Source organism: Diplotaxodon limnothrissa, linkage group LG7 (assembly GCF_057381915.1).
Source record: "Diplotaxodon limnothrissa isolate DT_005_m linkage group LG7, D_limnothrissa_male_GT1.1, whole genome shotgun sequence".
NCBI lineage: Eukaryota > Metazoa > Chordata > Actinopteri > Cichliformes > Cichlidae > Diplotaxodon > Diplotaxodon limnothrissa.
This window is the reverse complement of record NC_140602.1, coordinates 49,517,218-49,661,396: the sequence shown is the minus strand read 5'-3', so window position 1 is coordinate 49,661,396 and position 144,179 is coordinate 49,517,218. Positions and strand designations below refer to the sequence as shown.

At 41.0% G+C, this 144,179-nt stretch overlaps 6 protein-coding genes across 11 annotated transcripts; 2 read left to right on the top strand and 4 right to left on the bottom strand.

The window, feature by feature from the left end:
* The first annotated feature begins 51,477 nt into the window (after window positions 1-51,477).
* Window positions 51,478-66,953, top strand: prag1 (PEAK1 related, kinase-activating pseudokinase 1). The gene is made up of 5 exons (XM_085358333.1): window positions 51,478-51,766; window positions 51,854-53,574; window positions 60,104-60,249; window positions 61,362-62,125; window positions 64,459-66,953. The coding sequence occupies exons 1-5, from the start codon at window positions 51,503-51,505 to the stop codon at window positions 65,602-65,604; spliced, it is 4,041 nt and encodes a 1,346-aa protein (XP_085214459.1). The 5' UTR covers window positions 51,478-51,502; the 3' UTR covers window positions 65,605-66,953.
* Window positions 66,954-70,856: 3,903 nt separating this feature from the next.
* Window positions 70,857-75,220, bottom strand: edf1 (endothelial differentiation-related factor 1). The gene is made up of 5 exons (XM_085358331.1): window positions 74,996-75,220; window positions 73,901-73,952; window positions 73,598-73,758; window positions 71,530-71,623; window positions 70,857-71,431 (listed from the first exon to the last, which is right to left on the bottom strand). Exons 1-5 carry the CDS (start codon window positions 75,071-75,073, stop codon window positions 71,370-71,372), a joined length of 447 nt encoding a protein of 148 aa, XP_085214457.1. The 5' UTR covers window positions 75,074-75,220; the 3' UTR covers window positions 70,857-71,369.
* A 4,030-nt stretch (window positions 75,221-79,250) lies between these two features.
* Window positions 79,251-82,056, bottom strand: LOC146629090 (uncharacterized). The gene is made up of 4 exons (XM_085358330.1): window positions 81,991-82,056; window positions 79,912-80,050; window positions 79,710-79,814; window positions 79,251-79,415 (listed from the first exon to the last, which is right to left on the bottom strand). The coding sequence occupies exons 2-4, from the start codon at window positions 80,047-80,049 to the stop codon at window positions 79,251-79,253; spliced, it is 408 nt and encodes a 135-aa protein (XP_085214456.1). The 5' UTR covers window position 80,050; window positions 81,991-82,056.
* A 3,546-nt stretch (window positions 82,057-85,602) lies between these two features.
* On the bottom strand, window positions 85,603-111,772 carry prrc2b (proline-rich coiled-coil 2B). 5 transcript variants are annotated; one of them, XM_085359824.1, is made up of 31 exons: window positions 111,610-111,772; window positions 106,092-106,269; window positions 105,803-105,980; window positions 105,387-105,489; window positions 104,990-105,053; window positions 104,683-104,826; window positions 103,810-104,123; window positions 103,546-103,670; window positions 103,279-103,442; window positions 102,205-102,292; window positions 101,944-102,112; window positions 100,966-101,305; window positions 100,678-100,868; window positions 99,796-99,979; window positions 99,418-99,625; window positions 97,130-99,169; window positions 96,782-96,948; window positions 95,549-95,664; window positions 93,215-93,356; window positions 92,580-92,656; window positions 92,159-92,431; window positions 91,919-92,020; window positions 91,343-91,535; window positions 91,156-91,253; window positions 90,925-91,052; window positions 90,541-90,781; window positions 90,200-90,367; window positions 89,969-90,048; window positions 89,748-89,829; window positions 88,078-88,287; window positions 85,603-86,266 (listed from the first exon to the last, which is right to left on the bottom strand). In XM_085359824.1, exons 2-31 carry the CDS (start codon window positions 106,204-106,206, stop codon window positions 86,099-86,101), a joined length of 6,672 nt encoding a protein of 2,223 aa, XP_085215950.1. In that variant the 5' UTR covers window positions 106,207-106,269; window positions 111,610-111,772; the 3' UTR covers window positions 85,603-86,098. The 5 variants fall into 5 exon arrangements, with proteins under 5 accessions (XP_085215950.1, XP_085215951.1, XP_085215952.1 ...); XM_085359825.1 differs by having other exon boundaries at window positions 96,782-96,945; XM_085359826.1 differs by having other exon boundaries at window positions 99,418-99,622.
* Window positions 111,773-123,282: 11,510 nt separating this feature from the next.
* LOC146629088 (inactive phospholipid phosphatase 7-like) lies at window positions 123,283-131,332 on the bottom strand. The gene is made up of 3 exons (XM_085359823.1): window positions 131,136-131,332; window positions 130,217-130,956; window positions 123,283-124,238 (listed from the first exon to the last, which is right to left on the bottom strand). The coding sequence occupies exons 2-3, from the start codon at window positions 130,689-130,691 to the stop codon at window positions 123,850-123,852; spliced, it is 864 nt and encodes a 287-aa protein (XP_085215949.1). The 5' UTR covers window positions 130,692-130,956; window positions 131,136-131,332; the 3' UTR covers window positions 123,283-123,849.
* On the top strand, window positions 127,866-143,510 carry fam78ab (family with sequence similarity 78 member Ab). 2 transcript variants are annotated; one of them, XM_085359820.1, is made up of 3 exons: window positions 127,866-128,142; window positions 133,342-133,645; window positions 139,116-143,510. In XM_085359820.1, the coding sequence occupies exons 1-3, from the start codon at window positions 127,866-127,868 to the stop codon at window positions 139,639-139,641; spliced, it is 1,107 nt and encodes a 368-aa protein (XP_085215946.1). In that variant the 3' UTR covers window positions 139,642-143,510. The 2 variants fall into 2 exon arrangements, with proteins under 2 accessions (XP_085215946.1, XP_085215948.1); XM_085359822.1 differs by lacking the exon at window positions 127,866-128,142 and adding an exon at window positions 132,025-132,545.
* Window positions 143,511-144,179: the final 669 nt, after the last annotated feature.

Genomic DNA, 144,179 nt, shown 5'->3' with positions numbered 1-144,179 from the left:
CATTCTTGAACTCTCTGAATCATTCATTCACTTGGCTTTTAATTATGTCTTCAGACTCTAATCTTCCTAAAGTCTGGGCTTATATTTCTGAAAACAATTATTCTTCAAAGACATGCCCTATTGTCAGAGATTGATGGTGTTCTGTCTTGGATTTAAGTCAGGATCACTATAGTCACAAGGAATGTGTTGTTTCTTATGTGTAGTACCATATATTTGGCAGCATATCTCTGTTCTTGAAGAGCAGCAATAACATCTCCATGCAGTATAGTTTGTTGTCAGTTGGTTGTCAGCTGATGTGGTCTGGAAATAAGATCATGTGATCTGCTAGGAATGCTGGCTAAGCTTGACTTCTTAACCTGCACCAAACAGACTAAAGCTACTTTCAGCTCATCCCTTTCCAAACGGGGTTGCCACAGCAGGTAGCTCCACATGTTTGATGAGGTAGAATTTTATGCATGAATTGAGCCAGCAACCTTTCACTTCCTAAACAAACATGTTTAGCACCGCACCAATGGAGGTACAAACTAGAGTAGATGGGCAAAAGCACTGCAAGAGCTGCTTGGCCTTGGAACCAAGAGCTGGTGCACAGTTTTTGTGCTGATGTTAATGCCAGAGGAGTTTTCAAGCTCAGCAGTTATTGAGTCAGCATCGGCCCCTTTTTACGCACAGTGTGCATCAGAACTCTGCAACCTGCTCTGCATCCTATCATAGTACCATGCTTGAATTCGGTGGTCTCTTTAGAATGAGCAATGCTTTCACAAATGTGTATAAAGGTAAACTGCATGGCTAGGTGCTTGATTTTATACGCCTGTAGCAATAGGATTGAAAAGACCTGAATTCAAAGATTAACACGTTTGGTGTTAGAAGGTGGATGTTGTTTCTTTTTGTTTAATATTTGTTTGGGTTTTTTTTTTTTTAGTCATTCATTTTTTCTGATAATACAATTTTGATTGAAGTCTTTTTCTCTTTATGTCCATGTTTCATATTAAGCCCATGAATTTTGCTTGTCCTGTGATCCCTTCGAACAAGGTCTACTTTGGTCTTTTGTTAACTTCAAAGTTAAATAAGCTGTAGACTTGGGAAGAAGTTCTTGTAACTACTTAACTGTATTTAAAGTACAAAAAACATCTCGGCTTCACTTAACAACCAGTAAAATGGTGCGACCATGCTTAAAAATTTGATAACGTCATAAATCAGTCATGGGTGTAGAACAGGTGCTGTTTGTTTTTGCAAGTTCACATAAGCATAAAACTGCTCTGAACACCAGCGCAAGGTAAACAATGTCAACGAGATTTGTTTACAGGAACTTCTATCTCAGGCCTGATGACTCAGGCGCTGTGAAGCGATGTCTTGACACATTAATCCCCAGCAACACAGCTTAAAACGGAAACTAACCCCAAAATGCCTCAGAATAACCAGTGGCATTTTGTGGTTAGCTAAATATGTCAAGTGACAGCAACATAAAACCAGTCGTGCAAGGTTACAGCTGTTTGAAGTTATGCACGTTTACCTGGCTGTGTTTGTTTCCAATGAATCTACTTCTCAAGAACACACAAACACAGTTCCTGCTGGGGTCGTCTTCCCTGAAGAAGAAGAATGAACAAAATGTAACACAACTCCAATGAGAAACACAAAGCAGCAGCCACAGCGCCGCATGAGGATGCTTTATTTATTTCAGCCGTGTCACAAACTGTGGAGCTCGCGTTCACTCCCATGAGTCTCATGATCAAGGTTCCTCGGCAGACACAAAGAAGCTGATTACACAAAGACTGGCTTGTCTTCCTCCTTAACACCCTGTTTGTATAAAAACAGAAGGACTAAAAAGGTCAGGAGGTGTTCAGGATCTGTTCCAGCAAGTAATACCAAACCGTTCCTTCTCCTCCTTCTCCTCATCAGCTGAATAGAAACACTTTTTTTGCAATTATATCCAATAATTGATCTAAATGACTTAGTTTACTATAAGCAAACACTGCTCAAGAGCCATGAGACACTAACAGTGATTTAATCCTTTTGCTTGAACTCGTAAAACATATGTTTTGGACTTCTTTTAAAAATTAAATGGCTTCATATTAGAAATGTACTTTATCACTGAATGAGACATGATACAATATGTTTACAGACAGGATTTAAAACTAGCTTTTGTACTTTACAGCTTGTAACAGATCTAAGGAAACATGATAAATGTGTTTTTCTAAAATATGGTAGCGTTTTTAAATGTAGACTGCTTTTTACTTCTAGCTTTGGTTCAGTGGAATCCCCACGAGCTACAGCAATGCAACATCCATTTTGCCCTGTATCGACTAAATTTCTCTTTTGGTCTTTTGTCGGAACAATCCAGAGGTGCACTGATTTACATATTCTTTGTTTTTATGTTAGGTATAGTTTGGGTCTTATGGAAACTTATAGATTGCACTTTGTACAGTTCATGGCAAATGTTAACATTTTTTAACCCGCAGGTCTTATTCTGTTATTCCTCTAAAAATAGTTCAATACCTAATTTGTATTTTACACCTGCTTGTACAGCAGCTAAACCTTGGTCTGTTTTTGTTTCCCTTCCTGTTAAGCTGCATGTCAAGTTATAATGTAAAGTGTGAGAGTGATTCGTGACAAACCCACAGACAATCACCATTTAACTCATCACTTTCATCAGCACTGGTTTCAGGTGTTTTGGGAAAACCCAGTGTACTTTGTCTCTCAAACACCAAACAGCAAATAGACAAGTTAGTAAGCCGCAGCTTATGAACGCAACATAAAGTGAAGCCATAATATGTGCAGTCTAAGCATCTCACTTCAATTTATGTCCTTTAGGATAAACTGGGACACAGTCAGAGTTCTTCCAAAATGAAGAAATGGTTTAAAGAAAGCAGGAATTTCTCCCACAAAACTACCCGTTTGTACATGTAGACACAACGGCCATTTCAACAAGTCCTGGAAACATTTCTCTAAGATTTTGGTCCATAAATGATAGCATCAGGCGGTTGCAGCAGATTTGTCGACTGCACATCAGTGAAGTGAATCCTGCATTTCACATCCCAAAGGTGCTTGATTTGATTGAGATCTCTTGACTGTGGAGGCCATCTGAGAACAGCGAACTCATTGCCATGTTCAAGAAACCAGTTTGAGAGTTTTGTTTTTAACTGAAAAGTGCTTAAAATTATCCAGATAACCATGACCAACAGGAGTGTGTGGTCTCCAGCACACTGAATGTACATATAGGATCAGTGAGTCAGCTTGTTGCTTTCTGCCTTAGGGAACTAGATGTATGTGGGACATTGGCTGCCTCTGGGTCTGGTTGGAAAAACCTCTCACCCTCAAGACCTTTCCACAGTGCTCTCCACTGCCAAATACACACACATACACACACACACACACACACACACACACACACACACACACACACACACACACGATTGCACTGAATTCTATCTAAAGCATCCCCAAGCACGTGGGTGTGCTTGTGTGTGTGTCCATCTGTGTCAGCCTGACCACACAACGATGCAGTGAGTCGTGTGGCTGGCGTCATTCTGTGGTAAATTAGTAGTCATGTTATAAACAGATGATTTTAGTCTCTGATTACGAGCGCACCAAATGATGGCTTAGCCTAAACACCCCGAGACTCTGCCTAAAAGTTCCCTCTTTGATTACACAGAAGAATTTTTGACAATAATTATTGTACTAAAGATAGTTGGAGAAAATTATTACTAAAGGGGAAAACTTACACCACTGGATCACCTCAGAATACAATGGAAAGACTCGTCATGAGGCTGGAGGAGGGTGTTACATCTGCGATTGATGGACAGACATTGAAATAAAAGCCATGTCAGTCAACTGGATTTAGTCCATTAACACAATATAATATCTGAATCATAACATGCTTGAGATGTGATAGTTTCATAATAATTTCATTGCAGAAACCCTTTTATCTTCTGTTTGACTGTCAAAAACACACTTGATCTGGACCAGTTGTTAAACACGCAATAATACAGTACATATAATATATTCTAGTATACACACAATATCTGTGAAATGGGGCATTTGCTTGCCGAGTTACAATTTTCAGCACAATTTATGGACTGTTGGTTGTAGATGTATTAGTACTTTTACTTTTTATTGAAGGATCTGACTGCTTAAACAGTGTAGCTAAGTCTTTCTCAATTTTCCTTCTCTTTCTCCCTCCTGATGTAGCCGTTCCATCTGCATACAGCCAGGAAGTGAAGAGAAGATAATGCTCCTATCTTCCATACCATGCAGCACTTAGAATAACAGACCGTCCACTTTAGCTTTTGTTTCTTTTCTAGCTTGTCCACCAGTACAATTCACTGCTGCATACACCACAGGGAAAAGAGTGGAGAGTGAACTACAACCTCCTCTCTATCATAAACGTGCACATGCACAATTTTCTCTCTGCAGCCAGATTAAACCATATCATTTCAGGAAAACCAACCGAGCTGGGTGTTGTCTCTTCTAGTTAAAAAAAAACATGCCACACAGCTGGTTAGAGAGGTGGGTGGAGAAATAGGTTAACAGAAACTATGACTATTTGTGTTAGTCAGATAGAATTAAGTAGGACAAGGCTTCTCCTAAATCTGCATGTATGTGTATGTGTGTGTCTGTGTGTTTGGTTATCCACACCCACTCATGCAGGTTTGGCAAAAAAACCAACAAAAAAACATAAAATTTTGATAATAAATAAAAGAGTGAAAGCAAAAGCAGACATGAAAGAGGCTGCGACATTAGGCAGGCCAGGACTCTCATGCTGACCTCTAACACTGACCTTTAACTTGTTCAGCAGATGATCCACAACACTGCACTAGAGGAATGTAAGCCATGTTGTTCTCATGACAGACAGATCCTTAAAGTAATCCCAGTTAACCTTAAGGATAACTATTTAAGGATAAAATTGTCCTAAATCGTCTAGAAAGTCTCAATTTTCATGCCAGCTAATGTACTGTCCACAAAGGATGCAGTTAATTGTAAAAACACATCTTTTTGTCAAAGCTTCATTCTTGTTTGCTGACAGAATAAAGGAAAACAGGATTAGCAGACTGCACACTGAAGTTTCCTTAAATACTTTTTTAACCACAAGTTTAATTTTCAGTCCCTTTAAGGTATTTTTAAACATCAATAAGAGCCAGTTACTGGATACAGTTGTCATAATTAACTTTAGTCACTGCTGGTTAGCAGGTAGTGTTAATGACATGTAATGAAATTAACTATTTTATAAGTTGAATATTATCTCAATCTGAATCTGTGGTTTGTTTTAAACAACCACTGAAAATGTATTTCTATAGGTTAGCTTTCCTTAACCTTTTGTTCATTATCTGTCGCCTCATAATTTTACAGTTACTCACAAAACAAGAAGTCAGAACACTAACAACTGCAATTAATGGCATTTAACAGTGAGATGCACTGTCTTGGTTGCCTGGAGGCCATCTCTCTGGCAGGATGATATGTTTATACCAGTCTCAGTGTCTCTTTTCCATTGCCCTGTCTGCCAAGCTCAACAGTTGATCAGCTCTCAGTGCAACACAAACACAACATGACTTAGCTACTAAGGTCTGTGCGGCCAAATGGGAATGTAAATGATATTTGGGGAAAGTCAAACAATCTTAAAGTCCGAGTTATCTCCACACTTTTTTTAGAGCTTGAACTTTTTTAGAGTAGTCAAATATAACTACATTAATTCTTGTGTTTGTCAAGGCACTGTCCTATCTGAAGCAAATCTAGTGGCCAAATTTATCATTAATAACAAAGATTTCCTGGAACTCTAGTAACAGCAATTCATTGTCACAACCATCACGCTTTGAGGGATGCATGCCATAATCCAGTAATCAGTGTTCCCTTTCACTTCAGCAACCAGCTTTTATCAGACCAAAGATGACCTCAAACAGCTTTAACTACGCTGTTTTTGTGTCAGTGTGTGCGAGGATGCGCTGTGGGAAAATCACCAATCTTTTACACCTAGTGAAAAGATATGGCCCTCGGTGTTAAAATCACAGCCAAGTCCCAACAGAAGCACTCAAAAGCTGGCAGTCAAGGGCACTCATTCATTTCCGCACTTCCTCAGCTCAGTCTTGATTGACACAAACATGTTTATGATAAGCCCTTGATTGCAATCCTGCCTTAAAAAAAGAAAAAAAACATGCTCCAATATTTCTCAACATAATTAAAACATAGCTGTGTAATCAGCTTCATTTCAAGTTACATCTTTTAAGAGTAACTTAATTTCCTTTTTTCCATACACTCTAATTCCCCGTGCTGCTTCAGACAGACACTTAGATTAATCAAGCCTGACTTGAGCGGTCGTCGTGCTGAGGGGGAAAGCTCCTCTTGACTCTGCTCGTGTTTGAGGATAATTGGTACTGATTACCACCTCTTACTGTGTGTGCTCACTGCTCACCGAAGAGGAATGGCTTAAACACAAATATGTGCATATTACACAAAGCGTGTTTGCGAGCCAAGAGGTGTGCATGCAGGAGTTTCACCCATTATCTCCCACAGTACATACCTGCAAGCAGAGGAAGTTTGTTTATTTGAGCCATTTTTGCCTCTTAAAGACATTCCAGAGGGGTTTTCCCACGCTGTGGGTAGTGCTGGTAGCTGTTAAGGCTGGAGTTTGATGGGCTTAGGGCCTTAGACCTTTTGGACTGTGTGTTGTCAAACTGCTGAAAATATCTTTTCTATCTGCTGTGAGACATAACGCACATTCCTCTGAGATATGTCCAGACATGTTATTAAAGACCATGCCGGGACGGACACACGTACTCACACACTCTCTCACAGATTAAGTTGTTTAGAAAGGAAATGGGTTTTGTGTGAGTGAGTGTGTGAGAGAAAGGATATTTGGATGAGAGGATTTAATGGTGCACTGTTACCACTGTATTTTTATTGTTGTGTCTAAACTCAACATGCTGCCGCTCGATACAAAGGCTAAAAGAGTGGCGGCAGATTTACAAAGAGGGCAGCAACATGCGTTAAAAAAGGGGGCTGGATAATCTGGCTATCATTAGAGACGCCATTTAAACCAAAATCACAAGCGTGGAGCTCTGCCCTGAACTGTGTGGCTGCAAAATAGATGTTATCAATGTGGCTCCTGTTGCCAGACGAGTAGTGACGGAAGACAACGGTTTGCTCTGTGTGTTGATGCGTAACACACACACATGCACAGGCACCGTTCGGCCCTCTGCAGCATCACCAATGCTCCCACTGTCAGCTTATATCAGAAGTGTTTTTTCTGAGGGGTGGGGGGGCTGAAACCAGACACCCCAGACATTGGAGTGCCAAAGAAGCAGAGCAGGAGAAGAAGGACCCATCCCCTCCCTTTCTTTCTCAGCACCAGCTGCCAGAGAGGGGCAGCTCTGTGCCCTGGGAAACTGATTTATACCCTGCAGGTGTCTGGCATATTCACGTGCATGCATGCATGCAAGTCCATGCACGTGTAATGTCAGCGCAAACTTCTTCAGTGTATTTAGCATCGAGTTTAGACTGTGGAGTGAAAAACACTGAGATGAATGCATCACACTTTGAGCCCAGCCAATTCATTCTGCACTGTAAAAGAGCCTCTTTCTGTGCCGTAACGGCATTTTGATTTAGCATGTGCCCGGTGACTCTTTACAGAGCACGTGATAAATTTTGTTAGAGGCCACACAGCAGTAGACATCTATGGCCGTATATCAAAATAAAGGACTTTATTATATTTTCTCATAAAAAGATATAAATATACAGTCCACAGCCACAGAGTTTATGATTGTAGTAACAGTAACAATTGACTCTGAAGTCTATAAATGACAACTGCAGACACTTAATTTTAGAGTGCAGAGGCATCTGCTTATCCAAGCACAGTACCAGCATAATTTCAAGGTAAAACCTGAAATTGTTTAAAAAAAATAAAAACAAAATAGGCTTCTTAACACAGTATGTTAAGACGTGTGGCCACAAAGACTCCTCTGTAGGGCTGAGGCAACCAAGAAAACAGAGCCTTGATAATCATCTAGGTCTGGGATGTCTGAGCCACACACAACCCATTTTGATCTTAAGTGGACTGGACTGTTGAAACTGCCCTTTCTGTAAGTGAAAGCATATTAATTTAATTAACTGCACATCTAGCCCCAGAGATGTCTAAATATAAGAAAAATGTGCCCAAAATGTGCCATTCTAATAAGAGATGCAGAATAGATGCATGTACAGACTATTACATCCCAAGAGTATACCCAGCCATCAAGTGTTTGATGAAAAAATCAAACCCCTTGAAATACTCGATTTGAAAAAAGCACAATCTCCTGTGCATCAGTTGCTCATTTCAGTTCCAAAAATGTTGCAATCATCAGTAAAACTTTCACACATCAGCGAGTCATACTATTGCTCTAGGTGACGTGTCCCTTTTATATTTTTATGACCCACTTTCCAACATTCAGTAATGGACTAATGTGTTCACAGACGGAAAATATTGGCGCGCGAGCCTGCCCTCGGCTCTGGCCTGTTATTGATGTGAAAATGCCAGGAAGTGTTTTAAAGTGCCACAAAAGCATTTCAGTCAGACAGCTCACATTTGAAATAATCGATTTGTTACAGCAACGCCACGTGGGTTTGGGTTTAGCGCTCGGAACCTCTATACATACTGAAATTTGCAGTGATGAGTAAAGATTCCCCTGGAGCCTACAGGTGGATGTTGGAGAGGATTGCAGGGATGTCTGGGAAGTTAGCGTGCATGAATAGTTTACACTGCATACATTCCTTTATTGTCCAAAACTGCAGCAATAGGATGCAGCCAGAACAAACTAAAACAGAGAATGTTTTGCCAGCATGTCTGTGAGGTTCACAGGATGCACAGATTGCATGCTGTGGGTCTGCTGATATGCATGTGTGGATAGATGCACACAAACTTTTCTCTGGAAGGCAGATTAAGATCAAATTCAGATAACACCGTAAGCGATGAGGCAGTTTTTGCACTTCTGTAAATATACAAGAAAGATTTTATTAATTTTATTATTTTCTTGGGTTTTGGGGCTTTTTTTTTCTTTTTGTAGTTCCCTTCTGGTCTCTATCAATCTCTGTTCCTGCGTAACCCCCCATCTCACGCCACACCACCACCGAGCCCTACTCTTGTTTCATGTTCCCAGACTGATAGGCTCGATAAAGGGAATACTATTAGAAGAGATAGTGGGAAAAAGGATGGGATGATAAGAAAGAACGGCGGTGGAGTGTGTAGCGGGGTATTGAGGGTGGTCAGGTCACTTGCAGTGTGCTGAATCAGCTCTTACCAGAAAGATCTATTCCAGAGTTTCCCCAGGGAGCAGTTATGTTCTCATGGCTGCACTCTTTATATAACGGCAATATTCATAGGACTGTACAGCACTTAGTGACAGGGATCACATTACTAGAATGGTACAGAGGCTCCACATAACTGCACACATGTCCAACAATGAATCTAAACTTTAAAAACAAAGCTAATTTGATTAGAAATGTAAACAGGTGTTGTTTTTAGCTGTGTCACCATGTGGCGTTTTTTTCTATCTGTCCAAAGAGGATATACATGAAGTCAAATAGACTTAAATAAAAGTCTTTCCACATCTGTCAAAACAGTACTGTTCGTCTTCGATTCGCTCTTCCTCACACTACTTCCCACATTCAGCCGACTCAGTGCATCTAAACAATAGAGAGAAGCATAGAGTAGGTCAAGGCTGTCAACCGTGTCACTTAAAAAGCAGCTGAGCGGACCAGACCGGCCAGAAACTTAGACGTACGCTTCTAATTGGCTGTCAGGAAGGAAGTGGATGAATACCAGGAAGTGAGGTTCATTGAAAAGACCCAATATGGCCTTGCTTGCTAGCTGTGCGAACCATGAAAATTTCATGAGTTTGCTCAAGTCTGGGTGCTGTTGCTTAGCAACACTGATTAAGGGTAATCACAGAGGGACTTTTATCTATTTATCTATTTTATCTGTTTGTGACAGTAAAGTGTGTCCTGCCCTTCGGAGAGGTCACCCCAGATAATCCGAGTGTATCTGAGCATCGCCGAACCAATTAACTATTCGGCTCTAGCATTTCTAGTCTGAGTCAGTGAGTCAGTTTATTGGAGAAAATCTTTCACGTTGGAGTGCTGGAAGGAGTCCAGAGGTGCTCAAGGTAACAGCCTTCAAGGTGGTAGTAAGCAAATTTAAAATAGGTTCCCACGTGGCTCCTCAGCATATTCATCATTCGGTTGTATATACAGTTTCAGTTTTGGTTTTGTTTTTTCACAGTTGATTTTTAACTTCATAACTGTATCTTTTAAAAAGGCTTTTAGGGTAATTATGCATAACCTCTGCTTGGCCACTGTATGTGTTAGTGTTTATATAATCCATTCATTACTATTGTATTTTTTACTTTGGAAAAATTAAAAAAGGGACAACAACCTTAAAATTCTTTAATCTTACTGCAGCTCCATAAACAACTCTTTATTGTGACCGAAAAATCCAAAATGTAACTAGCTGGAGGGGTTATGCTTGCTAGCTAGTGGCTCACTTATACTAGTAGAGTAAAAATAGGAAGGCAACTTTCTTGTGGCTAGAAAATGTGGTGATCGCAGTGAATTTTTATTTATTTATTTTGCAGTCACAAAAAGTAGAAAAGTCGATTGCAGAGCGCCTATGTCATTCTAGAGTCAAATCATCATCCGGCAGCAACTATGTCACTCTTTATAAAGGAATTTGTGAACTGTTTCAAATCTCGGAGGTTCTGAATGAAAGTGATCCCAATTAATCATTTTAGTACCACATCCATCCATCCATCCATCCATTTTCCTCCGCTTATCCGGGGCCGGGTCGCAGGGGCAGCAGCCCAAGCAGAGAAGCCCAGACCTCCCTCTCCCCAGCCACCTCCTCCAGCTTATCCGGGGGAACACCAAGGCGTTCCCAGGCCAGCCGAGAGATATAATCTCTCCAGCATGTCCTGGGTCTGCCCCGTGGCCTCCTCCCGGTGGGACATGCCCGGAAAACCTCACCCAGGAGGCATCCTTGTCAGATGCGCGAACCACCTCAACTGGCTCCTTTCGATGTGGAGGAGCAGCGGCTCTACTCTGAGCCCCTCCCAAATGGCCGAACTCCTCACCCTGTCTCTAAGGGAGAGGCCAGCCACCCTTCGGAGGAAACCCATTTCCGCCGCTTGTATTCACAATCTCGTTCTTTCGGTCACTACCCACAGCTCGTGACCATAGGTGAGGGTAGGGGCGTAGATCGACCGGTAAATTGAGAGCTTCGCTTTTACGCTCAGCTCTTTCTTCACCACAACAGACCGGTACAGCGTCCGCATCGCTGCAGCCGTTGCACCAATCCGTCTGTCAATCTCCCGCTCCCTTCTCCCATCACTCGTAAACAAGACCGCGAGACTCCTACCACAAACATATTGCATGTAATTGCCAACTCAACTCCATTCGATTACAGACTGACAGCAGATAGCAGCCTGACTCCATCTTATTGCCATTTTATTGCAGTCATGATGCACCAAAGTCACTTTGAATATGGGGACTGACTGCAGGGTCTTCATCCTCAAAGGAACCAAAGGCAATGAGATTGCAAGTTCATTGCCCACATCGGCAATAATTTTAGTCATGTGGCAGTCTCCAACTGCTGTTTTCCCTAATAGGACTCTGGTATAATCTTTGTTAACTATTTCTCCATTCATAGAGGTATTATAGAAATAGAGAGATCAGGTTTTGTGCAGATTTGCAGCTCCCAAAAAATATCAATAGACCAATCCACTGTTAAAGTTGGTGCACAGAGCATATGAAGTCAGTGCAGAAAAGTGCACTGACTGCTTCTGCCCCTGTTGGTGATGTTTTCATTATCCATTTATCAAAAACACAATTATTTAGACTGTCTGTCTGTTTCTCCACAGCACATTCCACACGATCAGCACTCTACTTTCTTTTATTCCCCACTCGGTTTTTATCTGCAGACTTTCCTCTCGATCTCCTATTCTGTCTGCTCTTTCTCTCCATCTCCTTGAACATTCCTCTCTCACTTCTCTGCCTCTGTCTGTGGTTGAATGGAAACAACAGGTAAGCCTCTCTCCTTCAAAATTTGCTGGCTTTGCAAGGTCAAAGACAGGAGGGAGCGGGCTGTGTTGTTATTTCAGATGCAATAAATAATTTAGTCTAGACATGAAATCTGATCATTTTGTATTTCTGTATCAATTTCTCTTGGGTCGATGCAGAAGTGAAGCAACAAAAAAACATGCAGGGAATAAAAAACAATCAACAAATCTAAAAAGAAAAAAAAAATAGCCAAATCATTTTTACTTGATGAGATTGGTAACATGAGTATGTTATTCCATATTCTGATGTTGAATCTCAGTAGTGTCAAAGCACTCTGTAACACCAAGCACATCTTCATCTTCTTTCAGCTCTATGCCATCTAAAAGATGTTTTCTTATCTAGCAGCACCTTAAAGCAACACAAACATGCGGCAGTAGGACTTCCTGTTTCTTTGTTGACAACACAGACAGCACGCACAGACATATGTAAGCACTTTGTGCCACAGGACAGAAAGAGGCAGCTAGCAAAACCACAGAGGTTATTAATCAAACCACTGATATGAAGAGACAGATGGCAGGATGTGTGTGTGTCTAAGACAGCTGTGGCTGTCATACTGGTTTGACGTAAACTTTTACCAGGTGTTGCCTCCTGGGCTTTGCTGAGGACGGCTCAGTGGGCGCTGCATTTTTCTGCGCATGTTTGTGTAGATGTGCGCTTGTCTCAGGGGAAACCATTCCTTTCATGAGTGCGTGTATGGGGTTTTTTCACTCGGGTTTCAGTGGTAGTTTACTGCACAAGTATACGTGTCAAGTCATGCCTTCATCCAGGAGAGTGTTAGCTGTAAATCTCATGCTGTGCCTTAAAGTCACTGGTATGAAAGACAAAAGTGATTTTCCTCACGTGTGCATTCTTCTCCTGTCAAAGCCCAGCCAACACCTAGATGAAATAAAGTAAAAATATCTTTTAGTTATTGCACAGTGGTTCACAAAGTTACAATTAGAAGAGAGGTAGATAAGCTCACTGCTATATATTCAACATTCAAAGAATACCAACCAAGCAAAGGGCTGAAAGCCACCTCATTACACTATCAAGTGCAATCCACGTTATTCTTTTACCATTTAGCATGCAATTTACCACAATTTGAAATCATTCATACATATTGAAACCAATCATATGGCCACTATGAATGCTGGTGGGTGCAGCATGGAACACTGGGAAGAACTACAACCATGAGCATGCTTGTAGTTCTTCTTATCTTGCTTGGCCTTCTTCTTCTTCTTACGTGCACAACATAACTTCAAGACAGTATATCCACTCAGCCAAAATAAATAAAAGTTCACCATTTTTATATATTGATCCAGTGCCAATTACACCTACTAATGTGAACTTAGATGTGCGTCTGTTAAAACTGATGGGTAGAATGAAGCACTATTAAGTGGTACCATTAAGATCCCAATATATTTTTATACCAACCACTTGGGTGGCCTCAGAATCTCATCTCTGCTTTTCACGGATGATGTGGTTCTGTTGGCTTCATCAAGTGATGGCCTCCAGTTTACTTTGGAACAGTTTGCAGCTGAGTGGGAAGCGGTGGGAATGAGAATCAGCACCTCCAAATCTGAGGCCATGGTCCTCAGCCGGAAAAGGATGGCGTGCCGACTCCGGGTCAGGGATGAGTTCTTGCCCCAAGCGGAGGAGTTTAAGTATCTCGGGGTCTTGCTCATGACTGACGGGAGATCGACAGACAGATTGGTGCTGCAGCTGCAGGATGCTGTACCGGTCTGTTGTGGTGAAGAGAGAGATGAGTGTGAAAGCGAAGCTCTCAATTTACCGGTCGATCTACGTCCCTACACTCACCTATGGTCACGAACTGTAGGTAGTGACCTTAGAGATACGGTGAGAAGTTCGGCCATCCAGGAGGGGCTCAGAGTAGAGCCGCTGCTCCTCCACATCGAAAGGAGCCAGTTGAGCTTGTTCGGGCATCTGACAAGGATGCCTCCTGAGCGCCGGGCATGTCCCACCGGGAGGAGGCCACGCTGGAGAGGTTATATCTCTCGGCTGGCCTGGGAACGCCTTAGTGTTCCCCCGGATAAGCTGGAGGAGGTGGCTGGGGAGAGGGAGGTCTGGGCTTCTCTGCTTGGGCTACTGTTCCCGTGACCCGGCCCCAGATAAGCGGAAGAAGATGGGTGGATGGATATATTTTTATATAACCACTAAAACAAAAAAATTAACCAAAGTAATCAGGGATAAATTGACGAAATCATTAACATTGTAGTGACAGAATAAGGAGATATACCGTAGATCATAGGTGTCAAACTCTGGCCCGTGGGCCAAATTTGGCCCGCAGCCTAATTACATTTGGCCCGCGAAGCCATACCAAATTACTATTAGAGCTGGCCTACTGGTATTATACAGCTAATATATATATTGTTTAGTATTAAGCTTTGCTTGTTCCATATTCAGTTTTCCAGCAAAACTTATTTGAGTCCATAAGAAAAGATTCATTCTTATATCTGGAGGAAGATTTTTTTTTCAATAAATATTAAAGTTAGCCCGCGACTTTGTTCCAGTTTTGAATTTTGGCCCACTGTGTATTTGAGTTTGACACCCCTGCCGTAGATGGTCACCAAACATGCTGTATTGCAAAAATGACTTTTTGTTCATTTGACTTTAGCTGATCTGATTTCAATTACACCATCAGGCCGGAGTCTTTCTGTCTGGAGTTTGTGTGTTCTTCCCTTTTTGCGTGGTTCTCTCCTGGCACTCTGGCGCCTTCCCATAGTCCTAAGACATGCAGTTAGTGAGGTTCAGTTAACTGATGATTCCAAATTGCCCATAGCTGTGAATGTCAGTGCAAATGGTTGTCTGTCTCCATGTGTTAGCCCTGCAACAGACTGGTGACCTGTTCAGGGTGTACAAGGCCTCTCACCCAAAGACAGCTGGGATAGGCTCCAGCTCCCATTTGACCCTGAACTGGATAAGCGGAAGAGGATGGATGGACTTTTGCTGACATTGCATTAGCTCAAAATGCATCATTTTTTTCATCTGACCTCTTAATCATTGTCTGTGCATCTTTCTGCTGACTCTGAGTCTTGCAGCAATCTCCTTTTAATCGGTAGATTTACAGATTCTTTTCTGACTGCATTCATTTGAGTGCATAAATTGACAATCAACATACTAAGTGACTTTTGTTGATTTTAGGGTGTTTTCCTTCTGAGATTAATGTACCTGGGAATATTTTTCACAGTAATTTGCTGTAAATGTGATTACTCATATACAGTATAAGTCATGAGTAACACTGAAGAAAAAAGTCAGTATTCGTGTGAATCAGCTCATACACAATAGACTTTTATGGCTTTATGTCTTGCCGGTGAGTCTGCTGTGTCAGTCATTTGCCTTCTTATCACTTCCACATTCCTGTAAAGCATTGATCACTGGCACCACATCACTGGAAAACTCTTAAACAGTGAGGGAAGTGTGTGACTTCAGATCGTGATGTGGCTCGACCTGAGAGAGAAGTAGCTGTCACCTGCCAGAGTCACATGGACAGGAAGTTGGTCACTTACTGATTTTGTTTCACTTCCCACTGCCAACTCAAAAGCAGGAAGTCAGACCGATAAGCAAGAGTGACCACAGACAAGGACCAACTGTAAAATACAATACCACAAAATTAGTGCATGGTCACAGGCCTATATGCATCAGTTGACTGACCTGAGAGTGAGTTGATGATTGCGAAACATGATTCATGACCAAAGAAGTGCTTGCTTTGTTTCCCTTTTTGTGCGCTACTCTAAATGAGCTTATTGTTTCACTATCTGCAGAAAAAGACTTGGCAGTTTCCCCCTGCTATGACCAAAATTCATCATATTTCCCACAAAAAGTTTTTTCTCATCAAAAAAAAGAAAAAGGCCTGATGGAAACAAAGGACTGCGCTCCGAGCTCGCAAATGGAATCAGCAAGTGCAGCGTCGCAGTTTGGAAATAATAATGCACACAGGCACACATTCAGATAATTCAAAGATTAATCAGCACCAGGAAAAGTGCTACACTGTGTGTCTGTGTGAATTAGAAAAAGAATTAATCACATGCGGCAGGCTGGCTGCTGTCCAAGCAATGAGAAACTGCATGTTTCGGTTCTGTGAGTTCATCAGTGAAGGGACCTGCAGACTCGCAGTTAAGGATGTCCTGCTGGTAGTGATGCTTCCTTAAGGAAAAGAGATGGAAAGGCTGTCACACAGTGGTATTTTTGTCATCCGGAGATGAGGATTTGTGTGTGTGTGGGTGTGTGTGTGTGTGTGTGTGTGTGTGTGTGTGTGTGTGTGTGTGTGTGAGATGTTCTAGATGCCACGCTGAATGAGGTTAAAAGTAACTGATGATTAGCATAACCCTTTTTTTCTACACAGTAATTATACACTCACTACAGCAGCAAACAGAACCTGAAGTAGCAGATCTGTCATGCTCAAGTTTGCGTGTAGAGTTAAACAAATGCACATTTCAACATTTACTGTGTTAGGACTTAGACACACGAGGATAGTTAGGGGTATAGTAGCAGTAGGTTTTTAAACTGTCTATTTCTTTTTACAGTCTATTTTTACATCCACAGCATTACCCTCAATGTCCTAAGAGCATGTGATTATATATCCTGGGTTACATGTTGTTGTTTTTTTGTGTGCTGTTTAACATAAAAAAAAGTCATTTTTCATAACTAGCACATCCACTGTGTAGTCTTACAATTAGAGATAGAATTAGAGATAGAATAGTGTGTAAATCATGATTATGCATAGAGCTAACCTCAGCTGATTTTTTATTTGCATGTTGTTTACACAGAGTATACAATGATGATGTTGACTCTTTCATTGCAATATCGTTCAGCACATTAGGCCTCAATCACACAGGCCTTGAGATTGATCATTGACCCACTGGTAAAATCCACTCACGAGGGAGAAATGCTTTGGTGAATAGTTGCTGGAGGTTCCTGGGTCTCACCAGATGGTTCTCCTAAAAACCTTATTGTGAGTTGTTAGGTTGCTAGCAGATGCTAGCCAGAGTACCCATGCGGACATAAGGAGAACATGCAAACACAGAAAGGCCTCAGACTGGATATGAATCCAGGACCTTCTTGCTGTGAGTCAGCGGTGCCAGCCACTGCACCACTGTGCCATCCATTACCCCAAATTTTGATGGTAAAATCCACATTAATGTTTGAATAATTTGTTTGTGAAGACATTTGTGTGCAAAAAGTTGTCTGGTCCTGAATAAAGGGCATCTTCGTTGTTAAAATATTCCTGACCAGCATACAGCATTGTTTACATGTCTAATCTCTAATCCGATGCACATCCTTTACCCCCATTCAAACACACAGACACACACACAGACACATTTCCCTCAATACCACAAACAGAGCATAGCCAATTAAGTAAGATGACCAGCAAAGCTTGGGGTTACTGGAAGCACACAAAAGGCTTTTGTATAGCTGCCTCAAAGTGACACACACTGGTTGAATGTATGGGAAAAGATTAACCATGCGTGCTTTACAATGTGGCCAGCAAGCATCAACAAGTGTGATTCACACGCATTGCACTTTTCTATATCTTCACAATACATCACATTAAAATCTATTTGGAGAACTGTTTGGAGAACTGCAGCTTGTAAAAAGACGTTCATCATACATCCTGAAGGTTTTCCTGTGTATTCGAGCAATGCTTTAGGCAAATCTAACATTTCTATCATTTAAAACAAAGGGAAAAATGGAAACTTTGAAAACTGTGGCCAGAAATGGAGGAAAATACACTGTAGTGGGGAGAAAGCCGATGGTGAAAGAGAAAAAGAGAGAAAAAATGCAGGAGATTGAGTGGCGTGGGGGGGGGACTGGTGGGACAAAGACTGACCCTTCAGCAAAAAAGAAGAGAATAATAATCACTGTTCAGGCAGAAAAAGAATCACTACGAGACAAAGAAAAGGAAAACAGTAAGAAAAGAGAGTCGGGACAGAGAAGTGGGCACATCTTGGCTCATTTAGACAGACAATAGTTGAATGATACAGTGTCTACTCTGATAATAACTTGCCATATTTTGCACTGTTGTAAAGGAAACACAGAAAAGACAAGCGTGAAGTGCATAGCTTTATAAATTCATATCTTGTGGGAGTTCTTGTATATAAAGTATAGCACAGGAATTATCTTCTGAGTATAGCAGCAGCAAAAATTGTAGCAAATGTACATTTACTGCATTATAGGACATTTCACCTTTTCCTTTTTCCTTTCCCTTTTTATGTTTGATTTCTAAGTTATGTTGGCCCTGAGATGTTAGTGTGCCTCAGCAAAAACAAAGCACCACTGAATAAAGAGCACACCTTCACTAATCTGACAACGCAGATGGCACTTAGATAAAATGCTGCAAATACAGAGTCAAGCTGAAAACAGATGCAGTGTGCGGAGCCCTAAGAGCCACTCGATGAACACCTGCCAGCTCACAAAATCCATACATAGAAGACAGCACGCATGCAAACAGAGACACTGACAAGCATACAAATGAAGACACTTGTTTTGATTCCATTACACCCACTGCTCCAAAATGATCTATACAAGTCCTTATAGAACTGAATAATTCATCTTCACACACACACACACACACACACAGGCACACACACACACACACACACACACACACACACACACACACACAAAGGCACAAACACACACAACTAGTACATTCACCGGTGTTGCCCTCCAAAAGCATTCAGGGTCAAACCTGTGAGATTTAAAAGTCTGAACTGCATGACTATATAAGAGCTGTGAGATGGTTCAGAAGGTTGTTCGTCTTTCAAGCAATAAAGATTTTTCTGGATATTAGCAAAGCTAATACAACTATCTGTTAAAAAGGGAAACAAAAATCTTGGCATGGCAAACCAGAATTTCTGCTCACCCTTTCTGACCTTTGTGATGTGCTAAGCTAACCATATTTTGCCTCTTGTGGTCATCTTCTCTCTCATGTGACTCTGCAAAGTGAATAAAAACATCTGGCAAATGCTGAAGCGTGCGTTTGTTCAAGCGATCACATGATCATGTTATGTGGATCACATGTAAAGCTCAAAAACCGGAGATGTCCTGATTCTTGTTTTTCATGCGAGATGGATCGGGGTGGGGGGGGGGGGGGGGGGGGGGGGGGGGGTGATGCATCTGTTTCCTCCCTGTTCAGAGCAGGATCAAGGAACAAAGGTTACAACCCTTAAGGACTCGCTGGATTGATGTGTCTCTCCTCTTTGATGGTGACAGCATCAATAAGGAATGTGGGTCTCATCGTTCCCACTGAAGGAAATGGTCCACGACAAAGTAGTCATTACACTTTCCATTTAGACACAGAGAAAGGGAGAGTGTGCTGCCCCACCGTCTGACAGATAGCTTGCTACACAGAGCTATCTGCAAAGAAAAGGGTAGTTTATGGCATGTGTCTTACAAGGTGTTTTTGCATGTGTAGGATAACTCCACTTGCCAGAATTCAATACCTGATGAGCTAGTAAACAGTGACGACGATGTTTGATAGGTGCTCTCCATGTAATATAGCCTCCGGCAACTGAGCAAACACTGATCTGTGGGTGATTAGATGAATGCCGGATTTCAGCATTTGAAATAAGCAATGCAATCACTGGACCTGTCTTTAATAGCTTGCATTGCATCATGCTGAATGGCCTTTAATTGCACAAAGGAGTCTAGTCTTTATACCAGTGAGGACTGGGTGATCAGAATGTAAATTAATACTACCAGAAAGGACTGCACAACAGGTTCATCCCATTAAGTATTTCATCCTGAAAATCTGTCCATAAAAGAAAAAAATAGCAGTCAGCACACAGTCACTGCTAAATCAACAGCTCTGAACTCCTTCTTGTCACATTACAACTTTATCTCTTCAGCATATTTTTCCAGTATGTGAGGTACTTCCAAGTAAAATTTGTGAATTTGATGGAAAACAACAAGAGTCAGAGTGTGAATTGTGTGATATGACTTCTATGAACTACTTTGTTAAGTTTCGAAACTACATCCTTTGAGTTTGGGGGTTACAAAGCTAACATTTCCCATCTGCAACAAAGCTTCTCTTCCATTTCCACGGTTGCCATAGTAATGTGTCCCACAACAGTGACTACACAAAAATGCCACATTTTTGAAGGGATACACTGTGACGCCCAATGTGAATTTCTACTATAACTGATCGCTTAAAATTCTTTTTAGTACAAAGTCCCATTAATATACCTAAGCACCTTGTCTCTAACTTTAATTCGGGGAAACCAGCAGGGATAATTCAGCATGCAAACTAAAGTAGCAGGGGCTCAAACTTCTGACTACCGCCACCCTGTTTCTTAATTTAATTTAGTGTAGTAACCATGAAAATAGATAAAGATATAATTTTCTAATTAAAAACTGCATTAAGCTGACAAGAAACCAGCAACCAATCACAATCCACATGCCAAAGACAGAAAAGCCGCCAACATCACTAAGCCTCGATTATCCTCTGTTATGGACACGGACAGCTGGAGACACCATGGCCGAGTAGTCATTCCTGTTATACTTCTTTGTTGTGCAGTACTTGAACCGGTCACAAAAAGAAACACTCACAAAAACTGAGCGGGAGTGTTTTCCCTCATAAGCCCCGAGGTTTGCTGGAAGAGGATCCAGAGCAAAGTAGTGCGTTTTTCTCTGCTGTTTCGCATATCAGAAAATGATCAGTAAACTAAATTTTTGGCAACAGTTTTGAGTGATATTGTAGACAATAAAGCTCAGATAAGAATGCTGCATACGACAGCATGATTGCTTGGGTGCTTTACTGAGCTGCCAGGATTCTTTGTCTGTTTCTGTGGATTGCTTTTCCCATGCTGCGTCACAAATACTAAAAAGCAGCTTTAAGTTATGTTTTTGCCAAACTCACGAATGCTAGCGTTAGCTTACCCTTCCATCTGAGTGTTTAGTCTGAGGTGCACTGTGCATATGTCGAGCCTTTCGCTGCCAAGGATTCTGAACTTGGTGTTAATCAAGTTTATTACTTTGTAATGCATCAAAATGTTTATGATACAAAGTCCACACTGCTCTGAGACTGAATATTTAAGCAATTAAAACACTCTTGGCCTCGTGTGCATTAGAGGAAACTTTGCCTTACTGCAAGGTTCTTTTTAAACAGCCCATTAAGTTGCTGCTCTAAAGTGTGAGGGTGAGGTTGTCAAGTATAAAAGAGGACTGCAGACCAAACAGAACAACCCCAGAAGGGCTGGATGAAATAATAATAAACACTGACACAGATGCAGCATGCAAGAATGCAGGGTAACTGCTCAGTGCTGGCATCAAGATCGCACTTTTCAGCAGAACCTCAGAATTAGGTGCTGAAATTCAAAGCATTTTTTAAATATAATTAATTATAAATAAACAAGGATCACATCTGTTCAGCCATTTACAGGGTCATTCACATGCTGCTACTAAATAAAGTAAAGCCTTGTTTAGAAATAAATAATGAAAACATCAGCGTGTTTCCTTATCCACGACGTGTAAAATCAACTAAGGAGATATTTTTTACCCCTCTCTTCCCAGCGGCAGAGTCAGTCTCTGAGTCTTCATATCATCTATTACTGCTGCAGGCCAGCATAATTGCACAGAGCCCATTTTCTGATTCAGCGTTTCCCCGGTGTTAGAACAGCAATCAGAACTGTCCCACAGCGATCCAGTTTATTGCTGCGCTCACTTCGTCTTATTTCAGATGATGTGAAGTGAAACACGGAACGATGGGCGGTTATGCTCCAAGGCCGCATCAGGGACAAGTTTTTCTCCATCTTGCCTAATCATGCTATCTGCAGCCCACCGGGGTCATCTTCCTCCTCCTCATCCGCTGCTGAGGTTTGCACAATAGGAAGATTTAGAAGTCTCTTGTCTCATCACTCAGGATCGTCTCTTATTTGAAACAATAAAGATCCCATTAATCACCCTCAACCTGATTTTTTGCATTTATTAAAATGGAACTGGACATGTATTCCATCATATTTGCATCTTATATCTTATATCATGGTTTCTTTACTTTTTAAAAAATAATAATCATGTCTCAAACATTAGCACACATGCGGCCATTTGCCCATTTATTTATTTTAATTCCAAAGCCAAAGCAGATTGATTGGAAGGTTTTGCATAAAGGCCCATTTGTAATGGCTCTGTGGGCGAGCTGATGAACCGCTGTAGCATTTCGATTAACTTCTAACACACCACAGTCGCAACGCTTGATTAAAACTACTTTCTCAATTTGGGAAATGGACTTTGATCTTGTAAGAGGGAGAATACATGCATTCAAACATATAAATGTAAGTTTACTCTCTGTTTTTAATTTATCTAACGTTTGAAGATGGAAATGCTAATCATCCAGTGATGAATGAGCATAACTCCAAACCAGTAACCACCAGCGGTGGGCTCGTTGTGCAGAATATCAGCCCAATTATGACCCAGTCCTGTGTAATATAAAAGAAAACCAACAGTGCATCTGGAATGTCTCACAAAATCCCCACAGAAAGATTGCTGTGTTTCTTCAACATGACACTGCCAAACCCAAAGTTGCCATTTGTCCATATATTAAATTCCTGAATCATCCCACAAATGAGTGTGAGGAAATGAGCTGAAGACTGAGGAGAGAAAGAGATGACTTGACTGCAGTCACTGGTTAGACTCAAGGCCCAAATCCTCCACTGAGCCCCCTCTGAAAAGAGTAATAGAGCAGGAAAAACCTGCACCTGTGGCTGTTACATCAACAAATGACAAGTAATCAGTGATCCCTGTTGTGATGGGGCTTACCAGACACACAAAAACCAGACAGGAATTTCTGGTCTCTCTAAGACAGGTGCTTAGCAAGACAGCAAAGCCCTTCTTTCTTATCCTTTTCGTGGCCTATTTAACTGAGGTCAAGAGCCTGAATGTGAGAGAAAATGCAACACAGAGAGTGAGATGGAGATTTTATCCAGGCCACCCACCATCCTCAGGACCGATGCCTTGTTTTTCGTTCTTCCGAGTAACTAAAAGTGGGACAATGTGCCAAATTCCCCTCCGCAGTTTGTCAGCTGCTTGTTTTGTGAACCCTTCAGAGCTCTGTTTAGGATAAATAAGCAACGATTTTCTATTTACTAGATTAACGCAGATAAAACCTGGGCTTTGTCAGCTTCCTGGGAACCTGTTTTGGAATTCCCAGACAGACAGGAAATCCATATAATTAATAAAGCTATTGAAAACAGATTAGAGACTTGTTTTGTTACTCTGTGCCCTCTCTCTCCTTATTTATAAGGCATTATAAAACCTCTGTTTTGTCACTGTTTTGTTTTTCATGAGCAAGCGTCTCCCATTCTCAGTGATAGTGACTCTGGACGATCGTCGGTTCTGCTGAGTGTGGCACTCTGAAGCGAGCTCTGCTTTTAATATTCTCGCGCTTGTTGTGGCTTTCCTAACCCTGCTCTTAATCTGGAAGTTGTTTGATATGTGATGCCAAAGTGCTCCAGGGTTTCTTGTGGTGAGTATGGATGTAGAGTGGTATGTTCTTTATGAATCAAGGATCGGCTAGATGGTGTGGGAGCTGGGACAGCATTTCCTGTGTGGGTTGATGGGAACTTTGTGGTCAAGCTGTTTTGTTTTTTTCCCTCTCTTTATATGAGCAGCAGGCATTGGTGCAGTGATGGATCGGACATGACAGCTGCCCAAACTGTAGACCACTTTTTGCATTTTTCATGTGTCTGTTGCATTACTTGTGGGCGGGCACTACTTTATGACTCTCCTTCAGAAGAAAGTTTGTGTGACTTTAAAGACCTCATTAAGCTTGGTTGGATGGTTACTGTAACTCATTAATTCCTACTTTGGCATGGGTCAGTGCATGTGTATGGAATCAGAAAACTAGTGTGAAAGCTATGAACCCGATTAAGGAAGTGAGTAAAGTTTACACTGTCAAGTATAACTGTATGACAGGCAAGGCAGGACCCGAACGCAGGACTCAGACACAAAAGGATAAACTGAAAGAAACAGTGTTATTTTTGTGACTACTTAAACATAAGAGCACTAACAAACCAAAACTCAGAAACAAGAAACTTGAAGCAAAAAACTTGAAACAAACAGGAATTTACCACTAGAACTTAACGAGGGAGACGAGGGAAACATGAAAACACAGGAAACGGGGACAACACGCAGAGGGAGACTGAGGACTTACTCACACAGGATAACAAGAGGATGAGCAGCAAGAGGAACAAATCAGGCATAACGAGACTAGCGAAGCAAAACTGAACACAATGCACGTGAGACACAGACTACCAAAATAAAACAGGAAACACAACACAGAGACACAAAGCGATGGAAAACACAGACAAGACCGAGAATGCCGGGATACGAAAGGGAACCGACTAAATGAACAAGTAACTAAGAGCTAGAAATACAAATGAATAAACTAGGAAGCACAAGGAAAAGCTAGATACACGCAACTAGAAAGAAACTACATAATAAACCTAGAAAAAAACCCAAATCACAAAGGCCAAACAACAGATCAACCTTCAAAAGAAAAAAAAATAGTTAATGAACAGGAATTGTAGCATTCCTTGTACAATGGTAATGTTTACATGCAAACGAATGGTGTGTAGGGTTAGTATCTCAGTTTCTGTCCTCACAAATGCGGCAGAAACAAAGTGCAGCAGCTACAAGTATACATTTGTTCCAACTGATAGTTCCATAACAAAATTCAGAGTTAGTATAGTATAGAGTTCATATAATTCACCCTATAAGCACTACGAACATTACCAAATGTTATAGCATGCAGTTATTTTCACATCACTATGTTCTGTAGCATCATATTTAACACGCATGAGAATAATATCCCTCCTAGCTCTCAGCAGGAATGCAAAAGCCCTCCTAACAAACATATACTTACACCATGGAGGGTTCACTCACTCATCTTTACAAGGGGAGAAAATTGATGCTGTTTTGGTAGCTGCAGTCATTAGAGAATGTAAGACTGTAATGATTTATATCCTCCAATCTGCTGTCAGAGCTTCATCTCACGCTCTTCCTCCATCAGCACACGTAATTATTAATCATCACATTTTAATTTAGCATCATAAACACCGACCTCCACTCAGTGTCTGATAATAGCTATAAAGGGGAGCAGGTGCTCTCATCGTCTAAATGCAGTAATGCGATCTCTTGGAGAGACAGGTTTTAAGCGAGCAGTTTCCCACTGTCATCTCTTCAAATCCCACGGGGCAAAAGTTACGCTCAGCTGAATTATTAAAATGGACATAAGTCTGAATGATTTATCATCAGGGGATTTTTTTTGTATTTGTCACCTTAGATCACCTATCTTGCGTTTTGTTTTCCTAGGTATTGTTTGCAGAATTCGTCTTCCTGATGTTTCGCATTTCTAACGTGCTACGTAAAACCACAGTGTAAAAGACCTGCTCTGTTTCTCGAGGCTGAGATAGAACGTGGCATACGTGACAGGGAAGTGTCTTGTCAGTTAGTCCCCAAGTGTGCAAAGTCATCCGTGTGGTCAACCATCAGCCATATAGCCCTGAGTGCCAGATGTGGCCTGATACATTATAGATGACAACAGTGTCAGAAAACATGATTGTCTGCTGCACATTGTCCCTTCTTTGCCCAACTCTAAAATCATTTAGCACCTTATTTTGTTTGGTTTTTAAAGTATTACCAAGTATTTATTGATGTTTTGTAGTTTCAGTATAGATTTTGGCAACTCTTAGGAAAACACATTTTTAATTTAATAAGAGCTTCAACAGATCTTTGCTTTGGCATGGCTCTCAGTTAGTGGTTTCTATTTTTAAATCCTATTTTCCCCAACTAACAGAGTGAGAGAGAAATGAGAGAGACCAGAAGTTATGTCAGAACTTCTGGTCTCTCTCATTTCTTGTAGAGAACATTTGTAGAGGCTTATTTAAGGGTAAGTTACAAATAGATCACTCCATATTAAATCAAACGATTTCTAGAATATTTTCTGCTGGATCATCTCCAATTTGTGTAAAAACTTTATGGCACAAAGTCTGAACATATATAAGGAGTGCTGTGATATTTTAGCTTCATATATCAAATGCACACCCATATTTGTTAATAAGACTGCACATTTCAGCGTGCAACAAAAATGGCATGAACGCATGTCAATGGAAGGTTATTCCAAAAAATGTATCTGGAAAACCTTTTGGTATATGAAGGTAAAATTTCACAGCAATCATTATATATGTTCAAATTTTGTGCCATAGCATTTTTATGCAAATTGGAGATGGTCAAGCAGAAGGTCAGTGTGGATTTGAGACAGAATGATCCAAATACGATATGGAGGCGGTGTGATCTGAAGCAACACTCTTTTTCTTCTTTTCTGTGTCTGAAAACAAGTGCTGAAGGGAGTAAGGCATACATAAAACAGATCAGAACATTCTCAAAATAAATAAATAAACACAAAATAAACGCAAGTTGTCTATATATATGTTGCAGCTTTGTCTGAGTGTGTCTTAAACTCCTAAGACTATTCGTTCTTCCTCCTTTTTCTTTTCTTTCAGCTTGTAATTGGTGGGCAGGTGTTTGGGTGCAGCAAAGGCTAATGCATCATTCTCCCATCTCCTCTGAGACCTGTGCACAAAGTCATGTTTAATGCCATTAAAAAGTAATTGTGATTAATGCATACACACACTCACTGGCAACATGTTCATTTAATTAAAGCAGGACTGTATATCTTCTCTCAGAGCGCCTCATATGGCTTTCAAAGTATGGTCTTATTATATTATACGTTTTAAATCACAATATAACCAAGTAATTACTCCGTCCCTTTTATTCCGAGATCACACTGGCTCACCGGCATAATGCTAACGTCCACACTTTGCTTCGCATAGCTTCCATTTTTCTTCCTGCTTAGAAGACAGGGGATTTAATCAAGACGGTTGTGTCATATAAAGAGACCCTATTAGTCATTACTACAAGCAGTTTGTTATAGCCGATAGTTACGTTTGATTAAAGGGTGACTGGGGGTGTATGTGTTCAGAGAGCTGGGCTGTATTCAGCCCCCAACAGAACCTAAGAAAACATTTACTTAAAAGTGCAGAAGACAAGTTGCAGCTTCAGCCAGAACCATCCAAAACGTGGAAAAAAAAGTACGTACTTGCACTTTCACAGCCATCCTTCATTATCAGTAGATCTGCACATTCTTATAGGCATTTGTTAACTGTTTTATGTCAACATGATGATAAAGGAGTAGTTCTGATTTTTTTTTTTTTATTGTAATTTTATTATTGTCACAAAACAGTTCTGAAGTAAAAGGTGGTGACGGTGATAAAATGTGGAGAGAAAAGTGTTGGAGAAGGAGTATAGAAGAGAGAATATTCCTCTTCCTCTCTTCATCCCCTCAATCTCGTCTTCTTTTCAGCTTTCCTTTTTGCCTTTTGTTCCTTGCCTTTTCCTTGTTGTAAAGTTGAGCAAAAACCTGACACCCTGCCCACCCCAAAACAAAAAAACAAAGAGCAAACATGCACTGATTAATTAGTCTGTCTGTGACACAAGAACAAGCTGTTAATCCACCGAGTCGTCTCCCCAGTAAATTGCAAAGTCTGTATGTGTCTGTGTCCATCTGTTCTTTCTCTTTCTCTGTGACCATTCATCCAATCGGCTTCAAACTTGGCAGGTGTACTGCTGCGGTGCCAAATTTGAGGCTGTTTGGATGAAGGCTAATGACCAATGGCGGCACAGAATTAGAAGTGGGGCAGTTAGCGGGGCGATCAAGAAGGTCAAGATCAATGAACAGAACAGAACTGCCTGAGAAAGTACGATTTTACAATCAGGACAGCAACTGCAGTGTTTTACTGATGAGCTGAAGGTTGGACCTGAATTCTCCTGTTTTCTTGTGTGAGGAGGCTCATTTCTTCCTCCTTTTTTTTTTTTTTTTTTTGCTGCAGTAGTTCCTGTGCTCTCTGCCAGCTTTTTAATGCACCCATGATAGAGCCACCATGTCTGCATGAGGAGGACCTGGAAAAGTTAATCATAAAATGAATAACAAACGATGACAAATATCTTGTATTTGCTACAGTAATTTGACCTCTCTCTACTTCTGTATAACGTGTTTTGTGCCTTTTGGGCCAAAGTACACCTGTCCACCCATCACAGGTAAAATGCTTCATGGACAAAGGACCTACATGGTTGCTGCAGGACATTTAAGCAAACCCTTGGGAAATATAAACATCTGCCAGAAGTATGATTACTACCTGGGTGTTGTCAGTCAGTATGGTGATTGGGGTAAATTGTTGTGTGGCTAAAAGCTTCCCATGACCGCCACAGCTTACCACACTGCTTAAACACTGATTTGATATCTGACTCACTGTGTTTATGAAGGGTAGAGGACGGACAATATTTAAAGGAAATTGGTGTTTTTTGCAGAGTGCAGTATATACATTCCAGAGATCTAGTTAATTTCAAATAAAAGCGTTATATTCAGTGTTGACAGTTTCTCTTAAGGTGGTATGATTACCATTGCATTCATGATTCAGTGTATCACAGCTGCTGACATGCACAATGCAAGAAGTTGCGATGCAGAATGCAGATGAGGCATCCTACTGAGGGAGAAGGAATGTTTATAGATGCCTCTCTCTGTGTGAAACTTGGACATGTAAAACAGGTTTATCTTCAGGGGCTTACCAGGAGGAAACACACTGCACATTTCTTTCATCTGACATCATATTCTGCGTTACACTGCGGAAATGTTTGTTTTGTTTTGTCACTGCTCAAATATATTTATTGTGACACGCTTCTGTACTCTAATAACCCTCACACGACTAGCTCTGAATTCAGCTGGTGTGTTTCTCTTTTGCTTTTAATAGTTATTAACAAGCTGGCTGGATATTTGATCACCCTTTTTTGGCAGAATTGGCCAATTTCCCAGCACTGATCTGGCTTTTGAGCTTAAACCACAAATTTTCAATAGCTTTGAGGCCAGGGCTTTGAAAAGGCCATTTTAGAGGCTTAATTATAGCCTGCTATCCGGTTGTTCAGTGATGATGTGACGAATCCTACTTCCGGGCCTAAAGTAGTCTGCGTTTAATATGGCATTTGTGTTGTTAACATGTTTAATGTTATGTATTTTCTTCTATTTGATCTCAAAAAGCTCCTAAAACAGTCAGTGATCACTGCTGACCTCCCTCGGCTTTTATTACCGCTAATCATTTATTTAAGCTCAGTTTTTAAAACCTTAGGATGTAACAACAGCCCAGCCCATGCAGCAGTATATGAATGACTAACCTCGTATTGTGGATGGATTATCTCAGTTGTCCTCCTGGCTGAAGTTTGGTCCTTTTACAGCATCCTGCCATGCGATTACATTTGTTCCTGACCACGAGAACACTCACGTTAACTTTTATTGAGTGTAAAAAAAGTTAGCTTGTTTATATTATGCTAGCATAGCTGTGTCGCTAGCGGTCACGTAGCACATCATTATATACCAGCTAGCCAAACTTCAGTAACCCTACAAACGTCACTGCTGTTTAGTTTTCTGTCTTCATTTATGTTGGAAGTGATAACAGAGCTGTACGTTTTAATTTGTCTCCAAAACCCCGCAGTCAGGACATGCTATATTGTATTTGGATAGAAAACTAAACTATCGTATACACCAACCTGTAAATGCTCTTTTTGCACAATATTATTACTGGATTTTTGCACTAACTTCTTTACTTCCTAGTCTTCCTTAGATAGTTAGTTTTTTGTTAATTTATGTTGTAATTTATGTTAGGTCAGTTTGTCTTGTCTCTGCTAGCCAGCTAACTAGGCCTCTTAGTTGGCTAGTTTAGTGTTAACTTATGTTGTAAATTTATGTTGCATGTAGCACCTTGGTCCTGGAGGAACGTTGTTTCATTTCACTGTGAACTAAATGTATACGGTTGAAGTGACAATAAAGCCAACTTGAACTTGAACTTGAACAATGTACCACATCACATGCAGCAAAAACAGCCCCAGAGCATGATGTTACCACCACCATGCTTTACAGCATATACGGTGTCCAGTCATACCACTCGTAGCTCGATCTTTGTCTCGTCTGACAATAAAACTTTTCTCCAGAAAGCATTTGGCTCGGACATTTGGGCAGATGAAGATTTCAGTAAAGCTTGAGGGTGTTGATTTTGAAGGTGGTGTCTTCTTTCTGGGTGAGCACCCTCTCACCCCATGGCAATGTAAAGCTTATGGACAATGATGCTGCTGTTCCAACATACTCAGCAAGAGCACACGTTTTACTCACATCTTTAGCAGAAACGACTCTTGAGAATCTGCAAATTGTTTCCTGTGAAACTGCACCTAGTTTCCCGGTTTCAACACTAATGTCAAGCAACATGTAAACAAATAATCATTGAGCCTCATGCAGTCTCTGTTAGGGTACCTAGGTTTATTTATTAGGTGCTCTGTGTATTTTATATTTCCTAATCCATTATGCTTGTACTCGTGGGTTTATTCTGGATTTCTAGTCTTGGTGTCGCCCCTGTGCATCCTCCCCTGTTAGGTCAGTCCTGTCTTCATGCGCATCTGTCTGTTCCCCTAGTCAGTCTGCATCTCGGTGTACTTCCTGTTTTACTTTGATAGTCTCCCGTCAGTGTTCGTCATGTTCTGTTTTGCCCTCCCCCGTCTCGTCTGTCTTTCCCAGGTGTTTCCTCTTTGCCCTGTTCCCCTTTTGTATTTAGTTTCTGCGTCTTCCTCTGCTCATCATCACACTCTCCCTCATACCTCACTGTGTGTTCTGTCTGCCTGCCTGCCTGTTTGTTTAGTTTATTTGTGTTCCCAGTTTAGTTAGCGACAGTCTTCCAGGTGTTCAGCAATAAAGCTGTTTTTTGAGTTTACCTTTTGCCTGCATTTTGGGTCCTCCATTCCTGCCTGCCGCACACAGCCCGTGACAGACTCCACTAAACCCAAAGCTTATTGTCTCTGGTTATGATTCTATGCAAAAAATGTCAGAATCAGTGGATTTAAAGGCTCTCTGCAAATTCATCTGACTTTTGCTAACCTTTCAAGGTTTTGTGATCAAGTTGGATTTGAGAGACTGACAGAATTTGAAATGATGTACATTGTTTTAAAAACATTTCCTCAGAAGCAGAGTATAGAGAGGTCTACTGGGCTCAAGCTACAGTTTTCCATGGACCAACCCAAAGTATTTTTAATTGCTAAGAAATGACTACATCATACAGGGTGTTGAATGTTCGCATAGATGCTTATGACTAAGTGCTCATCACAAATAGTTGCTGAAACATGGTTTCCTTTTGTTTTGCACAGTTGACCACATCTACGCAAATGTGCAAGCAAGTTTACTGGAGGTGCAGAAAAAACTGGCTTCAGGGTGAAAAACCTCATCTAAACTTAGAATAACCTCTGCCACACTCACTTCATACTAGCGTAGATACAAAGTTGCAATAAACCACAGCCTCCAAATAAAATGAAAAGTAAAGCCATCCAAATATGCTGGTTTCGTTTTTGTTACCAAGACGGACAAAAACTATTTCTGAGAACACTATCGGCTATTTTTACATGCTGGAAATGTCACCTTCGTGTTTGTCGTTTCTCTGACCCGCTTCACCCGTCTGTCTTCTCTGTATCCCACTCAGTCTGTGCTTAAAACCACAAATTTAACAAGAAAAAATGAAGACTCAAGTGAATCACACCCAGAGTCTGACTCTTTAAGAAATGTGTTTTCCTCATCTGCTCCTGTAATTTCATACCAGTCTGCATCTACTCTGACTAAATTGCCCTCTTGTATTCTTGCGCTTTGTGAAAAGCATGCTTTGCTATTTTCACATTCCCATATTTGTTTTCATGCTCTCAAATTCATGTTATAAGGGGTCAAATGAAATCTTGATATTTCTCAGTACTGTAGCAAACAAACTGTTTGCATACACATGGAAAAATTAGCTTGTTAGAGCTAACTGCAATGGCTGTTGAGAAATAGACAGAATTGTGTCTTCTAATACAATTCTCCTTTTATGCAAATAAACCAGTTAATACATAGATCTGTTTTCCTTTGAAACCTTCTAGCATAAAATAAATGGTCTGCTCTATAACATTCTTTGGTCAATACTTTTTTTTAAATCTGTAAATGTTTTTGTATTTGGAAATATTTATTGCAGGTAAACCATGTTCAGAGCAACAGTATCTGTGGGTGAAAGAAAGCACATCTCACTTGAAAGAATCGGTCTGGCAAACGCAGCAGCGATGTCGGGCCCACTGGCAAAACAACTCCAGGTTCTCGATGAAAATGTTTGAAGCACGCATAACTTTTTCTGTCTCACAACTTGATCCAGTTAAATATGTGCAAACGCACATTGGTGCCAGATTTGTTTTAACATGATTGTTGTGTTAATCTTTGTAATCTTTGTGCTCAAAGATGAATTGTAACTTTTTGAAATGAGGCTTTAAGGTATGAAAACTTGAATTTGTGGAATATATTGATAGATGTATGAAGATGATGTTCAACCTGTTACTCATAGATAGATCTCTAACACTTGGATGAATTGAAAAAACCTTTGTTTAACCAGCTTCTTACTCCTTGAGGATGTTATTTCCATTAATGCCATTACTTGTCATGACTAATGAAATATTCTTGAAAAAAAGAGTCTGAAATGTAGAAGCAGTGTTTTGTTTACCCTCTTAATAGGATGGTAAATGGCAGCCTGGTGCCGCACATGATCAACTGGTCACCTGCAAGTGTGAGTATCCCTGTAGAAGCTGTTTTGGCAGGTTGCTGAGTTTTCAGGTGTGTGTTAACACAATGCAAAGTAGGAAAGACATCAGCATTGATCTTAGATCAATAATTATATATGATACCAAAATAATGATAAATAATAATGGATTGCATTTATATAGTGCTTTTCGGGACCCTCAAAGCACTTTACAATACCACTATTCATTCACTCTCACATTCATACACTGGTAAAGGCAAGCTACAGTTGTAGCCACAGCTGCCCTGGGGCAGACTGACAGAAGCGAGGCTGCCATATCGCGCTATCAGCCCCTCTGGCCATCACCAGTAGGTGAAGTGTCTTGCCCAAGGACGCAAGTGTCTTGCCCAGACCGAGACTTTCCGAGCAGGGGCTCGAACCGGCAACCTTCCGATTACAAGACGAACACCCAACTCTTGAGCCACGATCTCCCCATGTAACAACGTCTTTTTAATCCAAATTTAAAGAAACTTTTAACAACCTTTTCAGCCAGTCACAATATCTTTTGACTAAAAATATATGCAATGTGTTTATTCATAATTTGTTTTCAATGGTTATGCTTAGATTGTCACAGCATTGGTTAAGGTGTCTCAATTATGAAATGAAAAATCTCGGTGACTTTAAGCAAAACACATTTACTTTTTTAACATACAAGTGTTTTCCAGGCACTAGTTTCATATTGGGGAACAGAACAGGATATTTTTAGGCAAGTCCAGCTTTGAGGAAAAACAGCCATTCAAGCACAACAGCTTAGTAAAGTGTAACAGAATGGGAATTGATATAAATACATTTAAAAAACACATAAAAGAACCGGTCAGCACTGACTGAATGCACTGCATGTATCGGACACACGAAGGCTGGTTACAACTGTTTTTATGCGCAGCTTTGGCGTTTGACATGATATAAAGACATGTTGACCTCTAGGAGAGAGATGAGCCACAGAGGAGGGGGGAGGTGAAGTCTGGAGCAAGCATGCGTCTGGGAACCAAGTGTGATTCACACGCTACTCATCCCCATACAACTCTGTTCTATAAAGAGCCTGAGGCACTTCACTAAGAGGGGGGCTTTGTTTGGAGTCCTCTGAGTATTTGTGAGTGAGAGTTTAAAAAAAAAGAAAAGACCTCCCATGAAACAAATGTACGCTTCATTTGTTTCCACCTGACTGATCAAGGGTTCATCATTTATTCATTTTTTTTGTTTTACTGACTCAACACCCTGGAGGAAGAGGTCAGAGATATTATCTGTTTCACCAGGAATTGAGCACAAGACAATGCTACATTCTTAATAATGAACAAAGCGCTCATTTTGTTTTGTTTTTTAACCTGAGTGTGCTCCCTGTGTACAGGTTGTAGGAGGCATGACACAAGGGAGCCACACGCAATATGAGACTATTACCGATCAGTACAAATCACACCACCAGACATGATATTGCATTAGATGGCTGACAATGAGAGTCTGACATCCACATGCTCACATGCACCTCCTTCAGATAATAGCTCGGGAAAGTTAAGGGCTGCAGTGCATGGGTGAAGGGGAAAAGCGTTGACCTCTGATGTTTCACCATAAGTGGAGAAGTGTAACAATTTGAAGAGGGGTGTTATATAATGCACCTGCTCTTGCCTTCTGTTGGGCACCTAAAAATGACAGACAGCTCCATGTAAATTGCCTCACTGACACTTCTAAATTTATTTCAGGCCTGTTTTTCAACAACCAGCATTAAATTAATCTGGAAATACTTAAATTTAAAAAAAAATTACAAGAGGAGCATGCTAGTATTCTGAGTGACCACGCCCATTGAAAGGTTGACCTTCATTCACAGAACCATGGTTACCTTGGTAACCCTCTGCTCTCATCATTGGGCAGTTACTGGAAGGTGAGTTTACATGTTCCTTCTTTGATATGACTTATTTGATTCCCAAGCTGAGAAAAAAAATGTTTACTTCATCTTCACCCATCATCACTAGTGTCAAGTAACAGATTACTACTATGATATATACTATTCGTATTAAAACAGCTAATCAAACAGGTGCATTATATAAGCTCTTCAATTTCGTCTGAATGCATGCTCAATCATCCAGGTAAGTAAATCTCCCAAAGTTGATTCTGTTCGTCTGGACAGTGGGAGACATCCAGATGAACAGAATCAACTTTTGGAGAAGCTCTTCAATTATTTGTATAATTATTTGTATTTGTATTCGTATGGCAGAAAATTAATCAAAATTGCTTTTATGTGCAGAATTACGTAGCCACCTGACAGAAATGCAATTTGCACCAAAGCCCAAAACAACAACAAAAAAATGCTCTAAAACCATTGTGTCAAGGCTGAAAGGACAAAAATGCAATATGCTAAGGTCTCATTCATCAAAAATACTTTATTTAAGCTGGAAAAAAGGCAAATGCATCAAACAGACAAAAGAAATCATGGAAGGTAACAGTCTTTAGAGCAGGGCGATATGACCAAAAATATTTATCACGATATACATTTGAAAATTTGCGATAATGATATAACTGACAATATAATTGACACTAGACAAAACAATTTACAACTCCACAACTTTATTAGTGCAAAAAAAAAACATGGATGTATTTTCACTTAAACAAGCAGCTGTTTTTTATGTGCATTAAAGTTATATAAAAATTTAACAGTGCAAATGCAAATTCCTTGCTGACAGTTTAACCAAAAAGGCATTTCCAGTGGAAATTGGCCGACATATTCTCAGCATAACCATGTATAATATCCACAAAACTTAAAAAGAGGTTATACACACACAATACGGTAATATTATGTTGAAGCACAGTACGTATCACTCCGCGAGGTGCCTGCAGTAATGCTCCGACAATCCATCAAGCGGTGCGGCTTCGTAGCTTAGCAAAGTCATACTAAAACATTTGACAGATTTTTGAGCGCCGTTTACCACATAAAATCATTTCGAGGTCAGTAAACACAACCAGGCAAGGCACACGGGATTATAAGGGGCACTGTCGATTGTCAGAAAAATCAAAGGATTGATTTTAAGTGTAATAACGACGGCCCGCTAGCATGCTCTACCAAAAATAGTGCTTTGTTGTGTATCTGACGGACGAAAGCTAAACCAGTTCCACACCACTGAAGCTGGAGCATTTTTACAAACCACTTCTGTTTCATCCGTTTCATTCAACGATCCACTTTCGCTCTTCTCATTCTCTGTCGCCGCTGTCATACTTTTTCCGCCATGTGCGTATGAAAACAAAGGCACTGCGCATGCGCGTTTTACCCATATTCTATCGCGATATTTCATTTTCTTATTGTTGCCCATTATTATACCGGTATTACCGTGATCCCTAACAGTCTTTGTCACACTGTAACATATTGGAGTATTTATACACATCAAACTGACTTCAGTGACCAATTTTTAGAGGCTTTGGACCCCCTCCTTTTGTGGGGATAACATCAGTTACAAGCTGTGAAACCCGCAATGTTCAGGCACTGTGGTTGAAAGACTGGAGCATTTTCAGTTGCAAAGTGCAAGTGTTACTCCTCATTAACATAACAGTCACTAAAACGAATGCTTGTTCTTAAATAACAGGCTACTGCATGGATTTAGTGCAACGTTTAAAGGAGAGCTAAAAAGATAGGCCACCCCTGCCTACTTGTTTACCCACTGCCTTATCTTTGTGAATGATAAGAAGTGATCTCATGGTAAGACTGACAAAGAGAGAGTGCAAATCCAGTCACTCAGACAGACAGACTGTCAGAGTTTCACTTAGACGGTGATCAATCTTCTGGAAAACCAGAGGCAGACAGAAGGAGGAGCCTTTAGATGAAATCATCTAAATTATTGGACGATTTAGCAATATTTGTGGTAATTTCAAATTTAAAAACAGCTATGAAAGTCTCAGCTGGAAAATATGTGAAAGCATCCCTGTTTTAAAAAAAAAAAACATTGTATTTGCACTTTGAAACAGGCCGATCACAGTTGTTTACTGCATGGAATTAGGGCAGTTCCCACTGAGACTAATCATTTTCTTTAGTAATTATATGTTCACTCTCTTGAATAGTAGTAATGTGGAATAAATAAACCTGCAGATTGGATTTAACTCATAGTGGCTTAATGAAGTGTATCTATTTTGCTATTGCCCATTTTAATGGTATGTCACATCACCTCTAGTAGCCTACATGACTCGCTCTCAGCAGCCCTAGAGGGATATCCAATTACCTTGTGATCTGTGGTTTCTCTCTCTCTTTTGTTTTCTCTTGTGCTTTTTTTTTTCAGTCTCTTACCTCAGTTGGTTTCTGACTGCTGGTTATTACTCGCTGGTCCTGTCAGTACACTCTTGTACAGTCATTTCAGACAAGGTTCTGTTGTGAAACCGTACAAGTAAACCAAACTAGTTGTATAAAGCATCTCACTGGCTCTTTTTTACTAATTGCGGGGCTGTATGACTTCACATTTGTTGAGGGAGACAGAAAAGACGTGGAACAAGTCTAACCATGAAATCTGAGTCAGTTTTGAAACAGATGTTTTAGAAACTTGTAGCATGAAAAAGAAACAGATACAGTCAGTGAAGCAGAACAAGCAAAGTCCATTAGTCAGCACATCTTAAAAATGACATATAATAGAGAACTTCTAAAAAAGTATTTTACACACTCAGTTCTTAGTTGGGTCGACTTTAACAGGAATTCCTGCATCATTGCAGCGTGGTATGGACATCAGCCAGTGCTGAGCTGTTACTGAAGCCCACATCGTTTTTATAACAACAGATATATATGGTATATGGTATATTTCCCCATTCATTACATTTGATAGTTATTTTTAACTTTAAAGACCATAATCCATTATTTTTATGTGCAATATTGCATCAGGATATATACACTTTCTTGAATTTTTTTCACCGTGTGTGTCTCTGATCTGTGCTTAAAGTCCAAGTAATAGATTCAGTCTCTGATTTTGACACAAAGCTCAGAGTGGGTGCATAAATGTTAATACGATTAAATAAAAAAAAATCAAAGTGTTCCTACATGATCAAAGCCCCCCTGTGAACCCATGAACTCACACATGCTGCTACGGTAGTTGATCCTGCTCTGACCTGAGCATCTGTAGACCACTAATGCCTCTGGCAGATGGTTTGTGTGTGTGTGTGTGTGTGTGTGTGTGTGTGTGTGTGTGTGTGTGTGTGTGTGTGTGTGTGTGTGTGTGCATATCTGTGAAGATATTAACATTCATGTTTGTGTTTATTTGTGTTAGTTATTCAAGCAGAACAGCGCCCCAGGACAAACAGGTCAATAGTGTGTCTGTGAGTCAAATCAAAAACTAAACTGCTGATATGCCTGACTGCAGAAATCTATCAGCTTTCAGTGAGACTGTAAATAGACACTTTCTCTGAATAACCATATAAGATTTTAAGTGCTTCTTGTTAGTATTCCATGTAGATTTATCATGCAAATTATGCAATATTATAGGATGATTTCTGATTAGCAAGCAAGTGCAAAATTGATTTTAATCAAACTAGGACGCCTCAAATATAGACCCAGAGCAAAGCAGCAGGACTTGCAATACTTTGATTTAAATTACCATATTACCATACGGTTTTATTAAAATGTCATGCTATGAAAAACACTGACTCAAATTTTGGTCAGTCTATGCCTTTAAATACCACAAATCCCACAAATATCTACCAATCACAGCTGATGCAAAACCAAAAATTAGCAGGAAACCATATCAGTATTTATAGTAACCGTTTTCTTCTAAATTTTGCAGTGCGCCTATATATTTTTAGTTTATCCATCAAGTTTGTATGGCTCTTGACACATTCATGTTAACTAGCTCACAAGTTGAAGAAAATCACAGTCATGCTTATAAGAAAATACACCCTGTTTTAATTCTAAGGTTTTTCACAGCAGGACATTAAATCAATCTGGTGCTTACCAGGTTATGTGCCATGTATTGTGGTACATCTGTGGTTGCAGGTATGCAGATTTCTTAAACAAAATGTAACCTATATTGAGGTGAAGGAAATAATTATACATTATAAACTCCACGGAAGAAAGAAACTACACTGAGATCACATACAGAAGAAGAAATACATAAAACAGTATGACTCAGCAAAAGAGCTAAGACAAACTGAGGCTTTAAGCATACACGCGAGGTAAATCAAGGGAAGTGGACAAAGGAGGGTGATAAGACACAACTAAAATGAATTGAACACAAGGAAGACAAGGAAGTAAAATTGCAGGGTACAAGAGACAAATTACCATTACCAATCAGGAAGGGGATAACTGAAAACAGTGAATATGGAGAACTCAACACAGGAAGGGGAACAAAATCTCATAGGAAACAAACAGTAACCAAAAATCGAACTAATGGGAAGTGAGAACACGGAATACAAGAAAACACATTAAAAAACAAATCAGCATCCAAAACCATGAAACCCTAATGAACAAAAGTAAATCAATCCCTGAAGAACAATTAAACTCAACTACAAATTGCCGGACGCCCTTCCTGATGCAACCAGTAGGGCTTTGCAAAATGGGGATCTTTCACTTGTCAGGCAAGTGTGTAAACCACTACATTACAGGCCAGCTAGCTTCCTCTGTGACAGTTATCTGATAATGTTTAACCTTTTGCAACAAGCGCGTGCTCCCCTGCTTCTTTTTTTTCTTTCTTTTAACTTTGAGCTATGCTTTGTGTAGAAAATCATGAGTTTTAATCTGTCTCATCGGCAGTCTTTTGAATCTAAGGTCACAGATTGTCCTGGATTACATAAGTGCCATTGTAAAGGCTTGGCCACACTATAGGCTACAGTATATCCTCTGACTAAATTGCATTGAGATTATGTAAGAAATTCCCCCCATCTCTATCAACAAATGATGTGTTCTGAAATGTCTCAGTGTTTAATTTGTTTCATAATCAGATAGTCAGCCTGTAAGGACAGGTATAGGAATGCTTCAGAGGACACAGCGAGAAATATGACTGCGTAGCTGATAGAAGAGTTTACAGAGTGGGTTTGTGCGTATTGTTTTCATCTGTGTGTAACGTATGTGTGTGTTTGTGTGTGGGGTGTGGCTCTGCCTTGCATTACCTTTGCATTCCAAACTACACCAACTCAACTGCACGAATGCTATGGCAACTCACAAGGCACTATAAATCAGACACCCACCTCTCCTTTGAACACGCTATTAATTCCTGCTGCCTGGGTCTCAGAGGCATACGGTTACACAAGGGGGATACCTTTGAATGCTCAGGTTTTAAGAGGGACAACCCGTAGAGAATAAAGCGAGTCCTGAGGTCCCCCTCTCGCTCTGTGTAGTGTTTCCGACAAGCAGTAAACAGACTGACTGCAAACAGAGGTTTCTCCATTCTTTCATCATTTCTTTCAAGCACCTGTTGAAAATGTTCCAATTTCACTTTTTTCTTTATGTAATTTTATTTTCAGCTGAGGGAAGTATTGAGTTTCAAATGAAAAGTTGAATGTCTCCAGTGATGGCTTAAAGAGTAATCTTCGCATGCAAGGCCAAATGCAAACAAAGACCTTTTGGCGTTGTGACAGGATATCTTTTTATGGGGCCTCCTGTGGTAATGGGAAGTGACACTCATGAACAGACAGAAACCTGAGCAGCACAGTACCTGGTTTGTGAATTAGCCCAAACAAACTGAGTGAGAGTGTAAAAGCTCTGAACCTCTCCTTCTGGCTAGGGTATTTGTGTAATGTGAAGAGGCTTCACAATTAGCAAAAAACAGTGCCTGCTCATGTGTACTGAATGGCATGGGAAATGACCAAAACAGCATTTCATTAAGTTCTTGTAACCACATCATTTGATATGTGCTGCTTTTGTTTTAACTATTCCCCACCCGCTTTGGGGCTGAATGTCAGCAGAGCGCTGGAGAGGCAGCCCTGAATGCATCTTCAGGGAACTTGTGATGTGGGTCACGATTGATCAAGCAAATGTGTTGTCACACCACAGCAAGCATCAATAATCACAGCAGTACGTGCCATTTTACAAACAGGACCATCAATAATCGAAAAAACGGGGCATTGGAGAGCACTTCTTGTACCAATAAAAACGGGATACAAACACATTAACTTTTAGGACATGTACAAGTTGAATGTACGGCTGAATGATTAAATTGCAGGTCATACAATTCTACAATGAAAAGGACAATGAGAACATAATACCAACGCTTTACTATCTATGGGTCTGAAAATCTTCCCAACTTAAATGTCTGCATGTGCCTTACATATAACCAACCCCACACTGGTATACACTCAAAAACGGTTTATTACTGAAAACATACTGATACAGCCTATGTGTCTATACAAACAGTGCTCCTTATTCTACACAGAGTCACTCACTGCACTACAGTACATGCTTAAAGGGATGCTGTAAATAGTAAATGGCCTGTATTTTGTATAGCGCTTTACTAGTCCCTAAGGACCCCAAAGCGCTTTACACATTCAGTCATCCACACATTCACACACTGGTGATGGCAAGCTACATTGTAGCCACAGCCACCCTGGGGCGCACTGACAGAGGCGAGGCTGCTGGACACTGGCGCCACCGGGCCCTCTGACCACCACCAGTAGGCAACGGGTGAAGTGTCTTGCCCAAGGACACAACGACCGAGACTGTCAGAGCCGGGGCTCAAACCGGCAACCTTCCGTTTACAAGGCGAACTCCCAACTCTTGAGCCACAATCTGTAAGTCAACATTTTAACAACCGGCCTGAAGATGGACTTTAAAAGAAGCACTGATGTGTTTTTTGGTATTTTTTGTTTTTGTTTTTCCTAAAAAAAATTTAAAGAGCAGGAAATGTGGTTTTGATATTTAAAAAAAATTCTGAATTAAGTAAGACAATTATGATGAGGAAATACACAGTGCTGTGCAAGTCTTGAGTTACCCTCTTCATTTTTTACATGTGGTTAAAAGTGCTCAAAGTGCTCTGAAGCAATAGTTCTCGAGGCTTTCTGAATGACTTTCAAAGTTTTTCTTTGGACATTAGCTGCCTTTCCACTCTCATTTCCAGTCCCAGCCTTGTACCAGATCATTTCCAGAGTGATTTTTTGTTTGTTTGATTCGTAAACCATTAAACACCGACCGCTGAAGCACCCAAGTATAAAAAGGACACCTAACACCTAACTAATTTCTTCCCATTTCTTTAGCTGAAGTTATGAAAAATTACAGCAATAACACAGTTTGACAGTCCAAGTATTTTGGACCAACAAGGTAATTGCCTAATGGGCTATTAGCAGACAATTTGGCATATCTCAGTATACTGGGCAGTGTGTCCTTAAAAACATGACCTGACATGACCAGGCCTGAAAAGACAGCAGACGAACAATACCTGAACATCATATCTATAAGAAATGGGAAAATAATGCGCAGACCTAAAATAAGACCTGAGAGATCTATTCAAGCCTTCAACTGATCCATCTACTGTTCATTTATCAGCATGAAGACCTCAACATTATTGAAGCAGTGTGGGATCATGTGAAGCAGCCGACATCCAAAGAAGAGCTTTGAATGCTCTTCAAGAAGCCTGGAGATTGTTCCTGAAGACTACTTACAGAAATGGGAGGAAAGCTTGGCTCAGAATAAAGGTGTTCAGACTAAATATTGACTTTCAAGCTCCTTAGTTTCCAAAAAACGACTGCACCTTTTTCCCATTACCGTACATACATGTGCGTCTATGTATTAAAAGAAGAAAACCTAATAGCAAGACATATATTTTATTGAATATTCAATTTGGACTGGCTTTCTAGCTGAATAATAGGAACAGTTTTCACATTATTTCTTTCATTTTACAGCCCAGTAATTCACTCTGCAGCGCATTAATGTAAAACTGCGAGCTTCTTAGCTGTATAGTCTACTTTATTATCACTCTACTTATCAGGACTGACAGTGCTGTTTCTGTCTGACCTCAGTAATGTCTTTAATTACCAGAGGACTATTTCTTCTATTTCCTTCTATTTCTTGCTACTTTGCATTAAAACCCAGTTATCTTCTCTGTGAATTTAATTTTAAAGGATTGCCCCTTTAGTAATTCACAGGGAAGCGAGAGCGGGTAGAGTGGTGTTATTTCCAGCAGCAGATTGGACACATAGATGTGGGTGTTTAAAGCCTAAATCCGTCTTGCCCTGCGTATAAAAATGCACTAACATTAGCGTTACAGAGGCATTTTAATTAATTTATTCTGTACCTGTGTGGAAGTGATGATGGTGTAGAAGTAAAGGGACATCAGCAACAACAACAACAACAATCTTTATTTATAGAGCACATTAAAAGCCAGGGGCATGCCAAAGTGCTTTACATGAAACAATAAAACAATAAAATGATTTACACTAAAACATCAGAATCATATAGGTGTGGGATTATGTTCACAGGTAAAAACCACTAATAGGAACAGTCAATAGCACACAGCTGTAGCAAAGAAGAACTGTACCATCATACACAGTGATAGAGGACATAGGCAACGCAACAATAAAATAATAAAATAATTAAGACTATAACGTCAGAGTCATATAAGTGTGAGATTATGTTCACAGGTAAAAACCACTAATAAGAATAAACTATAGCACACAGCTAAAGCAGAGTAAAGCTGTAAAGCTGAACCATCAAACACAGTGATGGAAAACATTGACAGCACAGGACAACGCAAAACAACCAGACACATTAGAACATTAGGACAACTCACTAGAAGCAAGGCGAGAATTTAACTGGTAGAAAAAGCAATTTCAAACAGATATGTTTTAAGCCGTGATTTAAAAGATTGAATAGAATCAGACGCCCGGATGCCAATCGGGAGACTGTTCCACAGCTCAGGTGCAGCTAGAGCGAACGCTCGATCACCTCTAGACTTCAAGTGAGATCTGGGCTGAACCAACAATGACTGTGAGGAAGATCTTAAGGCCCTCGTAGGAAGATATTTAAGAGGGAAAACAACCTACATCATGCAGAGGTGTCAAGGCCATGCTCATATTTCACTATCCTCGTGTTGTATCTGTGGCTGGGACCTGAGCAATGTGTGACTGGCTCTTTTCCAACAGCATCCTCATGTCGCAGCGTATAGGGACGTTAGCTCCATCTGAGTCTCCTGAGCTGCATACACAAACTCAGTGCAGCCTGCAGCATGCCAACAAACTGCTAATTCAACAGTGTTGATAGTATGGCAGAGGTCCTTCATACCAGCCAAATTACCATTCACTGGCTTTGGCTTTCTTCCTAATTTATAGCATCATTGTAAAAGTTAAGCAGCTAAAAATGCTTTATAGAGCACACTGTACTCAATCCCAACAACAAGCTCATAGCACATTTCGGTTATCAGTCATAAGGAATTTATTGTACATTTCATTAGTATACTAGACAGTATAGTATAGTAGACATAGTGTATTTAGTGGAAATAACAGAAGACTCTATACAGTCATGCAAAGAAAATGCTTTATACAGACGAAGGTCACTCATATCCTGTTTCTATAGGAATTAAGAAGGTAAGTCACAGCCAGGTGCTGCTAATAAATACACTTAACTGATTATCAGCTGGTGTAGGCGCCTCTGTAAGAGCAGAGGTTTTGGCAGTTTGCTAGTCTGAAGGTTTCAGGAGCGTGTAAACACAATGCTACAATATCCCTAGAAGTGGATGTCCCAGCAAATTTACCTCAAGGTAAGAGAATGCAATTATCAGAGAAACAAGAAAAAAAACATCTCAGGTATTAGTTATCATGTTAAATATTAAAGTTCACAACAGCGCAATTAGAAAAAAGACTGAACAAGTTTGACAAGTTTGGAAGAATTGCCAGGAGCAAGTTTCTCCAAAAAGAGCGTTGCAGCACATCATAGGTTTACAAAGCTGCATCGGAACAAACCTGGCTGAAACTGGGTCACACAGCAGGACAATGATCCCAGCGCATCGGCAGCTTTACAGCAGAAAAGAATCAAGGTGTTGCAATGGCCCAGTCAAAGTCCTGACTCCAAACTGGTTGAAATGCTGTAGCCAGGCCTTGAATAAAAGCCCTTAAACTTCAATAAACTGATGCAATTTTGGAAATAGCGAGCCAAAATTCCTCCGCAGCGATGTGAGAGACTGATAAAGTCACACAGAAAACAATTGCTTCAAGCTGCCTCAAGCTCCTGAGTCATGATGTGTACTGTTTTTCACTGGGCGCCCTGCTACTCAAGGAGCCACACCCCTTAGTGATGCTTATCATTAAAACTTAGTGAGTTATAAGTAAATGAACCCCTAACAAAGGGGATAATATGCTGTAGAAACCAACACTTTTTTGTAGCAGGCTGCAAACATGTTAATTCCTGTTGTAAAGTTGGGCATTTTAACACAGTAGTCTCAGGGAGAATGACTTCCTTTTGGGACCTGCCTCATGTGGTGATTAAAGGAACTCCAATTATCCTCATCCTTTTTTTGGTACATCTGCTTGACTTTTAAGAGGTTTCTGCTTGGATATAACATGAATTAGGAAGAATTGAGTGAAATCACATTTCCCCACACACTTGTTATTCAGACATTCGGTGTGGAAAACTTCTTGTAGTAATGCAGTGTTTCCGAGCGGTCCTATCCGTCTGCTGTGTTCCTCTCATTTGGATGTTCCCACAGTATCTCAGTTTTATATGACAGCCTTTCCTCCTGTGACTTTGCAAAATGACACTGCATGAAGCTAATGAAGATTCTCAGCACAGATACACTTCAGTACAGGAACAACACGTACCACCTCCTGTACGAATTTCATATAACAAAAGAAAAAACCTATACATTTTCCGTGCAATGCATTGTTGCCTGGGCTATGTCGAATAGCTGAATGTGCCTAGAAGCTTCTCACACATCATCCAGCGCTCTTATGCAACGCACCAATCTGAATTACCCCATTAGCAGAATTATTACATGTGCTGTGCTGCCAAAAATAGATGAAATGCAACAAACTCTTAATCCTCTTGAGAGGATTGCAACTCTTTCCAAATTCAACAGGTGGTCTTGTAAAAGATATCCCTTTTCCTGGATCCAGTCTCCGCTCTGCCACTTATGCTGATTGTCTTAGCTCTGCTATAAATCTTTGGTGAGTTTCAGGATACTGCGAGGGTCTGTGTCCAATCAATTCATATTCATGGATGTGTTCTTCACAGGCAATAGATCAGATCAATGGGATACTTGGATTTGAGGCTTGACAGATTGAGTACTGTTTTTTCTTAGATTTTTCAAGGAGCCATCAGAGTCTGTCTCCTTTGCTGTATTTATGTCCTACTACAGAAAACCAACATTAAATCTTCAAAAAACTAATTCTGGTGTTGTTTTAAACAGTACTTTCTTTTTAAATTAGTCAGGAGACAAGTGTTATTGCTCGTTTCAATGTCATTTCTTGATAAGATGTTAGAAGACACACTCAGTTAAAAGGTTAATCTCTATGGCTGAGTTCATCCACACTGACTGTGTTTGTCAGTCCCTGAGCTATGCTGCCAGTAATGGAAATCAGCAGGGGTCCAGCCAGGCTCAGTAGCAGCAGCAGTGTTTTTCTATTACTCTGTCACCGTGATGAACAGAAGCAGGCACAGTCCTGGGGGTAGCAGAGGAAAAGAGAGGGGGGGCAACAGAACTCCAGAGAAGCTTGTGTTGATCCACACTCTCTTTGCTTCAAAGGATCTCTTGATCCAGTCTCGGGGCTTTCTGAATAAACTTGCACAAGCCAGTGGCCCTTGGAGCCATGAAGTAGTGACCATCATTTGTAGCCTGAAGCTTAAAGTTTAAGATTAGGAAAAGTTGGGCTGTGTATTTTTAATAAATAAAACGTATATATGTGTGTGTGTGTGTGTGTGTGTATTCTGTAAGCCAGCAGGAGTGTGGCCACTGGGCCGACTGCATAGCAGGCAGGCAGGCAGCAGGCAGGCTGGTTGGTTAGGAGCTCCTCCCACCTCCTTGTGCTCTCCCCCACGTTGCTGCAGAGGGCTGCGCTCCAGCACTCCACCTCTGCACAGTGCAACAGCAGCAGCACCAGCATGCCTGGCTGGAGCCGAAAACAGCCCGCAGCAGCGCACAGTCTCCTGCGTCTTTAACCTGTGGGTGGTGGAATACTTGAAGACAGACGGATATCGACATCTGTGGGAATCACGAGAACATTTGCACGTGTATTCATTATTTTAGGTCTTTTTTTTTTTAACGCTTTTGTGTTACCAGGCAGGACGAAGTCCGAGCAGGTAAGCAGTCGGCGGATAACCTTGGCTACTTCAGCATGGTTTCATTGTAGGTGCCATTTATTTCCTCCCTCCCTTTATTTCCTTTGCATAGGCGACACCTGCTTCATCTGCTGAACAAAGTTGTTTCACTTGAATTTTCTATAGGCGTGCGCGTTGTATTATTCATTCAGGTAATAGATTTTTTTTCTAAATAACGCAGTATTCTAAGGACATCGTTTTTCTTTTACATTTAATCTTCAACAACCCATCGCCGACCAAATTTGGCATGGCGACAGCAACGTTTACCCAAATCTTCACGCACCTCATCTAAAAACAGAATCTCAGACCGAAACACGTGGGGTGTTTACCGCAAGTCGAGCGGATGTTAAAGCTGATGCTCGCAAAATAGACCAATAATCTATCTAAGATGGGGGTTTAGAAGAAAGTTCACAAGTTATTTTAGGGTGGCGGGGTTGGAAATACCCCCCTCGTGACTGTGGAGAAACCTGGTTGCGCCCCCAGAATGAATGAACGGGGCCGTGTGAGTGAGCAGGCGTGACAAATGTTGCCCGAAAAGGGATTTGTATTCAAAGTGAGGGACTACACACTGAGGTGACCTGCTTATCAGACTGTGACGTGAACTAGAGGTTGTCCAATTATTTTGATTATGTACGAGTGGATGTGTTTTGTTTTTGTTTTGTGTGTGTTTTTCCCCTGTTTTGTGGGCCTGTCATCCAATTAAGTGTGCGTTTGCTCGCACGGCACAGAGCAGCTCCTTAAAAAGCAGTCAGTAGGACAAGTCGGTGGATTACAGTAACCCTAGACTCGAGTAATAACCATCAGATGACCTACACTTCATAGCGACTGTCTCTGCGCTTGTTTGCTTACGCGTACATGTGCGCGCGTGTGTGTCTGTCGGGGTATGAGGTGGGGTAGGGGGGGGTTGGGGGGGTGTCATGTGTGTATGTAGGTGGTTGACTCCTTGGTTATGCGCTGCTGCGTAAAGATTCAGGATTCAGACAAAGTGCATTCTCACACCCTGCTCATCAAAGGGAAAAGAACCAATTTTAGGTTCAGCGGTTGGTTATAAGGTTTAGAATCTTTGAGATTACCTTTGGATCTGTTTGAAATATCAGTGTGTGTGTGTGTGTGTGTGTGTGTGTGTGTGTGTGTGTACAAAGGTCGAAAGAAATGAGGGCGGAGGCTTGTTAAGGTTTGCACAGTCTATATGAGGTGGTGGCTCAAAACTGTAAATTCCACATCCATCCTCAAGTCATTTTTCTAGCCCCCAGCTTCTCACACGCTCATGAGATATTCTCCATAGTCTGTCTTAGAGCAGGGTGATATGGCCAAAAATATTTATCACGATATATATTTGAAAATTTGCGATAACGATATAACCGACGATATAATTGATGCGAGACAAAATACAACTCCACAACATTACTAGCGCAAAAAGACAACCTTCCATTTATTTTCACTTAAACAAGAAGCTGGTTTTTATGTACATTAAAGCTTTATAAAAATTTAACAGTGCAAATGCAAATTCCTTGCTGAAAGTTTAACCAAAAGGCATTTCCAGTAGAAATGGGCTGACATATCCTGAGCATAACCATGTATAATATCCACTGAAGTTAAAAAGAGGTGCTTTGCAACATTAAACTGCAGTGTGCAGTACGCATTTTTCGGACCATAAGGTGCACGGGATTATAAGGCACATTAAGCGAAACAAAGCAGTCAGATAAATCAAACTTTATTAAACTCATTCTTCTTGCTTCCTCCACTTCTGTACCATTGATTCATTAATGTTGAATTCTCTGCAGCTGCTCTATTCCCATGTTGTTGCAGTATATTAATGATTAACCTCGTATTGTGGATGGATTATCTCAGTTGTTCTCCTGACTGAAGTTTGGTCCGTTTACAGCATCCTGCCATGCGATTGCATTTGTCTCTAACCATGAAGAACCTTCACGTTAACTTTTATAAGTGGAAAAGTGTTAGTGTTCGTCCTCCAGCTTCACTGTTTATGTCATGCTAACATAGCTGTGTCGCTAGCGATCACGTAGCACATCATTATATACCAGCTAGCCCAACTTCAGTAACCCTACAAACGTCACTGCTGTTTAGTTTCCTGTCTTCATTTATGTTGGAAGTGATAGCAGAGCTGTACGTTTGATTTTTTTCAGAAATCTCTCAGTCAGAACATGCAATATCATGCTTAGGTAACTAGTGAAACTAGCGAGCTAACTTCCGCTAGCTTCCTGCTAACTTCTAACTCCGTTAAATGTAATAACTTTTGTTTTCATGGATGCCTGGAAGTTAAACTTTATAGTTACACCTGGTAAAGCAGCAATGCTGATCGTTTTATTAAAGATGAAAGAATTTAGACAGTTTTTAACTCTAAGTGATGCTGCAGTGTTGTTTGACCTGAAGCATACGGAGTTTAGGACCCAGATTACTCCCAGATTTAAGAGCATCTTAGTCCGACAAATATGACAATAACAACGGCCGCTTGCATGTTCTGCAAAAAAATGTGCTTTATTGTGTATCTGACGGACAAACACCAAACCAGTTCCACATCACGGAAGTTGCACCATTTTTACAAACCAATTCTGGTTCATCTGTTTCACTCAACAATCGGCCATGTGCGTATCAAAACAAAGGCACTGCGCATGCGCGTTTTACTCCCATTCTATCGCGATATTGCCTAACATTATACCGGTATTACCGTGAACGGTATAATATGGCCCAGCCCTAGTCTGTCTTATATCGAAGGTACTGCTTCACTTTTCAACTTCTTGTTGCTGCGTGTGAGAGCTTTTACTTTTTTACTTTTAGCAAGGGGAAGTGAGAGAAATTGAACGGTGAACTTGAGAAGGTGTGGGGAATGTAGACCACAGGGTCTATCTCTGTTAAAACAAGTAGCTCTGACCATGCCAACAAGAGCCAAAATAACCAAAACCGTGTGCAGCTTCATTTGTGTCCCAGTGTTGCTGTGCAAATGCAGACACGAGTGCCAGAAGTGGTCTCAGGTGAAAATCCTGCGTGGACGATTGCGACTCTCTTAGCAGAGACTAAAGTTGACTGGCAGCAGGTCTGTGCACTCGAGAACCAGTGGCCCAATAATCCCTTGCGCCTCTGATCAGTCATCTATCCGCATGACTCATGCACGAGGCTGTAAGATGTTGGCCAAGCTGCAGTTTCCTCTGTTGTCGCAGGAACGGTAAAACAAACAGTGAGCTAGCGGATGCCTTCCTGCATGAACTGAGTCAGACAGAACAAAGAAAAATGTAAACATGCATCTTATCTTTGCCAGCGGGACCACTCGTCATACCCTGTGGCATTACTGGGTCATAAAGCAAGAATTAACTGGAGTCTTAATAGGCCTAACCTCTATTAAGTATTTTTCAATCCATGGCTACGTTAATGCTTGATGTCGCTCTAATGTTTCTCTGTGATGAGTCGCAAGTTAGCTGAGAACTTTCCTCAGTCATAAGAGGAATTGTGGATCCTCCTGCCTCTTACGGCTGTTTTCCAGCCGGTGCATCTTAAATAGCGAGCTAATGTGGCCGTATGTCACTGCATCACCTTGTTGAAAGGCAATTAAAGCTGTGTCAGGAGCATAAATAGAGACACACACCCCCACCCCGCTCCCGGCTGCGAGGAAACAAATGATCTCTCTGAAAAGGTGTTGATCTTCTCTCTGTCGGCCCAGTTAAATGGGGCTCAGCGAGGGAGAGGAAGGAGGTGCGTGGTTCAGTTGTGTTTGTGAGAGGTGTAGGACGCACATGTTGTTTGTGTGTTCATGTGTAGAAGAGAGAAGGGGGGTGGGGGGTCATCGTGGGTGTGAGATTCACCCTGGTGAGACTTGCGCCTTTAGACATTCCTGACATTCCGACCTCCGGGATGCTTGAGGCTCCTCCGTCTTCTGGTAGCACGCTGGGGGCTGCGGAGGGCTCCGGACGGCTTTTAAGTTGCCAGGCTCACATCGGCAAAACCCTTTGGTTGAACAGAAACCACATACCCTCTAATTTAAGAGGGCATGGGAACATGCAGTGCACGCAGGCATCAGGTCTTCTCAAGTTACATCCATGAATGACACTTGAGTCTTAACAAGTCTTCTATGGAGTCAGAGACACTTGTCAGCCTGGGCCTCCTTGTCTTTGAGTTTTTAAATAGATGCTTGAACTTTTCACTGTTTTTTTTTTAATATCTGTTAGGATTTATGGCAGAAGATCATGCATATGTTAGGTTAAAGGCAAAATTAATAAAAACAGTCTGATACCTTTTCTCCGGGCACTGCAAAAGAGATATGAGCTGTCAGACAAGAACTTAAGGGCTGGGTGAGATTTATACATCAATTTTTTTTTGTTTTGTTTTTTGGGGGTTTTTTTGGTGACAAAGACATGTGGAATTATTATTATGACTTAATGTAATCACTTTTAGGCCATATGTCTAACTCAAAAACCTGTGCTTCATTCTTCTCTCTGCCTTTTACATGCTGCCCTACGACCGACACCCCGTGTCGCAAAATCAGCCATGACAGGTCATCCTGCATCTACCAGATACTTCCAGAGCCACCTCTGACCAAACCGGATTTAGCGAACCCAAGATGTCAGCGTGCAACGACTTTGCAGAACACGTGTGGAAACCCGGCTCTTGTAAGAACTGCTTCCACCCGTTCAGCGCACACAAGACCGTTGGCTTCCGGGATGGCGGCGCACCAGCTGCGTGTTTGAAGAGCAGCCCGGGAGGTGATGAGGAAGCTTTAGTGACTGCGCCTTCACCCTACAGCAAGCCGACGATAGCTGTGAAACCTACTATGATGAGCCTCGACACCAGCGATGCTGCAGATGTCAACATGAACATTGAGCAGGTGAGCCTCTCAAATGTTTCCATTTTTTATTTATTTTTTTGTCAGCTGGATGTGTGTTTGGTAATGTGTGTTCATGTTTGTTTGTAGGAGGAAAACACAAAGAGCCCAACTGAGAGGCTGCGCCTCAAGCAGCTCTTAGACCTGTCGTCTCTTTACATTGATAACAGCGGCTGCAATAAGGCCCACAGAGACGCAGTTCTTCAGAGTCCCGACGCCAAGAAAGACTGCAACAACTGCTTCTCTTTGACTCCCTTGTCCCCCACTATCCTGCCCACTGACTCTAAGATCATCAGCAATATCTATGTTACCCAGGAGGAGGGTCGAGGTTCTCAGAGTTTAAAGAAAAATGCCAATGAAGACTCCTGCAGGCAGCAGAATAGTACATCCGCTCTCCGAACCAAAAGCACTTTTAATGGAAATGTTGTGACTACCAGGTCGAATTATCAAGAATGTCAACAGGCAGCTGTGGAGATACCCTTTTCACTGGATATTGTCCCTACTAGCCCTGCCACAGTCCACAGCAATGGTATGAGCAGTGGGAGTGCGACGGGTGTTACCACAAAGACATCCAGCACTTCTACCACTTCCTGTGTGGATGTTGCTAGCCCTAAATCTCTTTGTCACATCCTGTCCAAACAGAGCAACCTATCAGACTCCTCTTATTCTTATCGTAGCAGCACAGATTCACTTCCTGGAGGCTCAGGCTCAGGAGCAAGAAAAGACAGCTCGAGGAGCCCCCAAAGCCCACCATCTATGGGTAGCCCACAGTCAACTCCCACCTTTTTCAGTGGACAGAAAAGCTCAGAGCCAATTTATGCTGAGAGCACTAAGAAAAAGCGCAAGCAGCAAGAAAACGGACTGCAATCTCAACCGGAGTCCCCAAACCAGACTGAGGAGTCCCTAAGCTCTGAGCATGACCTCTCAGGAGACAGTCAGCGGGCCACCATCACTGTAATGGCTGCTCACATGGAGGAGAACAACAGAACTTTCTACTTGAGCAGCCCGGATTCGGCTGTTAGCACCCAGTGCCACTTCAGCCCCACGGCTCGTAAAGACCAGAGCAGTCCTGCTTTCCGTTGGCCCAGCCCCAGCCACAGCATAGGCTCTCTTGCTACAGAAGTAGGCTGTGCCCCTACTCTGCACCCCAAGCCCCAGTCCAGCCCACCAATTCCTCCAAAGAGGAACACCCGCTCCCCAAAACTGGGCACCTCTAGCCTCTCATCGTCCATGTCTTCTCCAGTCCCGCTTCCTGAACTTCCCAGACTACTGACCTCCAGCCTCTCTCCGTCTGTTTCATCTCCCGTCCCTCTCACTGAACTCCCCATGCTTTTCTTCGTCTCTACTAAAGAGGTCACTGCTGAGAACCAGAGCCCAGCGCCCGAGCGATGGCACAAGCCCCACCACCACAGCTCTGGCTGGAACTGCCGCATTGAGGAAGAGGAGGAGGAGGAAGAAAGAGACCGGAAAGAGACTGAAAAGAAAAAGTTAGCCGCCAGTGCTGAGGCAACCTCTCGGGTGACAGGCGTAGTCAATGGTGCTGCTGTCTGGAAGGAGGCCAGGGACTCGAAGGCCCACAGCGGCCCCCCTCCGCTGACAGAGCCAGGCACGGCCCCCCCAGCTGCCACTAACAATGGTGCCTATCAGGGGGAAACTAAGGGCAACGGCGCAGAGGCGGAGGGCAAGCATAACGGGAGCATGCCGGCAAAGCAACCGTTGCATGGTGGCTCATCAGAGCCGCTGGCACCAGGGAAGGGAGCTACCAGCCATGACCCCAATCCACCGCCTCCCCCACCCAAGAAACTGCACAGGTAAGAATAGCAAAGCACTGTTTTTGTTTTACAGTCACACATTTGGTTGACCCTTGAACAGGACAGAGCAGCAATGCAGCAGATCTCAGAAAGATCTATGACTTTTTTTTTATTACTAAATCTGCTTTTTCAGTTAATCGTGTTGTCAAAAGCAATGGCAGAATAGTAGCAAGATGGCTGAGCCTATCTGAGGCAACGACACTGCTCCATCACTCATGTTGACCAACAAACACAAAATATCTCAGAAGGTGTTCACTAACTTTGTTCAGAGTAGCTGGAAAACATCACAGGCACGAAATCCTTTTAGCTGATCATCTAATATCCAAACATGTAACACAAACAAATGCACAACGTGGCTTAAGGACAGGGGAACTGAAATATTGTTTATTCAAAGGCAGCAGTGAAAAAGTGTGATAGATACTGCATTATATGGAGGTAAGCTGTTGACATACTGTAATACAGTTTAACTGTAACGCAGGTTTATCACATGTGGATTGCCTGTTGTAGCAAATACTTGTTCTATTGTTTTGTCTCAGTGACTTGCATTAGGATTTTTGGGACTGTGGTTTGATTATATTATTTAATTTAGCACTTATAACATCCACTTAGGCCTAATGTAATGCTCTCCACAAAGGCAGTTCTGATGCATTTATGTCATGCAAGTCACTATTCGGTGTCTGTGACCATACATATGTGCAGATACAGTATCTAACTGCAGTCATTAGTGTGAAACTCGCAGTGCCTTCTCCTTTCATAGCATCATTATTCAGCCTCCATTCTAATGCCTTGTGATCATTCAGACTCTTGCAGAATATTCCTTAATGCACGCCTTGTTCTATTCATGCTAGAAGCGTGACCTTTTTCAATTGTAATTAATGCACAAAGTACGTCTGTTAAGTAGCCCGCTGCTATGTCAAGTTACTGTAAATTTGTTTTGGCTGCACCACTGTAGACGATGAATGCAAAAAGCATTTGTAGTACTGTGGAAAACTCTTGAGTAGCCCTTCCTTTCTTTATATTTTAATAGAAAATTGGGAGAAATCTTTAAACATGCATGAAAATACAGTGTGCACAGCAAAAACAAGCCTTATATAAAAGATTTCTAACAAGCGTGAAAGCCAATATTTATTCATTAACACAGCCTGAACTCTCTTAGGCACGAAAGTAGTCTTCAGGAATAGTTCTCTGGGCTTCCTGGAAGACTGTCGAAGCTCTTCTTTGGATGTTGGTGGCATTTTACTGTATTGTGGTTGGGATCTTTGTCAGTCAGATGCTAGTGGGTCCAAATCTGATGGCATTTTTCTGTGTTCATAATTCCATCAGTTTTGACAAGATCTACAACACCCCTGGCTGAAATGCATGCTCGAACCATGACAGAGCCTCCACCATGTTTTTACAGATGACTGTAGCCAGTCACTGTTCTGCATCTCTCCTTATGTCCTTGGTACATATTGACAGTGGTTTGAATCAGAATTTTCACATTTGGATTAGTCGCTCCAAGACCTGATTTTCAGTCAAATTCTTATGTAAAGTGACATACCTCCACCTTTTTCCCCAATTTCCTTCTGCATGAATGGCTTCTTGACAGCCACCTGTCCACTAAAATTATTTCTGATGAGGCTTTAGTGAACAGTACTTTGGATCAACTAAAGGCTCAAATACATCTCTCAGCTCCTTTTCAGGACCGTAATAGATTTTTCTCACTCTTTAAAGACATGAGTTTCAGGTGCTGTTCAGATATTTTAAGGACACACTGCACCACATGCTGAGAAGTGCCAAATTCAAGCTGATAGCTCTCTGGGAATCACTTTGTTGGTGCGAAAAATACTATTGTATGTCTGTCAAAATGTGTTATTTTTGTGAGTTTCATAGATTCAATCAGCTAAAGGAATGGAAACAAATTATGTCTGTAACAAAGATCCAATTTAAAATGGGCCCCCTGGTCAGTTTTCTCTTATATGTAAAAACAACACTGGTTCACATCCTTTGTGTTAAGAGCTTTTTTCATCCTTCAGTGATTCATAAGTCCGTGTTAAGAGGTTCAATAAACAAAACCCAAAAAAAAGCATTACTCAGAAAATGGGCAGATGCAAGGACTAGACTAAATATGATTTTTTTTTTAAAGCAGCCACTATCCAAAGAAAAACTTTGAAAAACTTCAGAAAGCCCAGAGAACTATTGCTCAAGACCACTTAAAAAACATTCCAAGAAAATCTGACTTCTTTGAAGAAAAATATAAAGAAATGAGACCAGAGGTGAAATTTTCACAGTACTGTGTGTTTGTTTGTTTGTTTGTGTGTACGATATTTCTGCTGAAGTCCACATGCTGGTCATTTGTATGGCTTGATAATCACGTTTTATTACATCATGTGCTATATATGCAAAATGATGAATGCTCCTCTTTGCACACTCCTGGTTTTACCAGTCATATGTAAGCTATAAAAAAATGCACAGTTGCCTTAAACTGAAGTTGCGTGAGTCTAAGAATACATTGTGCTGTCTGAGTCAGTTTTCCAAACAAGAAAAAGAGAAGAGGCTCTGTGTTGAAGTTATTAGAGCATCAAATGAACCCCCTCCCCCCTTAAAATAAACTTTGCTTTGTCTATAACAGTGCAATGAGGTGCAAGCCACACACACACAATGTGACTTCCCCTACGTAAGCACGCGTTTTCTCATCTTGAGCTAGATTCGGCCAAAGCTCAGAAGACGACACAGACCGCTGATCACATTTCAGTGGGGCTTTATGTTTGTGGTAATTCTAGGAAGGAACCGTTTTTGCTGTTATGACATTGCCAACATTCTGCGCTGATAAAAAAAAACCTTGTTGGGACACATGTGGGAACACGCCTTTACCCAGTCAGTGACAGCTCTCGCTTTGTGGCATTCCAAGTTTATCAGTGGGTTTAATTTGTTTAAGCAGTAAGCGACCCTGGTCACTACTGGAGACACAGTACTGGAGAGTAGTTCCACATTCCCGACTCAAAGACATGAGTACACGTCCCCTTTGAAGGAGCATTTTAAAGTTCTGAATCATTTAAAATCCACAGATGGTTTAAAAGAATCTGGCTCTCAGAGCCTTTGATCACGGCATAAAACACCAGATTTTGCTCTTTAATTCCATGTAACAGGTCATCCAATGGATTATATGTCGGGTCGGGCCTAGGAGGTGTTCGCTTTTGTGCATGTGCCTACGTCATGGATGAGTGTGCATGATTAAGTAGCCTACTCCTTAACAAGGAAGGCGTGTCAACTGGTGTGTAAATGTTGCCAAAGAGGGAGGGGCTTTAGTGAACAGATTGCTGCCCCCCGGGGCAACTCCCAAACTGTTCCAGCCTGGCGATCAGTTGCCACAGATAGAAGTAGATTTTATAGATCAGCATTGCTGCCCCTCCCTGCACAAAGCCTTCCTGATCCCCTTTCTGCTGCACAACAGATAGCATCTTGTTGCAGTCTGGCAGACTTGAAGGCTTTTCTAAAGTGAACTCGTAGGTGAATGAAATTAGAAATGTGGGCGCTTTAACTCCCCGCATCTAATGGATGCTGTTGCTTTTCTTGTGAGACACTTTAAATACACACATTACTCGTGTGGCACCAGGGTTGTGTTACCTACACACGCCGTGGCTCTAGGGAGCCGCTAGCATGATCCAGGGGCATTTTGTACCAACCGGCCCAGCAAGGACCTCAGCATGAGGTAGGCACCTGACGACAAATTATTCTCCTGCATCACCAGTGAGACACAAAATCGGACTGCTATGTCATTAGGCTGGTGAAGAGTTTGTGTTTCAGGTTGCTTTTCTCTCTCTTTCTTTCCCCCCACATCTCCATCAGATGCCAAAATTTAGATGTAGCATTGCATGTGGTCAAATTTGTTTCCTTCCTCTTTTACAAACTGCCATTTGCTCTTCTTCTAATCTCATGTAATGTTTTTCCACTTTCTTGATCTAATTCTCTGTTTTAACAAGTCTCGCTGGTACAGTAGAAAGAAGTGGTAAGATGAAAAGCTTGATAGTTCTAATAGATTTTACATTCTTAGACAGGAGGAGCGACAGAGTTGCATTTCAAAGATTGTTTTGGGGTTTTTTTTTAAACACGTGAGCTGAGCGGCGGTGAATAAGAAAAGGGGGGAAAAGGCTGACAAATGATGACAAGGTAGGCCTGGAGCAGTCTGCAAGAGATAGCAAGGATTTGTGTCAAACATTAATGGATCTTTGGTTTATAAAACTGTACAGCCTTGGTAACTGTCCTACAGTCTTTGGAGGCAAACAATGTGTCTCTTTATTCTCTGTTGGAACATGTAGAGGTTGCACAACAGGCGGGAGAAAATATAACCCTGTGTAACAGAAATGCAATATACAGCTTTTTACCTCCTGTGAGTCTTTATATTAAAGGAGGACATGAGATATTTATATTGTCCATAATATCACAGAGATAGAGTTCAATCCGTTCCTCTCTGGCAGAGACTCATAAAAACTAACACTGCAAGCTTTGCGGGGATTGTGTTCATTGCATGGTGTGTCTGCTACCACCTCTGCTTCCTGCAGCATACATAAAGGAGGGACGGTGTATTATGAATTAATCGGGTGTATTCTTAATACTCTTTAACCAGCTAAGCCCGTGACTAAAAGATTACATCTCTACATGAAATGGCCCTGAAAATCCAAGTATATTTGTACATGGGTGAGCATGTGACCTTTTGCACGTAAACATACAAAGCGTGTGCATGCTTTCGCTCCCACTGCATCATTTTATGTGATTACCACAAAGAACGTCCTAAGTAAGAGTCGGGAAGTGAAATCAGTTCAATTAGGCTAACCTACAACAACAACAACACTGCTGCAGTTTGGTTTATGTCTCATTTTACACTGTTACACTGCTATCTCTAGCTAGTTGGCTGCAACGCCAGTCCGATTCACTGGGGCAATAAGAGAATCTCAAGTAAGCTTTGTTTTTTGCTGGAAAGCTGATCAGATCTACTCAGAGGAAATGAGAAACCAAGGTTATTAATAGATGTTTAGTCTAAAATCAGACATTCTAGTCACGGTGATCTTGGAAAAAATGTTGTCTTTTGGTGCATAATGTGCATTTTATACAACACTGTATAAAGTGTGTGTGTGTGGGGGGCTTTTAAATTAAATTAAATTCAAACTGCAGATACCAAGTGTTCACAGCAATAAAAATCTTCACTTGAAACATTTATGTGCATTTAATGGAACAAACAATAATGAGGACAAATATTGTACCACCCTAAACGCTTGTATCTCCTTCCTTGCGTGCCTCTCCTAAAGAAGCTTGCTTATCCATGCTCATCCTCCAGTATAAATCAGTGCCATTATTTTTTTTCACATAGGAAAATCTCATGTTTTGGATACAAATCGGAGAGATCTAGACCGAGACATGCACGGGCGCAGACATGCACATTCGCTCATAATCCCTGCGCTTTTACCATTTCTCCTGCGCCTCAGCGTTTCCACTGCCTTTCATCATGGCCTCTTTTGTCTGTAAAATGATAGCGAATCCTTTAGCTAACTACCAACAGAGAATACCTAACCCTTTGTCTCCCCCCTGTGCTTCTCTCCTCTGCTCCTCTGTTTTTTCTCCTAATTTATGGTGGAACTGAAGTCAGGGGCCGGCAGATAAATGGATAGAGGAGTCATTTTGTGACGGAGGAGAGGACGGAGAGGGGCAGATGAAGGGGAGGGATGGGACCCTGCTTCCCTGAGCCATTAGCAGCTGTAATGAGAAGAGCGAATAGCTGTCAGTCACCCTAATTGGTCAAATTTATTAGAAAGTGTTCATGAACAGTTTTCACTAGCATTATAAGACGCAGTCACAATGGTTAGATGGTCAGGTAATCAGGCAAATGGACAGGAGGAACTTTGGTTGTACTTTGTGCTTAAATTTGTAGCCTTTAGTTGAAGCTATATTTGGGAACCATAGTGCAGTTTTTAAAAAGATTATAAAAAACCAGAGAGGTCCTCGCATTTATTCTTCTTTTACAGATTTTAGTCATTAATGTAACTCTGAGTCCCTAGCCACAAGCATAAATTAGGAAAATGCAACTAAATGTAGGGAAATCCAGTTTGCACCTATGCTCTTATTGCCACTTGTGGACACAGAGGGGCTAACGCTCAGCAGCAGTTGCTCAGTCTCACTTTTAGATTCCGATGTGATTGGCAGTACATTTTTCATCAAGGCTTGTTTATTGCAATTATGAGGCAACGTTGAATCAGGAAGCGTTGCACTCCTAACAAAGAAGTGAAACTTGACATGACTTATTCATCGTTTCATCTGAAATGATGTCGTCCTTCCCGCAGGTTTATTAATTGCATGGTGCAGGCGTAAAACAAGCAAGAGGAAGAGGGATGGTTCCACATTTACAAACGGGCATGCAAGAAAAATGCCCATTTCTGCTGCAGATCAGCAGATTGACTGCCTCGAGACACTGCACCGGGCCCTGTTGTAGAAAAGTAAATGGTAAAAAATCAAGTTGTGTAACATTATCTCTGCTTTTTTGTTTTCTCCATGACAGAGTGGGTAGGATGAGTGGCAGCAACATGGAGATGGACCGCTGTGGCCAACATGGGTCAGTAGAGAGCCCTACCTCGTCTCTACGGGGCCTGAGCAACTCCAGCCTCCCAATGGCCTCCACTGACAACCTGGCTGCAACTGACACTGGTAAGCAGCTCATACTGAATCAGTTAATAAAAATAATAATAGCAGTAATAAACATTCGTGTAATCCAACTGAAACGAGCATGACATATCTACATGGCAATGTCAGTGAATTTTCTGACATGTACACTTGGGTATCCGTGGAAGTTGTTTTGCTCTTTTATGACTGCGAACCATAAAGGTGCACTTTGTTCAGAGTTAACCTGAGCAGCAACATCGAAACAAGGAAAGGAAGCTCTGCAGGGATTTACAGTTAGTGGCTGTCAGCTTGTCCCTGGTTCCTTTTTTCGCATGCAGTGCACATGCAGTTTGTTGTAACGGGTTCATTAGTTCACGTTTTTCACGGTCTTCTAGCCTGAGACATGGCTCAGAATGAGAGGCATCTGTCCTCGCGTTGGAAACTGTCGTCATCCTTCACGTATCAGCTTTAAACCTCGGTGGCACTCAGACACTTGTAATTGCTGCAACTTCCTGAGCAATGTTGTTTGAAGAGATAATTATGGACTCTGATAACGAGGGGAAAAAGGGCTCGGCTACATCCTAGAGCCACCCCCCACCCACCTTTACTGTCCACCCCCCCTTGCGAAAGCAGTTCTTGAAGACTGCACCGCACAATTATCTAAATATCTTCAGTCTTCTCTGGTGTAATGTCAGGTTCCAAGTTTAAGTCTTTAATTGATAAATGGTTCATAACTGGGTGGAAGATGTTTTGACTGTCACCATGGACCCTGGATTGTGGAAAATTTCCAGTTCTTCTGTAGAAACAAGGTATGTCTTTATATTATAGCCGAGCAGTGCGCAGTGACATGAGGGGCGTAGTAGATAAATCAGATTTGCAGCTGTCACCTGGGAATATTCTATCAGGGAATCCTGTTAAGGAAAATTAACTTAGAAGGACGCACAGACACAAAGGATACACTGTGTGAATCCACAAAGGCAGGAAAACGAAAGTCTGCCAAGAGACATTTCTCTCTGTTTGTGTCTGTATTAGTTTGTGTGCATGTGGAAGCCTGTAATTCCCAAGTTGACACAGTTTGTGTTTCATTGGTTATGTCTGTGAGTTTGGTTTTAATTTAATTGGTAGACCTGCTAACGTCTTTTTTTCTTCTTCCATAGGTTCTCAGGATGCTACACGAATGTCTTGTTCTTCTCCGTTTCCTAGAAGCCCAGTGGCTTCAGCTCCAGGTTCTCCTAACCCTCCCTCCATTACCAGCCCGAGTAAGCAGCCGCCTCCACTCCCAGAGAAAAAAATGGCCAGCCGCACCGTGTCCGCTCCCGACGGAAACGGAAAGCCTTTCGTTCGAGCGTACCCGCGCCTCCCGTTTACCGGCTCAGAGAGCAATGTGTGCCGGACCGCTGATGCCAGCTCCCGTTCCAGTTTGCCATCCAGCCCCGTTGATCCACGGCCCATTTTCTCCTCCAGTGAGTCTCTAGAACGTTGTCACGCCCCCCTGGGACGAGCCTTGAGGTCCAGGACGCTGGACGAGCCAGTCAAGACTCATGGTCGGCTGGGCGTGCACTGCCGAAGCAGCATCACTTGCTTATCTTCTCCTCAGCTCAGCGTGCCGTTCTCAGCTGCAGAACCAGGTTCAGCGCCAAACTTCGGCTCGAGCCTGCAGCTCCAGACCCTTCTGAGCAACATCGACAGTAGAGAAGGAGTGTACTCAAAACTGGGCGGGCTTTATGCTGAGTCTCTGCGGCGCCTGGCTCTAAAATGTGAAGATCACTTCACTCGCTCACAGAAGAACCCGCTGAGGTTTGAAGAGAGCAACTGGTCTCTGTTCAGGCTCACGTCTAGCAAGCCCAGCTGCAATGCAGGAGACGCTGTATACTACTCTGCCGCCTGTGCCTTAGACCCCAGCAGCTCCTACGCTGTAAAGGTAATCCCTAAATACTGAGCTTCATTTGCAAGTGAGAGATGTTTTACTTTCCAGGCACGCAACACACTCTGTGAGCACTTTATCAGAATTAACCCAAAAAGACTAACTGGGCAACCGAATGAACAACTAGCTTTTTGTTTGTTGTTGTGAGCACCCAAGCACTTTTTCTGCAAAACAGGGAAAGGGTGGCAGGTGTGCAACCTGTTATGCTTCCTGTCACTACTTCAAAATAAAAGCCTCAGTGCCGTTTTCTACACACCTAACATGAAAAAGCAGTAGTTCAGTTAGATTGTCAGTAACTGAACACAGCTTTGATGCACTGTTTGGAGAGTAAACGATAAATAGGGAGGTACTAAAAAATAAAAATGTAAATAACAGTTACCTCTGACTTCTTTTGAAGTGGGTTCTCATTAAAATGGGATTGTAGGATCATCAATACAGTACAGTTTACAGTATTCATATTATTAATAATATCCTACATAGTTTAAACAAGTGGTTGCCAATGTTTTTCATTGGATCCCCTAACATACTTCGAAACTATTTTAATATAACATGTTTTATCTTTAAATATATATTCAGCAGAATTCATTTCAAACTGGTTTGGGCTACTTTTGGATGCCCCCAACCGGTCAAGGCAGATGGCTTCTAAAACTGGTTCTCCTGGAGGTTTCTTCCTGTTTTTCCTTCTAGCTGTTGCCAAGTGCTTACTCATAGGTGGTCGTTTGATTGTTGGGGGTTTGCAATAGGCTAATAGTAAAGTTTATCTTTCAGCATAAAGCACCTTGAGGGGACTGTTGTTGTGATACTTTTAGCAGCACTCTATTTATCAAATATTAATATCAAAGGATGGTGTCACCAACTCTACCCATTTATCCAGTATATGCCCTGTTAACACTTTCAACTTTACCTAGCTAGTCAGCTGCTAATCCATATTGCTAGCTAACGATTCACTGCTAGCCATGTTTCAGAACAACAGTTTGCAAATGTATTCATAAATCAGTTTGATTTGAAATATTAACTAGTAGTTTCAACTCTTGGCCAAACATTAGCAAGCTGTATCTTTATCACTTGGATAGTTACTCATTCATTTTAATCACTTACACATTTTTTGGCTGCCATTTTTTTTTACTGCTTATCCATTACTTTTAGCGAAGTGTAAACTTTAAACTTTGACCACCTATTGTACTTGTATTCTTGGTTTTCATATAATGTACTTGGATTTGCAAGGCTAACATTTAAATGAAATGGAAAATTTTAAGGAAAACATTTGTTGTTAAAACTGTGCAGAAGATAACCTGCAAGTGTATAGTAACAGAGTCGGGGACTTTGCTTGCTCGTAACTGTCAGTTCCAGTTGAGAGAAGTGAAAACTTACAGTTGTCTGAGGTACAGTTGACCTAGTGGGTGTTGAACTTTTAAGCAGGTACTTGACAGTTTGAGGACAGGATGAGGAGCTTAAAACTGGGCAGCAGTCTTATTTGTTCTAAGGCTGCAGATGGGATAGCCCCACTACAGCGCAAACCTTAAAGGCATGTAATGCAAATAACGAGGAAGGAGGGTGTGGGTGATGTGATCTTTGCCCGAAAGTCATTAGTGCTGTACAATGTAGCAGCTGTTTGTATTGTGTGTTTTGCCACAGCCTGGGTGCCCAGACTCTTGCTTAATATCTCTGGGCTGATTAATCTTTACATTCCAGGCAGGGTTTACAGTCCAGACAAACCCTTTCTGTTGTCCAAAGCCAAGACAAACTTACTTAGAAGACACTCATCCCTGTGCTAACGATAATTTTGTACATTTAAGCAAAGTCAGTACAAAAAGTCAGCATGCTTTTTTACATGTAATGCTGTTTACTGTATTGCCACCTAAACCTTCTCACTAAGACGAGATCATTATTTTTGGGGGAAAAAAACCAGTCCCATCAAAGACTTAAAATAAATGTAATTTAATGGGAGGTGTTGTTTAAAAAATTTGATGTAATATTTCACACAGACCAGTTTGAGAATGGACACTGGAGGGCTGTAGTAGTTTATTTTCATCCCAACAGAATCTGGTACTGCTATCAACTTGCCAAACTGTGGTATAAAAAGTATTTTTGAGAAAGCTTTTCAGCTGAGGCTTGAGCTTACATGTCCATCAGGGGTGCTGATTTCACATGAATAGGAACAGGAACTGAATTAGCACTGACCTTGGAACTTAACTAACAAGAATTCCTTTCTTATGTTTCTTGGCTCCACTCCCTTCCCGTCTCTGGAATTTTCCCTCCCTCCCTCTTTGTCCCTTTCTTCTTTTCTGCTTCACCCCTTTCTCCCTTCCTTTGTGTACATACCTCTGCAGATCTGCAAGAGTTCAAGCATTGAAGCCAAACAGGGCCATCTCTACGGCCTGTCAGTGCAGCAGAGCATGCCTCCTCACTTCAACCTTCAGCAGGACTGTGGTCACTTCCTCGCCTGTGTCCCCCAGAGCATGTTGCCTTCTGATGAAGTCTCCCAGCCAACCACACCTGCTTCGCCACTGCCTCAGTCTATGCAGGGCCAGCCGGAAGACAGAGAGCGAGTGGTGGTCATCACACCTGAGATCCCTCAGCAGACGGCAGCTGACTTTGTTCGGGAGTGGGAGGCATTCCACAAAGCTCAGCCAGAGGTCTACGAGCGTCGCATATGCTTCCTCCTCCTACAACTCTGCAATGGCCTAGAGCACTTGAAAGAGCATGGGGTCACGCACCGTGACCTCTGCCTAGAAAATTTGTTGTTGGTACCTCATCAGCGCAGGCCCGCTCTGTTCGCTCCACAGACTGAAAACAGCTCCAGTAATGGTTCAAGCGGTGCAGAGGCTCAGCGTCACCTTCCCCGGCTCCTGATCAGTAACTACGCAAAGGCCAAGCGTCGCTCCTCGGAGGATGCCGTGTCAACCAACGTGGACCCTCGCATCAAACGTGACCACGCCAGGCTGGCGCCTGAGATCCTCTCAGCAGCCCAGTACCGCAAATTTGATGAGTTCCAGGTGGGCATCCTGATCTATGAGCTCCTCCACCAGCCAAACCCGTTCGAGGTCAGTCCAGCACTGAAGGAACAAGACTACCGCTGTGAGGACTTGCCTCCAATCCCCTCTGTCTCCCTCTATTCAGCTGGCCTCCAGAGGCTGGCCCAGCTCCTTCTCCAACCTGACCCCATCAAACGCATCCACATCCAGGAGGCCAAGCGTATATTGCAGAGCTTGCTCTGGGGACCGAGGAAGGACCTCATGGATCAGCAGTGGGAGAGACAAGGACAAGGGGGAAACTTTGTCGATGGATCCCGACACGAGGGTCTCCTTAATTGGCTCGACGTGAAAAGGGCGCTGCTGATGATGAAGTTTGCCGAGCGCTCGCTGGAGCCAGAGAGGAACGCAGAGCTGGAGGACTGGCTGTGCTGTCAGTACTTCTCCTCAGCTCACCCTCTGTCCCTCTGCCATACAGCTGAACTGCTCTACTCACTAAAGTGAAAGCTCACCTTATGGGTTAAAAATCCATGTGGGCGAAAACATAGTTATATGCGACTGTAGGTGCAAGAGAGACCAATGATGTCAAAGAATGGGATAAGGAGGCACAATCCTCTGGAGAAAACCCACACCCGTGTATTCGATCGACTTCATGCACGAGATCCATGCGTCAAACTAGCCGTCCAGTCTGAACTTTTTTTTAAATTTATACCAACAGTATCCTGCGACAGTGAGCTTAGTATAAAAAAGACCTGTGAACACACCACTGATTTTGTAATAATCAGAAAGATTCTCATGACAACTAGAATCTGTTTTCATTTTCTCTCGCGCTCCCGGTGGATGCATCAGGGGGGAAAAAGAACATGGACAGTATTCATAATAATACACTTACCAAAGTTCATGTTTGGCACTGTGTTTTGTGTATTTATTATATGTCAGTGGAGACATTTATACGCGCTGACGACAGGATAGCAATTCATAACCTAATTCTGTGTCAGTAATGCTGTGTCGCACATACATGTGCAGCTAACTTTGTCTACATGTAACCTGTACGGCTAATTTCTCTGCTAATGGAAATGTGAGGTCACCTGCAGGCTTTACCGTATTGCACCTTTTACTCTCATGTTTTTTGTCATGGGCACATAGTGCTGTATTGCAGAATTACTGCAGGATTATCCTTTTTTTTTTCTTTTTATTCTGTGTATACTTGGAAATGATCAACACAGCCTTTTGGAAAAAAATACTACTACTGTTCTACTACATGCAGTTTTTTCCCTCCTTCGCTCAATTTTATTATATATTTAAATGTTTGTTGACATTTGTCACAGTGCCTTTTGTTCTTTTGTATTTGTTACAGTGACTCGAGCCTAATGTAAATACTCCCCACCATTTGTCCTTTGTGAAACTGGCCTTTCACAGGAACAATCTTTTCTTTTCTTTTCTTTTTTTTGGGGGTTTTGTACAGTGATTTGCAGATGATAATAGAAGTGAATGGGCCCAAGCAGGTCTTAAAAAGCCATGAATATGAGCAGTAGTTAAAAAAACAAGATGATATTTATGATTTAAGTTGTTATCTTGTAGTAGTCACTGGAATTTCTGTTTATTTCCATGATATTCAGCAGCAGCTGGGCTTTTTTATGTGTCATGAAAGCTTCAAGTTATAAATTATATTAAAACAAAAAGTGTGGCAACACATTAACAGCCTGCACGCAGGTTTTTATTCATGACCGACTGTTTCTAATGTGGAAGAAAAGTAAAACACGCCCTGAACTCACGACTAATGCATTATTGATTGGAATTATTTTGTGTGTGTGCCTCTTATTTGCATCTATCAATAAACTGCATATATTTTCTCACTGCAGGATGTGGTGTGTTGAGGTAGTTTTTTTCTTTGTTTTGTTGTACTTATCCATTTTAATGATTGGGCTATTAGCAGGTGCCGCTAATGAATATCTGCAAGCTGTTTGTGACAACTGATAGATACATTCCCTGGCCTTTTTATTAGTTCCACAACTGCTTGTTAACGCAAATATGGCAGCAGTTCTTTGCATTTAGGCACGTAGAAATCATTCAAACCAAACAGAATAAAGATGAAAGGTGATTTTTGAATTGAAGTGACTTTGGACATGGTTGTTGTGCCAGACGTGTTGGGCTGAGTATTTTAGAAACTGCTGATTTACTGGGAATTTCCTGCAGATCATCTCTAGGGTTTACAGAAAATGGTCAGAAAAAGAGAAAATATCCAGTGAGCAGCAGTTCTCTGTGTGGAAATCTGTTGTTGATGCCAGAGTTTAGAATGGAATAGAACATTTCAAGTTCACAGGACAGCAACGGTATCTCTGAACGCACAACATGTTGAACCTTGAAGCAGATGGGGCACAGCTTCAAGGTTCCACACCTGGTGGACCACACAGCATGCCACGCTGCCAGCTGAGAACAGGAACCTGATGTGACAGATCACACAAGCTACAAGATCGGGGGGGGAATACCTGCTCTGATGAGTCTCTATCTGCTGCCACATTCAAATGGTAGGGTCAGAATCTGCTGTAAGCAACATGAAAGCACAGATCCATCCTGCCTTGTATCAGTGGTTCTGCACACTGGATTACTTTGTACCAACTGATCGTTGTTTAAACACAGTCTACCTGAGTATTGTTTCTGTTCATGACCACAGTGTGCCCATCTTCTAATGGCAGCTTACAACAGTATAACGCTCAAACATGGACCATGACTGTGAGCTCGCTGTGCTGAAGAAATGGTCTCCTCAGTCCAACAGAGCACCTTTGGGATGTGTTAGAAAGGGAGTTTTGCATCAAGCAAGCAGATCTGAAGGCGTCACACAGGAAATAGAGGGTGTTTTTGATGAACGGGAGAAAACACCAGCCTTTTGTTATGTTGTTGTGTGTTTTGTGGATCCTATTACTCCAAAGTATGCTATGTAAGACTGTGTGAAACACATGCAAATTAACTAACTAACTCCGTACTGAAAAAAAATCCACAGCAGTAAACGATGTTGCAGATACCTCCTCCTATTGGTCCTAGCCTTTCTGTAGCTTGGCTGAGAGACTGTGCATAAACATAATAAGGAATTAACTTCTGTTGATTCTATTTAGAATAATTTCTCTATGTCTTGTAAACTATTTTTTGTGCAGGGACTAAAGCGCCGTGAGCAAATTAAAACTAGATTTATTTATTTTTTTGAAAAGGAGCCAAAAACTCCTGTCAGACAAAAGAGAAAAACATTTGCCGCTGTGGAAGACAACAGGTTGGTCATGTGGTGGAATCTCAATTTCAGTTTGGAGCCTCAGGCCAAAACAGACCCCAGACCCCCCTCCTTCCCCAAACACCCCCCAAACTCAATACCTCCCACCTGCTCCCCCCACACAGTGTAGCCTTCTGCTTCACATCACTCCTTCAAAACCACTGGCTGCTGCCTTGTCATAGGTGGAACTATGTTGCTATGGTGTTTTGACCAATGGAATGGCATTTCCAGGAAAGCAGTCAGTCTCTGTCTTCTTCTCCCTTTCAGTAGCTCACCAGTCCACACACACACACACACACACACACACACAGAAGCAGCCTGTTGAGCAAGAATCTAAATAACCCCCTGGTAACAACAGCAAAGCCCCTTCTTTGTTTGTGCAGTGAACACCGGTCAAGAGGTTGCATTCTTTATTTAAGAGAAAAAAGGAATGCCAGCAAACTGTCTTTAGCAGAAGACATAAGAGAGTACAAAGCGGCTCAGCTCAGCTAAAATATGATTAAGGTAAAGATCTAGCTATAGTGAGGGGGAAACGATTTATATGAGTATTTAATTGACTTTAAAAAAACAACGCTAATTTACCAGTTATTGCTCATTTAACTCTAGAATGATTGTTTTGTTGGGGCCTTGACTAAAAGTTAAAACTAAAATCTGGTTATGCACTTTATTATCTCCTTCTGGTCTTTATACCTTAAGAAAGACAGAAAACCCATTCATAATGTTATATATCAGAGTGCTTACTGTATGAAGCTGCCCATTAAAAAAATGCTCTTTTAACACTGAGGAGGATTGTTACATGCAGCTCAGTGGAAATGTGGGGCACATCTAGCATGGCCTTAGTTCCATTTCCCTATAGCCAAGAATCAGCCTCAGGTCAACAGGCCCACAGGGCTTTTTCACAGGACACATCTGACATACCACAAAGAAAGAAAAATAATAAAAGTTATATATATTATTAACATGTGTCATTTACTACAACTTTAATTGACCAGAATTGTTAATATTAACATTATGAGTGAAAATACTTGCTATGACAAAGGCCCATTCAGTATCTAATAAGTAGTAGTAATTCTAATCTCTGTACTATTCTAGGGTCTTTAACTTGAAATAGTCAGCACCTTTAGGTGACGGCTGTGGTGTTTTGGCGCTATATAAATAAAGCTGAATTAAATAGTGACAGTCACTGACATGGCATTGGTCTTTAATTAATCACAATGATATCAGCAACTCTTCATGTCACCCAGCTTTCCCATATATCCCAAACGAGTGATGCACACAGCTGCAGCTTCCTTCAGGTGTTTCCTGCGGAGCAGTTGAAGGACTTGCAGCCTGCTGCTGGAGCTAAATAGGAAGTCAGAGTAATTTTCGTCCTTCCCCACTTTAAGTTCTCACACTGACGAGCTCCTCAGTCCTTCACCCTTGAACGTGTTTTGTCCCACTTGCACTTCCTCTTCCATTATGTCCTTGCTGCTCTGCAACAATTCTATGAATCATTAATAAGAACATAAGGCAGCCTTTATGGCAATAAAGAATATTCCCTAAATCAGTAAGTCATTGTGAAAAGGGGGGCACTATGAAGAAATGCAAATTGCTGCTTCATCAAGGTCAATCTTTGGAAGTTAGAAGGTGCCGTCTCAATTTTAGGATGTGTTTAAATTTGGCTTTTTAAGACAAAAAAAACAAACAAACAAAAACAAATTTCTCTGAAAAGGTGCTTGAAACGTTTTACAGTTATGCACCTGGACTTTATCAGCAGTAGTAAACACTGAAACACAGAGGCATGTCTCCCCCCCCCCCCCATTGATCCTGCATACACTTGTTTCTTGTGTAACTTGCTTTTACAGACTTCAAAATGCAAAAATCTATGAATTTTTTTGCAGTATTCTGACATCTAGTGGCTGAATTCTGTCATTACTTTTGTATTCAATGCTATAGTATTTTCTAACAAAATAATTTAGGCAGCCTTTTAACCTCCTGAGATCCGAGTAAAACTAAAGTATCTTTCAGTTTAACTTTGTCTACTACAGAGGAAATATAGTTTGGGCTTCATCTCTGGAGGATGTGTTTGAAGAATACAAAAACTAGCTCTAGAGCAAACACCAACTCTTGTGACAGAGGTATAGCATGACGAAGAAACAACACTCCAAGGATCCTGAATGGAAATCTTTGGCAGATGCCCATTACAAAGGCGCCAGACAATCAAAGAAATCAAAGATTTGGCTGGTGATTCCTTACATGTTTTTTGTGTCTTCATGCCCACTGAACCTAAAGTTTAACTTGGAAATTATGTGTACAAAACTTTCCAAATAAGCGCCCTGGGACATTTCAAAGATAGCTGCCAAAATTTACCTGAAGTAGTTACTGAAGTGTTACTGGGATAAACGTAGTTTTTAAAAGTCTATACATTATCTGTATCTATATACATCTCACTGGTTTTGTTAAGACATTCTGTGCCACACTAGCTTTAAAGTCACACAAAGAATAATTCATGAACTGCCAAACTTTATTTATAGATCAAAACAACGCACAGCATTAAAACATTTCAACACTGTAATGACATCCACCCACTGTCTGAAGAGAGTGAAAAGATGCAATCAAGCACTTCTGGTTTATCATCATGCTCAGAATTAACATTAGTCTGAAGATGAAAAATAATTCACCTTTTTTTTAAAAAAAGAAAAGAAAAATCTGCCTTTTATTGTGTCAAAGCCCAAGCAGACGTAGGTGAAAGAACGTCACTGAACATTTTTTGTGATGCTTTAAAAAGCATTCAATCATTCATTTTTTGTGGTGTTTCAGAGTGTTTCAGATGACTTGTTAGTATGTAGCCTGCATTGCAGTGAAGCACCAGGTCCTATGACAGGACACGGTGGGATCAGCCCAGAAAGAGGATCGGATGGGAGGGGAAAGGAAAGTTTTTAAGGGTTCTAAGAGGTGGGAGGGGGATTCAGGATTCAGTTACAGATAACAGGAGGGGTTGGGGAGGGCTGATTTCGAGGCTTTGTGTTCATTTCTTTTTGGTTTTTGGCTCCAGGGGTTGGCCAATATCCTTCCCACGTAGCTTCAGTCCTGTTCATGGTCAAAGGTAAAAACATGTGGGTCATACAGCCGAGAAAATAACATAATTCAACATTTTGTTTTGGAAAAATTTAAAGTAACACACTTACCGATTGCTCTTTCTATTTTCCCCATGACCTGGTTGTTGGGAATGGCTCTCCCGCACTCATAGTCAGCAATGATTTGAGGCTTCTCATTAATTTTCTGAGGAAAAAGTGTGGAATAGATCATTTAGAACTTGTGGGTAGCACATTTCACATAACTGCAGGGTGATAATAAACACTCATTGTAAGGTTTGCACTGGAAAATTACTTTGCTAGCAAATACTTGAAAAAAAAAAGAAAAAAGAAAAAAAAAAACAGCTAAAGTACAGTCATGGCTAAAATTTTAATTTTTTCAACAACTTTCCTTTCCTTTTTTAAGTTTCTATGATTACAGTGAGGAAAAAAAAAACTCACCATAGATTCTCAACTTGGCTAAGCTATCATGTTTGCCTTGTAGAAAAGTGCATGATCATGCACACATCACCCCCAAGTTGCTCTGGGATTGCTTGAAGAAGTTGATAACACTCTTAACATGGTCAATCCTTTAAAAAGCAAATGGAACCAAGCAGAAGACTACAAACTTTACTCGACTTTGAGTCCTGATAAGATGGGAACGGAGAGCTATCAGTCAGGATTTGGCCTTGAAGCACACCTCTTTGCATAAATTATTTTATTTATTATTTGACAATAAAACTCTGAAACTTCTGAAAGGCCTAGAGCTGAGCGATAGAACGATATGCATTGCGAAAAAACTTTTTCTCTATAGAAAAATTTAACTAATGCGATAGGCCTCATCTCTCTTGCTCTCTTAAAAAAAACAAAAAAACAAAAGAACAGCCAATCCAAATTAAGTAGCGCAGAGCCGAACCAATCACAGCCGCAGCGTCACGTCACGTGACTTGTTACACACAGCACAAGTGCCAAGCCGTACATGTGTATTTGTTTGAGAAGCAGCCAGCCGCCGTGCCACCCGGGTAACGGAGGAAATGAGTGTGCCGACTAGAAAAATCAACCGAGAGCGTGACCGAAGGTTACCGAAGAGAAAACAGATGATGGTTCCAATGCCGGAGAGATTGTCGAAAGGAAAGGCCAGAGAAGTTTCGGCTATTTCAAGTCTGACAAAAAACAGAGTAGCGCGCACTGTAAATTGTGCCGAAAGCAAGTCTGGAAATACAATAAACCTTTTTTATCACCTGAAGCAGTGCCACCCACTAGAGCATGCTCAATCTCTAACTGAAAGCGCTAATTCGTCATTTGTCCGACTAACGTTTTTTGTTTTTTTTTATAGATAAAGTTGCACCTTGGATGTGCACCTAGGATTTGAAGAATGTTCTGTTAGCATCTTTATTTTAAAACTGTTTGAAAAGCTAAGCTATACAACAAGGAGAGATTGAGAATTTCCTTTTAGTTCTCAGTTTATTTCATATTGACAAAAGTTAGTCAGTTTTGTCTGTTCTTCTGTAAAACAAACTAGATTTATTTTTAGAATTAATAATTTATTTCTAAGTGGAATTGACAATTTAGTAGTCTGTTTTGTTTGTTCCATTTTGAAATTTAAACTCTTTAGCGGCTGCCTTTTGTGTAGTTTGCAATATTTGCCTTTATTTATCTGAAAAAGTCTCATGTTCCTTAAGTACATCTACCCTGTTGAACTTATTATGGGAAATAAATATTTCAATCAAAACAAGCTGCTGATTATTTCACATTTTACTCGTGAGCAACGGCACATTTAAATCTTACAAATATAGTTATTTGGCTTATATCGTGATAGATATCGTTATCGCCTGAAATGAAAAAAAAAAAAACATATTGTGATATGAAAAGAATCTTATATCGCCCAGCTCTAGAAAGGCCTGTCATTGTTCTTCACTATACCCCAGAAACATGTCAAACCGCTGAAACTGCTGAAACCTTTGCCCATGACTGTGATCATGTTAAAAACATGGATCATATTGATCTCACAACAACGTTCAAACAATTCGTCACTGACTTGGTTTGGTTTATCTTACTAAGTACTACTTTTTCTTTCGATACGTGTAGACTGCTTTCTGAGATGCTTTATAAAACCAGACATGGCACATTTTCCAGCAGTCTATGCACTGTTTATACAAGCATAATATATTTGTTTACTCACAGTGGCTAGATCTTTCTGGGTCAGGCCTTTTTCCTGTCTGCCTTGTTGAATGACCTTGCCCACCTCCAGAGGAACCCTATCATGGTGCAGCTCCTCTGTCTCCCTGTCCAGTTTGGCTGTATTTTTTGTCACAAGGTGCTGTTTGTTCTGCCCTGCAGCCCCTGCATGACAAGCCGTGGATAAAATCAAAGCATCACTGGGCAATGCGAATAATGCCGGGCATGCAAAGACTGCAGTAATCATAACACAGGTGAGTAAGAGGACTTCATTCTTATAGTGTAAAACCAACTACTGGGAATTTACATTTCTTGGATGTTTGAACTTCCTCCCCACGTCTCTGAGCAGATGTGATTGCCTGGGAAAAAAACAAAACAAAAAAATAGGACAAGTACAGGTCATAACATTGCAGCAGATTGCCCAGCTCTTGATACACACTCTTTAGCCTTATGCCATTTAGTTAATAAGTAACCAATCTGTTTATCAAAGCATATTGACTGAATTTAAGACAGTTCACCTTAGCACACAAACTGAACCTGAATACAAACAATATTTCAGATTTCTCAAGATAGAATAAGCATTCACACACAGAAATGTGACATTTAAGTCCACTCTTTTAAGAAAGGTGTCCTAAGGATTTATAACACTACAACCAACCCATATGAGCCCAAAATGACATCTTGAACCCTCCCCTTTCAATACACGTTTAAAACAGCAACAACAAAATGTCAAAATGGTGTCACAATCAGTTCTTAAACTTCAAAAATTAATTGTTTAGCGAGTCATTTTAATGTTTTTTTGAAGTACCACTTTAAGTTACAGTTAAATTATACTTGTGGCATTTAAAGACGTTCGCTACGTGCCTGCTGATGAGCATTCCCACCATTCGTATAAATAAACACCAAAGTGAGTGTGCCTTTATCCTGACCATCCACTACTGATAATATAGAGGCTACCCCGGCATTAGTGTGATCATTATCCGTGTGAAGTTTGTTTTGTTGAAGGTACCATATGCTACTAGAAACTGTGGCATAAAGAAAAATACACTTCAAGTTAGTGCAGGAAGGTTAGCTAGCTAGCCCTCCTTCGAAGACAGCTAGCACTTGCTTAGTTAAAAACACTCAAACAGACGGTTTAAATGTCTCCAATACGACCGGTCATCTAGAGGCGGTTCATCTTGCTAGCTAACATTAACGGAAACGGGCGTTCATATCTGTTGTTATTGAAGTAAACCAGAAGGATGTGCGATGGTTCTTAGCGCTTCAACTAACGACCACGTGCACAAAGAGCTTTTACCAACACATTACACACGATTAATTCACTCAGTAAGGTAGATATCCGAAAATGTTGTTAGTCAGCAAAAGTATGGAAGCACAAACGAAATACGGCGTTCGCACTAACCTGCTTGGATTTGGCCTGGGCAGCAGTCGGCCCCTTCTTCCTCAAGACAGTTACGGTGTCCCAGTCGCTTTCTGCCATGTTTGTCGGTTGTTCACACAATACCCGTAACGTTGAATATATATATAAAAATAAGTTTAGCTGACAATTTTCCTTCGGGGAAAGGTGTTTCTACTTTAACTAACCAGGCGCACCTTCCAGAATTATCGACCATGCGTTCTGCCAAAACTTTATTTACAACAATGTGGTTAACAATGACATAATGCTGGCCTGTCAGCAGCGACCTCTGCTGGTGATTTCACGGTGAGAGCACCTTGCATCAGACATGGACACAAACCCAAGTTTTTTGTTTTTTTGGGGGGGTTTTCTTCAAAATATTAAACTTTATTAAGAAACAGTATACAGAACATGTATACAATCAGAACAAAATTAACATATGCCAGGGGGTGTAATACAAGGAATTACAAACATTCAAATAATTTGTAATTACTACAAATAGTAATAGTTTTCATAGCCTTTTTGTTAAGTGATCCACTAATCAATTTTATGTAACATAAAACATCATTATAGTAATGTTTAAAATTAGACACAAACCCAAGTTTTGTTTTTTTTTGGGTTTTTTTTGGTTTTTTTTTCAAAATATTAAACTTTATTAAGAAACAGTATACAGAACATGTATACAATCAGAACAAAATTAACATATGCCAGGGGGTGTAATACAAAGAATTACATACATTCAAATAATTTGTAATTACTACAAATAGTAATAGTTTTCATAGCCTTTTTGTTAAGTGATCCACTAATCAATTTTATGTAACATAAAACATCATTATAGTAATGTTTAAAATTAGGTTTTTTGTTACTGTATTTGCATTTGTGAAAATAAAATTTAGCTAAGATAACTAATAAGTTTATTATAAAGTAAACATCTTTTTTTTGCCTTCGAAAGAAACAAAATACAACATTTTCCCATTTCACAGTAAAGTCATTATAGAGATGTCCAGCAATGAATCTACTGAAGTCTTTCCAAAATGTTCTAACGTATGAACAGATCCAGAAGAGGTGTTGCACAGTCTCAGGATGGCTTCCACAAAATCCACAGTTCACATTTATGTCCCTTTTGAACTTCGTCATGTAATGATTAGCAGGATAAAATTTATGCAATATTTTAAATGAGACTTCCTTCACTTTATTCGTTACCAGATACTTGTTAGGAATTGTCCATACTCTTTTCCAGTTAATGTCACTGACAAAGGAATTCCAATAAGAGACCACATGTGGGATAGTTAGAGATTCTGTCTGGAACAAAGCACGAATATTCTTATTACTTTTACTGTGGTTTGTTAGACAGATTCTTCCTATGTGTGAATCTAAAGGGTTGGGGAGAGAAACAGATGATATGCAAGGTTGAATACCTTTAAAAAGCATTATAATACCCGTAGGTATTGCATCAAATAATATGGCATATTCTTTGGGTGTGGCTGGAAATTTATAGGTGTTTAAAAATTCTGAGTAGGACATGAGCTGCCCATTAGGATTAAACAGCTGATTCACTAAAACAATCCGTTTGTCAACCCACCTAGAAAAAAATAATAATTTATTTTTATACACTATGTTCCTATTATTCCAAATTGAATACGTATGGGGTGTAAAGTTGTGTTTATATATAAGGGACCAAGCTAATAGAACTTGTTTGTGAAACATCGAGAGCTTTTCTGGAAGCTTATCTATATTATAATCACAACCTAAGATAAAACTTAGACCACCAAACTTAGAGAAAATGTAGTGAGGAATAAAATTCCAAATGGATACCGGATTTTTAAGAAAATGTTTAGCCCAATTAATCTTAAATGTATTGTTTAGAGTAGTAAAATCCAAAACATTGAGACCACCGTGTTCATAGTCATTCATCAATACACTTTTTCAGATTGTAATGTGTCCGGTTTTTCCAAAGGAAGTTGAAGAGCATTCGGTCAATATCCTTACAAGTTTTGCCGTCCACATGCAGAGAAATTGCTGCATAAGTCAGTCGAGACAGACCTTCTGCTTTTGAGAGCAATACCCTTCCTCTTATACTTAAATCTCTCTGCAACCATTGATTTAATTTGGTTTGAGATTTTTTAATAATTGGGGGAAAATTTAGTAAAATTCTGTCTTTTGTATCTTTGCAGATAATCAGACCTAAATATGTTGCTTCATTTTTAACTGTTATATTACAAATACTCTGAACATTACACTCTTTGACAGGTAATAACTGACATTTATTTAAGTTTAGGACCAATCCAGACCCTTTTGAGAAATCCTCTATTACACGTAAAGCAATTGGCACTTGGCTGGCATTTTTAAGAAAAATTGTGGTATCATCTGCCAATTGACTGATGACAATCTCTCTGTCTGCTATGTTTATACCCTTCACAGGGCTATTCGAAATATGAGAGGCAAGAATTTGGGTGCAAAGTAAAAAAAGATAAGGGCTAATCGGGCAACCTTGGCGTACACCTCGATTAAGACTAAAACGAGAAGTGGTGCCATTTTTCATTCTAATAGAACTATTAGCATTGGAATACAGAGTTTTGATAGCTCTGCAGAAGATATCACCAAAACCAAATTTCTGAAGTGTAAGAAATATCAATTCATGCTCAATTGAGTCAAAGGCTTTATAGAAGTCCAGGAGAAGGATAAATGAGTCATCAGATATTAATGCTGAGTAGTCCAGAATATCCAAGACGAGTCTAATATTATTGGAGATGTGTCTGTTTGTCATAAAACCAGACTGTGTCTCGGACACAAACCCAAGTGCCCCTATCCGGTTGTTCAGTGATGACGCGACGAATCCTACTTCCGGGTCTAAAGTAGTCTGCGTTTAATATGGCTTTTGTGTTGTTAACATGTTTAATGTTATGTATTTTCTTCTATTTAATCTCAAAAAGCTCCTAAAACAGTCAGTGATCACTGTTGACCTCCCTCGGCTTTTATTACCACTAATCATTTATTTAAGCTCAGTTTTTAAAACCTTACGATGTAACTACAGCCCAGCCCATGCAGCAGTATATGAATGACTAACCTCGTATTGTGGATGGATTATCTCAGTTGTTCTCCTGGCTGAAGTTTGGTCCTTTTACAGCATCCTGCCATGCGATTACATTTGTTCCTGACCACCGAGAACACTCACGTTAACTTTTATCGAGTGGGAAAAAAAGTTAGCTTGTTTATATTATGCTAACATAGCTGTGTCGCAAGCACGTAGCACATCATTATATACCAGCTAGCCAAACTTCAGTAACCCTACAAACGTCACTGCTATTTAGTTTTCTGTCTTCATTTATGCTGGAAGTGATAACAGAGCTGTACGTTTTAATTTGTTTCCAAAACCCCGCAGTCAGGACATGCTATATTGTATTTGGATAGAAGCTAGCGAGCTAACTTCCTGCTAACTTCTAACTCCGTTAAATGTCATAAATTCCGTTTTCATGGATGCCTGGATGTTAAACTCAATTGTTACACCCGGTAGAGCAGAACGCTGATCATTTTATTAAAGATGAAAGACTTTAGACAGTTTTTCAACTCTCAGTAATGCCATAGTGATCGTTTGATATATGGACCTGCAGCGGAGTTTAGACCCAGACACGGCTAGTGACGTCAGACTGAACAATCGGATATTGTTGTTACGAGATTTGTGTGAAGTCACCACACAAGCCAGTATACCATTATTTCCGGCCCCAAAGCCCGAAAAATAACAAAATAATAATAATAAAACCTAATCAAACATGTGAATCATTGAGAACAAGATTTCCATTAAGAATTAAAGTCAGTGGAAGACAGAATACATGAATGAATAATAAGTAGACAAGTTGTGGTTGTGGAATGATATAGGATGTTTGGGATGGAAGTAGCTGACCCTTAAAGAGGGCAGCCGAAACAAGAGTGAAGTCATCGCACTATTTACAGTTTTTGAAACATAACTTAACAAAGTAACAAATTTCCTACTTTGCAATATATCAAAAATGTTTAGATAGTTTAACTGACTATGTAAAAATGTTCAAGTTGCTAAAAGACAGAGCTGAGAAGAGACAATCTTACAAAATAAAAATCAAAAGCCATGGTTTTATTAACAATACAGGGTGTTCAGTAACATAGTACACACCAGAAGAAAACCACATTAAAGTATTAAATGCATGAAAACTATAGCTATAACAAAATGTGAAGCATTGTCATGTTATTTTGAAACCTCAGCTGACATATGGAGCTGGTTAAACGGTCACCAATTACAGGACATTTCAGAGGCCGCATCGCTGCCACGTCGTGTGCGAATGGGGGACCAGCCACACTCTGACAGAGCATCATCTGCTTGGTGGAGACGACCCCAGCGGTACCCATATTTGGAACTCTGTTTTCCTGCCCATGCACGAGGTTTTGGATTCATCTGGAAAACATACAAAGAATTTTCACGGTTATTTTCCAATTCATGAGTAAGCTACCCTAACAATCATTGCAACTGATCCTAAATCTTTTTGCCATCAGAGTTTTTGGTGTATACTTTCAGGTCTTCCTACCAGTGCCCAAGCGAACCCTAATGACATCATTTTTTAAAAGTGGAAGGGAGTCCTGTCTTCATTGCTGAAGTGACAGTTTTTTGACTGATAATGCTGGAAAATGAGTTATGAGAAAAAGACAGACGTTTTATTACATCCCCTCAGACAACCCATCCCGTTCCCACCTGAATAAAAACAGTGGTGTTCATGTGAAGAGTCTCAACTCGCTCAGACAGGTGATTCAGCCACTCCAAATGGTCACTGATAGACTGGCTTAGATCACTGTTGCTCTGAATTTAAAACAAAACAAAACAAAAAAGGTTTGTTTATAATACAATTTTATTAAACAATTGTTTATATGATAGATAAGCATTTTAATGAAAGTACCCCAGACAAGTTATCCTTCAGTTCAACAGCACCAAGGCGAACATGCTCCAGTTTGTCAATCTGCTCTTTCAGGCGGTCATCAAGCTCCTGCATCATCATCAGGCCTTCATCGGGCCTGACAGCACTTTTGGCGGTCATCCTGGATCAGAGAAGCAGACCTGTTATGCAAAGATGTTTCAGCTTATAGTACCACCCTATAGGAATGTATTGGCATCAACCAAGAGCATGTTATGCCTAATGTCATTTGTTTTTTTGTGAACATGTAAACAGTTCGATATGTTAGCTGAGGTTTTGCTTTTGATTTTTGATATTTGTTTTAATCTTTTTGAATACACTGTTTTTGTTTGTTTTGTTTACTGGGCAGGTTTTTAACATTTTCTGTATTTCTGGGGTTGAAATCTGAGAAACTGGTGTTTATTAACAAACCACCAGGGGACGACACAGTTCTCATTCCACACAGATTTGCTGCAGAGTGGCCTTCTGTGATGCAAAGGAACACATCTAGCTTCCTGTTGATCTGAATTCACATAAACACATATAATGGTCTCACTGGAAAAGTGGCTGTCAAGAAGACATTTTTAAGGAAGGGAAACAGGGGGGAATTAAAATTAAACAAGAACTGGACTGAAAGTCTGTGGCAAAAAGTCTGACTGAGTGATGAATCCAAATCATCATCAATACATATGAGGCCAGAAAAAAGGTAAGACTGTGGGTGTCTAAAGCCACATTTAAAACACAGTGCAGGCTGTTTCATGATTTGGAGCTCCATTTCAGCCAGTGGTACTGGAAAGCTTGTCGCAATTAACAGAATTATGAACACAGAAAAAAAAGTCACATCTTAGGAAGCATGCATTGAAAATGGCTTAATTTTTCAGCATGAAAATGATCCCAAGGATCCCTGAATAGATAAAACACACAATCTGATACTATCAGTCATGGATTGGCCTTCATGGAGCCTGGTTTGACATTATTGAATGAAGTAATTCTTTAAGAGGCTTGGAGAATCATTCCCGGAGACTACTTAAAGAAATTACGAGAAAACCTGCCTCAGAGTGTGAAGAATAAAGGTGCTCATACCAATATAGATACCATATATGCCAGCAATATAAAGCACCTTGAGTTGAATTGCAACAATTTCAGCATTGTTGCAATGCACTGATTAAGAGTGACTTCCGATCTTGCGTCTCCTTACAAAAAAAAAAAAAAAAAGATGAACCGAGAGCTGGCAGTTCTCAGGTGTGTGGAGCAAACACCTCAGACTGACCTTCTCTATAGTGTTAAGTAACAAAACTCTACCAAGCAGCTTTTTTTTCTCTTTTTTTGCCAGCTCTTTATTTATGGTAGAAGGCTCAAATGAACAACAATGTAGAATTTTCCTTTGTTTTGAACAGGCACAGAAATGTGTTAATTATTCCTTTTCTTTATCTATTCTGAACCAGTTAAGACACACTATACAACAAACAACTAGACCATCTGAATATTAACAGCATAAATAACATTGCGTTGTCTTCAAATGCAAGCTGAATATGTGAGTGCAAATAAACTTAGCAATCAAAATCAGTCGACAGTCATCTATTAATTAAAAATGACAATATAATAATTCGAACATAAATGTTCTATTTTTTATTTTCATAAATCAGTTGAAGAGTTAACTTTATGCGGCAAAGATGGCTGCCGTATGTTCTGTTAAGGAGCGATATGGATTTTTTTTTTCTTTTTAAGCAACTTTTCCGTGAACTGCTAACGGGGTCTGACGAATATTAAATATTAAAAAAAAAATCCTATTAACGATTATCGTCTGTGTGAGCAGGCAGTAATGAGGAAAAACAGCCAGCTTTTAGCCAAGAGCCATTTTCCCCTGTTTGGATTCTGTTTGTAGTAGAAAATGCTGAAAAAAAGGAAAATTAACTAATTAATTTTTTTTTTTTTAAATCTAAGTTTTCAGATAAATTCAGAGCGAGGCGGTACTTTTTCGCTGTTTATCGTTATCGTCACGAGTGCAGCACAGGAAGAAAAACGTCGAAGAAGATGGTGCAGCTTTCTGTCCTCAGACAGCGAAGAAGAAGAAAGAAAAGTTACCTTAGCTATCTGGATAAGAAACACTCCAAAAGCTTCGTGGAAAGCCGCGCGGTGAGGTATGCAAACTCCCGCTCCGCACCCAGGAAGGAAGGAGAAACTTTCTTCGTCCAGACTCGCCTCCTTTGGGTTTTTTTACGCCGCAAAAATCTCCGGAATCTCTGACCCGAGTGACGTCACCGTGCCTGAACTACACAAGTGCGTTGTTGTCGTGTTACTACGGAAGTTATTAATACATGTGGACGTTTACTAAAGGTAACTTTGTGATTACAGTTAAACAATGTACAGCACAAAAGAAATAAAGCAGCAAAGGCGTTGCTCCCAAGACACAAAAACCTGCATTGTGTGTCCACTGCTGACCGAATAATAGAGTGGGTGTAAAAAAATCTGAAGAGAGTTAGAGTGGGGTTTTTTTTAGAGTGGAGAAAAAAAAGGCAGAAAAATACGTGGAGCTTTTTCAGTTTTCTTTTTGTGCCTCCTCAGTTTTCGTGACCCTTACATTTATTTTGTGGGCCTTGGGGAGTTTACCAGAATTTCTAATCAGAGTGCTTGATGATCATACAAAATATATCAAAAACCATTATTTAGATGCCACAGCCTACCTATGTATTGTTGCTTACTATATCCATCCCTTTATGTCCACAGTTTGCGCTTCTTCGGGACAGCATGCCATGTCACAAAGCTCAGACTACCTCAAACTGCTTTCTTGGACATTGAAATGAATCCACAGTCAATCTCAGTCCATCAGAGGACCTTTGGGATGTGCTGGAACAGGAGTTTCGCATCCTGATGTGCAGTCAACAAATGGAACCAAAATCTCTGGGGAATGTTTCCAGCAACTTGTTGAATTCATGCAAAAAAAAAAAAAAAAAAGTTTAACCTGAGGGAAAAAGGTTGAGTCCAACCCAGTCTTGCCTTTCTGGTGTCTGGTAAGTGTATTTCCTGCATGGATTTCATGGGGTATGTCAAAGTTGATCTTAAGTGGGCCAGACCAAATGAAATTCTCTTTTCTGTCAGCACAAAGAAGTTTAACTACACATTAAATCCTTAAGATATCATTGTATAAGAAAAAACAAGTATAATTTCAACAGTATGTCTCATTTTTTTTCTACATGATAAAGAAATGTTGCTGTAACAAAGAAAGAAATCTGTCAACATGACTCGCAGGGCTTAAACTGTAAGAAATAAATATATAATAAATATTTCTCTAATAAATAAAGTGTCCTAATGAAAAAATGATGGTAGCTTGTTGGCCAGGCTGTCCTATAATACTAAAATAAAGTTTTTGTTTATTCTTTTTTTTCTAAACTGTTGAGCCAAAAGGTTTTCATATTCTCTTAATTTAATGTTCATCTATTACTTCATTTCCTTAGGATAGTATGAATGGCATGGAAGTCTTTATCAGTAGCAAAAGCTGTAAAACCTATAAAAATAAACGGAGAAGCACAAAATCCATGTTCCCCTTCACATCTTTCAGTGGGCCAGATTTGATTAAGAGTGACTTCCAATCTTGGGTCTCCTTACAAAAATGAAAACAATGATGAACTAAGAGCTGGCAGTCCTCAGGTGTGTGGCGCAAACACCTCAGACTGAACTTGTCTATCTTCAGTGTTAAAAACAAACATGGTTAGCAGAGCCTAAAACTTTTAAAAAACTTTTTTTTTGAAACTTTCCTTTGAAACTCACATATTTAGTACACAGTTAACCTTAGTGCCCATCAAGGACACCACACATTCAACAAACTGCAAACTATTCATCCCAATAATTGCTGCCATCAGAAGAATCTGAGGTACGAGAGTGCGAGTACAGAAACAACTGTGCATTTAAGAAATCACAACTGCTTTATTTATTTTCTCTCAATAAGCTCTTTTTCTTTAACAAGGGAGAGTAATGACCAAATACCTGAAAGGATAAAGGTCAGAGAGGATAAATAGAATGCTGGATCAGCTGTAGAAAGCACTGGTCCTCTGACAAAAACTGAAATATGCATCTTAAAAGTTAAAAAAAAAAACAAAAAACAAACAACCTCAAAATGGGCAACATTGCGGTGCAGGTACAATGATGAGAAGCGCCAAGATCCTTTCAAGAAAGGGGTAAGAGGCCAAAAAAACCAACAACAAAAAATAACCCACACTCCAAGCCCGATAAACCTAACAGGTGAAAGCAGTCCGTTCTGAGAACACAGTGACCTTTTTTTTTTTTTTTTTCAAACATCGAATCCTTTATAGTGCCACAATATCTAAAATGAAATGCAAGTTTAAGCCTCCCTTTGCTCACAAGGCTCAACTGTACAGTTAAGTATGCGTATACACATATAGCAGTGAAACACTGTTGTAAAGATAAACATTTGTAGTGTCATGGAGCATTATAGTAAGCAGTAACAGTTATGGCAGGGGCGTCATGAGTTTCAAATTGAGCGCCCGTTATAAAAACAGAAGACGAACAAAAATAAATGATTCCATCAGCTTCACATTTTCAAACAGAACACTTTTTTTTTGTTTTTTTGTTTGTTTGTTTTAAAGTCCTTCGTAGTCTGCTGGATCTGCTGTGCTCGCACACACAAAAAAAAAGAAAAGAAAAAAGGGTGGATTTGAGTTTAACAAGCAAACACCCCTCGTTATGTGATAATTAGCTTCTAACGGAGGAAAAAAAATTAATTGGACCCTGATTGTGATTATAGTTAGGCTGCATTTATTGCTAGTGCCACCTCAGAAACCAGATTTTGAATTATCAAATAGTGATGAGATTTTTTTTTTTTTCTTTTTTTTCAATAACTCCCCTCAGTGATTTTGAAATGGGATCTGAACAATATGGAAGTCTTTCAGGAGCCCTAAAGAAAAAGAAAACAAACGCTAATGGATGTTAAAGAAGGAAAAAAGAAAAATCGCTTACATCACATGTTCATTAACACAGTTTGATTTCATTACAGCCCAAAGCAAAGCGATAAGAAAGCAAACATTTCAATCAGCTGTCTGAGAGTCCTTTTACAGCAACTGAATGCCCACCTCTCAGCCCTCCAAAACTTCACAATGAACCCACAAATGTTTTCAGCGTGGTCAATCCAAATCCACACACACACCCCCGCACGCACACAGAGCACACGTCAGCATAATAAATGCCGAGTTCAGGTACAGTCTTTGTGAAATGTTGCTAGCTTCTAGGTAGATGTCCTGCAAGTTTACACACATTCAACACATCACATGCACACGCCATCGATGCCAGTGAACTTCCCATGGAAGCAACATAATTTTGGTAAAACCTCCATCTCTTTTTTTTCTCCTTTCAATTTACATACAGAGTGAGCAACAGAATCTAAAAGCAAAGAACGGTTTAAAGAGAAAAAAATGTTTCTAAGAATCTAAGCAGTTTTTACGCAGTTCATGTGTTGGGTTAAGTAGCCCAAAAAAGACGCATTTCTGAGGTGATCCACTTGACTTCTGCTATGTTTGACATGCATGATGCCCAACAATTGCGTTTTATTTTTTTCCTGGGTTAATGAAATAAGTCTTTTAGCATTAGTATGGATGTCTGGGTCGTGACTTTATTTACCAGAAAAAAATACCAAAGAAAAACAAAAAGTGCCCCACACTGCATTTAAAAAAAAAAAAAAAAAAAAAAAAAAAAAAAAAAAAAGTTAACAGACTTTGTTTCTCAGTTGTATGAAGTTCCTGTCGGGTCTTTAAGGGATGCAGTCCATAAACAGGGAGTAATTACAGTTTGGCAAAACAGTATGGAAAATGAACCATGTGAGCTGGCCATTTTCCTCTTCCCCCACTTCAGAGAAAACGCACACACAAAAACAAAATGTCTTTTCTTCTTACCAATATCCCCTTAAAAGTGACTAATAATAAATTAAAGAGGACCTTGAAGAGATCTGTTTAAAAGACTGTGTTTATGCATATATTTATATATATTTATATATCTCTATACGTGATGTGAAATAACAGTGTCCAGTTCTGAAAGTTCAAGAGGGGGCATTTCGTTATGTTGTCTGCCTGCAGGCCCCGGGCCTTGGAGCCTTGGGGGTAAGGTGGGTTTTAAAAAGGCTGACAGTGGTCAATGAGCTTTGTGTTGGCAGGCTTGGTGGTGATGAGGATTTTAAGGTCCATTATTACGCCTTGCCCTCTTCTACTTTGACAGCCTGGGGTTTGATGGCTCCAGTGCGTGCTGGTTTGGCTTGGCCTGTGGAAGGTAGGGGCTCCTGGAGTTTGCTGGTCATGCCCCCGGACGGTGTTTTGCCCTCTCCCACCGCCTTGCGTACATCTCTTATTGTTTTATTCTGTACAAAAAAGAAAGAGGACTTATTAAAGAGACAGCAGTGCTTGGTAAGCCGTACATACAGGGAGTGCAGAATTATTAGGCAAGTAGTATTTTTGAGGAATAATGTTATTATTGAACAACAACCATGTTCTCAATGAACCCAAAAAACTCATTAATATCAAAGCTGAATGTTTTTGGAAGTAGTTTTTAGTTTGTTTTTACTTTTAGCTATTTTAGGGGGATATCTGTGTGTGCAGGTGACTATTACTGTGCATAATTATTAGGCAACTTAACAAAAAACAAATATATACCCATTTCAATTATTTATTTTTACCAGTGAAACCAATATAACATCTCCACATTCACAAATATACATTTCTGACATTCAAAAACAAAACAAAAACAAATCAGCGACCAATATAGCCACCTTTCTTTGCAAGGACACTCAAAAGCCTGCCATCCATGGATTCTGTCAGTGTTGTGATCTGTTCACCATCAACATTGCGTGCAGCAGCAACCACAGCCTCCCAGACACTGTTCAGAGAGGTGTACTGTTTTCCCTCCTTGTAAATCTCACATTTGTTGATGGACCACAGGTTCTCAATGGGGTTCAGATCAGGTGAACAAGGTGGCCATGTCATTAGTTTCTCTTCTTTTATACCCTTTCTTGCCAGCCACGCTGTGGAGTACTTGGACGCGTGTGATGGAGCATTGTCCTGCATGAAAATCATGTTTTTCTTGAAGGATGCAGACTTCTTTCTGTACCACTGCTTGAAGAAGGTGTCTTCCAGAAACTGGCAGTAGGACTGGGAGTTGAGCTTGACTCCATCCTCAACCCGAAAAGGCCCCACAAGCTCATCTTTGATGATACCAGCCCAAACCAGTACTCCACCTCCACCTTGCTGGCGTCTGAGTCGGACTGGAGCTCTCTGCCCTTTACCAATCCAGCCACGGGCCCATCCATCTGGCCCATCAAGACTCACTCTCATTTCATCAGTCCATAAAACCTTAGAAAAACCAGTCTTGAGATATTTCTTGGCCCAGTCTTGACGTTTCAGCTTGTGTGTCTTGTTCAGTGGTGGTCGTCTTTCAGCCTTTCTTACCTTGGCCATGTCTCTGAGTATTGCACACCTTGTGCTTTTGGGCACTCCAGTGATGTTGCAGCTCTGAAATATGGCCAAACTGGTGGCAAGTGGCATCTTGGCAGCTGCACGCTTGACTTTTCTCAGTTCATGGGCAGTTATTTTGCGCCTTGGTTTTTCCACACGCTTCTTGCGACCCTGTTGACTATTTTGAATGAAACGCTTGATTGTTCGATGATCACGCTTCAGAAGCTTTGCAATTTTGAGACTGCTGCATCCCTCTGCAAGATATCTCACTATTTTTGACTTTTCTGAGCCTGTCAAGTCCTTCTTTTGACCCATTTTGCCAAAGGAAAGGACGTTGCCTAATAATTATGCACACCTGATATAGGGTGTTGATGTCATTAGACCACACCCCTTCTCATTACAGAGATGCACATCACCTAATATGCTTAATTGGTAGTAGGCTTTCGAGCCTATAAAGCTTGGAGTAAGACAACATGCATGAAGAGGATGATGTGGACAAAATACTCATTTTCCTAATAATTCTGCACTCCCTGTATATGCACCAACAAGTGTTTTATGTAACACCATAAAAGTCTCACATTACTGAAAATGAATTCAACACTAAAAAAATGTTACATTTTTAAGTCAAATCACACAACAGTGAACATGAAAAGCATTTCAAAATAAGAGAAAGATAAAATGGATTAAATTAAATTACCTATATTTACAGTGGGTGGCTCACCTTCATGCCATCCTCTTGCCCTTTAACTGGGGGCTCGGAAGCTGAAGGAGGGATGGAGTGGGGAGGGTCACGGCCAGGATTGGGGTAAGGGGGGGAACGGATGATGACGGGCTTATTGACCTGCATAACAGGTCTCTGAATAGGGTTGGGGAAGGGGCCTGTGGTGGGGGGACGCATGTGCATCACCATGCTGCCCTGAGCAGGAGGGACCTGTTGGTCACAGAGGAAACAACAGGAGGAAAAGCAGGTGAAGGGTTGGGAAATAAATGAAATGCAAATAATTAGCAAGTGCTGAATTTCTTAACACATTTTTAGACTTGACTTTTAGATTCCAAATACTGATGTTCAGGCTAAAGGATGTAGCGATCCTACATTAGGATATGATATTGGCAGCAGTATGCATCAAAGACTCTCACTGAGCAGAAAAGAGACCAGTAACAAATACCTTTTAAAAAAATAAAAAACATCTTGGTCCTCCTGTTATTTATTTAAAATAATAAAGCCCAAGCGAGTAAGTGCATATTCTTGTATTTGTATTTACCTGTGACAGTTTACTTGAATAACGTTCAAATCCAAGTCTGATACTGGCTTAGACATAAAATACCGGGGGGCTGCCAGTGCTACCCCTCAGCCTCCTAGTAAATACACATACGGTATGAATTTAAAACTCCTATGACTTTGAAATTCATACCGTATGTAAAAACAAAAATGATTCTCCGTCTCTTCTTTAAAGTAAAGTGTAGAGCTTACTCGTACTTAGTGCTCTGTATGAGCAGAAACCAAGGTAATGGTCCTGGAAAGGTTTTTTGTTTTGTTTTGTTTTTTACAGTATACTATATTTTAATTTAGGGCTGTGCGATATGACCAAAATCTCATATCCCGATATAAGAATTCTATCGTCCCGATAACATTATAAATCACAAAAATGTAACATTTTCTGTAAATTCTGTGAATCTCGGTCAGCTCGACTTGCGTGAAGTGTTTCCAGCTGCGCGTCGTGTATTTGGAGTCGAGTGTTTTAACCGATGCATGAAACTATACATTTTTAGACATAGGTTGTAACGGCCGCCGTTTTCTTTGTATTTATTACACGGCGTGCTGTGGGGAAAAGCCTGTTCTAACGTTTCAGTCTGGCGGCTCTTTTTTAATTCTCATCCGTAAATAATCTGCTCTTTCACGTGATTTAGTTTATTTTGAAAAATCTCAACAGGATCTTGAGCTTTATTGTGAAAGGTTTATGTGGAACATAAACAAGTGGACACGCGATGCTGTTACCGTCATTGTTGCTAACCACAACGCATAAAAACAGGTGCTTGTCCGTCTGTAGTGTGGTTATATTAAATATAAGAGAAAGAGAAAACTTTAAGAAATTAATATAGCCACTACAGTGACCATCAAAAAGATGAAAAATATTGCCGTAAACAGTTTATTTTGTGACACCACGAAACAAACGATAGCGTAAAATGAAACGATAGACGTTTTTATATCGTCATCCGATATATATCGTTATATCGAACAGCCCTATTCTAATTGCATAATGGTGCATTTAACTAATCATACCTAGAAAATAAAACATACATATAGGAATATATTGTGTGGCCCACTTTTAAAACAATGGTCGCATAAAAAGAAAAAAAATATGGTAATATTTTAAGGTGAAAAATCCATACCTGCTGAGCAAAATGTGTAGGCAGAGGGCCTACAGGTCCTCCAGGACCAGAGGGCTTCCCGCCGGGGCTAGCAGAGCCAGGTCTGATATAAAAAAAAAATAATAATAATAATACAAATGAATTAGCCAACTGTGCACTGTTACACAGTGGAGCACATCTGAAGTGATAAAAAGATCTACATAACTAACTTCTACTACCTTCCTCAAATTATTTCCACTCACCTGTAAGAACCTCCAGACATGCCTGGGGAATGATTGGGCTTCTCAGAGAACTGAAAACCTTTCATTTCCATCTGTGGACCCTGACAGTGGAGAGACACACAGAGGTACATTGTCAGACAACTGTAGTGGAATTTCAGTAATGGTCAGCGGTGTAACAGGTAAAAATGGCACACCAGTGCTGAGATATCTAATGGATGGAAAGTTGAGTAACATGAAGCCAGTAAGGCTCACCTCTCTGCTGCCAGTCATGACAGCTGCCTGCGACCCTGGTGGTAGCATTCGGCGTGGGGCTCCCACTGACAAGTTCTGTCCCTGCTGCAGCTGGATGGACTGTGGGAGGATGAGGTGTTGTTGAGCTGAACCATAACGCAGCTGAGAGCCAGGCAGGGGCATAGTGACCTGGTGAGAATGAAGAATTGATTGTAAGCCTTTAATATAAGACAACAGTCCAATTATGCCATTTATATGACGGCTTATATTTGTTAGGCTAAAACAAACACTATGAACAATTTTAAAATCCTCTTATACGTTAAAATGGATATTTTAGTCCTGAGCAGCAACAGCCCACAAACCTGAATGAGCTGAGAGTCCATTAACTGTGAAGAGCCCATGCCAGGCCCTTGGTTCATCTGACTATCATAGACTAGCTGCTGGCTGCCATTCATAGGCTGGTAGTGTGAGCCTGACTGGGGTTTAACCATGTCTGATGGCTGCATGCCAGGGAAAGCTGAGTATGGGCCCTTGAGAGGGGCTCCACCTGACAGTACCATGGGGCTGGGCTGTGACAAGTTGGGGTGCATGTAAACCTGGGACCTGAAAAAGGAAGGAAAAGAAAAGCAGAGTGACACAATGAGCGAAAGGAAAAAGTATTTTTTTTTAAACTCTCGAAAAAGATTTTATCTGCTTTCTAAATAAATGAAGTGAAGCAATATGGAAATTCTTTAAGCAAGCAGTACCTGAAGGGGGGGATGGAGCTGAACATCTCTTGGGACTGAGAAACAGGCAGACCTCCCCGAAGCCCCAACTGGGCCTGAGCCTGAAGAGACGTGTGTAAAGAAATGGGAATCTGCTGGGCTGCAGCCGCCTGAATGAGTGAGCACATGCAGCATCATGACAATTTGCTGGTACACAAGCAAGCCTGTGTGTGTGTGTGTGTGTGTGTGTGTGTGTGTGTGTGTGTGTGTTACCTGTTGGTAAGTCTGCTGCTGGGTCATGGTAGGTGGTACAAGGCGTGGCTGGCTTGGAAAGACGTGACCATCCAGATACAGCGGGGGAATATGATTCCCTGCATCAGGGGCAAGACCCAGACAAGCTTTCATTTACTCCTCTAAGATAAATCCTTCATCAAACTCAAGAAACAAAATGTAGTTTTACCTTGCATGGACATGGAAGGTGCTACTGATGCAACGGGCATTGGTGGCATGGAAACGCCTCCAAACGAGCTGTAACTGACACCAGTGGATGAGCCGGCACTGCAGGGAGGCTGAGCACCTGAAGCGCTGCCACCAGGAGAGCCCTGCTCAGGAAGAGACTGGGAGTTCTCCCACGCCTTGCGTGCTGACTCCATCTGCAGAGACACAAACATTTCAGATCAGAGTTTTTCTAATGTTTTTCTTACATCAGACAGGCTCATACTGTCAATCTTTTTAAATCTTATCTTATAACGCATTTTTATTTACTGGCTTTTAATACAGCATGAGAGTTATTTGTTAATTCATATTTGGTGTTTGCTTTTAATACTCCAAGTTGTTTTATTATGTATGTTGTATTCTTGTACAGCACTTTGGTCAACGCTCCTGTTGTAATTAAATGTGCTATATAAATAATTAAACTATTAAACTATTAATGTTTCCTACTAAAAGCACCACAAATCAACAGGAGTACCATTCTTTCTAAGTTATATATTTAAAAAAACCAAAACTATCTGACATTGGATTGTGATTTAAATACCTTGAGAGTGAGATCAGCACTGGGAAAGGAGATGGGGTTGAGGTTGATGCCAGGCTGCAGGTGGTTGGAGCGCAAAATGGGGATACTCTGATTCAAAGCAGTCTGTTTGAGGACAAAGAAGATTATAAATACTTACAAATCAACATATCTTATTTTCAAATAAGACACTATTCCATTAATGGTTTCAGGTGTATTACAGCTAATTTCATTGATTTCTATAAAGTACAATAAGTCACTTACGTCCTGAAGCTTGTTCACAGGATTGGACACGGGTACTGGGGTAGAACCCGGCGGCAGGCTGAAATCTGAATCTTTGGCACTGACACCAAACTCAATGGGTGGGACAGGCAGCACAGTGTCCACATGGAGGTCCACACCATTGACTGGTGTGATAGGGCCACCTTCCAGCCTATCGACACCTTCTGAGCCCTTCCGGTGTTTCAGGGAGCGTTCATTTCCGATGGGCCCTGGTTTGTGCTGCTCTTTGTTTTGTTCTGGGCCCGCATCAGAGTCCTGTCCCAAAACATGCAATGTTATGAGTCTATGTTTTTGAAAGCAATACTAGAACAACTGAAACTAATGTGAAAAAGAAAGTTAAAATGAGATTAAAAACAAACAAACAAAAAAAACATGCAGTTTAGTAGCAGCTGCATCACACTACCTCAGAGTTGGGCTCACTCCCAGTGTAAGACACCTGTTTGGTCCATGAGTCTCCCCCTGAAGACTGCACTGAAAGAGCTTAAACAGATACACAAACCTCACTGTTATTAATGAAAAATGCAATCATTTGAAAAACAAAATGTTCACAAAAAACTCAAGCTTTCATATTATGCACATTCATATTACAACATCTGTTCTTTATGGACTTTGCCATAAATACTAGGAATAATGCTGCAATGCTCTTGTTCTATATGTAGGTTAGATTATATGATTAATCTCTCATGGAGTAACGAGTGCCCAGGCTTCACCACAAGCTATGAAAGGACTTGTCAGTTAATTTTAGTTAATTTTGAGTCCCAGGAAAAAGGAGAGTAAAATTACTTTAAGTTGGTGCAAAACGTTTTGTTAAAGCCCTAAAATTAAATATAGAAGTCTGTACTTAAAGCATGCCTTCATTGTTCAAGTTCACTGTGATGATGAACAAAGGTAACCTTTCAAAAAGTGTAATTGCCCAAAAATTCATGGGGCCTGACTGTATGTGCCGTCAGTGTGTGTTGAGGCTAAAGGTTTATGTTTAATATAACAAAATGCATATCTCAATGAAGCACTGACCAAAAATTTAATAAATAACAATACCTGAGCTGTTGGTCTCCCAGATTTCAGTTCCCAGATTGTTAGAAGAAATTCCTTCCTCGGGTTGTTCAATGCTCATGCTTCCCTGCTTTTTGGCAAAGCGTGGTGGCATCTTGGAAGTGACTGTCCTGTTTTTCACTGGTACCTAAGATGGTTAAAAGAAAAAGCTTCAAGGTTCGCTGTGTAAAAATGGCAAGCAACTAAATGGAACGAACACTTTTGTGTAAACATAATGTGATATATCCTAGAAAATACTGCCGGCCTCCAGTGCTACCCCCCTCAGCTTCCTTGTACATGCACCTGAGTTAGAAATGTGAAAATCCTAGATCACTTCCTTGAGTTATCCCTGAAATTTTAACTTGTCCCAGAGTTTTGGTAAATGTACCTATGGTACACATGTGAAATTCCTATGCCATCACTTTTTTACGCTTGAGGGATAAAAAAAAATAAAAAATTACACATTCCCTCTCTTCTTCACATGCCGATGTGCTTGCAAAGTCTGATGTAATGAGTTAATTACAGTGTAATTAAGTTAAGGCTGTTCGATATAACGATATATATATCGGGTGACGATATAAAAACGTCTATCGTTTCATTTTATGCTATCGTTTGTTTCGTGGTGTCGCAAAATAAACTGTAGTGGCTATATTAATTTCTTAAAGTTATCTCTTTCTCTTATATTTAATATAACCACACTACGGATGGACAAGCGCCTGTTTTTATGCATTGTCGTTAGCAACAATGACGGTAACAGCATCACGTGTCTGCTTGTTTATGTTCCACATAAACCTTTCACAATAAAGCTCAAGATCCTGTTGAGACTTTTCAAAATAAACTGAATCACGTGAAAGAGCAGATTATTTACGGATGAGAAGTAAAAAAAGATCCACCAGGTGCTAAAAAATAAACCTTAGACTCAAACGTTAGAACAAGCAACCCGCAGCACACCGTGTAATAAATACTCAAAGAAAACGGGCTTTACAACTTATGTCTAAAAATGTATAGTTTCATGCATCTGTTAAAACACTCGACTCCAGCTACACGACGCGCAGCTGGAAACACTTCCAGCAAGATGAGCTGCCCGAGATTCACAGAATTTACAGAAAATGTTAAATTTTTGTGATTTATAATGTTATCGGATGATAGAATTCTTATATCAGGATATGAGATTTTGGTCATATCGCACAGCCCTAAATTAAGTGAGTGTAATTAAGGGATCAGTGCAGCCACATTCCCAGAGATCAGTGTCCAGGCATCACAGCCAGCACTTACTAAACTAGGTATCATCTGTGTAATACAAAAAGAGTAGCACTGCCATGTATTTGTGCCCGTTTGTTTTGTTTGGACATGTTAAAGTAAGGGTTGAATTATTCTCAAATTTAGCACATGTTCAGCAGTCAGTCAGGCAGAGACAATTATATGGAGGAAAAGACGCAACAAAAACTGACAGCATGGCAGCCAACAGAGCATCTTAAATAAAACAACATTAAACATGAAGTTGCTGTGTGATTTAAGTCAACTACCAGAAGGTCATGATAGAGGGGTTGACAACTGACTCGCTTTTTAGGACTTACATCTTGTAGAGAAACAAATGAGCAGTGCTGCAGCAAGCTGGAAAGACAAGAAGGCTTTGCCAATGCAGAAGGAGCTTGAACTCAAACAGTATTATCAGAAGGTCATTGCTGTATCACTTAACAATTAAGTAAGCTTGCAGCTTTCTCCAACTCCAACAATGCATGAATGTGACGATTAGTTTGTAGCATTTTTTAGCAAAGTTGTTTGAAAGCGGGAGGCGAGCCAATTTACAAGCAAGGGTTTAGCGAATTGCTGAACTGATTTGCTCAAGTAAACCTTGTCAAGACTGTATTATACCATTCTAGGTAGATAAGATCACATCGGTCAGCTAACCCTTGGCGACCAGTCGCCTGGGGAAAAAGGTATATTTCTCAGTGGGGTGTGAAGTAGCTTTAACTGGCTGCTGCCAGGTAAAATATGTGGCAAAAAATCAGCTTGCCCAAAAACCTCCTTGTGAATTCACAGGGAGATTGCCATGGTCAGCAGTATTTTGCATAGTAGACAGTGACTTTCCTGAAAACATCTGGCAACTGCTCACTGATTGGTGACTGAGTACTAAAGAGCATTAACAACCAACCACTGCAGGACTCATAAAGGGAGCAATAGGGCACTTATAGGACTGCAGTTCACATATTGGGCCAACAGTGTCATAAAAATTACTTTCCGAATTAAACACATTTTAGAGGGCCATTTTTATTAAAAAAAACAAGCAAACTAATAATATTTTTTGAGTATTTAGAATTTGGTGTATGTTAAACTTACAGCTGCCCCTTGTTCTTTCCTCCTCCTGTCATCTTCCTGTGGGCGTCTTTGCTTTTTGGACAAGGCATCCTGGTATCCATCTGCATTTGAACCTGGTCCCCCTGCGTCTCCTTCAACTACAAAACAAAGTTTTTGTCAGAGGAAAAATCAAGAGTGCTCAAGTAAAAGCTGCAGTGCTGAATCGCATCTGTACCTGTGTAAAATGCTCCATTAATACATTTTACCGTGAATTAAATTACCCCACCTAAAATGTAAAGCTGCTCAAGACTTTCTCCCAGTTTAAACCTAAAATATGAGACCTTTCAATTAATTTTACTATTTAAAAATTATTAATGGTATTCTCACTGCACCTAGAAAAAAAATCAGTTATTCTGCTGTCTGAAAACAAAAAAGGAGGTCACCAAGACTCAAGCTTTTTTTGCTTTACGAGACACACCTATAGTATCAATTTCAAAATCCTGTGTTTCCTTGTTCTCAAGTTATCGCTTTCAGAAACTTGTGTCCTCACCCCCTACACCAGCATGGTAATGGCGCCTTTTACAGCTGAGGGGTAGAAATGTGTATATAAAATATAGCATATGTGAGCACAGAGAGTGAGAGAAAAAAGAACAGACGTCAATTGCAAACAGGAAGCCAGCGCACTGAAGTGAGATTAAAAAAAAAAAAGAAAGTAGCCCACACCAGAACTTCTTTATTGCTTGCAAATCTGTTTCCACCACCCATGGTTATCCCTCAGCATTAAATTTTCCCCATAGCTTTGGCCTGTGGGCATGACATCAAAGTTAATCATCATGTTAGCCACGTTAGCTGGGTTGCGTGCAAACAGGATTGTCCTACTGCTGTGGGGACACTGCCATAAAAAGTTATTTACTAACTTTTCAGCTTGTCAGGGGACAAGAGCACATTAGAGTACTATTTGTAGGCCTCACACCTCTAACACGTTATCTGAGTGTTTAGTTCTCAATCTATATTAACAGACATGAACTTCACCTTGGAGTTGCTGTTCTGCAGCTGTGCAACTTAATTTTTAAACAAGTTAGTCTGATTCCACACATGTTAAGAAAAACAAAATCACATAACACAAACAAGATTCAAGGGGATTAGAGGAATGAATGAAAGCAAATGTGTTTACAGTATTTTTAACACTAAAACTACACTATTGCCAACACTTTGTTTCCATCAGAGTGCATTCCCTATGCATTCCATAAAGATGTGAAAGAAAGTTGGACTCACTTGGGTAGCTGCTGAGCTCATATGGGGACAGTGATTCAGTGATGTCTGTTTTGACAGGTCCTGGCTTCAGCTCCTTGTCTAATTTCTTCCCAGCGGGCTCAATGGGCTCCCTCTCTTCTGGCAGCTGCTCTATGCTGTATACAGAGCCTGACTCATCTGGACTCCTGCTGTGAACAGGACATAGAAAAAGTGCTTAAATTGTGTGTTTTTTCCAAAATAAACCAAATTGAGTAACTGAAAATGGTGTCCTTGTAATCAAAATTATAGTCATCATCATACAAATAACAAAGTGTTGTTGGTTTCTAAGTAGCTATAACAGACGACTGGTCAGTAAGTTATTTGCCTCACCTTTTACAAGAAGTGCCTCCGTTCTGCCAGCTGTCACTCCTGTTCGATGAGGTGGGGGGATTATCAGGTGCACGCACCATCTTGCTTGCGTCCAGCAGTGATGGTTCTCCTTTCCTGTTCTGCCGTTCCACCAATGGTCTCTGACTAGAGAAGCTTCTCTTAGAAAGCTCCCTCTTCTCACTGGAGCCTGGCTCCTGGCCAGAGTCTGAGGGAATATCGCCATGGCCCTGTGTAGCAATGCCTCCACCTCCACTCCGTTTCTCTCTCCAGTCACCAAAGTCGCTGTTGTCTGAACCCGTCTCCCATTCCTCTGTCTGGCCATGCTGGCTAGGACGTCCAGAGTAGTGGCCACTGGGCCAGTTATCATCACCAGTGCTTTTAGAATGACCTGGCCAGGGATTTGCAAAGTCTCCGTTTATGAACTCATCACTTGTCCACTGATTTGAGCCAGGTTCACGCTCTTGTCGTAGACGACGGAAGCGCGGAGGCTTGTCTTGACGTGGAGGACGCCTTCTCCTTAAAATCTGTCTGTCAGGGTTCTCGCTGTCAAAGTAGTATTCTCCTTCACGCTCCTCTGTTCCATTTTCCATGAAGGAGCCAGTAAATTTAGGAGTGTACTTGAGAGCGTCACGCTCAACTGGGGGTCTGCGGGAGTAAGCAGTCTCTGCTCCAGGACCATAACCATTTTCTTGCATCGAGCCGCTACTGCTGCCACTAAATTGAGGCCCACGGCCCCTCCATGTAGAAATATCTCTAGATCCTCCAAAGCTTCGACTGTAACTACCAGTGGTGTTCAGTCGTGGAGGCAGCACCCGATTTCCAAAGCCTCTGGTGACCTTGGTCTTTTCTCTGGAATCTGGGGCAGTCTGATCATCTGTGTACACCTTGTTGGATCTCCAAGACTCTCTATCAGCTTTACGGACATCCCCAGACTCTGTATAGCCTTCTCCATTTTCAGATCCTTTCTGGCGACGCCTCTTGGGAAGTTCCTCATACTCTGAGGCTTCACTCAATGTTTCACTGACATTTCGCCTACGGGGTTTGCCCCTCTGAAACTCCTCGACCTTGATTAGATCCCTGGGTGGTGCTCGACCTCTGCCTGCTCGCTGAGTGCTGCTGCCACTGCTGTTGTTATTGTTGTTATAAACACCTCTGAGATTATCTCCACCGCGGCCACCGCGGGTTCCACCTCTGGAGTTAAATTCCCGGAAGCCTCGACTGCGGCCTCTACCCGTCCCCCTCACTGCACCAAAGGCCTGTTCTTCATCAATAAAGATCCAGTTATTGCGCCGTGGTGCCTGGGGTTCTCGGTTCTCCTGACTGTCTCTAAGTGACTGGCTTTTAGCACTGCTCCAAGTGTTCTCCTTGGGAGAGTCATCGCTGTGGGTGCTCAGAGGTCTGTCCATTTTACTGGGAGCTGGAGACTGGCGCTGCCTCTCTTCAGGTTGTTTTTCAACCACAGGTGATGCAGAACGCCTATTGTTGGCAGGCTGGTTGTCTTTCTTCAAGTCATAAACGTTAGTAAGGACTTCTTTCTCCAGGCGGTAGGGGACAGGCTTCTCCTCAGGCTCAGGTTTAGGCTTTTCATTCTCCTTGTCTTCCACTTTGAGAGCCTTAAGAACTGGTTTCTTGATGGGACCAGTTCTGCGTATCAAGGTGCGTCCACTAGCCTCAGATGGCTGGTTGACACTACTTGAACTGGAACTGGCTTCAGACCACTGGTTTTGGGCACTGTTAACCCCTCCGTCTTGTTTCTGGCTACCATCTCTTTTCCAGTTGTCTGTGGAGCCATCTAAGGCCTCGTCGTGGGATTCAAGGCCATCTTTCAGATGCTTGTCTCTCGACTCTTGCTTTGGGTATTCACTATCTGAATAATTCTGAGAGAGGTTCTGAGCGGTGGTGAGCAAGCCTTGGTCATGTTGTTCTCTGTCTGAACCTCTGCTCTGATAACTGTGATGGGGAAGATCATCTTGAGTGTGGGACAAACAATCACTGGCCCTCTCTTCATAGGAGTCCTGTTGGGAAGAGGCCATATCACCTCTGTGGATACGAGGAGACATTAAAAAAAAGAAAAAAAAAAAAGATTAGGAATGAAAAAACCAGACAGAGGCCCATTAACAGAGCCTCATGCCCTTAACAACATAGATTCCATTAAAAAAAAAAAAAAAAACATGGACTTTACAGCGTTGAGGAAGGAATTATTAAAATGCTCAGTTTCACAGATGAAAACACAAGAGGGCCTCATGCCTTAATTTAAGGACTGCAGAATTCGAACAAAATAAACTTACCTGTCATCGGGATGTCCGCTTTCCGAGCTTTCACGCTGTCTCTGGTAAGGTGGAGTAAAGCTACGCAAGGGATAGCCATCTTGATTCCACACTGGGTAAGGCTCAGTGGAAGGCGCTCGTCTCTCCTGAGGCAAGTTTGGATGGCATCCCTCATCAGAACCGGGACTGTTCAAGTGATCTTGGTGCATCATAGGTTTTATCATTCCTGCTGAAAATCAATCAATCACATATTAATCATGTTAAACATGATTTCAGGTGTGTCTGTCCTTCCGTTATTGACTGTATAGTTTGTTTATACCGAAACAAATGTGTCTGGCCAAACCACCTGTTATTTGTTTAAATTTAATACATATAAGTATATAAGGATTTAGTAATTACCAGGGTAGTAGTCAACAGGAGACCGTCCCTGGGTCATGCGGGGATCCATGAAAGGTGGCATCATCATCCAGCGCGGATCAAAACCGAGGACATGTGGAGGGTAGTAGCCCCGCTGAGTGTGGCTTGACCCTGATGGATTAGGGTGACCTGACTGCTGCCAATGCTGCATCTTGAACATTTGTTCCTTTAAAATCCACACAATAGACATTCAACAAATGGGCAAAATTGACACTGTCTGTTTTGTGTAAAATGAGACAAACTAATTGAAGACATTTCCAGGCTAAGCTAACAAAGTCAGCAGGATATTGTTCCCCATTTAGCATTCATAACAAAAAAATCAAAGTACATTTATTCTCAGATATTTTAGAATGAACCAAGAAGATGCTGGAGATTCTCTTCTCAAGAAATTAGACCTAACGTTCTAAATATCCTAGTTTCACTTCTCTAGCACAACCCCATCATGGTCAATATCAAAGAGGCTGTTCTTTATGAAGGTGACCAGTTCCAACACACAAGCTGTACTTGCCTGGGCTGCCCAGGTGTATTAGTGGCCTAATGCCGCATAATAAGGTCAGCAAGTAAGCCATCTCTAAGAGATCCTGAATGCAGTAACACTAGAAGTTCCAGATGGCTAATTTGTGCCTCTGTAAAGCTGCGGGGAGTTTATGGTTTTCACCCGAATATACACCATAGGCTACTGTCACACATTTGTTACATTATTTATAGATGTTTTAGTGCAGCTCCTCATTTCCTAAATCTCTACAACCAAGGTGGACAGTGCAATGTTAACATGACCATGGGCCACATTATTAAGAACAGTGCAATGAAACCAGAATTCTCCTTAATTTGGAGTTGAAGCTATTGGCATCAGCTGGTGCTCACCTGCTGCTGGTGGTGTTGTGGTTGCTTTTGAAAGCGGGGTGGCACTGGTTTGATTGGCTGACGCCCACTGTAGTCTCCTGATGGTGAGGAGGGCTCTGGGCCATCGTCTTCACTGCCACGGTAGGTAGAGAAGCCAGACTCTTCACGGTAACTATGGCCAGGGGAAATGTCCGAGGGACACTCACTTCCATCTGGAAATCGTGATAAAACACGCTTGAATAGTTGCATTTGTGCATTTTTAAAACTATATTTTATATAAAATAAAAAAGGACTAAGGACTCTTTTTACCTTTTGTGCTGTAGTGCCAGTTATCATGGTGGCTTCGACTCTGTTCCCGACTTGGGGACAGTGGAACTTCTTTTCCCTCTACCTCCTTCTGGCTGTCATCCGTCCTTGATGTCTGCCTTTCAGTCTTCCCAAATTTTTCATCCAGTTTTTTGAGCTTTTCAGCACATGCTGCCAGACGTTCCTCACGAGCACGCCTCTCTTCCTCCTCCCGCCGTCTTCGGGCTCTCTCAACAGCCTCAGACAGCTCAGGCGACACATACTTGGCCCTAGCTGGTGCCTGAGACTGCCGCTGGTGATCATCCTGGTCAGCAAGTGGGTCTCCTTGGTTTCTCTGTTGGACCTAAAGGAGTTAAAGGGGAGGAACTTGAGTGATGAAGATTATTCCTTACTTTTTTTTTTTTTTTTTTTTTAAGGAGGTCCATTAGATTTTATTTCACTCTAAATTTATTTTGGGGGGGGGGGAAGGACTAGCAACTATTTCTCCCAGATTAGTTGCTACTCAAACTCGCTGTTACCCGTAGGACACTTGTCCTGTTTCTTAAATTGCATATCCTATAGTATCTCTTGCTAAAATAAACAATTACCCTGGGAACAGATAAAAGCTTTGTTTTTATTGTAAGACATATTTTAATATTGTGGAATCTTTAGCTTATTTTAAATAAGTGGTTTGACAAATTTTCTACAATGAATTGCAACTAACAAACACCAAACGGACTTGGCAAATGAAAAGTGCTTAGACATATCACTATGGTTACCGCAAGGTCATATCTCCTAACTCGCAATGACAGACTCACTTCAGGGTATGTAAAGGCAGACAGCTATTCATATGCTCTACAGTGGTGTCTCTAACGTTCCACAGTCACAAAGGAATTAAAGAAAATGGTGTGTTTTGACTGTGATCATCATAATAATTTGATCTTAGGTAAGTAATCTCAAAAGAGGGCTGAAATGGAAAAACACTGCCCTGTGCATGGTTACCTGGGTGTCTGTGGAGAGATATTTGCCGTTGGTCTTCCTGGGAGGCTCGTGGTGGTGATGCTGGAAAGAGTAACTCTCTTCTGGACCCTCTTGTGGGTAAGATGCCTCCCCCGAGCTAAGGGAGGAATGGCAGTCCCGCTGGTTATCTCTCTCCCTCTCCCAGTCAGCCCTATGAAGAAAAATAAAGCCAGAAACATTTTTAAATAAAGACAAAATTGGAGTGTTTAGAGTAATAAGCAGCCTTTAGGGACGCGCTCTCACCAGATCTTGTTTTTGTCACTGGAAGAGTGTTCTTCTTCATCATCACTAAATTTGAGCTTCTCACTATAATCAACCTCCTCATGAAGTCCTGTGGGCAGGGGGAAAACAAAACAGTCAGTCACAGTGGTGAATCAGGGTGAGGTCTAAACTATACTGTCCTGGCTGTATTTATAGAGTGAGGTAACACTAGCTGTGAGGTTGAGCAGACAAACAGTTTGTTCTCCTGGGTCATATTTGTATTGTGAAGAACAGTCACCCTGTTCTTTAGAATCACAGTTTAAAACAACTCTTTTTTTCCCCATTTATCTGTCAGACTGTGGTGAATAAGTCACTTGACTTGCTCTAAACAGGTAGGCCGACATCCCATTTATTTAACAACAGTCAACCAGAAAACTGTTATTAAAAAGCCACAGTTGGAACTGGATCTCATCAGCAATTGCCAAATTATACCGAGCTGGTATTTGGTTTTCATAGTACATACAAAGCCCATCTGATTGCGTCCTCTGTGGCTTTGCTTTGGGAAATATACACATAACCGTTCGCAGTGTGTGTGAGGAAGATTAGCATTACCCTAAAGTACACAGGCTGCACCATTGAGATAAAGAGAAAGCACCACTCCAAGCCTTTAACTGGAATCTCTTGATCATGTTACACATTCAATAAAGTAACATTAACATTTATTTTCTTACTTATAAGCCACAGACATATCATGCATCCGCAGGATTTTTCTTCCATATAAGAAATTTTAATGGCCACTAATGAGATTGTGACCCTCTCCCAAAGGAAAAAGATCACTGTGACTGCAATTTAAAGCTTGCAGTCACAGTGAAATCTACCGTGAAATATATTTTTTGTTAAAATGGTCAAAAATGATGGGAAATACTCATCACCTTCTGTAAGATAAATTAACAGACTGATCATGTATAAGTCTATGGCCAACAATGAATACTAGAAAGTGATAAATACAGCATTCCACACATAAAAATATAAGGGTGAAAGATATTCACAAGCTATAGAAGAATCTCACAGTGAGAAAGTGTCTGGGACCATTACACATGTCTAAGATATACTGACCAGCCCATCCATCTTCACAATCATTGTCAAGCTCATCCAGATCCTTCAAATCCTCTGGATTAATAATGGCTGGGCGAACTGGTCTGTCGGTAGGTCTACGGATAGGCTGCGAAGAAAGTCGAGGCGCAGCACGGACAAAGCGATTCTCTCTCCTTACGTCACCACTGCAATGAGATTATGGCAAATTAACAACTGCCAAGTATCCCAGATCTCTATGTCAAACTGCTGAAAAATGGATAACTACTTGGATATTTAAAATGAACTTACTTTACAAGCTCAGGTTTGGCATAGCTCTGCCTAAAAGTAGGTTTGCTGTCAAAACGGGCGGGGGCTGCTACGGTGGTGGGAACATGGTCTGTACCCGTAGCTTCACGTGTCTCTTTAGAGCACATCTGAAAACAGCAGCACCACACGGGACGATCATATCAGGCATGCAAATGCCAAACACTCTGTTTTAGATTGTATCTAAAAGTAGGCCATGTTGTTTTCTTCCACAATCACCTGTAATGTTATGAGTCATACATTACTTACAAAGGCAGGCAACATGTCATGGTAGACAGCAGTTGAAGTGTGATGAAGCTGGTACTGCAATGCAGTAGGGACGGCTGTTCTGCGGACAGGCTGAGCAGGTCGCAGGGAAAGCTCCTTGGGGTCAGGGCCTGGTGACGGAGCCGTCACCATATTAGATGAGGTGGTGACTGTGGCGGAGGAGGGGTGAGACGAGGCTGGAGGGGTGCCAGTCTCAGCCAGGGCAGTGGCCTTACCCTCAGGATCTGCTGGCAGGCTGAGGGTCAGGGATGAGGGCTGAAGGTTCCTGCCACCACCTTCCCTCCAGCTTGTCACATCTAGAAGTAAAAAAGGAAAAGGGGGAAAAAAATTAGAGGACCAGACCAAGCTAAACTAATAAAATGTCTAAAGCCCTGTGAAATTAGGAACTGCACTGAATTTCAAATAGCAATAGGTAACAACTTTCATTGAAAACAAGCAATGACTATAAATTAAAAACACATCCACTGACCATGTTGTTTCATCTCATCTCAATGCGGTAATTTCAAGAACTAATTGCAAGTGAATTAGTTCCATACTTTTTTTTAATCAGAAATATTTAATCGAGTTCCCAGCCTGCATAGGTGTGAGCCAGGAGTCGTTAGTAAGAAAGTTGTCAGATTTCTGCTCTGAAAGACAACTTGCTTGGAAACTATGCAAGTAAATGACATCAAGAAGCATGAAATGCAGGTTAGAGGAACCCAAAAAAAAAAAAAAAAAAAAAAAAAAACGCCCTCTTTCCTGTATTTCTTAAATAAAGTAATGTCTGCCAGTTTAAAGCTTTGCCTTCCAGGAGGTGTTACCTTATCTGTGAGACTGCCAATTTTTAAAGAAGGTGATACACAAAACATAAGTTACTCTGGGGGCGGAGGCTTGGTCCGGGCCCATACGACGGATCGAAGCCGCTTCTTTCCTTGCCAGCCCTGTCCTGTTCTCCAGCTGCCTTCAGTGTGGGAAATTCCTCGTGAGAGAAGGGCTGAAGTCGGTTTGAGGCCCTTGAACCTGATGTAGACATTGAAAGACACCGCATAAAGAGAGATGCTTGTCTGAGCAAACAGAAAGCCATTTTCTCAACTGGGGTTTGAAATCTGAACAGCATACTGAACACTAACTGCGTGACATTTCATTTTAAACAGACTTTATTCTGAATTAATGAATGACTCACCATCTTGCTCTACTGCCTTTCCATTTAGCTGGGCCCATTGCTTTGGTCCACTTGTGTTTGTGTTCTGTGAAAATTAAGAAACCAAAGTCACCATCCCCACAGACCTAATGGAAGTTTCTCTACCTTTGAGGTACAAATGAGAAATTATCTTAAATATTCACAACCTTTCTTGTTCAACTTGGTAGTGTGAGCTTTCCTCCATAAAGAAGGTATAATTCTTTGCTCTTCTACCATTATTAGTCTTCATTAGAATATCCACTAGACACTCATTTGTATACGAGTAGCTCTCAATTAGCAAATAACCGAAAACACTTAAACACAATCAATGTGTTAATGAAAATCTGCAATAAATATATGACTGAAGCAGATTTATAAGCATACGTATACTCATACACACCTCCTGGTTGGCTACCGGTGAGGACTTCTGAAGATTGGAGACAGATTTCTGCAAAGGCAGCGGCGGCTGCAACTCCGGCAGCTGTGGTGTTGATGCAACAGAACTACGAAAAATAAAAAGACAACTGTGAGAAATCAACCCTCAAAAGCCTCTAAACTGCTTCTCTTTCTTCCTGGTGAACAGCTGACTTCTATCAAGATCAAAGCTTTAACTTATTTTATCCTGACACTGATCCCTGAAAAATATGTGAGTTTAATGTCAATGTTGATACTTCAGGAAGGACATTTCCATTTCAGCCACTGTAATCAACTAAAAAGGGTGTCTGAATATAAAACATTATAGCATAATTAATTTACTTGACAGACATATTTTAATTTTTTAAATCGGAGAAAGCGGGTCTATAAAACACGCCTTACTTCTTTTGATCGGGTTGTTCCTGCTTGTTCGCCCATCCTGTACCGTCTTTGGGCACTATAATCACGTTGGGATCGTTTCCTTTGTTTTCAGACTTCAAGCTCGGCAGATGAGCTGGTGGGGGCATACGCCGGGCTGTGGCCACTTTACCAAGACTCTGCAAGCCATGTCGCGGAACTACTGGGAGGCAAAACATGTAGATAAAGAAGTAGGACCAACATTAGTAAAGGGGCTTAAACTAGATAACAGATGAAGAAAAAGTATCGAGTGGAGAAACAAAATGAGCCTTACCTGTGTTTTTCTGAGTTTCTATTGATTTTCCCTTGTACTTATCAAATAGGCTGAGTGAGGAATACTTGCTTTTTCCATCCTTGGACTTGGTTATTTGCCCCAAACGATCGGACATTGCGATGTAATGTCATCTAGTATGGAAATTTTTCTTTGCGCCTCTTCCCAGTGCCTTCTGATTCTAAAAAGAGGAAATGAAATATCCACCTTAGTACAGAAGTCACCCAAGGAAAAACCAAACCTCAAGAATAAACAATGTTAATTCACAACCTTTGTAAATATTTAGTGTTAATCTGCCAATATAGACCAAACCAATAACTATACAACACAGCACACTGTAACTGAGATATTCTACATGTAATACTGGTTTACAAAATACCCATGTAAATAAAGATAAATGTTCACAGGAATAATACACATGAGTAAACAATATACAAGTTAATATAATATAAATATTATATATTATTAATATCAGTTAATGCACTCCAAGTAAGCCAGTAGGGCATGTAAGCAAAGTGTGAAACCAAAACAGCCATTAAGTCACTTAGAAACAATTTTACAAGTCCCTGAAACTGCATTATCTCCAGAAGAGATTAAGTGGTGTGGCATCAAACACATGTCCCAAAATCTTCGGTTGGTTCAAGACCCACTGACAGCATATGATCGAAACACTTTAGTGATATCACATCCTCTCTGGATCGGTCCACGGCTCCCTACAGAAATGTTTCATCAACTCTTCCACTGAATTACAATGACCATTCACACTGAGGGAAGAAGAAACCCAAACCATGGCAGCAAAAATGCCTCCGACATCATAATGAAACAAGGTCACCAGATTCCCTTAGTGTGGGTGCCAGGGGTCAGGGTTTTATTTTAATGAGTCTCTTTACCACATGTATAGGAGTTTCATAACCTAAAACCTACCAAGAACCAAAAGACCAACACATTTTGGTGTGAATTGTGTTTTCGATATATCAATAAATAATGAGGCCAAGTAAGTATTCCACAATACCCATATGGTGAACTGTGTTAACCAACACGAAACGGCTACAAATGGCAATTCATTTATTTAAGTGCTAAAAGTAATTTTATACTTTCCAGCTAGACTCAACAAAGATGGCAATGCTTCTGCAAAGGTATAATTAACCACATAAAAACACATTTTGTGTAGCGGAAACTTTATCTAAATGCAATTATTTTGAAACCACTACTGCTATTCTTTCTTTGAAGCAAATATCCCCTGTCCACCATCTATTGTGGACATTCACTTGAGTTTTGTTTTTCCCTTCTATCTGACCTCTGAACATTGTCAGAAATGTCTTTGAGGCAGGGACAACAACAGTTATTTACTGAAATTGTTGTACAAATAAATTTAACTGCACCTCAGAAGCAATGCAGGAGATGGGCTCTAAAATCCTTGTCAACAAGTTGTTCACTGCAAATTTCAATCCAATATATATTGTACTGTCAAATTTAAAGATGCTCCCTTCAGACACCACATGTGTTACAAAGAACAAGTCTTTGGGTGACAGGAAATACTTGAACAACTGTCCTACAACTGTAGAGCAGGGCAATTTGACCAAAAATATTTATCATGAAAACATTTGAAAATTTGCGATAACGATATAACTGACGATATAATTGACACTAGACGAAATACTTTACAACTCCACAACTTTATTAGTGCAAAAAAAAAACAACAACAACAACAAACAAACATCAATGTATTTTTACTTAAACAAGCAGCTGTTTTTTATGTGCATTAAAGTTATATAAAAATTTAACAGAGCAAATGCAAATTCCTTGCTGACAGTTTAACCTAAAGGCATTTCCAGTGGAAATTGGCCGACATATCCTCAGCATAACCATGTATAATATCCACAAAACTTAAAAAGAGGTTACGATAACCACAATGCTCCGACAATCCATCAAGCAGTGCGGCTTCGTAGATTAGCAAAGTCGTACTAAAACATTTGACAGATTTTCGAGCGCCGTGTACATAAAATCATTTCAAGGTCAGTAAAAACAATCAGAATTCATACATAAGGCACACAGGATTATAAGGGGCACTGTCGATTTTCAGAAAAATCAAAGGATTGATTGTAAGTGTGCCGTATTTTCCAAAAAACACGGTAATAACGACGGCCCGCTAGCATGCTCTACCAAAAATAGTGCTTTGTTGTGTATCTGACGGACGAAAGCCAAACCAGTTCCACACCACTGAAGTTGCAGCATTTTTACAAACCACTTCTGGTTCATCCGTTTCATTCAGCGATCCACTTTCGCTCTTCTTATTCTCCGTCATACTTTTTCCGCCATGTGTGTATGAAAACAAAGGCACTGCGCATGTGCGTTTTACCCATATTCTATCGCGATATTTCATTTTCTTATCGTTGCCCAACATTATACCGGTATTACCGTGAACGGTATGATATGGCCCAGCCCTGATCTCAAGTCAACATTATTCAAGTGGTTTATCACATAAACTTGAACCACAATACTGCCATCTATTCTGATCCCTGGGTAGTAGCTGCATATGTGGATCCATCTGCTGTGGTGACCCCTTGTGAATAAGGGAAGTGCTGAAAGAAGCTTCTATATGAATCATGAAACAAGGTAATACAAGAAATCCATGAGTGTAGTTTTTACTGTGATACACTAAATTTCTTCTGAAGCGATCCAAATCTGCTTTGTAACTCAACGTGTTGTTTCACATGATTTTACACATTTTTTTCCTGGTGAATTTCTGCACATTTTTTAAATTGCCATTTCTCATCTATAGCAGGAAAATGTATTGAGGATATGGTTTAAAAGAGATGTAACACCCGCCCAAAAAAGAAAATTTACACTATCAACGCACAGACCTTATGTTTTAGTACGCATGCATAGAACATCTTTATGCAGTCTTCAAATATCTTCTGCAGGTAAACATCAGCCAACAAAACATTACGGGGTGACTAACCGTGAGATACAAAACACTATAAACTTTAAAAACATCAATTACTCTCACAATATTTGAGCTAAATAAAAAAAAAATGCAGAGCTTAAGACAGTCTCTAAATGAATATCTGATATTATGTCCAGGTCGATGTCTAGTGCTAAAACCAAACAATGCCACCAACTTTCAAGAAATTATCAATAACAATGTCATCCTATGTTAAGCCCAGTTTTCCCCTACCATTTCAAGAAACACTGATCGGGGGAAAAAAATAATCCCACCTCACACCAATTATTAAGCACATCCCTATGTTTTTTTTTTTCTTTTATGCACTTAGGCCTACATTGCCACTTTACCACAGTAAGGTCCTGACATGAATGATGGCTGCAGGTTTAAATGTAAGCATGAAGAATGGTTATCTGTCTTTAATGTGTTCGCCTGATGTTAAACCGGCAACCTACAGGGTGTACCGGGGCTTTCACTCAGTGACAGCTGGGATGGGCTCAACCACTATCCCCACAACCCTGAAATGGACCAGCAGCTAGGAAAATGGATGGATTTTTATGATTAATAGGAAATAGTTTACACTGAAAACAGTAAGCCAGTATGATTATTACAGCCAGGAACCTTGCTTTTGGTATGCAACATATTGCTTTTTAAAAAATGTTTCAATATATAAAAATACATGTGGCACTGTGTCCCAATATCTCAGAAGCAGTTGTCTTGACACCTAATTATAATTGCCAGTATTGCTAAATATCTCTTTGGGTAACAGAAAAAAAAATTTATGCAATCCAACCTGAGAAAAATAATGTGACATGTTAAATTCAAATCAAACTCAAGCATGTCCATATGGACAGGAAGCAAATGTTACAATGCCAAGAATTCCTTCTCTTTCCTGGCTAGTTCAAACTCCATTTCCATCTATTCTTTATTCAGTGTTGAACTATTCTGAACAAATGATGGAGGTTTGCAGAAACTATCTAAATTTACAGGATACTTTAGTGAGAAACATCAAGTTAAGCTGACAGAAGCCATAGCATGAACAAAACTAGAGATGGCTTATCAACCCCACATGTAAACAAATAGTATTATGGTGACTTACTTTTTCGGTGTGATTAAGCAATACACAACCTTGGTAACACAGTTACAAATGTCTTCTTTGTCTTCATTTAAACAGTTTCATGTATTCTTTTTTCCAGTGTTATAATTATTGTTGTTGTGCTTGGTCAAGCGTCTTTTTTCATGATGGCTACATGAGCAGATTTTTCAGTGTTGGATAACACAGTATCAAAACAAAATACATCTTGATAGATTTATAACAGGACACAAGCACTAGTGTATACTAGGAGTATTTTCATGTGTGAATGAAATTAAGCAGGTTTCAACCATCAGTGGATAGTTGATTATCGTATTTGCAAATCTAAATAATAGTAAATATCATTTGAAGCTAACACCCGTCAATCCATAGCACAGTGGAGGCCGCTCGGTTAAAAGCTCCGCATAGGCGTTTTACAAAGACTTGTAGCCATAAATATGTCCATCAAGCTAAATTTAGTTATGTAATACACTCTGTTATGGTCGCTCGCACTACTCCAAAAAAACATAAAATCTACCAACCTCTCCAAACACAATCAATTTTTAAAATACATTGAGATGTGTAAGCTAACGCCTTGACGGCTAACGCTAGCTCCGCCTTGACTTTGTGTGAATTTCAAAAGGCTACATCCACCAGAAAACCCAAAGAAAACACCACAAGCAATAAAGTGGGCATTATGTAATCGTAAAACAAAAATTTGGACTGGATTTTAGTTTCACCCCGAGTTACTGTTCTTATTTTTTTAAGCTAGCATACATGCTAAGCTCTCCAGCACAAAACTGACATTAGCGAGTGCTGCACAAAAACAAGAAAGTCAAAGGCTAATGCAATCGTTTAGACTACAAATCGATCGTCTCAGGTCTGTTTAACACACCTATCAAGACGGGCTAACTGTCTGTTAAATTGCAAGAGATTCACACAAACGTTACCAAAGATGTAGCGGCTACTACTCGGCGACAAAATGTGCTAACTGCTGGCTATGGTTATGTATATAGCAAATGGTCGTAGTGAGGATCCTGTAGAGTCATCTAACTTCACAGTTAAACGACGAAGACACACAAAAAAAATGTAAACTGCTACTTTTCTGTTTTCTTTTTCCCCTAACAACGGCTCTAATTTAGCTTCAGCTAACAGCCTTAACTCTGGCAGCTTGTTGGAAAATTAGCGAAACGCCAATCCCGTAAAACTTCCAGTGATGACAAATTACAACCGGTGTTTTTTTCAGTGCTTCTACAGTGGTGCTTTTATTACTGGGGATATTAAACAGGCTTTTCTGTGGAAATTCTCTATAAAATACTCTGACCTGTGCTTATTTTTTCCCCAATCCCGCTTGGCTTTTTGAACGGCCTGAACACAGCGATGGGAATGTAGGACAAGACGATTAAAAATGGCTGCTGCCAGGAACAAAGCAACAATAAAACTGGGCAGCGGAGAAGACGAGCGAACCGGGAGCTCCCACGGAGCTATCTGCACGTATAACTCACCGATTCAACAACTTGGAGTGTCTTCTGATCAGTGACGGTGAGAAATTTCCACAAAATGTTGTCTACTCAAAGGATGGCTTGCGATTGTACAGCCGAATCTTCTTTAGGTTTAACCGATTGCAATGTTGTTGCTGGGGTCCTACCCGGCCTGAGAATTAGTGATGGGTCGTTCGCGAACGAAATGGCTCTTAGAGCCGGCTCTTTGACGTGAACGACGCGAGCCGGCTCCTTATCGCGAGCCGTCACGTGGTTTTTTTTTTTTTTCTTTCTCTCAGCCTCTCTCTCGCACTTTTTTTCCGCTTCACTCTGCACGCGAGCCTTGTGCTTTACGCTGGGCAGAGGGGGGAGGGGCGGTAGTTACACTCAGTAGCACAGGAACAGAGCCAGAGAGAGAGAAAGAGAGGCAGGGACAACAACATTAGAAAGGTATAGTAATCATCCACAACTATTTTCGGTTGCAGATGATAAAGGATTGAGAAAGTTTATTCATGCAGGTCCATATGACAGAGAATATGCATGTTCTTTTAGTTTTCATATTATAATTTATATTTAATTGTGTTGTGGTTTGCAGTGTTTTGTGTTCTTTTCACTTTAAATTTGTGAAAGGAAAAAGCTGAAAATGTAAATAGTTAAAACTTGAAATGTGAATAGTTGATTTTTGTATTAGATGATTTATTTATTACATTTTATGTGGAGTGAATAAATAAAAGTATATTTACGGTGGCCCCTAGAGACAAAGCACATACAAACTTCAAATCACATACGAACTCTGAAGCATGTACAAACTCCAAAACACGTAAAAACACGTACAAACTCCAAAACACGTAAAAACTCCAAAACACGTACAAAAGACAACAGAAGTGCTCCAGGATGCTGGGCGCAGTGTTGAGCCTTTGTTATCTTGTGGCTACACAAGCCAGCAAGTACCAACGACCGGATTTGGTGTGTGGTAATAACAGGTAAATGAACTTTTTTTTAAATTATTTGAATATATATATGAGTGCCTGTGTATAAATACACAAACAATACACACATGCTTTCAATTGTGTAATTTAAGTGATCTAGTAGCTCTGCTTTGGAAGTTCAGTTCATGCTAGAAATGTGTTTTGGAGTTTGTACGTGTTTTGTCTCTAGGGGCCACCGCATATATTTATATATAAACATATATAAATAAAACCACTTGTTTTTACGTTAGTAATTCCTTTTGTGCATAATTTTATATTATTGTTAATAATAAATTAATTAAAGCAACAAAACAACCTGAAGAGCCGGTTCGGAGCCGAAAGAGCCGGCTCTTTTTAGTGAGTCGAACCGAAAGAGCCGGCTCTTTTTAGTGAGTCGAACCGAAAGAGCCGGTTCTCTAAAAAGAGCCGGAAATCCCATCACTACTGAGAATGAACAGGGCAGAGTGGAGGCTGGATCGGCTCAGCTCACTACGTCCTACGTCACCGAGGGACGTCGCCAGCACAACATCGCCTCCTGTCGTTTAATTTCAGAAATCACAAAAACACTTCCCTTGATATTTCTAGGCCCTTAACCCCCAAAAGCCCTTTTTGATTGACCCCTACACACGATAGAATGAAGCACAGCAGTTTTTTAAAGTATGAAATAGATTTTTTCATAAATATTTTATAGTGAATGCGGTTAAACTGAGAGATATTTAAAATACAAAATAACAAGACAACTAGGAGATGTTATAATTTGACTCACACCTGTAATTTTATGATGGAGGCATTGATTCATCATAAATTGAGTGTAACAGCAGGCTAATGGTTCCTCTAGGTGTCTTCAAAAATGGATGTACTCCTCTTTATGCACTGAAGAAATACAGAACTTCTTTTCTGGATCACTGCTCCACCTCACCCTAGCATTCTTTTGTCACACCAACCCTCTGCATGTCCTGTTTCACTACATCCATGTGATCTTCTTCTATTCCTTTAACCAAAATATGAAATCTGTCTTTACATTAATCAACTTCTTTCAGAACTTTTGTTACACAAATACCAACGTGTTTTACCACAGGGATGTCAAAGAGTACACTGTGTGCACGTTTATGAACAGAGAAAAGTTTATGTTTTCGGATACAGAGACCTTTGAAAAAATTCCATTGTCTTGAATCATCATCTGAAGTTCATCCTTGAGCTGCCTTCTGCAGTCTGGCTTGTTACAAGCTGTTTTCTTTTTATTATTATTCTCACAGTTCTTTAAAAAATGAAATAGCCAGCAGCATTAAAGCAATTTTGGCTGCTTAAATGAATAGTCCTTGGTGGAAACACTAAGAAACCTTTCTTTAAAATGCTGATTAAAGACCAGATTAACTTCAAAGTGAAATAAATCACAGACCTGAAAGCCTACTAAGGAAGGCCGGGTATTTGACAAACGTGTTATTAAGCGAGCATTGTCAAAAACATAAGAGATAAGGTCTTTATTGTCATTGCACAGTCATACATAGTACAACAGTACAATTAAACTGGAAAACTGTCCCACGTCGGCACTATGTACAATACAACACAACACAGTAACTTAAGTAATAAAAAGAAGAATAAGTGTATGTTTATTGCACATTGTTATTATTGCACCATGTTATTAATATTATTATTGTTATTGTTGTCCCCCCCCACCCCCACAAAAAAAAAAGTCCAGGGAGGTAGAATTCAATGGCACAGCGGTAGAAGACGATCAGCACCTTGTTCTTCGGGTCCATTTTTCTGAGGATTCTCAGAAAATGGAGATGCTGTTGGGCCTTCTTTAAAACTGCCGAGGTATTTGAGCTCCATCGGATTCCTGTGTCTATGTGCACACCCAAGAACTTGAAAATGGAAAATGCTGACAGGCTGCATCAACGGGGGCCTTCCTTCTTCTGAAGCCGACTACCAGCTCTTTTGTCTTGGTGATATTGAGATCCAGGTTGTTGTCTACACAACAATCTGACAGCCTCTTAACCTCAGCTCTGTATGCCGTCTCGTCTCCCCCAGAGATGATCTGCGAACTTAATGACTGCATTGTCTGGGTGGGAACTGAGGAAAGATAAGGCCCCACTCTAACTCTGTGTACACGGTCTGAGAGGAAGTCTCTGATCCAGCGGGTGGTGTGGAGCATTGTAGCAATGGTGTCTTCAGTTGATCTGTTAGCTCTGTATGCGAACTGGAGCTGGTCGAGTGTGGGTGGCAGGCAGGACATGATGTGACGTCGGACCAGTTTCTCGAAGCACTTCATTATAACAGGTGTTAGAGCAACTGGTCAGTAGTCGTTGAGGCTGCAAATGTTGGTACACTTTGGCTGTGGGACAATTTTGGCCGACTTTAGGCATGGCAGGATGCAGGACTGGGACAGTGAGGCATTGAAGATTTTAGTGAAGATCCCAGCCAGCTGGTCTGCACATTCTTTTGGAAACCTTCCGGTCACCCCATCTGGACTGACGGCCTTCCTGGGGTTCACCGCCCTCACTGTGCGCCTCACGTCATGTTCCTGCACCATGAGGCTTGGGCTGTTGCTGCCGTCTGATGTTTTAGCTCCTGCTGCCTCTAGTCCCTTCACCTCAAAGCGTGCTTCAGCTCCTCCGCAAGCATCGCGTTGCCCTCAGTCAATGTGGTATTGCCAGGTTTGTAGTTGATTAGTTCTGAACTCCCTGTCATATCTGTCGTGAGTTGTTGCTGAAGTGGTCTTCAATCCGCCTCTTGTACGCTGCCTTGGCCTCTCTGATACCTCTTTTCAGCTCAGATCTGGCTGTACTGTAATGCAATAACATCACCGGATCTGAAAGTGGCGTCACGTTGCTTCAGCAAGACCTGGACTTCTTTAGTCATCCAAGGTTTCTGGTTGGAATACACTCGGAGATGTTTGTCACAGTAACACTGTTGATACATAAGTTAATATATGAGAGCACTGATGTTGTGTGCTGTTCGAGGTCCTGGTGTTCAAACACACTGTGCTTTCAAAACAGTCCTGCAGCTGATGTGATGCACCTTCTGGCCACCTTCACAGTCTTTCTGGCTGGGGGACTCTCCTCCTAAAAGGAGTGTATGCAGAGATCAGCAGCATGGATATGTGGTCTGACAAACCTAGATGTGGTAGAGGGGTTGCTCTGTAGCCTTTTTGGATGTTGCTGTAGGCTTTATCCAGTGTGTTTTTCCCCCTTGTTGCACATTTAACATGCTGTTCAAATCTGGGGAATACTGACCTTAAGTCAGCATGGTTGAAGTCCCCAGCTATAATGTGCACTGCGTCGGGATGGGAGTTCTGCTGACTGCTTATTGCCTTGTCCAGCTCCTCCAAGGCCGAGTTAGCGTTAGCATCGGGTGGTACATACATGGCCGTTACCATGACGACAGTAAACTCGCGAAGTATGTAGAATGGTCTGCATTTCACAGTAAAATATTCCAAATCCGGGGAACAGTGGCGGTCTACAGTCTTTGTGTTTTTGCACCAGCTGTCATTGATGTAGATGTATAAACCCCTTCCTTGGTTCTTAACGGAGTGGCCGTTCCTGTCGTGATGGTGGACCGTGCGGCTTGCTAACTCAATAGCTCAAGTCTCTGTGAGTAGTAGGATGCTGCTGTCCCGTACACACTCGCTGACTACGTCGGAGAGGAGATACTCAGCGGTGGCTTAAATGGTTGTTTCTTTAGCCGTGCGAGCGGGCCCGCCCTGCAGCCACGCTTTTGCCTCCTCTGTTTACGTTTCCTCTTTGGCTTGCCGCTGGGAAGAACCAGCCACAGAGACCCTGGAGTTCTTATTATGTCCTCCGGAATGCCGTGGAAGTGGTGATAGTCTGACGTAATGTTCCTTGCACAGCGTAATCCCAAACTCAGAAGGTCTTGACGACTGTAAGTAGACTCTACTGAGTAGACTCTACTCGATGCAGAGTAGTAAAAAACACATTCACTCACACATACACACGTAGAAAATATAAAAAATAAAGCACCGAACATGAGGCGCAGTGAGCCGCTGCGTCTGTGCCCGTCACCGTCTTTAAAAGAACACGAAGAGAGAAACGGCAATGAGACTCCTGACTAAAAATCTAAAAAGGCTTCCAAGGTTTTTTCAAATGTTACTTTGGGATAGAGTCTGCAAACTATGTTTTATGATGGGTGCTGAATGATAAGACTTGCTTCTAGACAGATTGTTGGCGATTACTGTTAAAAAACAACAACAACAATAATAACATAAAAATTATCTTATTCAACATTTTAACACGATGACTTTCAATATTAGCATTGTGTTCATATGTAATTTCTCACTTATTCTCTCGAAGACCTCTGTAAAGTCTGGTATTGACGGGGTGCTGCTGGAAACTCTAAAGTTTGAGAGACTTTTGCCTCCTCTTTGCTTTTGCTTTTTCCTCTTCATCAGCATTTTCCTTTGCTGGGAATTGGGTATCATTGTGCTCCCGTTGGTCTCCTCCAAAAAAAAGCCCACACAGCAACCTACGTTTGTCCACAGCCCGACATTCACACACAAGCCCCAATATATGCCCCATCACTTTGCACTGCCACACTGACTGGCCATAGATGTAGCCATCTGATGGCTCTGTCAACACTGACTTGTAGTGTCAGGGCTAACCCCATCTCAGACATGCATGGAGATATTTTTCTGACATTTTCAGCGGCAGATTACCCGTATCTCCTCCTCGTTTTTCCCTCCGTGCTCATGAGTTTGTCATGGATTCTGATATATAATGCAGAACCTCTGTGCTGTCAGCATCCCAGATAACAATATTTCCTTTTGCTGAACGCAATAAGTACTCCGGGTTCAGGCACATTCGTAATAGCAAATGTCATATAATAATTAAAAGTCAAAAACAATTGTCAAATAGTCAAACAGTTACTTGTTTCCTGAAGCAAACAATCTGGTGATTGAGCTCTTTTCCATATTAATGTTCCACTTCCCCCTGCTGAGAAACTGTGCTTCAGAAACGCAGGATGCTGGAGGGATGCTGAACTGCATGGTGTTAAGGTATCCCACATGGTGATCACGCCATTTTATCAAATGGAGGCAACTTGCTTAAAACAGGAATAACTCATTGTTTGAGTTGTAACAGACTGTGGACCCAGATCCAGTCACCCTTAGACCAGAAAAGTAAATTCAAACTCCAGAATGAAATCACTGAAGTTTGATCAGTGCAACTGTGTATGATGTGGGTGATGAGTTTGTGGTGTCCCTCTAACTTATATTTCCAGGATGTTGGTTTGTTTGGATGCCAAAACCGCAGTGATATATCTGATCCACCAGTCACCAACCTCGGAAATGATGAGGATCTTTCAACACACGCGCAACACTCTTAAAAGAACCATTTCTTACAGACTGTTTTAGATATGCTGGGTTTGGTGAACACAGGTGAGAACAGCGAAGCTCGAGCAAACAATTGAATCATGCTGCACACACTGATGAAGATGGGAATCCTAATGTACAAAAAAAGACTTAAGAGAGATTCTTTAAGAGTGTTAAAGGATATGCGCCTCTGTATGATGGGAGATGAGCACAGACAAAAATTCTTTTGAATCGCCAAAGGAAATAAAAATCCCTTTGAGGCCACTGGATCAGCAGTGCATGATCACCACTGGGCTGTCCTGCTTGATAATGCAGTACTGTATTTCAAACCGATGAGGGAATTCATTCCACATTGTCGCGAAATCGATCAATGTAGAGCAGTGTCACAAACCACGGAGGCCCCCCAAAATACATGTTGTGGACACTTATAAAGCAGTGGGGTACACGCCCCCCCCCCTCCCCAATGGCATCAATGACAGATTAAAAATTGAAAGAGGTTCCAGACATTAGTCACAGTTAATCGTACATCTTGTACATCTTCAATAGCTATAAACAGACATAGAACTTCTCTTTTCTATAACACCTTCCATACAAGGTAATAAACTTCAAGCCCTCTGACTCTGGTCATCTGTTGCCAAGTAGAATAAAATATAGTGAAACTCCAAATGACACATTCCTAGATTATATGTGTTGTAAGCATGCATTGCAGTTATCCTTCTATGTTCTAGTTTCCCTCAGCATGTATCACCTGGACAGTCACGCCAGTGAAGCTTAAGACCCTTAATGAACCGAACATCAACTCAAAATAAGCACAAATATGCAATGTGTATAAAATACTTCTAACCGTACTTGTAATAAAAGTTAACATAATGGAAGGATCCTCAAATGGACATCTTCAATCAACAACTTTAATGCAATATCAATACTGTAAGAAATATTATTAAATGGAATAATGCTGTAAAGAATCTTATTAATGCAGTTATAATGATGCAGGTTATATAGCAGCAATAAAAGAATTTCTGTATCTCCACAACATGCACAATATTGGGTCTCTGTCATCACACCATAACTTTGTTATGCCATATCATCATCATCATCATCATCAACATCATCATTTATTTATATAGCACTTTAAAAACACACCTGGTAGACCAAAGTGCTGTACAATACAAATATGCATATAGTAATAAGATAGCAGAAACCAGACATAGCAATCAAGTTAATAAAACAAATGTCAGTAACCCACAGAGTTAAAAGCCAGGGAATAAAAATAGGTTTTTAATAAAGACTTAAAAACTGGCACTGATGTAGCCTGTCTAATATGGAGAGGAAGGTTATTCCAAAGCATCAGCGCTGCAACAGAGAACGCTCGGTCTCCTCTAAAGTTTCAGCCGTGACTTTGGGACCGAAAGCAGCAACAGCTCAGCTGACCGAAGGGAACGAGTGGGGACGTGGGGCTTCAACAAGTCAGACAAATAAACAGGTGCCAGACCATTTAGAGATTTAAAAACCAATAAAAGGACTTTAAACGGATTCTAAATTCAATTGGAAGCCAGTGTAGAGAGGCCAAAATCGGAGTGATGTGATCAAATTTCCTTCTCCCAGTTAAAAATCGTGCCGCAGCATTTTACATATGGAGAGATACACACATCTCTGACTCTTTCTGGGATGTTTTGAATTTTTGGAGTTGCTATTTGAACTCCTGGTAAGAAGCTGGTTTTTATAATCATGGATCGCGGATATTCATTGATGAGTTCTTGGAGTCTTCCAGCAGAAGACAGTTTCTGAAACTCAGAAATTCGAATGAGATCCATATCAAACATAAATCTATAAAATTGAATTCAAATTTAAAATATGGTATAAAGCAGACTAAAGACAGCCGTGGCCCATATACGCATCTGAAAATCTCCCTCCAAACCTTCACTGAGGAGCCCTTTTTATGTGGCAGGTTTCCTCTGCATGCTCTGTTCTCCTCCTGCAGTCCAGAGACATACATGTTAGGTTAACTGATGACTCAGAGGTGGCAATATGTGCAGATGTGAGCTCGATGAAGCTATGAGTGAGCAGTAAACCTATAAAAATGCAAGCCCAAGTGTGTGAATTAATATTATAAATACATAAAAAGCTAACATAGCATTAGGGTTCAGGATAGGTGTGTGGGGTACAAGCCACAAAGATAACAAGTACACCTTCACCAGGTTGTCCTTGCATGACACAATGTGGTAAAACTCCTGGGATCAAATCTGAGATGCACTTTTTGTATCCATCTGTCTGCACAGTCGTGTTCAGCAAAGTCAGATTCTCTGAGCACCACAGTTCTCTTTTCCTAAGCCCTTTAAATCGTTTATCCTGACCTTTCCCATCACAGTCAAATAAAGGTGATTTGGAAAAGGTTGGACTATATTCCACCACAGCCCACTGTGTATTTGGATATGACGTCCTGGAGTGTAGTCAAGGAGAGTCCTCTAGAGGGCGCACCTGTCTAACCTGTTACTTTTTATTAAAGCTGCACAAAGCTGCAAATGACCCCATAGCTTCTTTTCATTGCCTTGCAGTATTATTTTTATGGCCTATTGCACCGCAGTTGTTTTTAGTCCCCATGCTCATGCTTCAGTGTATAACATTCACAGTCACACACTGAAGCATGACAGCATTTTACCCATGATCAACATATATGTCCAAGAAACTATTTCTGTCTGTTCTGCACAACACTTACTGTCTTAAACTCTTGGTTAAATATTCAAATAGCACATATAGTTTCACAATAGATCCTCAGTTCCAAAAACATTAAGGTGAGAATCTGATTGATTTTGAAATCAGTTTTCATTCCTGCTTTTGGTTTCACAGCGCACTCCTTTGCATTGGTGCGGTTTCCTATAAAAATCCTCTGAGGTAAGAACAGTGTGACAGGAGAGCTATAAGGGTATGAAGTATGAACAATAGTCTGAATCGGCACATTAAAGTGTGCTTTCTGGATAAAAACTCTGTCGAGTAAGCGTAATCTTGGATATTCCTGTCTATTTTTGGTCCCATTTAATTTGTGTAAATTAAAATATTAATTTATGTCGCATATTCAGTCGTGCAATTTCATTTTATGGCTTTGCGTGATTGAGTTTATTATACTATTAAATACTTCATTAATATTTAAAGGCAGACTGTGGCCTGCCATACACCCAGAGCATTTTAATCTATAATTGTAATAATACAGGAAAAATTAATTAAAAAATTAAATCTCTTTTTCATTAAGTAATTTTAGGTTGATGGGAGGCTGTAGTGTCCATGTTATGCACACTCATCAGCCACACCTTGCAAGTATTGGAATGCACCCCCTCTTTCAGCCTTCAGAACTGCTTTAATTCTTCATGCTATAGATTCAGCAAGGTGCTGGAAACAGTTCTCAGAGTTACGTCCATATCGACATGACAGTGTCACACACTTGCTCCAGATACAGGCCATTTATTTACCATTTGTTGGCTGCACATCCTTGATGTCTCTTGTCCCACCAGATCGCAAAGGTGCTCTATTGGATTGGAGACTGTGGAGGCCATTGGAGTACAGTGAACTCACTGTCATGTTCAAGAAACCGGTTTAAGAAGCTTGAGCTTTGTGACGTGGTGCGTCATCAGCAGAACTCAAGACTCATCCAGCCTGTTTCTCCAGCCTCCTACTGTCTGGTTTCGTGAGCTTGTGTACCAGTTTCTGTTCTAAGCTGACGGGAGTGGTCTACTGCTACTGTACCCCAGCTGCCTCAGGGTTTGGCGTGTTGTGCGTTCCAAGATGCTCTTCTGTGGTGAGTGGTTATTTGAGTCATTTTGTCTTCCTATCAGCTCAAAGCAGTCTGACCATTCTCCTCTGTCCTGAACTGGCGCTAACTGGATATCATCATTTTTCAAGCCATCCTCTGTAAACCATAGAGCTGGCTGTGTAGGAAAATCCCCGTAGATCAACAGTTCTGAAATGCTGAGACCAGCGTGACTAGCACCAACAACCATGCCAATTTTAAAGTCACTTAAATTCTGATGCTCAGTTCGAATGTCAGCAGGTTGTCTTGACTATCTCCATCTCATCTGTTGTGGATGGAGGCAGTGTGCAAAATGTGTGGTGTAACTGCTGGCCAGAGGGGCCGATATGGCAGCCTCGCTTCTGTCAGTCTGCCCCGGGGCGGCTGTGGCTACAACTGTAGCTTGCCTCCACCAGTGTGTGAATGTGAGTGTATGAATAGTGGAATTGTAAAGCGCTTTGGGTGCCTAGAAAAGCGCTATATAAAAGCAATCCATTATTATTATTATTAACTGGTCTGTGAGCCCCTCATGCTTTTGCTGTTGTTTATCCATTGGCAAGTCACAGAGAAGAGTAAAGTTATAACATGTAAAGAGCTGAGGTTGAAAAAGAGTGAAACGTGTCCACTGTATATGTATATATATAGTGGGTGCAAACACCCCATCTGGAAAGAAATGGTGTAAAATGTCTTTCCAAATGAATAGCCCTCTCCGTATGACATCCCTATGGAAATCCATAACTTAATTTTCTTGAGCTGTGGGGCATTTTACAATCCTTGTGAAGTCTGAAGTAATAAAAACTACTTTTTTTGGAAAGTTGTCTTAAGAGCAGACAAATAAGCTACTGGTAAACAGAAAACAACATTTATCCTATTAATTGTAATAAATATTTTTCCCCCACATTCTGCTTGTGACATATCTGCCCAAATCTTTAATCACAGACAGAATAGAGCAGCAATCCCAAACACCCACAGGCACATATACATGAAAACAACAAATTTGGACTGCTAGTGGCATCCTCTTACCAAAACTAAATAAAACACATTTACATTTTCCTAACGGTTCATTTCATTTTATTGAGATAGAACAACATAGTAAAAACATCATATACAGATCCCTGTACAGCACATACTCGCGTACACTAAACTGTTTAATCATACTAAACCAATGAAATGATGGCAGAGTTCATTCAAAGCCATAAAAAAAGGCATAACATGTCCACAGCTGATATTTCAAACCAATGTTTGCTTCTGCTTCGTATGCATATGTTCCCACACACATGCACTTGTTTTTAGTGAGGCATAGAAATAGTTTCACTGCCATAAACAGTTTATGATCAGCTAATTTAGAGATTTTAATGAATCATTAATGAAAGTGCTGTGGAGAAATATTAGCTTTAAAAATGATTTAAACTCATTAAATCACAAATGGCACATTGATAGAAATTAAACTTGAAAGGGTAAGAAAAAAAATTCTTGTACATAAACAGATTAATTAAAAAAAACTTCAAATATGATAAACATATGAGCAAAAGAAATAAGAAATGTAGACTATCCAAACTGCCTTACTTTCATATATACTTGAATGTTACATACAACAATATAACTCCAAATTTCAGTGTTCAGTTGTGGCTTCTGTGTTTAACTCTCCTAAAATAAAAGAGAGAAAAAATGAGATCCAATGGAGTTTGGTGTCCTTGATAGAAGTTAAATAATAAATGAATATGAATGAAAGTCTTTTGAAAAAATCCAAACCACTTTTCCTTCATGTACACTTTCAAGAAAACCTGTAGCCAGTCTGCAGATATTTTATTTTGCTTGTGGCTGTTAGTGTTTTGTTAAAACTATGAAGCAGTGTCATACTAGAACTTGTAAAGCGTTATGAAGGTCTTGCGAGCTTCCTGGTTTAGGAATTGCATGCAAGTCAGCATCTGGATCCAAATATTAGTGGGTTCCTGCTTGCAGCCTGCAACGAAAACCTGCTTTGCAACTTTAACCAACGCATAGGTGACAATTTAAAGGAAAACCCCAAAGACTTGAGCCTTCATCATGAACAGAAGAATGCAAGTCTTGTTGAAACAAAGCCGAGGTGCAATAAGGCTGTTCTGGCACCAAGTGTTTCCTTTAATTCGTCACCCGTCTGTGTGTTTGATATTGCAAGGTTAAACAAGCCATGTGTGCTAGTAAAAAGCTCAGAAAAAGGGGCTCCAGCTCAGCGTGCTTATGGAAATAAGAGTCTGACAGGTGTTTGATGAGAGCCACACCGTCTCCATTAGGCTAAAATGGAGCATGCCAAGCGCAAAGCCGCACACCATATCTGTTAGGTGGTGCTTGCCCAAGAGCACCCGGGACATGCCCACTAGGAAGGCCCACAGCACCAACAGGATGCGAAGCGGCACAGCCAGCACCAAGTGGGACAGCAAGAACTTGGAGACCATGGCAGCTCGGCTGGCGTGGGCAGCGGGGAAAGAGTACACGTCCATGGCGATGCAGTCCAGGAAGCTCGGTGTCATCTCCCAGGGTCCTCTCCGTTTCACCAATCTCTGGACTCCAGCCACGGTCATCACGTCAAGGATGAGGGCTATCATGAAATAAAGAAAGCAGACAGTTAGTATGAATATGCAGTGAAAGTCAAAGAAAATGGTTAAAGGAGTACCTGACTTGAATCATGGTACAAGTAAAAGATCATCGCTTGAAACCATATTCAGAGAAGTATAGAGGTGTTACTGGTGATATGTACATTGATTTTAAGGTAAATGTGATCATTTTGTGGAAAAACAACCACTGTGAGTGGTTTTACTTTGTCTCCCCTAACTGGACATCTCTAAGGTGTGAGATGATTAATGGGGATGGATGTAGCTTTTAAAAAAAATCAAATGGACATCAACTCAATAATCAGTTTTATAAAACTATTGGTCCATTTGTTAGTCTTCACATAAAACAGAACAACTGTAGTAAATGTGTAAGTAGATATTTCGGTGACTAGTACTAACCAGCGAGTAACATTTGCTTCACATGACCAGACATTCGGAGACGCCTTTTATAACTCCACAGCACTCCTCAAAAATATTTCTACTCTGACCATCAATAAAGCCATTTAAAGCCATCTTCACACTCACTAAACCAAGCCTACGCTAAGTAACTGTCAAGTGTGTGAGGTACTAGTTATACTGCTCTAATACTTGCTATCCTAAAGGGACTGTTCTTTCAAAATCAATCTCAGCTCATTAAAGGCAATACAATGTGTCCATGCATATAAAATCAACTAAATCTGAAAAAGTTCTCTCAGAATCAGACGAATTGTTCTGCACAGTGAATTTAGTCTGTTTAAATTTTACACTCATACAGTGAATTTTTTCCCAGTTACAAGCCCTACAGGGTCTCACACGGTCTATTTGCAATTTGTGGCTTCATTGCTTTTTGGGCTTGTTACAGATTTGTTTTGGCGTAAAATAACAGGTCTCTTTTACTGAATTTTCTGAACTTTAGAAGGGGGAATTCCAGTTGCTAGGACCTCGTCTGCTGGCTCATCCACTGACTAAAGATGTTTGATCAGTGTGATGATTCCCAGCTCTTACACAGAACACCAACGATGAGTGTTAAAATATGACAGAAAATCATTTGACAGATTGAAGATGAGCCTGGAATCAAAATGCAGATAAAAAAAAGAGGAGACCTTTCATAAGCAGCCGCACTAAAACATCCACAGTACCAATGCTTGATTCTATGTCACAGACATCAAATTGGTGTCATCATTTTGTTAATGAAGCAATAATATATCCCATAATACTGACACTTAGTGTTGGTTATAGAGAAAAAAAAGTACCTCAAAGGCCTACAACTTGGAAATATCACCAATTGGGAGGTAAAATTTTGTTATAGTTAAAATAAAATGAGGCATAAGATGCCAACTGATATTGAGTAGAGGTGCAATGGAAGGACATTTGGGGTCTTTGCTGCACGGCCCCATTGTGCCATCTCAGCAGACGGGGACGGTGCTTGTAGCCAAACGGTGACGCATTGTATCGGCTGTAAGCACAAGTCTCTTTGCGACTGAGGTTCTCTAAGGTTTGCTGTCACTGCAGACAAACTAAGATTTTCTCTGTGCTCCTGCCGTGAAAGATTGTCTGCAAACCTGCGGTCAGCATTGTGGTTCGTTTTCAGAAGTACGTCATCTAAGATTTGAGGTGATGAACTTAGATTTGCCGTTTGAGGGTGGAAACTCCGATTCTAGGAAGTGTAGCAGGCGTGAGCAGACAGTAGGTCAGGCTGCTACGCGCTGCTGAGAAACAGAAGGAGTAGTCAGTCTGTCGCGTATTCTAACATACACACTGTGGTTAGTCAGCTCACATGCACTTATAGTCCTGCTCTATATACTCTACATAGATGTAAAACACAGTAATGACCACAGCAAGCCATTTTTCTATGTTTGCTGTTGTTCACATTTACTTTTCAACAAGGGAGGTTACATGTATTTATATAAGGTTTTTTGTATTGGAGGGGGCGGCATGGAGGCACAATGTTTTTTGTGCCATTTTTGCCATTATTGGAAAGTACAATGCGAGAAAGACACGAAATACAAGAACAAAGGAGCAGGGGGGTGACATATAGTGAAAGTCGAGCTGGTAATCAAACTAAAAGCTTTGGGGAATCCACCTAAACAGCTAAAAGTGGAAAGATTGTTGAAATTTCTGTTGTGAAAACCAGCGATATCTCATATTTTCATCTCAAACAGACATACCCTGCGCTGCAACACTGAGATACTTCACAAATGCTTTGTCTATATGTGTTTAACATCAAAAAACACCATTCATTTATTGCTTCTCAAAAGACAAAAAGAAGGGAAGGAGGGCTACACAGGTAAGCCCCTTGAAACATAAAGCTTAATACTGAGCTATCTGTTCCATCAAGCATGATGAAAAATTAATTAGAGACAACAGCTGGGTGAGCATGACCTAATCCTGTCTGTTTGTTACTGTCACCCTGCACACAGGCCTCGGCACAGAGAGATGGTTATTCAGAGCACACCGGACTCTCTCTCATTCATCCTTGTAATAGCAGCGAAATGGATGCTGACAATAATGTTGCAATCTTACCTGCATGCTTAACAGAACCATATAGATGATAATATAACATGAAATAAACTTGAGTACTTTAAAAGTAGAAACAAAGCCGCACACACACACACAAACCACACCTGATAAAAATAGGAACATCCCCTCCACAGCTAAGACACGTCTCTGACATGTTTAATAGTCTTTGAGAAGGTCCCAGGTTGCGTGCGAGTAAAACAACTTAAAACCTAAAGGAGAAACATTTCTACGCTGCACAGCACCACGTGTTTGCAACAGTGGGCTGAATCAAACTAATCCCGACAGACCAGTCATGGCTGATTAGTTTCCCCGATAGATAAAAACAAAATATACTTTCAGCGAGTATTTAACATTAATTCCTCTTCCCTCTGTTGACCATGTTGGGATATTTTCTCCTGACAGACTTCAACAGACCAGAAATTATCCTGCAACCAACAAATATTGAGCAAGCACTTAGGGCAAAAAAAAAGTCCCAAACACAATTCAACAGTGTCCCAAATCCAGAGATTTAATAGCTCCCACTCAGAGCTCAATGCAGCTACAGCTACACAAGATTTGTGTTTCTGTTTGGTCTTTAATCTGTGTTTGGGACTGTGTTTATGTGTGCATGCCTGCACATGAACAAGCATACACACAGGTCCCCCAGACTTTCAGAAAATTCTGATCTGATGTAGTGAGATCAAAATTTTGCTGCAGGATAATATTAAATGTGCTGTAGTAAAGCTTTATGTAGTTACTGATGGAAACAATAACCCAGTACTGAGTCAGTAACAGGACTTGTAAGAGCAACGTGTGAACCCATTCTTAGGAACCTGGGCCTTTGCATTGTTTGTACATACTGTTCCACTGTACCATGACAACCCTGATTGGAAACATTGATAAACTGCTCATGAACACAAATAAAAACTTCAAAAGAGGATATTTGAAGGGTCTCGAATTGAAAGAACTTAATGTGAAGGACTCACTGTTGTCCAGCTTCATAGATGTGACGCATGGTCAAACTAAAAAGTCTGCTTCACTCAATGCAGCCAGGACACTGTGCTGTGGGACACTGTCACTGTCCTCAGCCCTCCTCCTGCTCGATATCTACCCATCAGTCGTCCCGGGCTGAAGTGATGGTCCATAGCTGCCTGAGGGATCAGAGTGGTGCTGTTTCTCCACCCAGCCTGAACCTCTCCAGCTGCTACACAGCAATGCCTGATGACAACTTACTCCATGTGGACGGCCAAGCGGGTGTGGACCCAGAAACAATGCCTGATAACACTGCAGCTTTTCCACCACTGGTGGCTGATGACACCAGAGCGGCCGGCAACCCCATCATGAAGCCAAATAAACGGACCTCATCCCAGCGTAGGATGCTACAGTTACAGCATTCTCCTTTCTGGGCACAAAGTAAGGACTATGCACTTCTCTTGCGTAAGAACAAACAGCCTTAATCTGTCATGCCAAAAACTGATTTTCCCCAATTTGGCAAAAAAAAGAAAAGAAAAGTATTTAAATTGTTGTAAATGACTTGTTGGTATATAATCTGTCTAACATATAAAGTTATTTTGGGTCACAGAGCAAATTCCTGTCACAAGACAGAAGCTGCAATCAGCTTTTGGCAAAGTGACTTTTTTCTATCCTGCATTTATCCGGGTTAAAAGTTTCACTGGCGTTAGAAATGTCCCTTTCAAGAGTGAGCCGGCCAAGAGGGCAACAAATATAAGATAATAGTTCCATAAAGATTTTCTAATTAGCGAAAAAGGACTGGATAGATTATAATGTCATGTCAGAATCATAAAGACGCTTTCAAAACAGGCAGTTTTTTAATTTTATATATAACCTCTTTCTTAATCTTGTTCACTACAGCCTATTTGCCATTATAAACAACAATATTACACATGAAAAACACAGAAACAGAAATCACTTTTTGGCATGACAGCAGCTAGTCTGGTAATGATTAGTTGTGTTTTATTTAGCAGCTCCCCTTTCAGGCCTCACCAACTGAGTATGCCAGATTGCCCTCCTGTGTTCATAATGCCCATTATCCGTTTTAATAAACCAAGATCACAATTTAAAACAAAAAGACCCAGTTATAGTATTTCACCAACCTCATATTTCACTGATGCTGCTGTTTTTTTTACCAATCCCTGTAATTATAAAGGCACAGAAGCAAACTGTCTCATTTTCATCAAATTTCTACTTCCGGACTTAATCATCTAATTCCTTTGCCCTCTAAATCACAGCCCTCAAAGCCTCTAAGTCCAGCAGTTACTGCCCTTCTTAACTGCAGATCTTTAATCTTCTGCCCATTATCTGTGACCTTCTGTTCTGCTAACATGTGTGTATGTAGGAATGAATGAAAGCCTGTGGGCTTGACTCTGTGTTTACATGTGTAACCATTTAGACTTTTTTAAGTGTTTTTATCCAAATTGTGAAGCACTTTGTAACTGTTTGTTTTAAAAAGTGCTATACATATAAAGTTGTTATTGTTATGTATGACTGCTGATTTTGCCTTTGGGGGCATGGGTCAATTTGTCCGGGCTTTCAGTACAACAAGAACTTCCTGTCTACTTCCTGTTCCAACGAATGCAGACAGATCAAAGAAAGGAAGTTTCCAGGTTGAGTTTCAGCAGATGAAGTCTCTCTTTTGCTCTTGCCACATACAGTTTAACTCTATATGCAATCAGAGGCACCTCAGACGTGGTTGGTCAGTTGATTAGTCTACTCGAACTACAAACAGAGTACAAATAGGAACCAGAAAACCTGCAGTGGAAAGAATCTTGCCCACAGATTTCAGATTCATATGTTTTAATGAAGACGGTTCAGAAGGTTCTGAGTAATCATCACTGAGTGATACAATTTGACAGAAACGTACTGCAAAAGACAACTTTTGCTTGAATGATTGACTGCTTTGACAGTATTAGACTGTGCTGTGTTACCAGTTTGATTCGAATATACTTGAAAGTTAAATCCAAACCGGAAAACTGAAGATTTACTAGATGAGAAAATGATAAAGGTTACATTGCCTGCATAGGAACCTCAATACGCAGTTGTGACTTCACTAAAAAAAAAAACTGAGACTAGGTGATATTTTGTCTTTTTCTTTCTGAATTTGCAGGTTTTCCTCTCTGTTGCTTATTGATAACTGGGAAAAGGTATCAAATGTTGAGATTCTCATTGCTCTACTATAAAAGCAGCAGTTCAAGTAATATTAAGCAGACGTGAATCAGTCTATAAACACTTGTGAAATGTGCCTTCAGAAAATGTCACCCACACTTGTTTGTCAATAAACCCCTGCACTGGGAGGCCGAATACACTGAAACTCATTTGGCAAGCTCATTTCTGGCACAGCTGGCTGGTTTCAAGTGTGAGAAGGACAGAAGCGGGAAAGACACTGTGTCACTGTGGGTGCCAGGTATGGCTGCGTGGTGCATTTTGGGTACTGAACGACAGAGGTTGGTGAGTGTGGTGTGGCATTTACCCAGCAGCAGGTTGACTAGGACCTCCTGTCCAGCCAGGGTATTACTCCGTGTGAGACACACGATAGTGCCAATGATCCACGTGATGCCATGCCCCGTGAGAGCCAACAGGGCAACCATGGAGCGGCAGCCTCCCCAGGAGGACGACGTGTAGGCGCACACCCCCATGCGCTTGGACAGGCAGATGTCAATGGCAAGCAGGGAGTTCATTGCTATTCCTTTGAAGGAAGGGTTCAGCTGCATGCAGTCTTCCTCTGGCATTTTGGTGGACTCTCTTCTGTCCCTGCTGCCTCTGTCGGTAGGTTCTTCACTCTGCTGACTTGTTTGGTGCTTGATTTGACCCAGTCGCCTTGAGCTGCCTCGGCTCTCAGCGGGGGCCCCGCCGCTACAGAGGGGCTGATGGTTGAGGGACATAAACTCAGGTCTGCCCAGGACGCTGTTTCTCTCCCGCGCCCTGGATCTCACACTGGAGGGCATACTGGGGGTGTTGGGGCCAAGTTTTCTTCTGTGGCTATAATAACCGATTGCCAATCTCCAGAAGATAATGCAAGTGGTGCAAGACAGTGAAATGTCCCAGGATAAACCCCCCTCCCCTCCCTACACCACTCCTCCCCCACCTCCTGTGGCCTTAATAGATATATTTAGACACGCTGGAATGCACGTTGTCTGTGGTGTTTATGCCATGCGGGGAGGAAGAGTGTATTGAATAGCATCTGCTCCGTCCAATCCAGAGAAACACGATCTAAAGCACGGAGATAAAAATTACAACATGAACATTTCGTTACGCACCGATACACCACTAACAGGTGCCTCACTGCGCGTGCTTTTGGTGGAAATCAAGCTCAGTGCAAATTTAAAACAAAAGAAGAAAGAAAAACACTGTGTAAAGAGACTACGAAAGACACGGCGTTGTCATCTTACCGAGCGAAGAAGGGAGAGCACGGGAGCGCGCACATCTCTCTAAATCCTCTCCGATATACAGAGAGGACGTTCACGTATATAAAGCGATCCGCGCAAAATCAGAGGAAAGTTGACAATCACCAAACCGTCGACAAGAAAAGGGAAAAGACAAGGCAGCGCAGCGCAGGCAGTGTAGCGTTTGATTGTTCCTGGCGGATTTGACGTAGCTTACGCACGATTCCCGATTCAGCCTGGGCGCTGCGCTCCAGCGCCAACAGCGGAGTTCTCCAAGGTGCTTAAACAGACAGCGCCAGGACTCACAGAAACCCCGCATTCGGCTTTATTACACACAAAGACAGGGGGCAGGGCTTATGGAGGGCCACGGAAACAATTTCAAATGTTCAGAAATGGTTAAAAAAAAAAAAGAGAAAAGAAAAGAAAAGAAAAGAAAAAGCGATGAGCACACAACCTACATTTTTACAGAATTTATCGCACCGATCAGACCATTTGTTGTCTGCTACTGCCACACTACAGCAAAATACATAAATAAATCAAAATTTATCAATCATTTATAATTTATTTAAAGCTGACTGTGATCCACTGATTAGTCAGTGGAAAGACATTTCCAAAAACCCCACAAAGATGATTTCATTTGTCTGTGTCCAAATTTTCAATACCACCCAAAGAGAGCGGACACGCGTCTTAAGTTACCTGTGGGGGCTCTTTTAGGCTCTCAAAAATCACTTACTAATTATATGTTATCAGTTATAATTATAACCTTCTCAAAATGAGGGACCTTTAGCCTCCATTTCCCAGCATGCTTGCAACACTCGCAGAGCGGAAGTGTCGTCAGGAAGACTACTAAAAGCTGCTTCCCAGGCAGCTCAGATAGACCAATGCGTGTCGGGGTGAACCTGCCGAGGCAGAGATGGGACGAGCGCGGAGAAATGACAGCTTGTGCAGGAATTTAGGCTGAACTGCAGCCCATCTCTCGGAGCACTGCAGCTGTCCGCTCGGTCGAACTATGTAACAGTTGGAATTTCTTCCATCAGAGCTGCATTATACATATTTTGTATCTATATATTATTATTATTATTTTTTATTCAGTTTGACACCTGATCCCGTGGAATGGTCGCAAAAGTTGACCCGGCGCCGTCCTTTTGGATGTTGCGGTGCTCAGTCTCAAACTCGACCAGACTGTCAGCGCTCGGAGAAATGCTACCTCTGTTAACGGGACGCTGAAATTGTTTGCAATTGGAAGGAAAAGGGAGAGAATGGGACGAAGAAATAAATAACGGGATCGGTTGTGGAAGGAGATAACGGAATTACCTCTGTGACCGGAGAACTGTGCGAGCCGCCGTTTACGCTGAATTTCTCCAGGATTTCGCCCCAAACAATTCAGTGGAGACTTTCCAGTGAATTGTTTTATAGGTAGACTTTCTTTCTTCTTCTTTTTTTTTTTTTTGCATGTTGCTTTGTCGGCTTTAAAAACGGGAAAGAAAAAAACAGACCTCAGTTCGTAATTGTACTGCCAGAACCTCTGTTTCGCAGATGTAGCGTTCAATGGTACTTTTCCTTATGAGAAACTGAAGCCAATATTTTAAGTTTGGTGGAACATTTTACGCTTTTGTTAAACGGACTTTCGGCTGCTCCGCGTTACACTAGAGGCATTTTAAACTGTGGGCGTCCACTCTTGAAAACCTCCAATATTTGTGATTAGGATTCTCGTCACCAGCTGGACGCAGTCACAGGGTTATATCTTTTGAGTGCACACGCAAAGGAGAATCTGATGCCAAGCTGTAACACAAGTAGTTTTTTTTTTTTTGCGTGTGTTAATTATTTAGCTCATACATGCCACGAACCTTTCCAAATGGACCCACTTTGCCCAAAGGCCAGAACTTTGTGTGGCAGTGTCTTGTAACTTTGGCAGCATGAAAACATCTGCGCTCGGATAAGAACATTTCTGGTGCCAGAGCCTGTTTTGGTGAAGCTGCGTTCACGCACTGGGAAGCATTCGCTCTGTTGTGAAGATTTTCTAGGCCTGCCTTCTTTTGTAGTTTTGGATAAAAGAAAAAGAATGCATGGCTTTTCGTGAGAAACATTGCTTCATATAAATACTTTCTTTGTGCTGGTAAACCATTTTTTCTTCTCTCTGTTGGGGAAACATGATGTGGAACCAACTGTGGTGATCGTTTGCTTGTTTCCATGCGTCTTTCCTTTCCTCCAGACTGCTGGACGTTCTTGTGGACTGTGTTGCTATTTAATGCAATGGGCTGCATCCAGAGTATCAGATGTAAGCCCAAGAGTTTCCGAGACAGCATCGTCATCCTGGAGCTGAACGCGACTATCGACTCCAACCCCACCAGCATCGACGAGACATCCGGCGTGGTCTTGCGCTACCGGACGCCGCACTTTCGAGCGAACGCCCGAATACTGGTGCCACCAGTAGCAGCTAAGGAGACGTGGACCATCGGCTGGATCCAAGCCTGCAACCACATGGAGTTCTTTAACACGTATGGGGACAAAGGAATGTGAGTATCCTCGGGTCTTGTTGTTGCTTGGTCAGGTGTAAGGGATGACAGCGCGTTGAACGCATGTGGATGAGATTCAAATATGAAAAAAAGAAAAATCACCTTTGACATCATTCCAGCTGATGAATAAATATGTCATTTGAGTTAGTTTGCAAGTGGCATTTTTTGCTATTGACACTTTTGGTCAATATTGGCTCTTCTACTTTTAATTAAATGAATTTTATTCCAGTTAGCCAACTGTGAGCTTGGTTTCCAAAAACTATTCAGATTATTTTGCCATTCTAGATTTAATCCACGACAAACCCCAAAGAAAGTATCTAATGCTCACAAATGTTAAGGAACTAAATGTGCTTTCTAATGTACGACCCCAACACAGGGAAACAATCACAGCTTCACTACTTGTCTTAGTTCTGAGCAAGTTCTGAGCAAAAGCTCAGAACTTGAAACTATTTAGCTCACAGATGTGACAAAGAGAAGTTAAAATTTAAGAGACTTAAAGCTGACACTGTTATAACAACTTTTTGGGAGTGCTTACATCTTGAAAATGTGAAGAGTCCAAGTAGGAAGACTTTAATTGGATCAAAAAATCTGCCAGGAACAGTTACTGAAAGGACGTCTAGGTAAAAGGTTTAACAAGTTTAACATAAGCAAATGAGCTTGAGTTCTTTAAGTACGGGCAAAGACGAGTAGCAGAAAGAGTCAGTGCCAGCCACCCAACAGAGCCAGAACCTTAATTCCTGTGTAATTTATGGTTTAAATTGTAAGAATATCTCAGTTTCTGGTTTATATTGCAAATAATGCTAAAATTACTTCTTAGAGGAAATATTTCACAGTAGTGAAACTAGCCTACGGTTGCATGTGGTTCTCCCAGTTCAGCAAGGGCACACGTGTGTGTCATGCAAGCGGAACGTCACATATTAGCATCAGTTTTAAAGAACTTAAAAGATAACTGTGAGTGTGTTTTAATAATCAATAGCTTGACTGTCCCCACAACACATGGGCTTTAAGCATATGCTTGCAGGCTGCAAACACCTTCAAGAGCTTACACGTGTTTGAGTGCGGGACACTGATGAGAAATAATAGTTGCTGTAACCTTTCTGATGCCCCCTCCTTGGAGTGGAGTTATTTTTTCATCAGTCGTTATTAATAAAGCAAACATGAACAAATGCTGCTTTTAACTGTGCTCATCTCACCCAGGGACTATAAAAAGGTCTCGCTCGCTCTTTAATTAATAAAGTTCTATCTAATCTAATCTAATTTCCTTTATTTCTCAGAACGAGTGTTTACATACGTAGGGTTTGTCTTGTATCATGTGATAGGCAAACGCAAGTTGATCCGTGTGCTTTATCTGTAGACACGGCAGCAGAGGATGTTTGGGTGCTGCACGACTAAGATTAGAGTCCCGTCCTGGACACCCCACACCCCAGTATGGGCCTGTATGACACAGAGAGAGGGACTGGGTCTTATTGGCCCTTTTATCTGGCTAGATTTTACACTTTCCATCTTTTGTCAAGTTCTTTTTTTTTTTTTTAGATAATGGTATACAAATACATGCTGAGAAGAAAACCCACATTCAAAACCATGCATGCATTTAAAAATGCTGAACTTGAAAAAGACGTTTTTCGCAATACACCAGTAATGAGAATGAAACATAGATGAAATGCAAATACATGTATGATCATTTAAACTAGCACCTGTAACTATCTGGTTACGCAGCATATAAGTGGTGGTATTGTACCCCTGTGTTTGTCACCTCCCACCATAAAAAGACAAAAACATAGACACTATAAGCTCGCTGTCACCAACGCCACGTTCCCGAAACAGACAGAAAACAAAATAAATGACGCTGAAGACAAACTGATGGCATTATGCTTTTCTCAAATTTTCCATAGCTGTTGAGATAATATCATTTTGGTAAATTTTGTTTTTGACATTACTGGTAATGTCTGATATCATGACTATATATAATTCCACTTACCACATTTTTTAGTCTTCTCAGAAACCACATAAGGGTACACTCACAACCATTTCATTAGTTCTACTATGCTAGTACCAGCTTGGACGCATTTTGCCTTTAGGATTGGATTGGATTCAAATTCTGACCCTCCTACCCAAATGTTGCAAAGAAATCGAGGCTCATCAGTTCAGGCAATGTTTCTCCAATCTTCTATTGTCCAGTTTTGGTGAGCCTCAGTTAGAAGTTAACAGGAATGGCACCTGGTGTGGTCTTGGCTGCTGTAACCCATTGCTGTCCATGTTCAACCTGTTGTGCATTAAGAGATGCTCTTCTGCAAACCATGATTGTATCAAGTGGTTATTTCATTTACTATGGCCTTCCTATCAGCTCAAAGCAGTCTGGCTATTCTTCCAAACTCTGGAATCAAAGAGACAAGTTCGCTCACTGCTTTTCCTTTTTTTCTCAGACCATTATCAATAAATCCTCAGACCAGCCCATCTGGCACCAACAACCATGCCATGTTTAAAGTCTTCAACGTGACTTAAATCACTTTTCTTTCTCTTTCTGTTGCTCACTTTGAACTTTAGCAGATTGTGTTGACCATGTCTACGCACCTAAAAACACAGAGTTGGTTCTGTGTGGTTAACTGTTAGATATTTGCGTTAATGATCAGTTGAACTGGTGTACCTGATGAAGTGGCCAGTGAGTGTGTAGTAAATGCACTCTTGACTTGAATTACCCTACATGACTGTAACAGATATGGTATATGTATATATAGCACTGCGCTGTATATAGGGGTGTTAGAATGTGCGCACCCAGATGTACAGCAGTGTTTACAGAGGGAAAATCCTTGAATCTCGTGCATTCGAACATTGACTTTAAATCATTGTCCAGTGTTAGGAACGCTAAGCATTTCTTTCCTGCAAAGACAAACAATGAAAGAAAAGGCTATTCCTTATGTACATTTTTAAAGGCACACTTAGGTTGTAAGAGATGAGTCTGCTACCGCTGCTGAGACTCTCATACTAAGTAGCTCCTTTGATGCTAATAAAACTTCAGTGTACTGTAATTGGACAGAACAGCCGAGGATGGTAATGCTGCTGATTTCTCTGCTGGCTTTGGATGATGTGCTCGGGATTCTGTTTGCATCCATCACTTCTTCTCCCCCGTGCACCCATGGGCTTTTAACGAGGTGCAGTTTATCGAGTTTGAACAGTTTGTGTGTATTCAGAAAAAAAACATAACAGACATGCACAAAGAAAACAAAAAAAAAATCCAATTTATTATAGCTACGTCTTGAAAGAAATCGTATCCCTGTTGAATATAGAACATAACAGTCATGGGAGGAACATTTATTTTCACAGAAAACGGTGAAGCTCGATGATGCAATTATCTTGTTGATTGCTCTGACACACTGTTGTCTTTACTTTTGTTCCTAGTCTTCAGTCTCCGTGGGGGAGGGGGGGAAAAGAAGCATTTCCTGGGCGTCTTTATCATTTCTTTCTTTCTTTTTAAAAAATCAAACAGACTGCTTTCCAAACTATTTGCCCGCAACATGCAAACGAGTGTGAGAGCAAAGGTGCAAAAACAGGAAATAAGCAATTCCACTGCTTGCTTTTGTTCGCAGTTGTGATGAGACCTTTTCAGTGCATGGACAAATCCTCAAAAAAGCTTATTTAAAATCCTTTCTTTCGGCATAAAGCTTCAACTTTTCATATATAATTCAGTTTTAAATAGATTCTTATTTAGAACACATTTTGGTAGGCAGCTTTCAGTTTTGACATGCAGCGTACGAGGCCTAAGACCGGAAGAATTCTAGGTGAGAGGGAATCACAACTATCTTTGTGACAGCAGCGGTTACAGGTTTTTTTAAGACTTGCCACATGAGCTAAACTACCTCTTCTGTAACATCACACAATTCATTCATTAGAGGTGAATAAACCAGATGTCATTTACTGCATACTCAAAGTGGGGGTTTTTGCAAAGAATTTGTCATACAGTTAAACTCAGTATCTTGGTCAAGTTGCTCAATTTTCCACTGATCCATTTCTTTAAAAGTTTTTTTTATTGCCCTTCTATCACCACGCATTCAGTATTTCTGTAATACTTTTAGCCATTTACACCTTTTTAGCCATTTTCTCAGACATGGATTAGGCCTAAGGCTAGACTGAACGTTTAAATCCAGCGAGCTTCTCCTTTGAAACGAAGTTTTTAGTCTAACACTCATCTCAATCTATGTCTGGGAAACAGAGTCTGTCTTTATTCACGCTAACTCTGAGAGTTACATGTTAAAACTTTTCTGCTTTCCAAATATAGATGATAATTTAGATATTTGTATCTATGGTCTTGCACACTTAACATTATACAGAAACTGACATGCTCACAAGTCACGGTGTAAAAAATGGCCTAGCAGCTCTTTAAAAAAGAATGAAGAAAAAAAAGAGTGGGTGAATCATTTTAGCGTGTCTGCGGTTGTGTCACAAACACGACCTATGGGAGGCCATTTGCTTGTGACAAAGCAGGCAGTGAAGGCGCAAACAGGAAGTAAGCCCTATCTCTGCAGTGCTTTCCCCAGGCGTGATCAAAGTTCCTCAGCGTGTAGATGAGCCCGCAGCTCTAGGTTAATCCTCCTCCGATACATGTGCTCTTTTTACACTCAATGAAACACAAGCTTGAGGTTTACCGTAAATCATACAGTCATAAATGATGAATTGGAAGAATTTTCAACAGAAGGTGTCAAATAATTTGAATTGAGGAAATGTGTGAGTTCATGACAAAATGGAGAGTTGCTACAAAATGTTTGGGAGGCATCGTATTAGAGGATGAAGGGATCCTTCAGAGCAGAAATGCACATTTGCACACAGACACACACGGGCCTGCTATTAGCATGCCTGACATGCTAATCTCACCAACCCCCCTGGGTGAATTCATAAATCACAATGTGAGGCCAGGCGTAGCAGGCTAGTAAGTCATGCGGGCTGGTGATCGCACTGTTATCTCTGTTCTGCTGAGCCTCGGTTTCTTTGAACGAAAGGTAATCTTTTTCCTGCTGCGGGCGGAAAGTCGATAGGTGGACAGAGCAGAGGTGCAGGGTCGCTTAAGTCGTTCGGTGTCGCCCGCTGTGCATGTCAAAATATTTCATCACTGTATTGGGTTCCAGCTCAGCAGGACGTTACTGCTGGAAGCATCCAACTGTGAGACTTTGATCCAATTTACTGTTCCTGACCTGTGTTTGGTAGATAGACCGAAAAATCTATCAACTGAGGAGGCCACACTTGTGGTTCCATTTATTATGTATTTACTGTTCTTCATCATTTTTATCAGTGTTTTAAAGGGGTCAAATGACCTAAGATAAAAGGTCAGATTACTGTGCTGCGTCTTTCATACCCTGTTAAGCATTATTATATAACATTTTACATGTGCTTACATCCAGTTTTCCCTTCAAAAACAAATGATTTTAAATAAAGGATCAGTGTCTGTGAATCCTCATCTGTGCTTCCTTTCAACTTCCAGGTCAAGTTGGGAACTCCCTGATCTACGTGACGGCAAGATCCAGGCCATCAGCGACTCAGACGGCGTCAACTACCCGTGGTACGGAAACACTACTGAAACCTGCACCGTCATAGGCCCCACCAAGAAGGACAGCAAATTCGTAGTCAGTATGAATGACAATTTTTACCCCAGCGTGACTTGGGGAGTGCCCGTCAGCGACAGCAATGTGCCTCAGCTCAGCAGCATCTTCCGCGACCAGAGCTTCACGACTTGGCTCGTGGCCATCAATCAGGCCACCTCAGAGACGCTGGTCCTGCAGACGATCCGCTGGAGGATGCGGCTTGACATAAAAGTGGACCCGGAGAAGCCGCTGGGTCAAAGGGCCGTTCTGAAAGAGCCCGTGGCCCAGGTACAGCCACAGATTCTGGGAAAGAATGAGCCCATCCCCCCCAACGCCATGGTCAAGCCCAATGCCAACGACGCCCAGGTGCTGATGTGGCGGCCAAAGACTGGTGACCCTGTGGTGGTCATCCCACCTAAATACTGACCTGTTTTCCCTCTGACTTTCACTGACTGGCCTTGGATACCTTAACAGTATCATCTTCTTTAGTTTCTTTCTTTTACTCCTGCTCCTCACCAGCTCTCACTGCTTTAACTCTTCTTTTTTTCTGTCTCTATATTCTCTCATGTTTGAAAATGAAACCAGCTCTCAGAAAACAAAACAAAAGACCAGCTGTTGCTTTGAGCTACGGGATGGAACACTTTCTAAAGGCACTTTTGAAACCGGAGAAAATGCAACTATTCTACCTTCAGACTTGGTCGGGTCTCACTGTGCTAAACTGCAAAAACGAAAGAGAGCATTTGTTTTGTTTTTTTACAGTACTGTATAATTGTTTGAGCCAACCGACGTAGGGTTTGGGAGTCCAGGGCAGATTGAAGTTTTTCTATGACCGTGCGTGTGCAGGTGGATATGCACAAAGGTCATGAACAAGCATCAGTTGTGTTTTGTTTTGTTTTTTTAATTTATGGACTGGAAGAGAAGCGTATTTAATTGTATTTGATGTTATTGCTGTGTTCTCTACATGACACATTGCATTGGGTGACATACTAGATTTTAGTACTTTTTAAAGAAAAAAAAAAACATGCAAGACATTCAATCCATGCTGCCTTACATTACATTGCTTTCCACTGCGAACTTCTTAGCCTTAAACAAAGTGCAATGCAGTATGTGGTAAACTCATGCCCGTTCCTTCCAGACTGTTGGCGCTGGCACGTGTGGGTTTAGGACAGGAACCACAGCACTGAGGAAAAACTCGGGTTTCAGATCTTGGCTTCTGGGTTTCATTTACCTGCTGAATCTATTGTCTTAACAAACGCAACTGGCATTATGCACAGACACAGTTACACAACTGAGCTAACTAGCTGAGCTGTGTTTCAAGTGCTTTATGCAAGAGAGGAGATGCTCTGTGCAGATGGACATACAGAGAGGCGAGTCTCATCAGCAGCCCTCAGCACACACACATAAACACAAAAACATGCAATAACAACTTGAGCATAAAAAAAACTCCACAGCTGACCTCATTTCACTTATTTTACTCAAACCTTTACTGTTTTAGCAAAGTAGCAGAAAACAAGTTCTCTTTTCTCGATATTACGCCATCTCAGGGCCCCTTGTTACTTCCTTCCCTTCTCGAATCTTTTTTTTCCACCCATCCTGTCTCGCCTCCTCCTTATCACATTGCTCACATTGAGCAATCAATATCTGTTATAAATAAGAAGGGAAATATTTTTTAATAAGTGGTCAATGAAAACAGCAGTCTGTCTTTTATTTTTTGCTCCTGCAATCTTTTTGTCATCGCATTTTTATTGCTGCTGCCATTAATTTGCCTTCCATCTAATTTAATCCAATCATTTGTCTTCTATGTTAACAGATTTTTCTGTTTGTTTCCCCCGTCCCTCACCCTCAATCACTTTTAATCTTTATCTACCACCAGTGCTCCTCCTCCCACTCGCTCACTTGTTCACTTCCTCTCTGCCTCTTTTATTTATTTTTTTCATCTGCTGTCGAGGCTGCAAAAGCAGAGCAGGAGGCATGCGAGTTCGATGCTCAGTTGGCATATAGATGACCCACTTCTCCTTAGCTCTCTCCTCGCTGCAGAAATGTGGGGCCCGTGTTTTTTTTATTTCACCGCTGGTGCACGACCCCCCCCCACACACACACACACACACATAAGGAAGTGGCTCTGGTCAGCTAAAGATCGACGGTCGATGAAACGATGCGTATTTAAGTGCTAATCTTTGAGAAGGGCTTTGGTGGTGAACTGAAACTGCTTGCAAAAGCGTGAAGAAACAGGCTAAATTTGGCAATAAGGGAGGAGGGGGACAGGGGTCATTTACTTATCAATGGTATCCCAAATATACTATGGGTTGTGTAGACAGTTTTTTACTTCCAGTTGTTCGAAGCATCTTGCAATTTCCTTCCGCCCCTCCCCAGTCTGTGTGTGTTCAGCGCCAACTAAAGAAATCATCTGCATTCAAGTCTGATTCTGCTCGTGCATTTCACAAAGGTCACTGGGCTGCTGTTTCAGAGTCCAAGCATCATACGCTGTATACCACCAGACTTGGTCCGGTCCTTCAGTGGCCCTACATCAGCCACTTTCACTGAGAAAGCAGGCACACACAAACGTAAATAATCACGATCTGTTCCACATAGGAGTGGAGTTTAATTAAGGTGACGGGTAACATCTGCGTTTACCTCGAGCAAAGAGCAGGCGGCTGGGTGGAGGGGTGGGGAGCGGGGGACGCTGAATGTGAAGGTGACAACAAACCGGATCCAACTTAGATCTTTGCAGCAGCTTAAAAATAACGCTGGCATTTTCAGAGAACTTGGATGTCAAGTTGCTTCAGCTTGTGGCTTGTAGTGAAGGTGATGCCGCTCATGCTGCGAACCCACCGACCTCTCTCGGGCAATAAGCGGCCCGTCTGCTCCGCGGAAAGCCGCGCGATGACCGGTGGACACCGTGGATCGTACTCAAGTTGGACCACGTGTAATGTAATTAAGTGCTGACACACAGTCACTGACTTTCAGTGTGTGCGTGTGCTTTAATTCCCGCTGGGAGGATTTAGGCAAGATGAGGAGTTTCACTCGTGCTTATGCTGTTGTTGAGTCATGACCCTCCCTCTGTCTTTCTCTCTCTAGTCACCCATCTCACTCACACACATAAGCAGAGGGCAGGGAAGGTTGTGTCCTTGTCATAAAATGAGCTTGCCCTCACAAACACACAAAATCACCCCGAGGCGAAGGGACCAGCCTGGCTTGGTATCTGTTTGTCACAGCAGTGTCACATTGGCAGTGAGAACTCATTTATCAGCCCGGCACGTGGACCGTCTGAACACATGCACAAGCCATATTCAGCAGCATGCCTGTTTACTAGAAAACAGGAAATGCTTCGCAGCATGTAAACATTGTATTGTAATTGTATTGTATTAAGATCCGAGAGAATTAAAGTACTGGGCTCACCAAGTGGGTGCCTGCCAGCTATCAACAGCATTTATGTAATACTGAAGGCAAAGGGCACCAATTGTCTTCTGTGTGTGTCTCAATCTTTTGAGCTTTGTGTAGATGAAAATGTGTGTTTTGTGTTTGTGCGGAAACTTCAAAAATGCTGTATGTGCTTCCTTGACTAAGCCACAGAAAAACAAAACCACAATGTTGTACTTTTGCTGTACAAATAGTGAAAAAACAAAGGTGCCAAAATTGGACAAAGCCAAAACTATGCATTGTTTTTAGAGACATGTGAACTCAAAAAGCTCTTGGCACTTAGTGACAGACCTGTTTCTTTGGTTGTTTTTTTATTGAATGCACGTTTGTATTTCCAGAGAAACATTATGAATATAGCCATGCTAGTAGGGCTGTGCCAAGTGAGTGTTTCCTCTCCTAAACCCACACCCTTTACAGTTCCTGTGAGGACTGCTAGCTTTGTTTCATTTCCTTATTTAGTTATCTAGTGAACTAAATTCAAATTGAGTTCACACTCAGGACCACCTGCCTTCATTTTCCGGCTTTTACTTTTGGCCATACCCCACGAAAGTTAGTATTCCACAGGTGCTGCTCCATTGTGCTGTTCTCCTCGTGTCAGCGATTATAAGTCGTCATTTTAAATGTAGCCCAAAAGATAATAGGAGCAACTAAGTGTGTCCCTCCTTTCTTTTTGGTTTGTTTTCTGGAAATACAGCACTGAAACAGTTCAGGCCGAATGTGTTTTTTGGGAATTTTTTTCTGTTCCGCTTTGATTTTTACACCAATACTTGAAAATGGGTCAGTTCTGGTAAAATATTTAAAACTGTGAAAATGCACACCACTGGGGAAAAAAACCCTCAGAAAATAAAAATAAAAATATATATATATAATATAAAGAGGTCTTTTTCATGCCTAATAAAATGTAGAAATATTATGCACAGTCTGGCTTTTTTTTTTATTTACACGTGCTATTCGTTACCTGCAGATGTTGAAAACTTATTTGCAAATTATAATCTTTATATACATTTTAATTCAGTGAGGAATCCTATATAGTCACGGTAAAAAGAAAGGACACCTTAAAGTTTGATATATAAGGAATTAATAAAGGATTATCTGGTCCTTACCAGGTCTTACGATAAGGTAAATACAACCTGAGATGAACAACACACATCACACAATGTCACTTTATACAAATTTCTTAAACATTTCAATCAGGTTGAGATCTGGACTTTTTTAAGCCACCCTGTTATAGTTTTGCAGTTCGGGATTCTTGTTCTGCTGTAAGTTTGCCAAGCTTTAGCTGCCAGACAGACGGCCTCACATTTGACTCTAGAATACTTTGGTTTACGGAGTTTATGGTCAACTCAGTGACTGCAAGGTGCCCAAATCATCACCGCTCCACTACCGTGCTTTATAGCGCTGATTTTTTTGCGCTGATATGCTGGGTTTGTTTTCGTGTCAAACGTGGTACTGTGGATTAAGACCAGACATTTCCACGTTGGCCTCACTTGTTCAGAGAACAATGTTCCAGAAGTCTTGTAGCTTATTTGATGCAACTTTGCAAA

Bases quoted from the DNA above. Each gene is read 5' to 3' on its own strand.
- prag1 (XM_085358333.1), top strand. From the start codon at position 51,503: ATGTCAGCGTGCAACGACTTTGCAGAACACGTGTGGAAACCCGGCTCT. The intron at 60,250-61,361 runs GTAAGCAGCTCA...CTTCTTCCATAG, and splicing joins CCTGGCTGCAACTGACACTG to GTTCTCAGGATGCTACACGA. The intron at 62,126-64,458 runs GTAATCCCTAAA...ATACCTCTGCAG, and splicing joins GCAGCTCCTACGCTGTAAAG to ATCTGCAAGAGTTCAAGCAT.
- prrc2b (XM_085359824.1), bottom strand. From the start codon at position 106,206: ATGTCCGATCGTTTGGGGCAAATAACCAAGTCCAAGGATGGAAAAAGC. The intron at 104,827-104,989 runs GTGAGTCATTCA...TGTCTACATCAG, and splicing joins AAAGGCAGTAGAGCAAGATG to GTTCAAGGGCCTCAAACCGA. The intron at 96,949-97,129 runs GTGAGGCAAATA...TCCTGTTCACAG, and splicing joins GGAGGCACTTCTTGTAAAAG to CAGGAGTCCAGATGAGTCAG.
- LOC146629088 (XM_085359823.1), bottom strand. From the start codon at position 130,691: ATGCCCTCCAGTGTGAGATCCAGGGCGCGGGAGAGAAACAGCGTCCTG. The intron at 124,239-130,216 runs GTAAATGCCACA...ATTTCATGATAG, and splicing joins CCTAGTCAACCTGCTGCTGG to CCCTCATCCTTGACGTGATG.
- edf1 (XM_085358331.1), bottom strand. From the start codon at position 75,073: ATGGCAGAAAGCGACTGGGACACCGTAACTGTCTTGAGGAAGAAGGGG. The intron at 73,953-74,995 runs GTTAGTGCGAAC...TTTTTTTCCCAG, and splicing joins CCCAGGCCAAATCCAAGCAG to GCAATCACATCTGCTCAGAG. The intron at 73,759-73,900 runs GTAAATTCCCAG...CTTGTCATGCAG, and splicing joins AGTTCAAACATCCAAGAAAT to GGGCTGCAGGGCAGAACAAA.
- fam78ab (XM_085359820.1), top strand. From the start codon at position 127,866: ATGGTCCATAGCTGCCTGAGGGATCAGAGTGGTGCTGTTTCTCCACCC. The intron at 128,143-133,341 runs GTAAGGACTATG...CCTTTCCTCCAG, and splicing joins TTCTCCTTTCTGGGCACAAA to ACTGCTGGACGTTCTTGTGG. The intron at 133,646-139,115 runs GTGAGTATCCTC...TTCAACTTCCAG, and splicing joins ACGTATGGGGACAAAGGAAT to GTCAAGTTGGGAACTCCCTG.
- LOC146629090 (XM_085358330.1), bottom strand. From the start codon at position 80,049: ATGACCGCCAAAAGTGCTGTCAGGCCCGATGAAGGCCTGATGATGATG. The intron at 79,815-79,911 runs GTACTTTCATTA...TTTTAAATTCAG, and splicing joins TGAAGGATAACTTGTCTGGG to AGCAACAGTGATCTAAGCCA. The intron at 79,416-79,709 runs GTGGGAACGGGA...TATGTTTTCCAG, and splicing joins ACACCACTGTTTTTATTCAG to ATGAATCCAAAACCTCGTGC.